The sequence below is a fragment of the Schistocerca nitens genome, chromosome 4 (assembly GCF_023898315.1).
Source record: "Schistocerca nitens isolate TAMUIC-IGC-003100 chromosome 4, iqSchNite1.1, whole genome shotgun sequence".
Lineage (NCBI taxonomy): Eukaryota > Metazoa > Arthropoda > Insecta > Orthoptera > Acrididae > Schistocerca > Schistocerca nitens.
This window is the reverse complement of record NC_064617.1, coordinates 43,040,446-43,184,624: the sequence shown is the minus strand read 5'-3', so window position 1 is coordinate 43,184,624 and position 144,179 is coordinate 43,040,446.

The following is a 144,179-nucleotide window of genomic DNA, read 5'->3' as shown; positions in this document are numbered from 1 at the left end:
TAATTACAAGAAAAATATCTTCCTCCATCATTTGGAAAATGCTCATTTGACTGAGGAAGTCCATTAGCAGTTAGCCTTCTTTTTAAATTACTTTCAGTTACATTTACTGGAAATTCTAAAAGGACTTGAATTTTTTTGTGGTGGTTCATCATTTACAGACATGCATCAAGGTAGTCTGGCAGCCGTGGCAGAATTTCCAAAGTCTAACCTCCATACTCCTGTCCAGGCCAAGTACTTGAAGCAATGCTGCAGTCAATAGGAGTGTGATAAATATTGTATGAAAATTTTGATATTTAGATAAATATCTCTTAGCCCATACTTGAAAATGTCTAATGGAGAAGCCTTGTCAGTGTTCAGTTCTGTGCTTCCAGGAGTCCTGCTGAGTTTTCAACATTTTATGCACAATGTTTGAATGACACATTGAACATGCTCTTCCAGGTACTGCAAGTCTGAAGTTGCATGAAATTTGTGCTAGATATTCAATCTACCAAGCAACCATTTAGTGTTGGTTTTTTGATTGACTGATTTTTTTAATAATCCATGTAACAATTTACATTGTGTGGATTTCATCAGCAAAATCATACACAATACAATATACCTACAATTATACACACAAAATTTTTATTTACACACATTTTTGAGGTATCTTAAATTAGTTTTATATCCTTGTGTAATTTGTAATTTTCTTATAGTACTGTACAATTTTTGATTTCATATTATAATTATTTCCTCATGTATTACAATGCAGGCTACTTTAATTACACTATATGTTTTAATTCAGATAGTCCATTACTGCGTAATAACTTTTATTTAATAAAAAAAATTTGTTTTGAACTGTCCGATTGTGTCAATATCTTTTATTTTTGGGGTAATTTGTTATATAATTTAACAGCATTGTACAACAAGCTCTGCTGAGTTTTAACTTTATTTTTCCTCTCTAGATGCAGATTGTATTGTTTTCTAGTTTCATAGCTGTGTACTAAAGAATTTTTCATATAGCAGTCAATATTTTTTTTTACATAATTAACACTTTGAAAAATGTATTCACAGGGGACAGTTAGGATTTCCAGCTTTTGGAAATGTTCAAGGCAGTGAGCCCTACTGCCACTCTTGGTTATTATACGAATTGCTCTTTTGTGTAATTTGAAAACTATTTGAATATTTTTACTGTTGCCTCCCCAAAATATTATTCCATAGGTAATAAGAGTGGATATAAGAAAAATATACAGATCTGACACATGTAGTATCACAAACTGCAGTCAGAATTCTCAGAGCATAGCATGCTGTAGAGATTCTGTGACTAAGTATTTTAATATGTTCTTCCCACTTTAACTGACTGTCAACATGCATACCAAGAAATTTTGTGTAGTCTACACATTCTATAGTTTCATTGTTTAACTTAGTTGTTATAGTGTGGTTTTTTTGCAGACATAGAAGTTAACAGCATTTGTTTTTTTAAGATTTAGTGTTAGTTTATTATTGGATGCCCACTCACGTACACTGTTTAGTGTTTTTTGGCTTTTTCTTTTAGTGCATCTGGTGATTTGTCACTGATTAGAACATTTGAGTCATCTGCAAACAATATTGTTTGTCCATGCTTGATGCTCTGTGGGATGTCGTTTATGTAAATGAGGAATAGTACTGGGCCAAGGACACTACCCTGTGGGACACCTATATTTACATAATTTGGGTCTGAAGTATACTTTACAATATAGTTTGAGTAACTTGAAATAAGTGAGATTTCAGTTATCTGTCTTCTATTTTTTAGATATGACTGGAACCATTTGTTCACAATTCCCCTTATTCCAAGTTCATCTAACTTATTTAACAATATGTTGTGGTCTACTGTATCAAACACTTTAGTTAGATCAAGAAATATACCTTTTGTGTAGTTCCCTTTATCTAATGCTTCTAGAATGTGTTTTGTGAAGTGTGCTGTTCTGATTCTATGCTTTTCCCTGATCGAAATCCAAAATGGTCAACAGACAGTAAGTTGTATTTATTTAAATAATTAATTAGCCTATCTTTCATAATAGTTTGTAATATTTTTGCAAAGCATGATAGTAGAGAAATTGGCCTATAATTTTCAATTATTCCTGCATCACCTTTTTTTGAAGAGGGGTAGTAATTTCGCATATTTTAAATAGTCTGGAAAGTAGCCCTGCTTGAAAGATTGATTTATAATATCAACTAAAGGTGGAAATAGGCTCTTGATACAGTCCTTAATTATAAAAATGGGGACTTCATCCAGACCAGCTGAGTTTTTGTTTCTCAGTTTGCTGACTGCTTTATAGACTTCTTCCTGTGTTGTAGGGAATAACACCATTGAGTGTGATACACCATTATTTGGCTTTTTGACCTGAGGGGCTGTTCAAAAATTTTCCTGTAATTTTATTCCTATGCTACTAAAATAATCATTTATATAGTTCGCCAAATATATTGGGTCTTTTATTAGAGTCCCTTCCTCTTTTATTTTCAAGTTTTACAGATTCATTTTCCTGGTACCAGTTTCCTGCTTCACAATCTTCCATACTGCCTTATTTTTGTTTTCAGCAGAGTGCACTATTTTGGAGTTATGAGCTCTCTTTGCTGGAAGCAATATTTTCCTATATGTTTTCCTGTATCTTTTATAAAAGAGTGAGAAAGCAGGATTAGTTTGGCTGTGTTTAATGGAGCTCAGGTACTTTAGTGTTTCAGATGATTTTTTGATTCCTTTTGTGACCCACTTGCTTTTTCCTGCTGTTGATAATGGACATAATACTTTAGGAAATGTTTCTTCAAAATTTAATCTAAACAATGTCATTAAATTTTTGAATTTTTCATTTGCATCTACCTCTGAGTATACTCAGAGTCCCATGTTTGTCCTGCTATCTGTTTGGCAAACTCATGTCTATTTTTTTAGGAAAAATTCGTCTGTAAATATGCATTTTCTTTGTTTCTTCTGGAGCCACTTTTATATTAATGATTTGAGCTGAGTGATCAGATAATCCTAGCTCTGCTACCACCACCTCACAGTTATCTTTGCCTAAGCCTTTTAATACCTGATAAACAGCTGTCTTTGAGTATTTTGTTATTCTGGTTGCACTGTTAACCATTGGAACTAAATTGAAACTTTGAGCAAGACTTTGTAATGAGTCCCATGTAGAATCAGGATTCAGTTTATCCACATTTAGGTCTCCACATATGAGAATGTGGTTCTTTGGAGTGGATATCTTGTTAAGAACATGATTAAGTTTGGAGAAAAAGATATTGAAGTCTCCACTAGGAGATCTGTATATACATAAGATAATCAAATTCCTACACCTGTATTGGTCCCTGATTTCAACTGCTGCCAGTTCAAAATGTTGCTCTTCACTGATTACACATAAATCACTTCTGGTCTTATACTGATAATTTTGTTTTACATAAATACAACACCCTCCACACCTCATAGAAGTCCTACAGTATGCACACGCTAAATTATAAGACTGCAAGACTAACTGATTAATTTCAGCCTCATTGCACCAATGCTCAGTGAGACAAACAACTGAGCACTCTGTAGACTCCAGCTCCACTTCTAGCTGTTGGGTCTTATTTGCTAGGGAACATATATTTTGGTGAACAACTGCTAAGTAATTTTTTCCAGCACTATTTGCATTCCCACTTTTCTTCGTTTTAATGTCATTCTGTTTTGGTTCAACTGCTTCCTTATTATGATTACACTCACGTTTTTTGTTTGCATATGGTATTCTTGGATAGTCACCCCCTGCAGACCGTATTAGTTTCCATTATTTTTTATAATTTTACCTAAATCCAGGAGCATTTTACTGAAAGTCATTGCACCTAGTCTGTTTAGGTGCAGGCCATCCCTACCCAGACATTTGTCATTGAAAAATTTATTTGGGTCAACAAATACAACACCAAGTTCGTTGCACTGTTCCCTAATGCCAGTGTTTATTTTGTTTGTATACGCGTTACTCACCGATCTTCTTTGTAGAATTCTGTTGATAACAATTCTGGAGCTTGTAAACAAACCGTTGGCTGACCGAATTACATTACGAATATCATTTATGATTTCTTCTTGTCTGCTGCTTCTAATAGAGTTTGTCCCTGCGTGAATTATCACGCCTTTAAAATTTGTGTTGGAATCATTGTTGTTTTGGTTGGATTTTTCCGTGTATAAGAGTGTTTGATTGCTGGTACCCACTGCACAATTTCATGCTTTAGTTGCTTAGAGCCCTTACCCATATTCTGTGACATGGAAATATTCTGTGTTTTTCAGCACTGGCCCCCAAGCCATGTTCAAATTGAAATGCCTGTTACTGTTTGTTAGATTTCCTGAAGTATTTATTTCAACACCCCTTAACCCTTGGCGGGTCTGCTGGTTTTTGTAACATGAGCAGGCGTGTGGTGTACTTCATACACATGTAAATGATGGCTGTGTTGATCCCTGCCAGACACATATTCAGGTACTAATTATCTCATAGGCAATTGCCTCATCGAGGGGTTGTGGTGCCAGCTCAGAATCTGGGTCTCTCTACTTTGGTTTTTTTGTAATTTTTCTTTTTCTTTTTCTTTCTTTTTTTTTTACAGGTCATAAAAGTTTCTCGCAAGGTTCACTGTGTACTTTATGATACTGCTGCTCACTTTGACATATAACAACACAGCTTAACATTGTGTTAGCTGAAGCAATAATGAAGGAATAGAAATAGGCTCACAATGGTAAAATAACAGTGAAATGATGTAAAACAATGTTATTGGCAGTTGGCACACTTTATACATAGGTGTACCAACTTGAGCTTTAATTATTTCATCCAAGCTATCTGAAGTTTCCAACATGAAACAGGTCTCATCACATTTCATTTCATGATTATGCCTGTGGCAGACCTCAGTTTCACCTGATTTGCTACTTTGTTTCACCTGGATGTGTTGCTGGTGCTCTATCTAGTTAATCTTTGAAATTACAAAATGAGACTTCTTATCCTAACTGAAAAGAGCAATATTCACAGGATGCTTGTGTATCCATAGGAGTCTCCCGATCTGCTCATATATTGGGCAAACATAAGGTAAGAAAGCAATTCTCAGTTTCTCTTACACTCTTTTTCATTCTCAGTCTCTTACTCAGCTGTTCTTGAAATTGACTGCTGCACCCATTGAATTTGATCATGTGGCTATTCATTCTTCTGAATCACTTTTCTTAGGTGATGTAATTCATTGGCGAGGCTCTCTTTGTCTGAAAGTGTTAGGGGTCTGTGGATCAGAGACAGTAACACTAAATTTGTTAATAACAATATTGTGAATAGTTGCTAATCACCATATAGCAGAGATGCTGAGTGACACACACACACACACACACACACACACACACACACACACACATAACAAAGAAACGCTTGGAAGTAGAGCTTTCACCTAAGAAGGTCTTTGTTGAAAACAGCTATGGGCACCCCATTGCACCATCGTATGCCAATCTATTCATGGGGCATCTATAGGAAGCCTTCCTAAACACCCAAAACCTGAAACCTCTCACCTAGTTCAAATCCATTAATGACGTCTTTGCGCTGTGGATTGAAGGTGAGGAGACCTTACCCACACTCTTTCAGAACCACAGTCCCCCATTCTACACAAAGCCACCTTCTTTGATGTGACCTCCACCTGAAATATGGATTCATCAGTATGTCTGCCCGTATTAAACCTACCAACCACCAGGAATATCTGCACTTCAGCAGCTGCTACTTATTTTATACTGAGAAGACACTTCCACACAGCCTCCAAACACACAGGGGATGTCATTGAGCATGTCATTGAGGCCTTTACAGACAGTAATTACCCTCCCAACCTTGTACAAAAACCAATGTCTCGTGCCTTATCTTTCCAGTCGCCAACCACCTCACAAAGTCCCACTGTCCAGTCACAGAGGAACATTTGCCTCATGACTCCTTACCTCCCAGGACTGGAGCAGCTAAACTACATTCTCCACCAGGGTTTTGACTACCTGTTATTGTACCCTGAAATGAGAAATTCCCTACCCACTATGCTTCCCGCAACTCCCACAGTGGTATTCCAGTGCCCAACAACCCTACAGAACACATTCCACTATCCCTACACAACCTCTGGTTCCAACCCCCTTGTCTCATGTCTCATACTCTTGTAATAGACTAGATGAACACACATCCCACACATCCTCCCAGCACCACATCCAGGTGTTGGAACCCAGCAAGAAACATTACCTATCCCTTCAATGGTGGCCAACCTGTGAAATGAGTCATGTGATCTAAATGCTACGCTGCAACCAAAGACTGTACTGCATCCTACGAGGGCAGGACAAACAAGAAGTGTCTGTGTGCATAAATGGCCACTCATACACTGTGGCCAAGAAACAATTGGACCACGCTGTTGCTGAGCACGCCACCAAATCCAATGCACTGCTACCAGTGTCATCTTTATGACCACACTCAAATGTCATGGCGACACCCAGCCAACTGTGTAACCTGGCTACCTTGTCCTCCCTGCTGCACAAGTTGCAATGGTTATGCCATCTCCTCCCAAGATTATCCCATGTATCTCAACGATTGAGCGTCCAGGAGACCTATGTCAAGGAAAAAGATGCCTTACCAGGTCACTCGCAAATTGTCGACTAGTCAGTGACTCTGTGTTCTACCATCAGGCAGTTACATTACCATTCCTGCTACATCTCGCTCCATGAAGGATGTGTACATCCAAACGGGTGATGTGTAATACAGCACTGTGATTGTTAAATCACCCAGTGTCATAGCAGCAGCCCCAGCCTCCTCCTCTTTCTCTTTTTCTCCAACTGTGCAACAAGCCTCAAACTTTTGTCTCATGGGACAAAGTCACCTACTACACAACTGAAAGCCCAGAAGGGACAGAAGCAATAATCCCATGAAGAATTTCTATGTCCCTTCAGCCAACAAACATTTGAATCTTCCAATTCAAACAAGGAAGGATCCAAGAAATCAAAGAAAGACAAACAATTTGCTTCTCTATCGGCTCACAGTTCCTCCTCAATGGTGAGGCCACATGATACCCTCCTCTGGCTGATCACCTTGTTGCCGGTATGCACCTCCAGCCGTTTTTCTGCTCTGGACCTCAAGGACGGACAGAACGATAATTCTGACACCTCTGTAGATCTTCCAGAGGCTGATTCTCCAGCCTCTGTGCCGTGTAGCAGCGATCCTTCAAAAGCTGCCACTTAATAGCCGCTGAGGTGACACCGCTGCATTTTTCCCTTCTCCCATTTCCTAATCACGACACTCCTCCAGTGGAATGTTTGCAGCCTTTGATCCAACAAAGAGGGTTTACAGGTGCTCTTGGAATCACAGACTCTGCTAGTTCTCTGCTTCCAGGAAACAAAATTGAATCCTCACGACCTGCTGTGAGCTCTCGCATGTATTTCCTGTCTACTTTGACATCCCCCAACCTTACACCGTCACTCAAGGACTGATTCTATGTCATTGGGTGCAGTGATGCTGCTCATCAAGGATGACGTTCATCGTCTTCCTGACAACCCAGATTCAAGCTATTCCAGTCACATTTTACTTCCTCTCCTGAACTTTTTCATATGTACAGTTTACATCCCTCAGTCATTCGGTGTCACTGGACAGTCTTCTTCCAGCTTACTGGCCAACTCCCTCATTCCTTCCTGCTGCTCGTTGACTGTAATGCACACGATTCCCATTGGGATTCTCGCAGAACCGGTCAGAGGTGTCCTCTTGGCCAACCTTCAGGCACCTTAACCTTATTTGCCTTATCGTGGGGGTTCCCACATTCATTTCACACTCCATGGACTCCTAACCCCATGTGGACCTGTCCTAAACTGCCCAATTTGCCCATTGTCTCGTCACTGTCTCTGGTACCTACACGAGCAACCATTTCCCATTTGCTATCCATTTTCTGACTCCTACCCCATCCATGTGCACAACCAAATGGCAACTTTCTAATGATGGTGCTCCATGGCTACCTTCTAGAAACATCATTTACCCAGTTGTGAAGCCCTGGTAGAATATCTTACAAATGCTATCATTACCACCACACAATGTTTAATTCTTTCACTTTACCTTTACCGTGCTGTGTCCCAGTTCATTGTTTGACTGAGCCATGTTGTGACTCCACTCACATGCAGAGATGTGCTCTACATGTTTTTAACATTCTATGATAGCAAACTGCATTCATTATAAGTTGTTGCGTGAACAGTGTCATCACACCATTCAGGATAGCAAAAAACTGGCTGGATTTAATTAACTAGTTCTTTTAATTGTTTCACTCACTCTTCTGTTGTGTGGGCCAACCTCAGATGGCTCTCTGGGACCAAGAATCATTCTCAAATTTCTGCCCTGGTAGCAGCAGATCTAGTCATATTGGACCCTGTCACTATCTCTATAATCTGTAATTTTATAATGGTCTGTTACTCATTTCCCCTTCCATGATCCTTTAGAATACCACACCAGGTCATAGTTGAAGGTTGTTCATTCCAGCAAACTATGCTGTACTTCTATTTGTCACTGCCATTATCCTTACACCAGCCTTCATAGATCTAGCAGCTTTAGTCTACATTCCCACTATGTTGGCTTGTGTTTTGTGGGCACTTTTGTCCTGCTCTGTGACAGTGGATGTGTGTAGTGGCTGGCAGCTCTAGTGAATTCAGATAGTTAAGCTCAATTAAAATTCAAATATTTTGTGATTCTTCATTTGTGTTGTTATGCAGTTTTCGTCAATCTCACTTTAATAAAATTTCACATGTACCTACTTGTCATTGCACGTGATTCATAATCTGTCATTATATAATTTACCAACTTACTAACACTGAGATGAGCATGTGCAGTGATATGACATACCACTGACACATTTCAAGCGGTTTGATTTATGCTTAGATTCAGTTGATGTAAAGTTATTCACCCGTTCAATTTCTTTGCAGGAGCCACAAGAGGTGCACCAAGAGGAGGTATTGGCAGGTGAGATTTTTGCTTTCTTCAGTAGCTTAATTACACGTTAAAGTTATCACTTTAATATTTTCTTATGTGGTATTTTTGTTCTATCTGTTTCTTGCTAAAGTATTTTAGTGAAACAGTTGCTCAAAATTTTATACATGAACTTGACACTGGATATTAATTACATAGTGCATAATTCATACTGTAAATTGGCAGTGTCTTTGTAACTACAAAAGATTGGTCACAAATGTTTAAAATGGGTATTGCGGTAGACGGTGAGGGAAATGTGACCAAAGAGAAAGAACACAAATTTTTAAGTACCGAAGTGACATTCAGAAATAAGTCATTGTAAAAGTAAGCTAACATTACAAATTGGCACAATGTGATAAGTAGTAATATTTAGATCACAATTCCCTTATTCTGTAGTCATGGCTCTTATTAAAATCATCATCTTGAGATAAATATATTTAGGTATACAACTATCACTCAGCATAGGTGAGCTTCTTAAAGAGGAAAATTGCCAATGTTATTGGGGACTAGAACAAGTTAGACACATTCATGGACAGTGATTTGAAACGTCCTCATCATGTCTTGAAATGAAGAATATTGTCCCTGTAATCCGCCTCCTCTCCCAAAGCAAATGGAGACTTATGTAGTCATAAATAATATAATCTGCTTCACTGATTGCTGCAGTCTGCCAATGTTGGGAAAATGTTCTGAATGCACAACTGTAGAAATCACATGGTTTTGTGGCAAAGTACTTGTAGAGCCATGTTCAAAGTGCATTTTCAACCCAAAAGGAAGTTTGTGAAGATCATTGAACAAAGCGCAGAAAGGATGAAATCTGAGGGTGCAATACCAGGTGGAAACGGTAGGTGCAGAATGACTTCCCAACCCAGTAGTTGTGTAGTGTTTCTTGCCAGTCTAGCAGAATGCCGGTGGCTATTATTGTAGAATAGCACCACTTCTGACAGCCTTCCTTGTTTTTATTCTAGGATTGCATTTGGAAGAAGTCTGTTGTTGACAATAAATGCCAACAGGAAACTTCTACCTCATGCAAGCAACTCTTCGTACACCAAATGGCCACTGTTCCACCAGATGCACAACATTATCTTACGTGGATGCACACAAGTCTTTCTATGCAGCATTGCTGCTTTGTTTGGACTAAAGCATTCCTTTCTATTCTTTCCCTTACAGTAGCAAAAAGACAAACTTTCTAGTCATCAGTAATGGTTCAGGATAGGAATGATCCGTGGTGTTCACACACTAATCGATAACAAGCAAGTGCATAATGCACATAAGGCCAACCAATAATTTTTCTGATTTGACTTGTGGTTCTCATACTCCTCTTTTCTGAACCTTCTCTATTGGCTTCATAGCCATTCTTGAGTGTCTGTTGAAATGTTAACATGTCTGTCCTGCTGCGTTGTTCAGTTATTGATAAAAAAAAAAAAAACATATTTCTAACTTTGTAGGCCCTTTTGTGGTTTCAACTGTGCACAGTGTCAGCCACATTATATATATTTCACACATACTCATATCCTGCAATAGAACACACCTTATAAGACCAAAAATACATTTGGTTGCAAGTTGCATGCAGTGTAATCCTGTATTGCAAAACATACAGATACTGAAGTTCATAATTTTGTCCTTGAGTAGAGGCCAGGGATGTAATAAACATTACTTATCAATAATACAGTGTCTGCTAATGCTTTATTTTCTGTGCAAAAGGCAATGTTCATCACTCTGATTTTAGATGATTTTGCTTCAGCTGTATTTCTTCCCACAGAAGCAAAGAATTACTGAAATTAGTATCTTATGTATTTTTATGCCTGAAATGAAATAAGCAAATTTTACACAACATTTTTCTATGAAAGTGTGGAAAGACAAAAATCCAGGATGGAATGTAACAGTATTATGAAAAGGGAAGTTGCTACTCACCATATAGCAGAGATGCTGAGTTGCAGATGGGCACAACAAAAATATCCCCACATTAAAGCTTTCGGCCAGTGAGGCCTTCATCAACAATAGTCACTCTGTTGTGCTTACCAGTGACTCAGTATCTCCACTATATGGTGAGTAGCAACTTTCCTTTGCTGAATAATGCAATCTGTTATTTCAGAAAACTAGTAATAGGTATTATGATAAATCTTGTATTATATTTTATTACAATTAAAATTATCTGGAACATAGCAAAACAAAAAGACTAGTCATAAACCATATCTCCAGTTTCCCCCTCTGTGGCTTGGAATGAACACAGAGACTGGATAGATCATGGAGTGTGCAAAGGTTAAATATATTGAGAAAGTGTATTAGCATCATGATGTCTTTGTGAAGTAGGAGGCAAAAATAATAGTAACAAATGGGTTTGAAAAGTAGGGATGGAAGACAGTTTTTCAGGAGCCCAAGACCACCACAGCTAGGGCACAGGATGACAGCTCAACCATGAGCTAAATGAGAAGGAAGAAAACAGATATTACTTATGAACTTACAAGCTCAGCTTGAGATGCTATTCAGTAATGAATTATTGTAAAATGTGTGTGTGCTCAATTTCATTTAATTTTTTAAATTAGTTTAATTTACTTTCACTCAACTATAAAAAAGTACTAAATGTTATACTTATGTGTAAAATGATGAAATGCCTGCTGCGATATTGAGTATTTAGTCCCCGTTTGTTCCCCGACATGCCCACACATTTCAGTAAACAGAGATCAGTGCACTCTCATGTAAACCACCATTATTTGTGCAATGGGTAGCATTTTATAACCTTTTGCCTGTTACACTGACAATGACACATGGTGGGCCTTTCTTTCAGGGAATGTTTCATATGATGTTTTGATTGTTTCTAATTGGGTTCAAGTTATTGTCAATGACATAAAATATATTTAACTTGAATAAATCTATTCCTGGTTTCATCAAGATACACCTAGTGAAATTGAGAATTGATGTTAACTGCACTGACAACAACCTTAGATCAGGGGGAGTGTGGCACCAATTTCCATAAATATATTTTAAGTCACTTAATAATCTCTGAGTGTCTTATTGCATCAGTGGTAATATTTTGAGCTTGTAGTAATTCGCTTCTCTAGTCAGTTGATGCCAACAACTTTAGCTAAACAGACAGCATGATTAAACACCTGAATAATCCCACATAATCCTAAACACCCTATACCACAGTATATGCTTCAGCTGACAAATTTAACTAGCTGAGAGTTTAAACAGCAATGGCAATCTTGTCCAAGTGAGCTGCAATTTGAATTTCAGTGTCAACCTGAGCATTCCAATGGGTAGCAGACATATAATATAAAGATCTCCCAAACAACTTTTTCAGGACTTGTTAGCATTGTGGACTGCTACTGAATAGGTTTTAAAAAAGCCAAATCTCTTCAAATAAAGTATCTGCTTCATGGAAACACTTGGCCACATAAGGCTAAGATGAGCACATGGAGAAAATTGACTGAAGAAAGTGTTAATTTCCTATATATGACCCTATAATATTCTGTCCCCTATCATAACCATGTCTGTGGCATTCATTAAGAGGAACGGGGTGTTTTACAAGTGTTGATTGTATTGAGTGTGGAATAGCATTTCTTGTCTCCTGATTTCAATCTATGAATTCCAAAGGCAAGTCATGTTTCATATTTATCAGTCCCCTTAGCATAGTAAATACGACGTAGGGTGAATGTTGTTTGTTTGGTATGATTTGAACTGGGAGTTGCAGCAATAATAATTAAGTAATGCTTCTCATTTTCTCTCTGTTCCAATATGGCACCACTGACATGACAACTAGAAAAAAGTTCATTCTCAGTATCACATGACAGATAATGCATGAGTAAACACTTTCCAGATTCTTGTTGGTCTCTAACCTTGCTTATGTATTCAATTGTTATAGACAGAAGAGCTCTAATATTCACAGGAAATTTTCATTAGTTGGACCTTCAATTTTTTGAGCTGAACCTCTGAATGTCAAGCCTCTTTACCAAGAAATAATATCATATCAAGCAACATGAGAGCTCCAATGCAAGTTGGCTATTCTATGGATGAACAGGAAATGTTACCTTGTTTACTTCCAAGCATCAGCATTCATCTTTCATGTCATTTTATTTCTTCGCTTTTATGATTCTCCTGTGAAATATTTTTACAAATACAAACATTTCATTTGGTGTGTGTTGTTGGATGAAAAATATATTCCATATACTTGTTTTTAACGTAAATCACCCTGAGATGTAATCAGAAATGTGTTACTTCTGAACGATGTTGGCAAGCCTACCAAATTGTAATGTTGTATTACAGCTGCCAATGTGTGCATTTGTTGGGGAAAAAATTTTGATAGAATTTACAAGAATATTTGAAGAAAGCACTTTTTTCGCTCCATCACAATGTGGATTTAGTGCACAATATCTAAAGAAGAAATAAAATAACAGTGAATACAATCAACTTTGCCAAATTAACACTGTTCTACAAACAAAACTACTTTTCTATTTCTGAAAAAAAAAAAACATTGTGATCCTATGTGTACTTAAAGTGCTGAATTCAAAACTGTATTTAGTTTTTTTTTTTTTTTTTTTTTTCTGTCAGGGATTGTTTATGAATAATCAAAATTTTATTTGTCTTTTCTGTTTCTGATATTGCGGCAAACATGAGGTGAAATTCGATTGACAAATTCATATTTTTATGATGTTGTAATTTCATCACATTAATGGAGGGTGAGATTATCATATAAAACAGAAAGCAGAAGTGGAAAAGTAGAAAAGTGGAGACTGGGTGCAATGGTGGTATGAGGGCTGAGCAGTGCTGGAATGGGAAGAGCTGGGTGGGTGAGAAAAGTGACTAACCAAGGTTGAGGCCAGGAGGGTCACAGGAACATAGAATATGTTGCAGGGAGAGTTCCCACCTGTGCAATTCAGAAAAGCTGGTGTTGGTGGGTATGATGTATATGGCTCAGGCTGTGAAGCAGTCACTAAAATGAAGGATGTCGTTTTGGGCATCGTGCTTAGCAGCAGGGTATCAACTTGTTTCTTGCCACAGTTTGTAGGTGGCCGTTTATGTGGACAGACAGCTGCTTTCTCATGCACACATAGAATGCAGCACTATGGTTTCATCTTAGCTTATACATCACATGACTGGCTTTACAGGTAGCCCTGCCTTTGATTGGGATGGGTGATGTTGGTGACCAGACTGGAGTATGTGGTGGTGGTGGTGGTGGTGGTGGTGGTGGTGGTGGTGGTGGTGGTGGTAGAATGTATGGGACAGGTCTTGCATCTAGGTCTATTACAGGAATATGAGTGATGAGGTAATGTGTTAAAAATCCTTCCTAAACACCCAGAATCCTAAACCTCCTCCCCTCGTTCAGATACATTGAAGAGATCTTTGTGATTTGGATTGAGAGTGAGGCGGCCCTATCCACATTCCTCCAGAACCTCAACAGATTCTCCTCCATTGCTTCACCTGGACCTTCTCAAGCCAACAAACCGCCTTGCTAGATGCTGACCTCCACTTCAAAGATGGCTAAATCACTGCGTCTGTCCATATCAAACCTACTAACCACAAGTAATACCTCCATTTTGATAAATGCCACCCATTACATACCAAGAAGTCCCTTCCATACAGACTTTCCACCCACGGCTGTCACATCTACAGTGATGAGTGGTCCTCCTCAAAATATACCGGGGGTCTCAATTACATGTTCAGAAAATAATTATCCTGTAAACCTTGTACAGAAACAAATCTTATGTGCCTTATCTTTGCGGTTTACCACAATCCCCAAAGTATCATCTTTTGGCTACAGAGGACTATTCCCCTCGTAACTCAGTACCACCCAGGACTGGAACAACTCAATTACATCCTCTGCCAGGGTATTGGCCACCTGTCATTGTGCTCTGAAATCAGAAATTTCCTGCCTACTATCCTTTCCACCCCTCCCACTGTGGTATTCCTCTGTCTACCAAATCCACACAATATACTAGTCCATCCCCGCACAATCCCTGCTCCCAACCCCTACTTCATGGCTCATATCACTGTAATAGAACTAAATGCAAGACCTGTCCCATACATGCTTCCACCACCATCAACTCCAGTATTGTCACAAACATCATATATCCCACCAAAGTGAAACCAGTCGGGTGGTATACAAGCTGAGCTGCAACCACTGCACAGCTTTCTGCATGGGAATAACAAGCAACAAGCTGTCTGTCTGTGTGAATGACCACTGATAGACTGTGGCCAGGAAACAAATGGACCACCCTGTTGCTGAGCAAGCTGCCCAACATGATATCCTTAATTTCAATGACTGCTTGACAGCCTGTGCCATATGGTTCCTTCTAACCAACCCCAGCTTTACTGAATTGCACAAGTGGGAACTCTCCTTGTGGTGTATCCTTAGTTCCCCTGGTACACCACCCACTTCCCCATGTACACCACCCACTTCCACCTCATTCCTATTATGTCATCTAATCCATCCTGTTGCTATACTCACCAAATTTCTTCCTGCCTCACCTCCATGAAGAATGCACCTGAGAAATACCCCACATCATCTGCCACACAGTCTCCTGGCTATATGTATCCATCTGTAAGCAAAGAAAGGAGTGTTACATTGTATGTGTTTGATGTGCAATTTTACTGCACTAACAGCAAAAAATGTGGTAAGTTATAAACATTTTTGCTATTACTTTCTGTGGGGTATCCATGAGAGAAATTCACGATAATTTGAAATTATTGCTGAAGTTTTCTGCAAGTCACTAAGTGCTCTCATTGTCAAATACTGGATGAATGGAATGTTGGCACATGCCTGCAGTGAGGGAGGCTGCGTATACAGTCACACACAGTTCCTAACTGATAAACTTGCCACATTGAGTTAACCCTGTAACATAAAATTTTATGTTTTGATAATCAAATTACTATAGGATTATAAATTTTAAAATTTGGTCAATAATTATGTGAAAAGTTGGCAATAAAAGTTTATTTGCTACTGGCATTCTTCAGATAGCCAGACTGTAACTGTAATAAAATTCTTGCTTTCTGGAACTTGGTTAGTAATATTCACTGTTGTACATAATGGAGTAGATTAGATGCTCAGTTATTCACTGATCACTAGGCACTGTAAAAGATTGAAATAATTATGTTCTTTATCATGTCATGTTGAAACAGTTCTCATTTATCATCTGTTTCTTTTACTTTTGCAGATAAAATATTTTTTATTAACACACAATTTCCTTTTTTGTCAATCAGGTCCTGCTGAGGAAGAAGGCACACATCCTATTCCTCAGGTGAGTGAAAGTAGTGGCAGCACGTATGAGACTGGCAGAGCAAGTGTGATTTTTCACCAGTAGCAAATTAAGTTTGGTTCTGTGGCATGTAAAGAACCCCACACTGCTTCCTGGCCTCCTTCCAGGGTGAGGGCATATTTAATCAGCTCAGGGCTTTGAGCCATTACAATACTTCCTCCTCTTCTGTGCTACTCTGCACATTACCCACTTATTTAATCAAATAAACTCCTTTATTCATATCCTGTTCATCTGCATTTCAGTCTCGTTACATCTTTCACGGCAGTCTGTTTCCTGATGTCACAAACTTTGCAACTTCTTTTGCACTGGTAACTGAAATGCTATCTCAAGTCTAAATTACCTGCTAAATGATCCAAAACATAAGACCAATTATATACTGGCTCTTAATTTAAAACAAGAAGCTTTCTTTAATTATTAAAGTCAAGTCATGTGTCATTGGTTAGTATACAGAATCTTAATGACAGCTCAACTTCATCTTCATTTGTGAAAGTGGAACTACTGGACCATGTAAAATTTGGGAATTCTTGTGGATACTGATAACCATGCCAGCCATTGAGTGCCCCCCTAACCAGGTATCATCATAATAATGGAATAAATCACTGAAATCATCGTGAACTGTGAAGAACGATAATTACTTAATCGTTATCCCACCCTGCAGAAATGCTGCATCAATCTGCACTAGATTTTATGCCCAACAGAGAAGTGTGTAAAAGTTTAAAGCCACCATTTGAACTATAAAAGAAGACTTTGTGGTGGTATCCATTGTTCATCGTTACTATAGACGTTGTGAGACGTACACCTTTACCAAAGCGATAGGTTACACCATAGTTGATACTCACTAAACATGACAATAAATATCCCTTAAAATTGACAGTTACCACTTACTGTTGTCCAAAAATACTTACTGATTGCAGTTGGATACTGTGATTTCCTTGTTTTTGAGCAAATATCACAAACACAAATGACAGGTACTCGAAACTGCATACTGGATTTCTGCCTAGTGTTAACTGAGTGAAAGCTGCTATTTCTTGGGAATAAGCTGATATTGTTAACAAGATATGACAGCAAAGAATGTATATTTATTGAGAGGCCTATGTCCGATTACCCAGACCAATTATCAGTGGTCAACAGGAGTTACACGACCTTATACAACCTACTGCCTGAACTGCCCATTTCTGATCTGAAACATGCTTTGGGAAATGGAAGAACTACCCCAAAATATACCACCATTTGTGATAAGTGAATGGAAATAAGCAAAGTAGACTAATTTTTATGTCTACCTATCATTTACTTCGTATACCATTCAAATAGTAAAAATGCCAGAATTAAGTCTTTGAACAAGATCCTGAATACAAGTTTTCCACAGCAGTTCACTACCTATCTGAACATGTAGAAATCTGAACTATTATGTTTCACTAGTCGTATGGCTGTTCTGTGAAATAAAAAAGGCAGGTTTTGATAAATTGTTGGTTAGAAATTGTAAAAACTGATTGTTTTTGTGATTTAGCATTAGTTTATTATCTACAAGCCATGAACTTACGTCTCAAACTGCACTACTTGAAACAATGCCAACATCCCACACAACATTCTTTACTAGCAAGCTGTGTCATTGGCAAACAGAGGGCACGGCACACCTTTTATATACATGAGGAACATGAGTGAACCCAACAATTTCAAGAACTGTTATATTACAAAAAACCCACACCACTCTGTCAAGGTATGTAGGCATCGATGAATGTGTTTTGTGACAGCTCAATTCGCTGCCAAAGATAACACGTAAATACATAAACACACAGCCATAACCTCTGTTCATGAAACATTATACTAGTACAGACAACAGTTTTGCATTGGTGATTGATCAGCAGGACGATGATCTGTGAGAATTTGAGAAGCACCTCTAGTCTCATGTAGTTACATACTCCTTCCAGTGAGTGGAACCCCAATGGTGCACTATATTTTCTCGCAACACGTTGAGAGCATCTGAAATATCCCAGCAATTACAGTAAATTATTAATTTTTAAAGATTTTAGCCATGTATGATCAGAAGGAGATGCTCTCTCCCAGGAGATGCTCTCTCCCAGGAGATGCTCTCTCCCAGAAGATGAATAAGGTTAGGCTTCAAACCTATCAAGGGTCCTCATCCTCAGGACTTTGAAATGTGCACACTATTCAAAGGGAAAATTCTAGGGATATTTATACTAGTACCAGTGTGGCTTTAGGCTGTATGTGGATGCAGACAAAGCAAGCTCTTGGAAACTAATGAAATGCCGCAAGGTTGGCAGCAGAAAAAGCGGATCCAGTTTATCTTCATAAAAATGTGTTCTGTGGACTCTAGAATAGGCATCATTACTCATTTAAGAGACAGATTTCCAAGTTCCTATTTTTATTACAGGGGAAAGCTAGGTAAATTCTAAGAACCTTGTAAAAGTATCATCCCTTTGTTCCATTACATGTTAGTGAGAGCTGTGTAGGTCAACTAGAAGTAAGGCCAAAAATGTCTTAAATTCTGTAGTCATTGTGATGTGTTAAATCACTTTATCAAGTCAGCAGTTTCCCTGGACTTTTTATCTGATGAACCTAAATATCAAGTCCTTCCAGCACATGGAAATAAACGTTACAGAGCTGTGTTAAGTGTGGTATATTCCAAAATTGCACCGCTGTGCCCTCCCTGGCTTAAAGAATGTTTCTTCATATTTGGTGTGCAGGTTTCGACTGAATCTGCATGCTGTTTCATTCCAGTATAGCACAGAACTTTCCTGCAACAAATTTGGCACAGTGACAAATTTCTTCTCACCTATAACCTTCTTACTTTTATCACTGTTTGACTTTCTGAAAAACACACAGGAAATCTTGTGCCTGAAGAAAACAGTGACTGACAAACAGGAAAAGCCTGTTTGTATAAAGATCATGGATAACCTTTTTTATTTTTTATTTTTTTTCTGGTCCATCTGAGGACCACAATCCAAATTAAGATTCTCACTGTTTGTTGTTTTCTTTTTTCCAAGACGGCTTCATCTGTTTACTACATTTCTTCTGTCATTCTTCAGACCATTTTGAACCAGACTTTCTAGTTACCCTGCTGTGGAGTCATCAGTTTTAATACTTCTTTCTGAAAGATTACTCTGTTGTTAACATCTATTTTTATATTGTTTCTTCCCAAATGCTGTTTTTTACTTTGTTGACCCAGCTTGTTTTGTATTCCTTATCCCTTAACTATTTGAAAATGTTATTTTTATCCTACTGCCTTGTGTTCAAACTAAATTTTCAGCTTAACTTTTTAATGTACAACCTTCTGCTGTGTTTTTAATACTTTCATTGAAACTTGCCTTTTAAGTACTTCTAATTTATTTAAATTGTAGGTTAATGCCAGGCATTCACTTGAATATAAACATTCTGACATCATTACTGTTGTTGTAATGCATTATCTTTGCATTTCTGGAGAGGCAGTATTTATTGTAGAGGCCTTCAGTGATTCCATATTGTTCCTCGAATGTATTCAAACTTTACTCAGTTGGAGAATTCTGCAAAGCATTTTCTTGGATTATCTCCCATAGATATTTCTTTTTATACCCTCTCTATTTGAACCACATCTATTTCCAGTGATTTTCTAGCATTCTTAACATTCGTTAATTTCTTTTTGCCCTAGATAAATCCTTAAGCCAGTTCTACTGGTTATTTCTTCCAGGATACTCATTGGTGTTACAGCAGATGACACATTTTTTGCAGGTATAACAAAATCACCTCCAAATTGATTTTGATCTTCTTGCTTCCTCTTCCTAAGCTTATTGACAAAATGCTCAGTTCAGTACATTCTTTGTAAGTAATATTTATTATTTTCGCTGACATAGTATTAAATAGAATTGTGGACAGGCCATCACCTTGTGGTACATATGTTTTTGTTTTGAAGGCTGTGAAAATTCTCCCATAAGATTTACTTTACAGAGTGGTATCTGTAAGTGTTTAATGGATTAGGTTTGTCAGTTTAGATTTTATACCAGATTCTCGAATTATTTTCTCTTTAGTATTTCTGTCAACATAATCAAAAGCCGCCTTGTTATCCACAAACATAAATACAATGTCCTTTGAACTGAGTAATCGGTGATGAATTACTGACTTGAGATCAAATATTTGTTCTGATCATGGCCTTCCCTTCCTCTAAAGCAAGCTTGATATTCACGTAAATGGCTGTCAAGTGTTGTTTTTTATTCTGCTTGATAAAATTTTGCAAAATACTTAGATGCTACTGACAGTAGAGAGATTACTATGAAGTTGTTTACAACCTATTTATTATCTTTCTTATGCAGTTGATAAATCAAGGTAACTTTCCATTCCTCTGGGACATTTTTTTTTTCTTCTGTTTTCCAGATTTCATCAAAGAGTGAATGTAGCTAATTTGCTTTATTTGGCAAGGACAACTTCAAAAGTTCAGCTGTAATAAAATCTTCTTCACAACCTTTGTTATTTTTGAGGGTGTCAATTCCTTCTTCAGTTCCTTATGTATCTGGTGGTAAATCTTCTTCATAATGTTCATTACTGTCTGAGAATTCAAATTCATGAAAATATCTTGAAGGTGTTTTTTAACCCAATTTGGCCATTTTCGTTTTAGAAACATATTTGCAGTTTGAAACCCCTTTAATTTGTTCTTCACAGTTTGATAAAAAGACATGGGAATTATTTTTGTCTATTTGCAGAAGTTTCTCCTTCTCAAAGGCTTATTTGGTTTTTCTGATTAATATGGTTGTTTTCTTTGTTTGTTGTTAAGATTGATCATGATCTAGAATTTTCTTTGAGCATTTTTGTCTTACTCATTTTCTGTGCATATTTCATTCCACCAAATTTTCCATTTATTTTTTATTGATTAAATTATTTTTTGTCCTGTGGATATCTTTTTGCCAGCTGCCATGTTTAGTCACTTTAGATAGCTTTTAACTGATTCTTTTGTTAGTGAGACTTTCTGCATTATGTTTTAGTAACCTTTGTGACTTTTGTTGTTCTTTATTAGACAGGAGTTTTACTTCAAATTCGCTATTCCTTACTACTTCCAAATTCATAACTTCCATTGTACTTCTTTGTGGAATAGGCACCTGACCTAACTGAAAATTTTCTGACATTGGGTTGTGAGATATCCATGTTTTAGCTTCCCTTGGGAGCTTCCTAAGGTGGGTTGACATCAATTTCAAGAGAGAGCTTTGATACAAAATGATTGGCCTCAAATGTGTTGGTTCTTCTGTGAGGTGGGTGATGTCCTACTTGATTTATGAATTTCTTTACTTTCTGTTTGTTTCACTGCTATCATGATTTTGGCCTCAAGCCTTTAACGAGCACACACAAATATGTGGCAGGCAGGTGAGAAACATTTTTTTCATTGAGCCACAGAATTTACAATACATTCATTACACATGCTGTTTCTCTGAACATGTTAAGAAATCACTGTGCAGTTTGAGGCCAGTTTGGTTTCAACATTGTAGTAATTACAAGAAAAATATCTTCCTCCATCATTTGGAAAATGCTCATTTGACTGAGGAAGTCCATTAGCAGTTAGCCTTCTTTTTAAATTACTTTCAGTTACATTTACTGGAAATTCTAAAAGGACTTGAATTTTTTTGTGGTGGTTCATCATTTACAGACATGCATCAAGGTAGTCTGGCAGCCGTGGCAGAATTTCCAAAGTCTAACCTCCATACTCCTGTCCAGGCCAAGTACTTGAAGCAATGCTGCAGTCAATAGGAGTGTGATAAATATTGTATGAAAATTTTGATATTTAGATAAATATCTCTTAGCCCATACTTGAAAATGTCTAATGGAGAAGCCTTGTCAGTGTTCAGTTCTGTGCTTCCAGGAGTCCTGCTGAGTTTTCAACATTTTATGCACAATGTTTGAATGACACATTGAACATGCTCTTCCAGGTACTGCAAGTCTGAAGTTGCATGAAATTTGTGCTAGATATTCAATCTACCAAGCAACCATTTAGTGTTGGTTTTTTGATTGACTGATTTTTTTAATAATCCATGTAACAATTTACATTGTGTGGATTTCATCAGCAAAATCATACACAATACAATATACCTACAATTATACACACAAAATTTTTATTTACACACATTTTTGAGGTATCTTAAATTAGTTTTATATCCTTGTGTAATTTTTAATTTTCTTATAGTACTGTACAATTTTTGATTTCATATTATAATTATTTCCTCATGTATTACAATGCAGGCTACTTTAATTACACTATATGTTTTAATTCAGATAGTCCATTACTGCGTAATAACTTTTATTTAATAAAAAAAATTTGTTTTGAACTGTCCGATTGTGTCAATATCTTTTATTTTTGGGGTAATTTGTTATATAATTTAACAGCATTGTACAACAAGCTCTGCTGAGTTTTAACTTTATTTTTCCTCTCTAGATGCAGATTGTATTGTTTTCTAGTTTCATAGCTGTGTACTAAAGAATTTTTCATATAGCAGTCAATATTTTTTTTTACATAATTAACACTTTGAAAAATGTATTCACAGGGGACAGTTAGGATTTCCAGCTTTTGGAAATGTTCAAGGCAGTGAGCCCTACTGCCACTCTTGGTTATTATACGAATTGCTCTTTTGTGTAATTTGAAAACTATTTGAATATTTTTACTGTTGCCTCCCCAAAATATTATTCCATAGGTAATAAGAGTGGATATAAGAAAAATATACAGATCTGACACATGTAGTATCACAAACTGCAGTCAGAATTCTCAGAGCATAGCATGCTGTAGAGATTCTGTGACTAAGTATTTTAATATGTTCTTCCCACTTTAACTGACTGTCAACATGCATACCAAGAAATTTTGTGTAGTCTACACATTCTATAGTTTCATTGTTTAACTTAGTTGTTATTAGTGTGGTTTTTTTGCAGACATAGAAGTTAACAGCATTTGTTTTTTTAAGATTTAGTGTTAGTTTATTATTGGATGCCCACTCACGTACACTGTTTAGTGTTTTTTGGCTTTTTCTTTTAGTGCATCTGGTGATTTGTCACTGATTAGAACATTTGAGTCATCTGCAAACAATATTGTTTGTCCATGCTTGATGCTCTGTGGGATGTCGTTTATGTAAATGAGGAATAGTACTGGGCCAAGGACACTACCCTGTGGGACACCTATATTTACATAATTTGGGTCTGAAGTATACTTTACAATATAGTTTGAGTAACTTGAAATAAGTGAGATTTCAGTTATCTGTCTTCTATTTTTTAGATATGACTGGAACCATTTGTTCACAATTCCCCTTATTCCAAGTTCATCTAACTTATTTAACAATATGTTGTGGTCTACTGTATCAAACGCTTTAGTTAGATCAAGAAATATACCTTTTGTGTAGTTCCCTTTATCTAATGCTTCTAGAATGTGTTTTGTGAAGTGTGCTGTTCTGATTCTATGCTTTTCCCTGATCGAAATCCAAAATGGTCAACAGACAGTAAGTTGTATTTATTTAAATAATTAATTAGCCTATCTTTCATAATAGTTTGTAATATTTTTGCAAAGCATGATAGTAGAGAAATTGGCCTATAATTTTCAATTATTCCTGCATCACCTTTTTTGAAGAGGGGTAGTAATTTCGCATATTTTAAATAGTCTGGAAAGTAGCCCTGCTTGAAAGATTGATTTATAATATCAACTAAAGGTGGAAGTAGGCTCTTGATACAGTCCTTAATTATAAAAATGGGGACTTCATCCAGACCAGCTGAGTTTTTGTTTCTCAGTTTGCTGACTGCTTTATAGACTTCTTCCTGTGTTGTAGGGAATAACACCATTGAGTGTGATACACCATTATTTGGCTTTTTGACCTGAGGGGCTGTTCAAAAATTTTCCTGTAATTTTATTCCTATGCTACTAAAATAATCATTTATATAGTTCGCCAAATATATTGGGTCTTTTATTAGAGTCCCTTCCTCTTTTATTTTCAAGTTTTACAGATTCATTTTCCTGGTACCAGTTTCCTGCTTCACAATCTTCCATACTGCCTTATTTTTGTTTTCAGCAGAGTGCACTATTTTGGAGTTATGAGCTCTCTTTGCTGGAAGCAATATTTTCCTATATGTTTTCCTGTATCTTTTATAAAAGAGTGAGAAAGCAGGATTAGTTTGGCTGTGTTTAATGGAGCTCAGGTACTTTAGTGTTTCAGATGATTTTTTGATTCCTTTTGTGACCCACTTGCTTTTTCCTGCTGTTGATAATGGACATAATACTTTAGGAAATGTTTCTTCAAAATTTAATCTAAACAATGTCATTAAATTTTTGAATTTTTCATTTGCATCTACCTCTGAGTATACTCAGAGTCCCATGTTTGTCCTGCTATCTGTTTGGCAAACTCATGTCTATTTTTTTAGGAAAAATTCGTCTGTAAATATGCATTTTCTTTGTTTCTTCTGGAGCCACTTTTATATTAATGATTTGAGCTGAGTGATCAGATAATCCTAGCTCTGCTACCACCACCTCACAGTTATCTTTGCCTAAGCCTTTTAATACCTGATAAACAGCTGTCTTTGAGTATTTTGTTATTCTGGTTGCACTGTTAACCATTGGAACTAAATTGAAACTTTGAGCAAGACTTTGTAATGAGTCCCATGTAGAATCAGGATTCAGTTTATCCACATTTAGGTCTCCACATATGAGAATGTGGTTCTTTGGAGTGGATATCTTGTTAAGAACATGATTAAGTTTGGAGAAAAAGATATTGAAGTCTCCACTAGGAGATCTGTATATACATAAGATAATCAAATTCCTACACCTGTATTGGTCCCTGATTTCAACTGCTGCCAGTTCAAAATGTTGCTCTTCACTGATTACACATAAATCACTTCTGGTCTTATACTGATAATTTTGTTTTACATAAATACAACACCCTCCACACCTCATAGAAGTCCTACAGTATGCACACGCTAAATTATAAGACTGCAAGACTAACTGATTAATTTCAGCCTCATTGCACCAATGCTCAGTGAGACAAACAACTGAGCACTCTGTAGACTCCAGCTCCACTTCTAGCTGTTGGGTCTTATTTGCTAGGGAACATATATTTTGGTGAACAACTGCTAAGTAATTTTTTCCAGCACTATTTGCATTCCCACTTTTCTTCGTTTTAATGTCATTCTGTTTTGGTTCAACTGCTTCCTTATTATGATTACACTCACGTTTTTTGTTTGCATATGGTATTCTTGGATAGTCACCCCCTGCAGACCGTATTAGTTTCCATTATTTTTTATAATTTTACCTAAATCCAGGAGCATTTTACTGAAAGTCATTGCACCTAGTCTGTTTAGGTGCAGGCCATCCCTACCCAGACATTTGTCGTTGAAAAATTTATTTGGGTCAACAAATACAACACCAAGTTCGTTGCACTGTTCCCTAATGCCAGTGTTTATTTTGTTTGTATACGCGTTACTCACCGATCTTCTTTGTAGAATTCTGTTGATAACAATTCTGGAGCTTGTAAACAAACCGTTGGCTGACCGAATTACATTACGAATATCATTTATGATTTCTTCTTGTCTGCTGCTTCTAATAGAGTTTGTCCCTGCGTGAATTATCACGCCTTTAAAATTTGTGTTGGAATCATTGTTGTTTTGGTTGGATTTTTCCGTGTATAAGAGTGTTTGATTGCTGGTACCCACTGCACAATTTCATGCTTTAGTTGCTTAGAGCCCTTACCCATATTCTGTGACATGGAAATATTCTGTGTTTTTCAGCACTGGCCCCCAAGCCATGTTCAAATTGAAATGCCTGTTACTGTTTGTTAGATTTCCTGAAGTATTTATTTCAACACCCCTTAACCCTTGGCGGGTCTGCTGGTTTTTGTAACATGAGCAGGCGTGTGGTGTACTTCATACACATGTAAATGATGGCTGTGTTGATCCCTGCCAGACACATATTCAGGTACTAATTATCTCATAGGCAATTGCCTCATCGAGGGGTTGTGGTGCCAGCTCAGAATCTGGGTCTCTCTACTTTGGTTTTTTTGTAATTTTTCTTTTTCTTTTTCTTTTTTTTTTTTTTTTACAGGTCATAAAAGTTTCTCGCAAGGTTCACTGTGTACTTTATGATACTGCTGCTCACTTTGACATATAACAACACAGCTTAACATTGTGTTAGCTGAAGCAATAATGAAGGAATAGAAATAGGCTCACAATGGTAAAATAACAGTGAAATGATGTAAAACAATGTTATTGGCAGTTGGCACACTTTATACATAGGTGTACCAACTTGAGCTTTAATTATTTCATCCAAGCTATCTGAAGTTTCCAACATGAAACAGGTCTCATCACATTTCATTTCATGATTATGCCTGTGGCAGACCTCAGTTTCACCTGATTTGCTACTTTGTTTCACCTGGATGTGTTGCTGGTGCTCTATCTAGTTAATCTTTGAAATTACAAAATGAGACTTCTTATCCTAACTGAAAAGAGCAATATTCACAGGATGCTTGTGTATCCATAGGAGTCTCCCGATCTGCTCATATATTGGGCAAACATAAGGTAAGAAAGCAATTCTCAGTTTCTCTTACACTCTTTTTCATTCTCAGTCTCTTACTCAGCTGTTCTTGAAATTGACTGCTGCACCCATTGAATTTGATCATGTGGCTATTCATTCTTCTGAATCACTTTTCTTAGGTGATGTAATTCATTGGCGAGGCTCTCTTTGTCTGAAAGTGTTAGGGGTCTGTGGATCAGAGACAGTAACACTAAATTTGTTAATAACAATATTGTGAATAGTTGCTAATCACCATATAGCAGAGATGCTGAGTGACACACACACACACACACACACACACACACACATAACAAAGAAACGCTTGGAAGTAGAGCTTTCACCTAAGAAGGTCTTTGTTGAAAACAGCTATGGGCACCCCATTGCACCATCGTATGCCAATCTATTCATGGGGCATCTATAGGAAGCCTTCCTAAACACCCAAAACCTGAAACCTCTCACCTAGTTCAAATCCATTAATGACGTCTTTGCGCTGTGGATTGAAGGTGAGGAGACCTTACCCACACTCTTTCAGAACCACAGTCCCCCATTCTACACAAAGCCACCTTCTTTGATGTGACCTCCACCTGAAATATGGATTCATCAGTATGTCTGCCCGTATTAAACCTACCAACCACCAGGAATATCTGCACTTCAGCAGCTGCTACTTATTTTATACTGAGAAGACACTTCCACACAGCCTCCAAACACACAGGGGATGTCATTGAGCATGTCATTGAGGCCTTTACAGACAGTAATTACCCTCCCAACCTTGTACAAAAACCAATGTCTCGTGCCTTATCTTTCCAGTCGCCAACCACCTCACAAAGTCCCACTGTCCAGTCACAGAGGAACATTTGCCTCATGACTCCTTACCTCCCAGGACTGGAGCAGCTAAACTACATTCTCCACCAGGGTTTTGACTACCTGTTATTGTACCCTGAAATGAGAAATTCCCTACCCACTATGCTTCCCGCAACTCCCACAGTGGTATTCCAGTGCCCAACAACCCTACAGAACACATTCCACTATCCCTACACAACCTCTGGTTCCAACCCCCTTGTCTCATGTCTCATACTCTTGTAATAGACTAGATGAACACACATCCCACACATCCTCCCAGCACCACATCCAGGTGTTGGAACCCAGCAAGAAACATTACCTATCCCTTCAATGGTGGCCAACCTGTGAAATGAGTCATGTGATCTAAATGCTACGCTGCAACCAAAGACTGTACTGCATCCTACGAGGGCAGGACAAACAAGAAGTGTCTGTGTGCATAAATGGCCACTCATACACTGTGGCCAAGAAACAATTGGACCACGCTGTTGCTGAGCACGCCACCAAATCCAATGCACTGCTACCAGTGTCATCTTTATGACCACACTCAAATGTCATGGCGACACCCAGCCAACTGTGTAACCTGGCTACCTTGTCCTCCCTGCTGCACAAGTTGCAATGGTTATGCCATCTCCTCCCAAGATTATCCCATGTATCTCAACGATTGAGCGTCCAGGAGACCTATGTCAAGGAAAAAGATGCCTTACCAGGTCACTCGCAAATTGTCGACTAGTCAGTGACTCTGTGTTCTACCATCAGGCAGTTACATTACCATTCCTGCTACATCTCGCTCCATGAAGGATGTGTACATCCAAACGGGTGATGTGTAATACAGCACTGTGATTGTTAAATCACCCAGTGTCATAGCAGCAGCCCCAGCCTCCTCCTCTTTCTCTTTTTCTCCAACTGTGCAACAAGCCTCAAACTTTTGTCTCATGGGACAAAGTCACCTACTACACAACTGAAAGCCCAGAAGGGACAGAAGCAATAATCCCATGAAGAATTTCTATGTCCCTTCAGCCAACAAACATTTGAATCTTCCAATTCAAACAAGGAAGGATCCAAGAAATCAAAGAAAGACAAACAATTTGCTTCTCTATCGGCTCACAGTTCCTCCTCAATGGTGAGGCCACATGATACCCTCCTCTGGCTGATCACCTTGTTGCCGGTATGCACCTCCAGCCGTTTTTCTGCTCTGGACCTCAAGGACGGACAGAACGATAATTCTGACACCTCTGTAGATCTTCCAGAGGCTGATTCTCCAGCCTCTGTGCCGTGTAGCAGCGATCCTTCAAAAGCTGCCACTTAATAGCCGCTGAGGTGACACCGCTGCATTTTTCCCTTCTCCCATTTCCTAATCACGACACTCCTCCAGTGGAATGTTTGCAGCCTTTGATCCAACAAAGAGGGTTTACAGGTGCTCTTGGAATCACAGACTCTGCTAGTTCTCTGCTTCCAGGAAACAAAATTGAATCCTCACGACCTGCTGTGAGCTCTCGCATGTATTTCCTGTCTACTTTGACATCCCCCAACCTTACACCGTCACTCAAGGACTGATTCTATGTCATTGGGTGCAGTGATGCTGCTCATCAAGGATGACGTTCATCGTCTTCCTGACAACCCAGATTCAAGCTATTCCAGTCACATTTTACTTCCTCTCCTGAACTTTTTCATATGTACAGTTTACATCCCTCAGTCATTCGGTGTCACTGGACAGTCTTCTTCCAGCTTACTGGCCAACTCCCTCATTCCTTCCTGCTGCTCGTTGACTGTAATGCACACGATTCCCATTGGGATTCTCGCAGAACCGGTCAGAGGTGTCCTCTTGGCCAACCTTCAGGCACCTTAACCTTATTTGCCTTATCGTGGGGGTTCCCACATTCATTTCACACTCCATGGACTCCTAACCCCATGTGGACCTGTCCTAAACTGCCCAATTTGCCCATTGTCTCGTCACTGTCTCTGGTACCTACACGAGCAACCATTTCCCATTTGCTATCCATTTTCTGACTCCTACCCCATCCATGTGCACAACCAAATGGCAACTTTCTAATGATGGTGCTCCATGGCTACCTTCTAGAAACATCATTTACCCAGTTGTGAAGCCCTGGTAGAATATCTTACAAATGCTATCATTACCACCACACAATGTTTAATTCTTTCACTTTACCTTTACCGTGCTGTGTCCCAGTTCATTGTTTGACTGAGCCATGTTGTGACTCCACTCACATGCAGAGATGTGCTCTACATGTTTTTAACATTCTATGATAGCAAACTGCATTCATTATAAGTTGTTGCGTGAACAGTGTCATCACACCATTCAGGATAGCAAAAAACTGGCTGGATTTAATTAACTAGTTCTTTTAATTGTTTCACTCACTCTTCTGTTGTGTGGGCCAACCTCAGATGGCTCTCTGGGACCAAGAATCATTCTCAAATTTCTGCCCTGGTAGCAGCAGATCTAGTCATATTGGACCCTGTCACTATCTCTATAATCTGTAATTTTATAATGGTCTGTTACTCATTTCCCCTTCCATGATCCTTTAGAATACCACACCAGGTCATAGTTGAAGGTTGTTCATTCCAGCAAACTATGCTGTACTTCTATTTGTCACTGCCATTATCCTTACACCAGCCTTCATAGATCTAGCAGCTTTAGTCTACATTCCCACTATGTTGGCTTGTGTTTTGTGGGCACTTTTGTCCTGCTCTGTGACAGTGGATGTGTGTAGTGGCTGGCAGCTCTAGTGAATTCAGATAGTTAAGCTCAATTAAAATTCAAATATTTTGTGATTCTTCATTTGTGTTGTTATGCAGTTTTCGTCAATCTCACTTTAATAAAATTTCACATGTACCTACTTGTCATTGCACGTGATTCATAATCTGTCATTATATAATTTACCAACTTACTAACACTGAGATGAGCATGTGCAGTGATATGACATACCACTGACACATTTCAAGCGGTTTGATTTATGCTTAGATTCAGTTGATGTAAAGTTATTCACCCGTTCAATTTCTTTGCAGGAGCCACAAGAGGTGCACCAAGAGGAGGTATTGGCAGGTGAGATTTTTGCTTTCTTCAGTAGCTTAATTACACGTTAAAGTTATCACTTTAATATTTTCTTATGTGGTATTTTTGTTCTATCTGTTTCTTGCTAAAGTATTTTAGTGAAACAGTTGCTCAAAATTTTATACATGAACTTGACACTGGATATTAATTACATAGTGCATAATTCATACTGTAAATTGGCAGTGTCTTTGTAACTACAAAAGATTGGTCACAAATGTTTAAAATGGGTATTGCGGTAGACGGTGAGGGAAATGTGACCAAAGAGAAAGAACACAAATTTTTAAGTACCGAAGTGACATTCAGAAATAAGTCATTGTAAAAGTAAGCTAACATTACAAATTGGCACAATGTGATAAGTAGTAATATTTAGATCACAATTCCCTTATTCTGTAGTCATGGCTCTTATTAAAATCATCATCTTGAGATAAATATATTTAGGTATACAACTATCACTCAGCATAGGTGAGCTTCTTAAAGAGGAAAATTGCCAATGTTATTGGGGACTAGAACAAGTTAGACACATTCATGGACAGTGATTTGAAACGTCCTCATCATGTCTTGAAATGAAGAATATTGTCCCTGTAATCCGCCTCCTCTCCCAAAGCAAATGGAGACTTATGTAGTCATAAATAATATAATCTGCTTCACTGATTGCTGCAGTCTGCCAATGTTGGGAAAATGTTCTGAATGCACAACTGTAGAAATCACATGGTTTTGTGGCAAAGTACTTGTAGAGCCATGTTCAAAGTGCATTTTCAACCCAAAAGGAAGTTTGTGAAGATCATTGAACAAAGCGCAGAAAGGATGAAATCTGAGGGTGCAATACCAGGTGGAAACGGTAGGTGCAGAATGACTTCCCAACCCAGTAGTTGTGTAGTGTTTCTTGCCAGTCTAGCAGAATGCCGGTGGCTATTATTGTAGAATAGCACCACTTCTGACAGCCTTCCTTGTTTTTATTCTAGGATTGCATTTGGAAGAAGTCTGTTGTTGACAATAAATGCCAACAGGAAACTTCTACCTCATGCAAGCAACTCTTCGTACACCAAATGGCCACTGTTCCACCAGATGCACAACATTATCTTACGTGGATGCACACAAGTCTTTCTATGCAGCATTGCTGCTTTGTTTGGACTAAAGCATTCCTTTCTATTCTTTCCCTTACAGTAGCAAAAAGACAAACTTTCTAGTCATCAGTAATGGTTCAGGATAGGAATGATCCGTGGTGTTCACACACTAATCGATAACAAGCAAGTGCATAATGCACATAAGGCCAACCAATAATTTTTCTGATTTGACTTGTGGTTCTCATACTCCTCTTTTCTGAACCTTCTCTATTGGCTTCATAGCCATTCTTGAGTGTCTGTTGAAATGTTAACATGTCTGTCCTGCTGCGTTGTTCAGTTATTGATAAAAAAAAAAAAAAACATATTTCTAACTTTGTAGGCCCTTTTGTGGTTTCAACTGTGCACAGTGTCAGCCACATTATATATATTTCACACATACTCATATCCTGCAATAGAACACACCTTATAAGACCAAAAATACATTTGGTTGCAAGTTGCATGCAGTGTAATCCTGTATTGCAAAACATACAGATACTGAAGTTCATAATTTTGTCCTTGAGTATAGGCCAGGGATGTAATAAACATTACTTATCAATAATACAGTGTCTGCTAATGCTTTATTTTCTGTGCAAAAGGCAATGTTCATCACTCTGATTTTAGATGATTTTGCTTCAGCTGTATTTCTTCCCACAGAAGCAAAGAATTACTGAAATTAGTATCTTATGTATTTTTATGCCTGAAATGAAATAAGCAAATTTTACACAACATTTTTCTATGAAAGTGTGGAAAGACAAAAATCCAGGATGGAATGTAACAGTATTATGAAAAGGGAAGTTGCTACTCACCATATAGCAGAGATGCTGAGTTGCAGATGGGCACAACAAAAATATCCCCACATTAAAGCTTTCGGCCAGTGAGGCCTTCATCAACAATAGTCACTCTGTTGTGCTTACCAGTGACTCAGTATCTCCACTATATGGTGAGTAGCAACTTTCCTTTGCTGAATAATGCAATCTGTTATTTCAGAAAACTAGTAATAGGTATTATGATAAATCTTGTATTATATTTTATTACAATTAAAATTATCTGGAACATAGCAAAACAAAAAGACTAGTCATAAACCATATCTCCAGTTTCCCCCTCTGTGGCTTGGAATGAACACAGAGACTGGATAGATCATGGAGTGTGCAAAGGTTAAATATATTGAGAAAGTGTATTAGCATCATGATGTCTTTGTGAAGTAGGAGGCAAAAATAATAGTAACAAATGGGTTTGAAAAGTAGGGATGGAAGACAGTTTTTCAGGAGCCCAAGACCACCACAGCTAGGGCACAGGATGACAGCTCAACCATGAGCTAAATGAGAAGGAAGAAAACAGATATTACTTATGAACTTACAAGCTCAGCTTGAGATGCTATTCAGTAATGAATTATTGTAAAATGTGTGTGTGCTCAATTTCATTTAATTTTTTAAATTAGTTTAATTTACTTTCACTCAACTATAAAAAAGTACTAAATGTTATACTTATGTGTAAAATGATGAAATGCCTGCTGCGATATTGAGTATTTAGTCCCCGTTTGTTCCCCGACATGCCCACACATTTCAGTAAACAGAGATCAGTGCACTCTCATGTAAACCACCATTATTTGTGCAATGGGTAGCATTTTATAACCTTTTGCCTGTTACACTGACAATGACACATGGTGGGCCTTTCTTTCAGGGAATGTTTCATATGATGTTTTGATTGTTTCTAATTGGGTTCAAGTTATTGTCAATGACATAAAATATATTTAACTTGAATAAATCTATTCCTGGTTTCATCAAGATACACCTAGTGAAATTGAGAATTGATGTTAACTGCACTGACAACAACCTTAGATCAGGGGGAGTGTGGCACCAATTTCCATAAATATATTTTAAGTCACTTAATAATCTCTGAGTGTCTTATTGCATCAGTGGTAATATTTTGAGCTTGTAGTAATTCGCTTCTCTAGTCAGTTGATGCCAACAACTTTAGCTAAACAGACAGCATGATTAAACACCTGAATAATCCCACATAATCCTAAACACCCTATACCACAGTATATGCTTCAGCTGACAAATTTAACTAGCTGAGAGTTTAAACAGCAATGGCAATCTTGTCCAAGTGAGCTGCAATTTGAATTTCAGTGTCAACCTGAGCATTCCAATGGGTAGCAGACATATAATATAAAGATCTCCCAAACAACTTTTTCAGGACTTGTTAGCATTGTGGACTGCTACTGAATAGGTTTTAAAAAAGCCAAATCTCTTCAAATAAAGTATCTGCTTCATGGAAACACTTGGCCACATAAGGCTAAGATGAGCACATGGAGAAAATTGACTGAAGAAAGTGTTAATTTCCTATATATGACCCTATAATATTCTGTCCCCTATCATAACCATGTCTGTGGCATTCATTAAGAGGAACGGGGTGTTTTACAAGTGTTGATTGTATTGAGTGTGGAATAGCATTTCTTGTCTCCTGATTTCAATCTATGAATTCCAAAGGCAAGTCATGTTTCATATTTATCAGTCCCCTTAGCATAGTAAATACGACGTAGGGTGAATGTTGTTTGTTTGGTATGATTTGAACTGGGAGTTGCAGCAATAATAATTAAGTAATGCTTCTCATTTTCTCTCTGTTCCAATATGGCACCACTGACATGACAACTAGAAAAAAGTTCATTCTCAGTATCACATGACAGATAATGCATGAGTAAACACTTTCCAGATTCTTGTTGGTCTCTAACCTTGCTTATGTATTCAATTGTTATAGACAGAAGAGCTCTAATATTCACAGGAAATTTTCATTAGTTGGACCTTCAATTTTTTGAGCTGAACCTCTGAATGTCAAGCCTCTTTACCAAGAAATAATATCATATCAAGCAACATGAGAGCTCCAATGCAAGTTGGCTATTCTATGGATGAACAGGAAATGTTACCTTGTTTACTTCCAAGCATCAGCATTCATCTTTCATGTCATTTTATTTCTTCGCTTTTATGATTCTCCTGTGAAATATTTTTACAAATACAAACATTTCATTTGGTGTGTGTTGTTGGATGAAAAATATATTCCATATACTTGTTTTTAACGTAAATCACCCTGAGATGTAATCAGAAATGTGTTACTTCTGAACGATGTTGGCAAGCCTACCAAATTGTAATGTTGTATTACAGCTGCCAATGTGTGCATTTGTTGGGGAAAAATTTTTGATAGAATTTACAAGAATATTTGAAGAAAGCACTTTTTTCGCTCCATCACAATGTGGATTTAGTGCACAATATCTAAAGAAGAAATAAAATAACAGTGAATACAATCAACTTTGCCAAATTAACACTGTTCTACAAACAAAACTACTTTTCTATTTCTGAAAAAAAAAAAAACATTGTGATCCTATGTGTACTTAAAGTGCTGAATTCAAAACTGTATTTAGTTTTTTTTTTTTTTTTTTTTCTGTCAGGGATTGTTTATGAATAATCAAAATTTTATTTGTCTTTTCTGTTTCTGATATTGCGGCAAACATGAGGTGAAATTCGATTGACAAATTCATATTTTTATGATGTTGTAATTTCATCACATTAATGGAGGGTGAGATTATCATATAAAACAGAAAGCAGAAGTGGAAAAGTAGAAAAGTGGAGACTGGGTGCAATGGTGGTATGAGGGCTGAGCAGTGCTGGAATGGGAAGAGCTGGGTGGGTGAGAAAAGTGACTAACCAAGGTTGAGGCCAGGAGGGTCACAGGAACATAGAATATGTTGCAGGGAGAGTTCCCACCTGTGCAATTCAGAAAAGCTGGTGTTGGTGGGTATGATGTATATGGCTCAGGCTGTGAAGCAGTCACTAAAATGAAGGATGTCGTTTTGGGCATCGTGCTTAGCAGCAGGGTATCAACTTGTTTCTTGCCACAGTTTGTAGGTGGCCGTTTATGTGGACAGACAGCTGCTTTCTCATGCACACATAGAATGCAGCACTATGGTTTCATCTTAGCTTATACATCACATGACTGGCTTTACAGGTAGCCCTGCCTTTGATTGGGATGGGTGATGTTGGTGACCAGACTGGAGTATGTGGTGGTGGTGGTGGTGGTGGTGGTAGAATGTATGGGACAGGTCTTGCATCTAGGTCTATTACAGGAATATGAGTGATGAGGTAATGTGTTAAAAATCCTTCCTAAACACCCAGAATCCTAAACCTCCTCCCCTCGTTCAGATACATTGAAGAGATCTTTGTGATTTGGATTGAGAGTGAGGCGGCCCTATCCACATTCCTCCAGAACCTCAACAGATTCTCCTCCATTGCTTCACCTGGACCTTCTCAAGCCAACAAACCGCCTTGCTAGATGCTGACCTCCACTTCAAAGATGGCTAAATCACTGCGTCTGTCCATATCAAACCTACTAACCACAAGTAATACCTCCATTTTGATAAATGCCACCCATTACATACCAAGAAGTCCCTTCCATACAGACTTTCCACCCACGGCTGTCACATCTACAGTGATGAGTGGTCCTCCTCAAAATATACCGGGGGTCTCAATTACATGTTCAGAAAATAATTATCCTGTAAACCTTGTACAGAAACAAATCTTATGTGCCTTATCTTTGCGGTTTACCACAATCCCCAAAGTATCATCTTTTGGCTACAGAGGACTATTCCCCTCGTAACTCAGTACCACCCAGGACTGGAACAACTCAATTACATCCTCTGCCAGGGTATTGGCCACCTGTCATTGTGCTCTGAAATCAGAAATTTCCTGCCTACTATCCTTTCCACCCCTCCCACTGTGGTATTCCTCTGTCTACCAAATCCACACAATATACTAGTCCATCCCCGCACAATCCCTGCTCCCAACCCCTACTTCATGGCTCATATCACTGTAATAGAACTAAATGCAAGACCTGTCCCATACATGCTTCCACCACCATCAACTCCAGTATTGTCACAAACATCATATATCCCACCAAAGTGAAACCAGTCGGGTGGTATACAAGCTGAGCTGCAACCACTGCACAGCTTTCTGCATGGGAATAACAAGCAACAAGCTGTCTGTCTGTGTGAATGACCACTGATAGACTGTGGCCAGGAAACAAATGGACCACCCTGTTGCTGAGCAAGCTGCCCAACATGATATCCTTAATTTCAATGACTGCTTGACAGCCTGTGCCATATGGTTCCTTCTAACCAACCCCAGCTTTACTGAATTGCACAAGTGGGAACTCTCCTTGTGGTGTATCCTTAGTTCCCCTGGTACACCACCCACTTCCCCATGTACACCACCCACTTCCACCTCATTCCTATTATGTCATCTAATCCATCCTGTTGCTATACTCACCAAATTTCTTCCTGCCTCACCTCCATGAAGAATGCACCTGAGAAATACCCCACATCATCTGCCACACAGTCTCCTGGCTATATGTATCCATCTGTAAGCAAAGAAAGGAGTGTTACATTGTATGTGTTTGATGTGCAATTTTACTGCACTAACAGCAAAAATGTGGTAAGTTATAAACATTTTTGCTATTACTTTCTGTGGGGTATCCATGAGAGAAATTCACGATAATTTGAAATTATTGCTGAAGTTTTCTGCAAGTCACTAAGTGCTCTCATTGTCAAATACTGGATGAATGGAATGTTGGCACATGCCTGCAGTGAGGGAGGCTGCGTATACAGTCACACACAGTTCCTAACTGATAAACTTGCCACATTGAGTTAACCCTGTAACATAAAATTTTATGTTTTGATAATCAAATTACTATAGGATTATAAATTTTAAAATTTGGTCAATAATTATGTGAAAAGTTGGCAATAAAAGTTTATTTGCTACTGGCATTCTTCAGATAGCCAGACTGTAACTGTAATAAAATTCTTGCTTTCTGGAACTTGGTTAGTAATATTCACTGTTGTACATAATGAAGTAGATTAGATGCTCAGTTATTCACTGATCACTAGGCACTGTAAAAGATTGAAATAATTATGTTCTTTATCATGTCATGTTGAAACAGTTCTCATTTATCATCTGTTTCTTTTACTTTTGCAGATAAAATATTTTTTATTAACACACAATTTCCTTTTTTGTCAATCAGGTCCTGCTGAGGAAGAAGGCACACATCCTATTCCTCAGGTGAGTGAAAGTAGTGGCAGCACGTATGAGACTGGCAGAGCAAGTGTGATTTTTCACCAGTAGCAAATTAAGTTTGGTTCTGTGGCATGTAAAGAACCCCACACTGCTTCCTGGCCTCCTTCCAGGGTGAGGGCATATTTAATCAGCTCAGGGCTTTGAGCCATTACAATACTTCCTCCTCTTCTGTGCTACTCTGCACATTACCCACTTATTTAATCAAATAAACTCCTTTATTCATATCCTGTTCATCTGCATTTCAGTCTCGTTACATCTTTCACGGCAGTCTGTTTCCTGATGTCACAAACTTTGCAACTTCTTTTGCACTGGTAACTGAAATGCTATCTCAAGTCTAAATTACCTGCTAAATGATCCAAAACATAAGACCAATTATATACTGGCTCTTAATTTAAAACAAGAAGCTTTCTTTAATTATTAAAGTCAAGTCATGTGTCATTGGTTAGTATACAGAATCTTAATGACAGCTCAACTTCATCTTCATTTGTGAAAGTGGAACTACTGGACCATGTAAAATTTGGGAATTCTTGTGGATACTGATAACCATGCCAGCCATTGAGTGCCCCCCTAACCAGGTATCATCATAATAATGGAATAAATCACTGAAATCATCGTGAACTGTGAAGAACGATAATTACTTAATCGTTATCCCACCCTGCAGAAATGCTGCATCAATCTGCACTAGATTTTATGCCCAACAGAGAAGTGTGTAAAAGTTTAAAGCCACCATTTGAACTATAAAAGAAGACTTTGTGGTGGTATCCATTGTTCATCGTTACTATAGACGTTGTGAGACGTACACCTTTACCAAAGCGATAGGTTACACCATAGTTGATACTCACTAAACATGACAATAAATATCCCTTAAAATTGACAGTTACCACTTACTGTTGTCCAAAAATACTTACTGATTGCAGTTGGATACTGTGATTTCCTTGTTTTTGAGCAAATATCACAAACACAAATGACAGGTACTCGAAACTGCATACTGGATTTCTGCCTAGTGTTAACTGAGTGAAAGCTGCTATTTCTTGGGAATAAGCTGATATTGTTAACAAGATATGACAGCAAAGAATGTATATTTATTGAGAGGCCTATGTCCGATTACCCAGACCAATTATCAGTGGTCAACAGGAGTTACACGACCTTATACAACCTACTGCCTGAACTGCCCATTTCTGATCTGAAACATGCTTTGGGAAATGGAAGAACTACCCCAAAATATACCACCATTTGTGATAAGTGAATGGAAATAAGCAAAGTAGACTAATTTTTATGTCTACCTATCATTTACTTCGTATACCATTCAAATAGTAAAAATGCCAGAATTAAGTCTTTGAACAAGATCCTGAATACAAGTTTTCCACAGCAGTTCACTACCTATCTGAACATGTAGAAATCTGAACTATTATGTTTCACTAGTCGTATGGCTGTTCTGTGAAATAAAAAAGGCAGGTTTTGATAAATTGTTGGTTAGAAATTGTAAAAACTGATTGTTTTTGTGATTTAGCATTAGTTTATTATCTACAAGCCATGAACTTACGTCTCAAACTGCACTACTTGAAACAATGCCAACATCCCACACAACATTCTTTACTAGCAAGCTGTGTCATTGGCAAACAGAGGGCACGGCACACCTTTTATATACATGAGGAACATGAGTGAACCCAACAATTTCAAGAACTGTTATATTACAAAAAACCCACACCACTCTGTCAAGGTATGTAGGCATCGATGAATGTGTTTTGTGACAGCTCAATTCGCTGCCAAAGATAACACGTAAATACATAAACACACAGCCATAACCTCTGTTCATGAAACATTATACTAGTACAGACAACAGTTTTGCATTGGTGATTGATCAGCAGGACGATGATCTGTGAGAATTTGAGAAGCACCTCTAGTCTCATGTAGTTACATACTCCTTCCAGTGAGTGGAACCCCAATGGTGCACTATATTTTCTCGCAACACGTTGAGAGCATCTGAAATATCCCAGCAATTACAGTAAATTATTAATTTTTAAAGATTTTAGCCATGTATGATCAGAAGGAGATGCTCTCTCCCAGGAGATGCTCTCTCCCAGGAGATGCTCTCTCCCAGGAGATGCTCTCTCCCAGGAGATGCTCTCTCCCAGGAGATGCTCTCTCCCAGGAGATGCTCTCTCCCAGGAGATGAATAAGGTTAGGCTTCAAACCTATCAAGGGTCCTCATCCTCAGGACTTTGAAATGTGCAAACTATTCAAAGGGAAAATTCTAGGGATATTTATACTAGTACCAGTGTGGCTTTAGGCTGTATGTGGATGCAGACAAAGCAAGCTCTTGGAAACTAATGAAATGCCGCAAGGTTGGCAGCAGAAAAAGCGGATCCAGTTTATCTTCATAAAAATGTGTTCTGTGGACTCTAGAATAGGCATCATTACTCATTTAAGAGACAGATTTCCAAGTTCCTATTTTTATTACAGGGGAAAGTTAGGTAAATTCTAAGAACCTTGTAAAAGTATCATCCCTTTGTTCCATTACATGTTAGTGAGAGCTGTGTAGGTCAACTAGAAGTAAGGCCAAAAATGTCTTAAATTCTGTAGTCATTGTGATGTGTTAAATCACTTTATCAAGTCAGCAGTTTCCCTGGACTTTTTATCTGATGAACCTAAATATCAAGTCCTTCCAGCACATGGAAATAAACGTTACAGAGCTGTGTTAAGTGTGGTATATTCCAAAATTGCACCGCTGTGCCCTCCCTGGCTTAAAGAATGTTTCTTCATATTTGGTGTGCAGGTTTCGACTGAATCTGCATGCTGTTTCATTCCAGTATAGCACAGAACTTTCCTGCAACAAATTTGGCACAGTGACAAATTTCTTCTCACCTATAACCTTCTTACTTTTATCACTGTTTGACTTTCTGAAAAACACACAGGAAATCTTGTGCCTGAAGAAAACAGTGACTGACAAACAGGAAAAGCCTGTTTGTATAAAGATCATGGATAACCTTTTTTATTTTTTATTTTTTTTCTGGTCCATCTGAGGACCACAATCCAAATTAAGATTCTCACTGTTTGTTGTTTTCTTTTTTCCAAGACGGCTTCATCTGTTTACTACATTTCTTCTGTCATTCTTCAGACCATTTTGAACCAGACTTTCTAGTTACCCTGCTGTGGAGTCATCAGTTTTAATACTTCTTTCTGAAAGATTACTCTGTTGTTAACATCTATTTTTATATTGTTTCTTCCCAAATGCTGTTTTTTACTTTGTTGACCCAGCTTGTTTTGTATTCCTTATCCCTTAACTATTTGAAAATGTTATTTTTATCCTACTGCCTTGTGTTCAAACTAAATTTTCAGCTTAACTTTTTAATGTACAACCTTCTGCTGTGTTTTTAATACTTTCATTGAAACTTGCCTTTTAAGTACTTCTAATTTATTTAAATTGTAGGTTAATGCCAGGCATTCACTTGAATATAAACATTCTGACATCATTACTGTTGTTGTAATGCATTATCTTTGCATTTCTGGAGAGGCAGTATTTATTGTAGAGGCCTTCAGTGATTCCATATTGTTCCTCGAATGTATTCAAACTTTACTCAGTTGGAGAATTCTGCAAAGCATTTTCTTGGATTATCTCCCATAGATATTTCTTTTTATACCCTCTCTATTTGAACCACATCTATTTCCAGTGATTTTCTAGCATTCTTAACATTCGTTAATTTCTTTTTGCCCTAGATAAATCCTTAAGCCAGTTCTACTGGTTATTTCTTCCAGGATACTCATTGGTGTTACAGCAGATGACACATTTTTTGCAGGTATAACAAAATCACCTCCAAATTGATTTTGATCTTCTTGCTTCCTCTTCCTAAGCTTATTGACAAAATGCTCAGTTCAGTACATTCTTTGTAAGTAATATTTATTATTTTCGCTGACATAGTATTAAATAGAATTGTGGACAGGCCATCACCTTGTGGTACATATGTTTTTGTTTTGAAGGCTGTGAAAATTCTCCCATAAGATTTACTTTACAGAGTGGTATCTGTAAGTGTTTAATGGATTAGGTTTGTCAGTTTAGATTTTATACCAGATTCTCGAATTATTTTCTCTTTAGTATTTCTGTCAACATAATCAAAAGCCGCCTTGTTATCCACAAACATAAATACAATGTCCTTTGAACTGAGTAATCGGTGATGAATTACTGACTTGAGATCAAATATTTGTTCTGATCATGGCCTTCCCTTCCTCTAAAGCAAGCTTGATATTCACGTAAATGGCTGTCAAGTGTTGTTTTTTATTCTGCTTGATAAAATTTTGCAAAATACTTAGATGCTACTGACAGTAGAGAGATTACTATGAAGTTGTTTACAACCTATTTATTATCTTTCTTATGCAGTTGATAAATCAAGGTAACTTTCCATTCCTCTGGGACATTTTTTTTTTTCTTCTGTTTTCCAGATTTCATCAAAGAGTGAATGTAGCTAATTTGCTTTATTTGGCAAGGACAACTTCAAAAGTTCAGCTGTAATAAAATCTTCTTCACAACCTTTGTTATTTTTGAGGGTGTCAATTCCTTCTTCAGTTCCTTATGTATCTGGTGGTAAATCTTCTTCATAATGTTCATTACTGTCTGAGAATTCAAATTCATGAAAATATCTTGAAGGTGTTTTTTAACCCAATTTGGCCATTTTCATTTTAGAAACATATTTGCAGTTTGAAACCCCTTTAATTTGTTCTTCACAGTTTGATAAAAAGACATGGGAATTATTTTTGTCTATTTGCAGAAGTTTCTCCTTCTCAAAGGCTTATTTGGTTTTTCTGATTAATATGGTTGTTTTCTTTGTTTGTTGTTAAGATTGATCATGATCTAGAATTTTCTTTGAGCATTTTTGTCTTACTCATTTTCTGTGCATATTTCATTCCACCAAATTTTCCATTTATTTTTTATTGATTAAATTATTTTTTGTCCTGTGGATATCTTTTTGCCAGCTGCCATGTTTAGTCACTTTAGATAGCTTTTAACTGATTCTTTTGTTAGTGAGACTTTCTGCATTATGTTTTAGTAACCTTTGTGACTTTTGTTGTTCTTTATTAGACAGGAGTTTTACTTCAAATTCGCTATTCCTTACTACTTCCAAATTCATAACTTCCATTGTACTTCTTTGTGGAATAGGCACCTGACCTAACTGAAAATTTTCTGACATTGGGTTGTGAGATATCCATGTTTTAGCTTCCCTTGGGAGCTTCCTAAGGTGGGTTGACATCAATTTCAAGAGAGAGCTTTGATACAAAATGATTGGCCTCAAATGTGTTGGTTCTTCTGTGAGGTGGGTGATGTCCTACTTGATTTATGAATTTCTTTACTTTCTGTTTGTTTCACTGCTATCATGATTTTGGCCTCAAGCCTTTAACGAGCACACACAAATATGTGGCAGGCAGGTGAGAAACATTTTTTTCATTGAGCCACAGAATTTACAATACATTCATTACACATGCTGTTTCTCTGAACATGTTAAGAAATCACTGTGCAGTTTGAGGCCAGTTTGGTTTCAACATTGTAGTAATTACAAGAAAAATATCTTCCTCCATCATTTGGAAAATGCTCATTTGACTGAGGAAGTCCATTAGCAGTTAGCCTTCTTTTTAAATTACTTTCAGTTACATTTACTGGAAATTCTAAAAGGACTTGAATTTTTTTGTGGTGGTTCATCATTTACAGACATGCATCAAGGTAGTCTGGCAGCCGTGGCAGAATTTCCAAAGTCTAACCTCCATACTCCTGTCCAGGCCAAGTACTTGAAGCAATGCTGCAGTCAATAGGAGTGTGATAAATATTGTATGAAAATTTTGATATTTAGATAAATATCTCTTAGCCCATACTTGAAAATGTCTAATGGAGAAGCCTTGTCAGTGTTCAGTTCTGTGCTTCCAGGAGTCCTGCTGAGTTTTCAACATTTTATGCACAATGTTTGAATGACACATTGAACATGCTCTTCCAGGTACTGCAAGTCTGAAGTTGCATGAAATTTGTGCTAGATATTCAATCTACCAAGCAACCATTTAGTGTTGGTTTTTTGATTGACTGATTTTTTTAATAATCCATGTAACAATTTACATTGTGTGGATTTCATCAGCAAAATCATACACAATACAATATACCTACAATTATACACACAAAATTTTTATTTACACACATTTTTGAGGTATCTTAAATTAGTTTTATATCCTTGTGTAATTTTTAATTTTCTTATAGTACTGTACAATTTTTGATTTCATATTATAATTATTTCCTCATGTATTACAATGCAGGCTACTTTAATTACACTATATGTTTTAATTCAGATAGTCCATTACTGCGTAATAACTTTTATTTAATAAAAAAAATTTGTTTTGAACTGTCCGATTGTGTCAATATCTTTTATTTTTGGGGTAATTTGTTATATAATTTAACAGCATTGTACAACAAGCTCTGCTGAGTTTTAACTTTATTTTTCCTCTCTAGATGCAGATTGTATTGTTTTCTAGTTTCATAGCTGTGTACTAAAGAATTTTTCATATAGCAGTCAATATTTTTTTTTACATAATTAACACTTTGAAAAATGTATTCACAGGGGACAGTTAGGATTTCCAGCTTTTGGAAATGTTCAAGGCAGTGAGCCCTACTGCCACTCTTGGTTATTATACGAATTGCTCTTTTGTGTAATTTGAAAACTATTTGAATATTTTTACTGTTGCCTCCCCAAAATATTATTCCATAGGTAATAAGAGTGGATATAAGAAAAATATACAGATCTGACACATGTAGTATCACAAACTGCAGTCAGAATTCTCAGAGCATAGCATGCTGTAGAGATTCTGTGACTAAGTATTTTAATATGTTCTTCCCACTTTAACTGACTGTCAACATGCATACCAAGAAATTTTGTGTAGTCTACACATTCTATAGTTTCATTGTTTAACTTAGTTGTTATAGTGTGGTTTTTTTGCAGACATAGAAGTTAACAGCATTTGTTTTTTTAAGATTTAGTGTTAGTTTATTATTGGATGCCCACTCACGTACACTGTTTAGTGTTTTTTGGCTTTTTCTTTTAGTGCATCTGGTGATTTGTCACTGATTAGAACATTTGAGTCATCTGCAAACAATATTGTTTGTCCATGCTTGATGCTCTGTGGGATGTCGTTTATGTAAATGAGGAATAGTACTGGGCCAAGGACACTACCCTGTGGGACACCTATATTTACATAATTTGGGTCTGAAGTATACTTTACAATATAGTTTGAGTAACTTGAAATAAGTGAGATTTCAGTTATCTGTCTTCTATTTTTTAGATATGACTGGAACCATTTGTTCACAATTCCCCTTATTCCAAGTTCATCTAACTTATTTAACAATATGTTGTGGTCTACTGTATCAAACACTTTAGTTAGATCAAGAAATATACCTTTTGTGTAGTTCCCTTTATCTAATGCTTCTAGAATGTGTTTTGTGAAGTGTGCTGTTCTGATTCTATGCTTTTCCCTGATCGAAATCCAAAATGGTCAACAGACAGTAAGTTGTATTTATTTAAATAATTAATTAGCCTATCTTTCATAATAGTTTGTAATATTTTTGCAAAGCATGATAGTAGAGAAATTGGCCTATAATTTTCAATTATTCCTGCATCACCTTTTTTTGAAGAGGGGTAGTAATTTCGCATATTTTAAATAGTCTGGAAAGTAGCCCTGCTTGAAAGATTGATTTATAATATCAACTAAAGGTGGAAATAGGCTCTTGATACAGTCCTTAATTATAAAAATGGGGACTTCATCCAGACCAGCTGAGTTTTTGTTTCTCAGTTTGCTGACTGCTTTATAGACTTCTTCCTGTGTTGTAGGGAATAACACCATTGAGTGTGATACACCATTATTTGGCTTTTTGACCTGAGGGGCTGTTCAAAAATTTTCCTGTAATTTTATTCCTATGCTACTAAAATAATCATTTATATAGTTCGCCAAATATATTGGGTCTTTTATTAGAGTCCCTTCCTCTTTTATTTTCAAGTTTTACAGATTCATTTTCCTGGTACCAGTTTCCTGCTTCACAATCTTCCATACTGCCTTATTTTTGTTTTCAGCAGAGTGCACTATTTTGGAGTTATGAGCTCTCTTTGCTGGAAGCAATATTTTCCTATATGTTTTCCTGTATCTTTTATAAAAGAGTGAGAAAGCAGGATTAGTTTGGCTGTGTTTAATGGAGCTCAGGTACTTTAGTGTTTCAGATGATTTTTTGATTCCTTTTGTGACCCACTTGCTTTTTCCTGCTGTTGATAATGGACATAATACTTTAGGAAATGTTTCTTCAAAATTTAATCTAAACAATGTCATTAAATTTTTGAATTTTTCATTTGCATCTACCTCTGAGTATACTCAGAGTCCCATGTTTGTCCTGCTATCTGTTTGGCAAACTCATGTCTATTTTTTTAGGAAAAATTCGTCTGTAAATATGCATTTTCTTTGTTTCTTCTGGAGCCACTTTTATATTAATGATTTGAGCTGAGTGATCAGATAATCCTAGCTCTGCTACCACCACCTCACAGTTATCTTTGCCTAAGCCTTTTAATACCTGATAAACAGCTGTCTTTGAGTATTTTGTTATTCTGGTTGCACTGTTAACCATTGGAACTAAATTGAAACTTTGAGCAAGACTTTGTAATGAGTCCCATGTAGAATCAGGATTCAGTTTATCCACATTTAGGTCTCCACATATGAGAATGTGGTTCTTTGGAGTGGATATCTTGTTAAGAACATGATTAAGTTTGGAGAAAAAGATATTGAAGTCTCCACTAGGAGATCTGTATATACATAAGATAATCAAATTCCTACACCTGTATTGGTCCCTGATTTCAACTGCTGCCAGTTCAAAATGTTGCTCTTCACTGATTACACATAAATCACTTCTGGTCTTATACTGATAATTTTGTTTTACATAAATACAACACCCTCCACACCTCATAGAAGTCCTACAGTATGCACACGCTAAATTATAAGACTGCAAGACTAACTGATTAATTTCAGCCTCATTGCACCAATGCTCAGTGAGACAAACAACTGAGCACTCTGTAGACTCCAGCTCCACTTCTAGCTGTTGGGTCTTATTTGCTAGGGAACATATATTTTGGTGAACAACTGCTAAGTAATTTTTTCCAGCACTATTTGCATTCCCACTTTTCTTCGTTTTAATGTCATTCTGTTTTGGTTCAACTGCTTCCTTATTATGATTACACTCACGTTTTTTGTTTGCATATGGTATTCTTGGATAGTCACCCCCTGCAGACCGTATTAGTTTCCATTATTTTTTATAATTTTACCTAAATCCAGGAGCATTTTACTGAAAGTCATTGCACCTAGTCTGTTTAGGTGCAGGCCATCCCTACCCAGACATTTGTCGTTGAAAAATTTATTTGGGTCAACAAATACAACACCAAGTTCGTTGCACTGTTCCCTAATGCCAGTGTTTATTTTGTTTGTATACGCGTTACTCACCGATCTTCTTTGTAGAATTCTGTTGATAACAATTCTGGAGCTTGTAAACAAACCGTTGGCTGACCGAATTACATTACGAATATCATTTATGATTTCTTCTTGTCTGCTGCTTCTAATAGAGTTTGTCCCTGCGTGAATTATCACGCCTTTAAAATTTGTGTTGGAATCATTGTTGTTTTGGTTGGATTTTTCCGTGTATAAGAGTGTTTGATTGCTGGTACCCACTGCACAATTTCATGCTTTAGTTGCTTAGAGCCCTTACCCATATTCTGTGACATGGAAATATTCTGTGTTTTTCAGCACTGGCCCCCAAGCCATGTTCAAATTGAAATGCCTGTTACTGTTTGTTAGATTTCCTGAAGTATTTATTTCAACACCCCTTAACCCTTGGCGGGTCTGCTGGTTTTTGTAACATGAGCAGGCGTGTGGTGTACTTCATACACATGTAAATGATGGCTGTGTTGATCCCTGCCAGACACATATTCAGGTACTAATTATCTCATAGGCAATTGCCTCATCGAGGGGTTGTGGTGCCAGCTCAGAATCTGGGTCTCTCTACTTTGGTTTTTTTGTAATTTTTCTTTTTCTTTTTCTTTTTTTTTTTTTTTTACAGGTCATAAAAGTTTCTCGCAAGGTTCACTGTGTACTTTATGATACTGCTGCTCACTTTGACATATAACAACACAGCTTAACATTGTGTTAGCTGAAGCAATAATGAAGGAATAGAAATAGGCTCACAATGGTAAAATAACAGTGAAATGATGTAAAACAATGTTATTGGCAGTTGGCACACTTTATACATAGGTGTACCAACTTGAGCTTTAATTATTTCATCCAAGCTATCTGAAGTTTCCAACATGAAACAGGTCTCATCACATTTCATTTCATGATTATGCCTGTGGCAGACCTCAGTTTCACCTGATTTGCTACTTTGTTTCACCTGGATGTGTTGCTGGTGCTCTATCTAGTTAATCTTTGAAATTACAAAATGAGACTTCTTATCCTAACTGAAAAGAGCAATATTCACAGGATGCTTGTGTATCCATAGGAGTCTCCCGATCTGCTCATATATTGGGCAAACATAAGGTAAGAAAGCAATTCTCAGTTTCTCTTACACTCTTTTTCATTCTCAGTCTCTTACTCAGCTGTTCTTGAAATTGACTGCTGCACCCATTGAATTTGATCATGTGGCTATTCATTCTTCTGAATCACTTTTCTTAGGTGATGTAATTCATTGGCGAGGCTCTCTTTGTCTGAAAGTGTTAGGGGTCTGTGGATCAGAGACAGTAACACTAAATTTGTTAATAACAATATTGTGAATAGTTGCTAATCACCATATAGCAGAGATGCTGAGTGACACACACACACACACACACACACACACACACACACACACACACACACACACACACACACACACATAACAAAGAAACGCTTGGAAGTAGAGCTTTCACCTAAGAAGGTCTTTGTTGAAAACAGCTATGGGCACCCCATTGCACCATCGTATGCCAATCTATTCATGGGGCATCTATAGGAAGCCTTCCTAAACACCCAAAACCTGAAACCTCTCACCTAGTTCAAATCCATTAATGACGTCTTTGCGCTGTGGATTGAAGGTGAGGAGACCTTACCCACACTCTTTCAGAACCACAGTCCCCCATTCTACACAAAGCCACCTTCTTTGATGTGACCTCCACCTGAAATATGGATTCATCAGTATGTCTGCCCGTATTAAACCTACCAACCACCAGGAATATCTGCACTTCAGCAGCTGCTACTTATTTTATACTGAGAAGACACTTCCACACAGCCTCCAAACACACAGGGGATGTCATTGAGCATGTCATTGAGGCCTTTACAGACAGTAATTACCCTCCCAACCTTGTACAAAAACCAATGTCTCGTGCCTTATCTTTCCAGTCGCCAACCACCTCACAAAGTCCCACTGTCCAGTCACAGAGGAACATTTGCCTCATGACTCCTTACCTCCCAGGACTGGAGCAGCTAAACTACATTCTCCACCAGGGTTTTGACTACCTGTTATTGTACCCTGAAATGAGAAATTCCCTACCCACTATGCTTCCCGCAACTCCCACAGTGGTATTCCAGTGCCCAACAACCCTACAGAACACATTCCACTATCCCTACACAACCTCTGGTTCCAACCCCCTTGTCTCATGTCTCATACTCTTGTAATAGACTAGATGAACACACATCCCACACATCCTCCCAGCACCACATCCAGGTGTTGGAACCCAGCAAGAAACATTACCTATCCCTTCAATGGTGGCCAACCTGTGAAATGAGTCATGTGATCTAAATGCTACGCTGCAACCAAAGACTGTACTGCATCCTACGAGGGCAGGACAAACAAGAAGTGTCTGTGTGCATAAATGGCCACTCATACACTGTGGCCAAGAAACAATTGGACCACGCTGTTGCTGAGCACGCCACCAAATCCAATGCACTGCTACCAGTGTCATCTTTATGACCACACTCAAATGTCATGGCGACACCCAGCCAACTGTGTAACCTGGCTACCTTGTCCTCCCTGCTGCACAAGTTGCAATGGTTATGCCATCTCCTCCCAAGATTATCCCATGTATCTCAACGATTGAGCGTCCAGGAGACCTATGTCAAGGAAAAAGATGCCTTACCAGGTCACTCGCAAATTGTCGACTAGTCAGTGACTCTGTGTTCTACCATCAGGCAGTTACATTACCATTCCTGCTACATCTCGCTCCATGAAGGATGTGTACATCCAAACGGGTGATGTGTAATACAGCACTGTGATTGTTAAATCACCCAGTGTCATAGCAGCAGCCCCAGCCTCCTCCTCTTTCTCTTTTTCTCCAACTGTGCAACAAGCCTCAAACTTTTGTCTCATGGGACAAAGTCACCTACTACACAACTGAAAGCCCAGAAGGGACAGAAGCAATAATCCCATGAAGAATTTCTATGTCCCTTCAGCCAACAAACATTTGAATCTTCCAATTCAAACAAGGAAGGATCCAAGAAATCAAAGAAAGACAAACAATTTGCTTCTCTATCGGCTCACAGTTCCTCCTCAATGGTGAGGCCACATGATACCCTCCTCTGGCTGATCACCTTGTTGCCGGTATGCACCTCCAGCCGTTTTTCTGCTCTGGACCTCAAGGACGGACAGAACGATAATTCTGACACCTCTGTAGATCTTCCAGAGGCTGATTCTCCAGCCTCTGTGCCGTGTAGCAGCGATCCTTCAAAAGCTGCCACTTAATAGCCGCTGAGGTGACACCGCTGCATTTTTCCCTTCTCCCATTTCCTAATCACGACACTCCTCCAGTGGAATGTTTGCAGCCTTTGATCCAACAAAGAGGGTTTACAGGTGCTCTTGGAATCACAGACTCTGCTAGTTCTCTGCTTCCAGGAAACAAAATTGAATCCTCACGACCTGCTGTGAGCTCTCGCATGTATTTCCTGTCTACTTTGACATCCCCCAACCTTACACCGTCACTCAAGGACTGATTCTATGTCATTGGGTGCAGTGATGCTGCTCATCAAGGATGACGTTCATCGTCTTCCTGACAACCCAGATTCAAGCTATTCCAGTCACATTTTACTTCCTCTCCTGAACTTTTTCATATGTACAGTTTACATCCCTCAGTCATTCGGTGTCACTGGACAGTCTTCTTCCAGCTTACTGGCCAACTCCCTCATTCCTTCCTGCTGCTCGTTGACTGTAATGCACACGATTCCCATTGGGATTCTCGCAGAACCGGTCAGAGGTGTCCTCTTGGCCAACCTTCAGGCACCTTAACCTTATTTGCCTTATCGTGGGGGTTCCCACATTCATTTCACACTCCATGGACTCCTAACCCCATGTGGACCTGTCCTAAACTGCCCAATTTGCCCATTGTCTCGTCACTGTCTCTGGTACCTACACGAGCAACCATTTCCCATTTGCTATCCATTTTCTGACTCCTACCCCATCCATGTGCACAACCAAATGGCAACTTTCTAATGATGGTGCTCCATGGCTACCTTCTAGAAACATCATTTACCCAGTTGTGAAGCCCTGGTAGAATATCTTACAAATGCTATCATTACCACCACACAATGTTTAATTCTTTCACTTTACCTTTACCGTGCTGTGTCCCAGTTCATTGTTTGACTGAGCCATGTTGTGACTCCACTCACATGCAGAGATGTGCTCTACATGTTTTTAACATTCTATGATAGCAAACTGCATTCATTATAAGTTGTTGCGTGAACAGTGTCATCACACCATTCAGGATAGCAAAAAACTGGCTGGATTTAATTAACTAGTTCTTTTAATTGTTTCACTCACTCTTCTGTTGTGTGGGCCAACCTCAGATGGCTCTCTGGGACCAAGAATCATTCTCAAATTTCTGCCCTGGTAGCAGCAGATCTAGTCATATTGGACCCTGTCACTATCTCTATAATCTGTAATTTTATAATGGTCTGTTACTCATTTCCCCTTCCATGATCCTTTAGAATACCACACCAGGTCATAGTTGAAGGTTGTTCATTCCAGCAAACTATGCTGTACTTCTATTTGTCACTGCCATTATCCTTACACCAGCCTTCATAGATCTAGCAGCTTTAGTCTACATTCCCACTATGTTGGCTTGTGTTTTGTGGGCACCTTTGTCCTGCTCTGTGACAGTGGCTGTGTGTGGTGGCTGGCAGCTCTAGTGAATTCAGATAGTTAAGCTCAATTAAAATTCAAATATTTTGTGATTCTTCATTTGTGTTGTTATGCAGTTTTCGTCAATCTCACTTTAGTAAAATTTCACATGTTTCTACTTGTCACTGCACCTGATTCATAATCTCACTCATCATATAATTTATTTACTAACTTACTAACACTGAGATGAGCATATGCAGTGATACGACATACCACTGACACATTTCAAGCGGTTTGATTTATGCTTAGATTCAGTTGATGTAAAGTTATTCACCCGTTCAATTTCTTTGCAGGAGCCACAAGAGGTGCACCAAGAGGAGGTATTGGCAGGTGAGATTTTTGCTTTCTTCAGTAGCTTAATTACACGTTAAAGTTATCACTTTAATATTTTCTTATGTGGTATTTTTGTTCTATCTGTTTCTTGCTAAAGTATTTTAGTGAAACAGTTGCTCAAAATTTTATACATGAACTTGACACTGGATATTAATTACATAGTGCATAATTCATACTGTAAATTGGCAGTGTCTTTGTAACTACAAAAGATTGGTCACAAATGTTTAAAATGGGTATTGCGGTAGACGGTGAGGGAAATGTGACCAAAGAGAAAGAACACAAATTTTTAAGTACCGAAGTGACATTCAGAAATAAGTCATTGTAAAAGTAAGCTAACATTACAAATTGGCACAATGTGATAAGTAGTAATATTTAGATCACAATTCCCTTATTCTGTAGTCATGGCTCTTATTAAAATCATCATCTTGAGATAAATATATTTAGGTATACAACTATCACTCAGCATAGGTGAGCTTCTTAAAGAGGAAAATTGCCAATGTTATTGGGGACTAGAACAAGTTAGACACATTCATGGACAGTGATTTGAAACGTCCTCATCATGTCTTGAAATGAAGAATATTGTCCCTGTAATCCGCCTCCTCTCCCAAAGCAAATGGAGACTTATGTAGTCATAAATAATATAATCTGCTTCACTGATTGCTGCAGTCTGCCAATGTTGGGAAAATGTTCTGAATGCACAACTGTAGAAATCACATGGTTTTGTGGCAAAGTACTTGTAGAGCCATGTTCAAAGTGCATTTTCAACCCAAAAGGAAGTTTGTGAAGATCATTGAACAAAGCGCAGAAAGGATGAAATCTGAGGGTGCAATACCAGGTGGAAACGGTAGGTGCAGAATGACTTCCCAACCCAGTAGTTGTGTAGTGTTTCTTGCCAGTCTAGCAGAATGCCGGTGGCTATTATTGTAGAATAGCACCACTTCTGACAGCCTTCCTTGTTTTTATTCTAGGATTGCATTTGGAAGAAGTCTGTTGTTGACAATAAATGCCAACAGGAAACTTCTACCTCATGCAAGCAACTCTTCGTACACCAAATGGCCACTGTTCCACCAGATGCACAACATTATCTTACGTGGATGCACACAAGTCTTTCTATGCAGCATTGCTGCTTTGTTTGGACTAAAGCATTCCTTTCTATTCTTTCCCTTACAGTAGCAAAAAGACAAACTTTCTAGTCATCAGTAATGGTTCAGGATAGGAATGATCCGTGGTGTTCACACACTAATCGATAACAAGCAAGTGCATAATGCACATAAGGCCAACCAATAATTTTTCTGATTTGACTTGTGGTTCTCATACTCCTCTTTTCTGAACCTTCTCTATTGGCTTCATAGCCATTCTTGAGTGTCTGTTGAAATGTTAACATGTCTGTCCTGCTGCGTTGTTCAGTTATTGATAAAAAAAAAAAAAACATATTTCTAACTTTGTAGGCCCTTTTGTGGTTTCAACTGTGCACAGTGTCAGCCACATTATATATATTTCACACATACTCATATCCTGCAATAGAACACACCTTATAAGACCAAAAATACATTTGGTTGCAAGTTGCATGCAGTGTAATCCTGTATTGCAAAACATACAGATACTGAAGTTCATAATTTTGTCCTTGAGTAGAGGCCAGGGATGTAATAAACATTACTTATCAATAATACAGTGTCTGCTAATGCTTTATTTTCTGTGCAAAAGGCAATGTTCATCACTCTGATTTTAGATGATTTTGCTTCAGCTGTATTTCTTCCCACAGAAGCAAAGAATTACTGAAATTAGTATCTTATGTATTTTTATGCCTGAAATGAAATAAGCAAATTTTACACAACATTTTTCTATGAAAGTGTGGAAAGACAAAAATCCAGGATGGAATGTAACAGTATTATGAAAAGGGAAGTTGCTACTCACCATATAGCAGAGATGCTGAGTTGCAGATGGGCACAACAAAAATATCCCCACATTAAAGCTTTCGGCCAGTGAGGCCTTCATCAACAATAGTCACTCTGTTGTGCTTACCAGTGACTCAGTATCTCCACTATATGGTGAGTAGCAACTTTCCTTTGCTGAATAATGCAATCTGTTATTTCAGAAAACTAGTAATAGGTATTATGATAAATCTTGTATTATATTTTATTACAATTAAAATTATCTGGAACATAGCAAAACAAAAAGACTAGTCATAAACCATATCTCCAGTTTCCCCCTCTGTGGCTTGGAATGAACACAGAGACTGGATAGATCATGGAGTGTGCAAAGGTTAAATATATTGAGAAAGTGTATTAGCATCATGATGTCTTTGTGAAGTAGGAGGCAAAAATAATAGTAACAAATGGGTTTGAAAAGTAGGGATGGAAGACAGTTTTTCAGGAGCCCAAGACCACCACAGCTAGGGCACAGGATGACAGCTCAACCATGAGCTAAATGAGAAGGAAGAAAACAGATATTACTTATGAACTTACAAGCTCAGCTTGAGATGCTATTCAGTAATGAATTATTGTAAAATGTGTGTGTGCTCAATTTCATTTAATTTTTTAAATTAGTTTAATTTACTTTCACTCAACTATAAAAAAGTACTAAATGTTATACTTATGTGTAAAATGATGAAATGCCTGCTGCGATATTGAGTATTTAGTCCCCGTTTGTTCCCCGACATGCCCACACATTTCAGTAAACAGAGATCAGTGCACTCTCATGTAAACCACCATTATTTGTGCAATGGGTAGCATTTTATAACCTTTTGCCTGTTACACTGACAATGACACATGGTGGGCCTTTCTTTCAGGGAATGTTTCATATGATGTTTTGATTGTTTCTAATTGGGTTCAAGTTATTGTCAATGACATAAAATATATTTAACTTGAATAAATCTATTCCTGGTTTCATCAAGATACACCTAGTGAAATTGAGAATTGATGTTAACTGCACTGACAACAACCTTAGATCAGGGGGAGTGTGGCACCAATTTCCATAAATATATTTTAAGTCACTTAATAATCTCTGAGTGTCTTATTGCATCAGTGGTAATATTTTGAGCTTGTAGTAATTCGCTTCTCTAGTCAGTTGATGCCAACAACTTTAGCTAAACAGACAGCATGATTAAACACCTGAATAATCCCACATAATCCTAAACACCCTATACCACAGTATATGCTTCAGCTGACAAATTTAACTAGCTGAGAGTTTAAACAGCAATGGCAATCTTGTCCAAGTGAGCTGCAATTTGAATTTCAGTGTCAACCTGAGCATTCCAATGGGTAGCAGACATATAATATAAAGATCTCCCAAACAACTTTTTCAGGACTTGTTAGCATTGTGGACTGCTACTGAATAGGTTTTAAAAAAGCCAAATCTCTTCAAATAAAGTATCTGCTTCATGGAAACACTTGGCCACATAAGGCTAAGATGAGCACATGGAGAAAATTGACTGAAGAAAGTGTTAATTTCCTATATATGACCCTATAATATTCTGTCCCCTATCATAACCATGTCTGTGGCATTCATTAAGAGGAACGGGGTGTTTTACAAGTGTTGATTGTATTGAGTGTGGAATAGCATTTCTTGTCTCCTGATTTCAATCTATGAATTCCAAAGGCAAGTCATGTTTCATATTTATCAGTCCCCTTAGCATAGTAAATACGACGTAGGGTGAATGTTGTTTGTTTGGTATGATTTGAACTGGGAGTTGCAGCAATAATAATTAAGTAATGCTTCTCATTTTCTCTCTGTTCCAATATGGCACCACTGACATGACAACTAGAAAAAAGTTCATTCTCAGTATCACATGACAGATAATGCATGAGTAAACACTTTCCAGATTCTTGTTGGTCTCTAACCTTGCTTATGTATTCAATTGTTATAGACAGAAGAGCTCTAATATTCACAGGAAATTTTCATTAGTTGGACCTTCAATTTTTTGAGCTGAACCTCTGAATGTCAAGCCTCTTTACCAAGAAATAATATCATATCAAGCAACATGAGAGCTCCAATGCAAGTTGGCTATTCTATGGATGAACAGGAAATGTTACCTTGTTTACTTCCAAGCATCAGCATTCATCTTTCATGTCATTTTATTTCTTCGCTTTTATGATTCTCCTGTGAAATATTTTTACAAATACAAACATTTCATTTGGTGTGTGTTGTTGGATGAAAAATATATTCCATATACTTGTTTTTAACGTAAATCACCCTGAGATGTAATCAGAAATGTGTTACTTCTGAACGATGTTGGCAAGCCTACCAAATTGTAATGTTGTATTACAGCTGCCAATGTGTGCATTTGTTGGGGAAAAATTTTTGATAGAATTTACAAGAATATTTGAAGAAAGCACTTTTTTCGCTCCATCACAATGTGGATTTAGTGCACAATATCTAAAGAAGAAATAAAATAACAGTGAATACAATCAACTTTGCCAAATTAACACTGTTCTACAAACAAAACTACTTTTCTATTTCTGAAAAAAAAAAAAACATTGTGATCCTATGTGTACTTAAAGTGCTGAATTCAAAACTGTATTTAGTTTTTTTTTTTTTTTTTTTTTCTGTCAGGGATTGTTTATGAATAATCAAAATTTTATTTGTCTTTTCTGTTTCTGATATTGCGGCAAACATGAGGTGAAATTCGATTGACAAATTCATATTTTTATGATGTTGTAATTTCATCACATTAATGGAGGGTGAGATTATCATATAAAACAGAAAGCAGAAGTGGAAAAGTAGAAAAGTGGAGACTGGGTGCAATGGTGGTATGAGGGCTGAGCAGTGCTGGAATGGGAAGAGCTGGGTGGGTGAGAAAAGTGACTAACCAAGGTTGAGGCCAGGAGGGTCACAGGAACATAGAATATGTTGCAGGGAGAGTTCCCACCTGTGCAATTCAGAAAAGCTGGTGTTGGTGGGTATGATGTATATGGCTCAGGCTGTGAAGCAGTCACTAAAATGAAGGATGTCGTTTTGGGCATCGTGCTTAGCAGCAGGGTATCAACTTGTTTCTTGCCACAGTTTGTAGGTGGCCGTTTATGTGGACAGACAGCTGCTTTCTCATGCACACATAGAATGCAGCACTATGGTTTCATCTTAGCTTATACATCACATGACTGGCTTTACAGGTAGCCCTGCCTTTGATTGGGATGGGTGATGTTGGTGACCAGACTGGAGTATGTGGTGGTGGTGGTGGTGGTGGTGGTGGTGGTGGTGGTGGTGGTAGAATGTATGGGACAGGTCTTGCATCTAGGTCTATTACAGGAATATGAGTGATGAGGTAATGTGTTAAAAATCCTTCCTAAACACCCAGAATCCTAAACCTCCTCCCCTCGTTCAGATACATTGAAGAGATCTTTGTGATTTGGATTGAGAGTGAGGCGGCCCTATCCACATTCCTCCAGAACCTCAACAGATTCTCCTCCATTGCTTCACCTGGACCTTCTCAAGCCAACAAACCGCCTTGCTAGATGCTGACCTCCACTTCAAAGATGGCTAAATCACTGCGTCTGTCCATATCAAACCTACTAACCACAAGTAATACCTCCATTTTGATAAATGCCACCCATTACATACCAAGAAGTCCCTTCCATACAGACTTTCCACCCACGGCTGTCACATCTACAGTGATGAGTGGTCCTCCTCAAAATATACCGGGGGTCTCAATTACATGTTCAGAAAATAATTATCCTGTAAACCTTGTACAGAAACAAATCTTATGTGCCTTATCTTTGCGGTTTACCACAATCCCCAAAGTATCATCTTTTGGCTACAGAGGACTATTCCCCTCGTAACTCAGTACCACCCAGGACTGGAACAACTCAATTACATCCTCTGCCAGGGTATTGGCCACCTGTCATTGTGCTCTGAAATCAGAAATTTCCTGCCTACTATCCTTTCCACCCCTCCCACTGTGGTATTCCTCTGTCTACCAAATCCACACAATATACTAGTCCATCCCCGCACAATCCCTGCTCCCAACCCCTACTTCATGGCTCATATCACTGTAATAGAACTAAATGCAAGACCTGTCCCATACATGCTTCCACCACCATCAACTCCAGTATTGTCACAAACATCATATATCCCACCAAAGTGAAACCAGTCGGGTGGTATACAAGCTGAGCTGCAACCACTGCACAGCTTTCTGCATGGGAATAACAAGCAACAAGCTGTCTGTCTGTGTGAATGACCACTGATAGACTGTGGCCAGGAAACAAATGGACCACCCTGTTGCTGAGCAAGCTGCCCAACATGATATCCTTAATTTCAATGACTGCTTGACAGCCTGTGCCATATGGTTCCTTCTAACCAACCCCAGCTTTACTGAATTGCACAAGTGGGAACTCTCCTTGTGGTGTATCCTTAGTTCCCCTGGTACACCACCCACTTCCCCATGTACACCACCCACTTCCACCTCATTCCTATTATGTCATCTAATCCATCCTGTTGCTATACTCACCAAATTTCTTCCTGCCTCACCTCCATGAAGAATGCACCTGAGAAATACCCCACATCATCTGCCACACAGTCTCCTGGCTATATGTATCCATCTGTAAGCAAAGAAAGGAGTGTTACATTGTATGTGTTTGATGTGCAATTTTACTGCACTAACAGCAAAAAATGTGGTAAGTTATAAACATTTTTGCTATTACTTTCTGTGGGGTATCCATGAGAGAAATTCACGATAATTTGAAATTATTGCTGAAGTTTTCTGCAAGTCACTAAGTGCTCTCATTGTCAAATACTGGATGAATGGAATGTTGGCACATGCCTGCAGTGAGGGAGGCTGCGTATACAGTCACACACAGTTCCTAACTGATAAACTTGCCACATTGAGTTAACCCTGTAACATAAAATTTTATGTTTTGATAATCAAATTACTATAGGATTATAAATTTTAAAATTTGGTCAATAATTATGTGAAAAGTTGGCAATAAAAGTTTATTTGCTACTGGCATTCTTCAGATAGCCAGACTGTAACTGTAATAAAATTCTTGCTTTCTGGAACTTGGTTAGTAATATTCACTGTTGTACATAATGGAGTAGATTAGATGCTCAGTTATTCACTGATCACTAGGCACTGTAAAAGATTGAAATAATTATGTTCTTTATCATGTCATGTTGAAACAGTTCTCATTTATCATCTGTTTCTTTTACTTTTGCAGATAAAATATTTTTTATTAACACACAATTTCCTTTTTTGTCAATCAGGTCCTGCTGAGGAAGAAGGCACACATCCTATTCCTCAGGTGAGTGAAAGTAGTGGCAGCACGTATGAGACTGGCAGAGCAAGTGTGATTTTTCACCAGTAGCAAATTAAGTTTGGTTCTGTGGCATGTAAAGAACCCCACACTGCTTCCTGGCCTCCTTCCAGGGTGAGGGCATATTTAATCAGCTCAGGGCTTTGAGCCATTACAATACTTCCTCCTCTTCTGTGCTACTCTGCACATTACCCACTTATTTAATCAAATAAACTCCTTTATTCATATCCTGTTCATCTGCATTTCAGTCTCGTTACATCTTTCACGGCAGTCTGTTTCCTGATGTCACAAACTTTGCAACTTCTTTTGCACTGGTAACTGAAATGCTATCTCAAGTCTAAATTACCTGCTAAATGATCCAAAACATAAGACCAATTATATACTGGCTCTTAATTTAAAACAAGAAGCTTTCTTTAATTATTAAAGTCAAGTCATGTGTCATTGGTTAGTATACAGAATCTTAATGACAGCTCAACTTCATCTTCATTTGTGAAAGTGGAACTACTGGACCATGTAAAATTTGGGAATTCTTGTGGATACTGATAACCATGCCAGCCATTGAGTGCCCCCCTAACCAGGTATCATCATAATAATGGAATAAATCACTGAAATCATCGTGAACTGTGAAGAACGATAATTACTTAATCGTTATCCCACCCTGCAGAAATGCTGCATCAATCTGCACTAGATTTTATGCCCAACAGAGAAGTGTGTAAAAGTTTAAAGCCACCATTTGAACTATAAAAGAAGACTTTGTGGTGGTATCCATTGTTCATCGTTACTATAGACGTTGTGAGACGTACACCTTTACCAAAGCGATAGGTTACACCATAGTTGATACTCACTAAACATGACAATAAATATCCCTTAAAATTGACAGTTACCACTTACTGTTGTCCAAAAATACTTACTGATTGCAGTTGGATACTGTGATTTCCTTGTTTTTGAGCAAATATCACAAACACAAATGACAGGTACTCGAAACTGCATACTGGATTTCTGCCTAGTGTTAACTGAGTGAAAGCTGCTATTTCTTGGGAATAAGCTGATATTGTTAACAAGATATGACAGCAAAGAATGTATATTTATTGAGAGGCCTATGTCCGATTACCCAGACCAATTATCAGTGGTCAACAGGAGTTACACGACCTTATACAACCTACTGCCTGAACTGCCCATTTCTGATCTGAAACATGCTTTGGGAAATGGAAGAACTACCCCAAAATATACCACCATTTGTGATAAGTGAATGGAAATAAGCAAAGTAGACTAATTTTTATGTCTACCTATCATTTACTTCGTATACCATTCAAATAGTAAAAATGCCAGAATTAAGTCTTTGAACAAGATCCTGAATACAAGTTTTCCACAGCAGTTCACTACCTATCTGAACATGTAGAAATCTGAACTATTATGTTTCACTAGTCGTATGGCTGTTCTGTGAAATAAAAAAGGCAGGTTTTGATAAATTGTTGGTTAGAAATTGTAAAAACTGATTGTTTTTGTGATTTAGCATTAGTTTATTATCTACAAGCCATGAACTTACGTCTCAAACTGCACTACTTGAAACAATGCCAACATCCCACACAACATTCTTTACTAGCAAGCTGTGTCATTGGCAAACAGAGGGCACGGCACACCTTTTATATACATGAGGAACATGAGTGAACCCAACAATTTCAAGAACTGTTATATTACAAAAAACCCACACCACTCTGTCAAGGTATGTAGGCATCGATGAATGTGTTTTGTGACAGCTCAATTCGCTGCCAAAGATAACACGTAAATACATAAACACACAGCCATAACCTCTGTTCATGAAACATTATACTAGTACAGACAACAGTTTTGCATTGGTGATTGATCAGCAGGACGATGATCTGTGAGAATTTGAGAAGCACCTCTAGTCTCATGTAGTTACATACTCCTTCCAGTGAGTGGAACCCCAATGGTGCACTATATTTTCTCGCAACACGTTGAGAGCATCTGAAATATCCCAGCAATTACAGTAAATTATTAATTTTTAAAGATTTTAGCCATGTATGATCAGAAGGAGATGCTCTCTCCCAGGAGATGCTCTCTCCCAGGAGATGCTCTCTCCCAGGAGATGCTCTCTCCCAGGAGATGCTCTCTCCCAGGAGATGCTCTCTCCCAGGAGATGCTCTCTCCCAGGAGATGCTCTCTCCCAGGAGATGCTCTCTCCCAGGAGATGCTCTCTCCCAGGAGATGCTCTCTCCCAGGAGATGAATAAGGTTAGGCTTCAAACCTATCAAGGGTCCTCATCCTCAGGACTTTGAAATGTGCAAACTATTCAAAGGGAAAATTCTAGGGATATTTATACTAGTACCAGTGTGGCTTTAGGCTGTATGTGGATGCAGACAAAGCAAGCTCTTGGAAACTAATGAAATGCCGCAAGGTTGGCAGCAGAAAAAGCGGATCCAGTATATCTTCATAAAAATGTGTTCTGTGGACTCTAGAATAGGCATCATTACTCATTTAAGAGACAGATTTCCAAGTTCCTATTTTTATTACAGGGGAAAGTTAGGTAAATTCTAAGAACCTTGTAAAAGTATCATCCCTTTGTTCCATTACATGTTAGTGAGAGCTGTGTAGGTCAACTAGAAGTAAGGCCAAAAATGTCTTAAATTCTGTAGTCATTGTGATGTGTTAAATCACTTTATCAAGTCAGCAGTTTCCCTGGACTTTTTATCTGATGAACCTAAATATCAAGTCCTTCCAGCACATGGAAATAAACGTTACAGAGCTGTGTTAAGTGTGGTATATTCCAAAATTGCACCGCTGTGCCCTCCCTGGCTTAAAGAATGTTTCTTCATATTTGGTGTGCAGGTTTCGACTGAATCTGCATGCTGTTTCATTCCAGTATAGCACAGAACTTTCCTGCAACAAATTTGGCACAGTGACAAATTTCTTCTCACCTATAACCTTCTTACTTTTATCACTGTTTGACTTTCTGAAAAACACACAGGAAATCTTGTGCCTGAAGAAAACAGTGACTGACAAACAGGAAAAGCCTGTTTGTATAAAGATCATGGATAACCTTTTTTATTTTTTATTTTTTTTCTGGTCCATCTGAGGACCACAATCCAAATTAAGATTCTCACTGTTTGTTGTTTTCTTTTTTCCAAGACGGCTTCATCTGTTTACTACATTTCTTCTGTCATTCTTCAGACCATTTTGAACCAGACTTTCTAGTTACCCTGCTGTGGAGTCATCAGTTTTAATACTTCTTTCTGAAAGATTACTCTGTTGTTAACATCTATTTTTATATTGTTTCTTCCCAAATGCTGTTTTTTACTTTGTTGACCCAGCTTGTTTTGTATTCCTTATCCCTTAACTATTTGAAAATGTTATTTTTATCCTACTGCCTTGTGTTCAAACTAAATTTTCAGCTTAACTTTTTAATGTACAACCTTCTGCTGTGTTTTTAATACTTTCATTGAAACTTGCCTTTTAAGTACTTCTAATTTATTTAAATTGTAGGTTAATGCCAGGCATTCACTTGAATATAAACATTCTGACATCATTACTGTTGTTGTAATGCATTATCTTTGCATTTCTGGAGAGGCAGTATTTATTGTAGAGGCCTTCAGTGATTCCATATTGTTCCTCGAATGTATTCAAACTTTACTCAGTTGGAGAATTCTGCAAAGCATTTTCTTGGATTATCTCCCATAGATATTTCTTTTTATACCCTCTCTATTTGAACCACATCTATTTCCAGTGATTTTCTAGCATTCTTAACATTCGTTAATTTCTTTTTGCCCTAGATAAATCCTTAAGCCAGTTCTACTGGTTATTTCTTCCAGGATACTCATTGGTGTTACAGCAGATGACACATTTTTTGCAGGTATAACAAAATCACCTCCAAATTGATTTTGATCTTCTTGCTTCCTCTTCCTAAGCTTATTGACAAAATGCTCAGTTCAGTACATTCTTTGTAAGTAATATTTATTATTTTCGCTGACATAGTATTAAATAGAATTGTGGACAGGCCATCACCTTGTGGTACATATGTTTTTGTTTTGAAGGCTGTGAAAATTCTCCCATAAGATTTACTTTACAGAGTGGTATCTGTAAGTGTTTAATGGATTAGGTTTGTCAGTTTAGATTTTATACCAGATTCTCGAATTATTTTCTCTTTAGTATTTCTGTCAACATAATCAAAAGCCGCCTTGTTATCCACAAACATAAATACAATGTCCTTTGAACTGAGTAATCGGTGATGAATTACTGACTTGAGATCAAATATTTGTTCTGATCATGGCCTTCCCTTCCTCTAAAGCAAGCTTGATATTCACGTAAATGGCTGTCAAGTGTTGTTTTTTATTCTGCTTGATAAAATTTTGCAAAATACTTAGATGCTACTGACAGTAGAGAGATTACTATGAAGTTGTTTACAACCTATTTATTATCTTTCTTATGCAGTTGATAAATCAAGGTAACTTTCCATTCCTCTGGGACATTTTTTTTTTCTTCTGTTTTCCAGATTTCATCAAAGAGTGAATGTAGCTAATTTGCTTTATTTGGCAAGGACAACTTCAAAAGTTCAGCTGTAATAAAATCTTCTTCACAACCTTTGTTATTTTTGAGGGTGTCAATTCCTTCTTCAGTTCCTTATGTATCTGGTGGTAAATCTTCTTCATAATGTTCATTACTGTCTGAGAATTCAAATTCATGAAAATATCTTGAAGGTGTTTTTTAACCCAATTTGGCCATTTTCATTTTAGAAACATATTTGCAGTTTGAAACCCCTTTAATTTGTTCTTCACAGTTTGATAAAAAGACATGGGAATTATTTTTGTCTATTTGCAGAAGTTTCTCCTTCTCAAAGGCTTATTTGGTTTTTCTGATTAATATGGTTGTTTTCTTTGTTTGTTGTTAAGATTGATCATGATCTAGAATTTTCTTTGAGCATTTTTGTCTTACTCATTTTCTGTGCATATTTCATTCCACCAAATTTTCCATTTATTTTTTATTGATTAAATTATTTTTTGTCCTGTGGATATCTTTTTGCCAGCTGCCATGTTTAGTCACTTTAGATAGCTTTTAACTGATTCTTTTGTTAGTGAGACTTTCTGCATTATGTTTTAGTAACCTTTGTGACTTTTGTTGTTCTTTATTAGACAGGAGTTTTACTTCAAATTCGCTATTCCTTACTACTTCCAAATTCATAACTTCCATTGTACTTCTTTGTGGAATAGGCACCTGACCTAACTGAAAATTTTCTGACATTGGGTTGTGAGATATCCATGTTTTAGCTTCCCTTGGGAGCTTCCTAAGGTGGGTTGACATCAATTTCAAGAGAGAGCTTTGATACAAAATGATTGGCCTCAAATGTGTTGGTTCTTCTGTGAGGTGGGTGATGTCCTACTTGATTTATGAATTTCTTTACTTTCTGTTTGTTTCACTGCTATCATGATTTTGGCCTCAAGCCTTTAACGAGCACACACAAATATGTGGCAGGCAGGTGAGAAACATTTTTTTCATTGAGCCACAGAATTTACAATACATTCATTACACATGCTGTTTCTCTGAACATGTTAAGAAATCACTGTGCAGTTTGAGGCCAGTTTGGTTTCAACATTGTAGTAATTACAAGAAAAATATCTTCCTCCATCATTTGGAAAATGCTCATTTGACTGAGGAAGTCCATTAGCAGTTAGCCTTCTTTTTAAATTACTTTCAGTTACATTTACTGGAAATTCTAAAAGGACTTGAATTTTTTTGTGGTGGTTCATCATTTACAGACATGCATCAAGGTAGTCTGGCAGCCGTGGCAGAATTTCCAAAGTCTAACCTCCATACTCCTGTCCAGGCCAAGTACTTGAAGCAATGCTGCAGTCAATAGGAGTGTGATAAATATTGTATGAAAATTTTGATATTTAGATAAATATCTCTTAGCCCATACTTGAAAATGTCTAATGGAGAAGCCTTGTCAGTGTTCAGTTCTGTGCTTCCAGGAGTCCTGCTGAGTTTTCAACATTTTATGCACAATGTTTGAATGACACATTGAACATGCTCTTCCAGGTACTGCAAGTCTGAAGTTGCATGAAATTTGTGCTAGATATTCAATCTACCAAGCAACCATTTAGTGTTGGTTTTTTGATTGACTGATTTTTTTAATAATCCATGTAACAATTTACATTGTGTGGATTTCATCAGCAAAATCATACACAATACAATATACCTACAATTATACACACAAAATTTTTATTTACACACATTTTTGAGGTATCTTAAATTAGTTTTATATCCTTGTGTAATTTTTAATTTTCTTATAGTACTGTACAATTTTTGATTTCATATTATAATTATTTCCTCATGTATTACAATGCAGGCTACTTTAATTACACTATATGTTTTAATTCAGATAGTCCATTACTGCGTAATAACTTTTATTTAATAAAAAAAATTTGTTTTGAACTGTCCGATTGTGTCAATATCTTTTATTTTTGGGGTAATTTGTTATATAATTTAACAGCATTGTACAACAAGCTCTGCTGAGTTTTAACTTTATTTTTCCTCTCTAGATGCAGATTGTATTGTTTTCTAGTTTCATAGCTGTGTACTAAAGAATTTTTCATATAGCAGTCAATATTTTTTTTTACATAATTAACACTTTGAAAAATGTATTCACAGGGGACAGTTAGGATTTCCAGCTTTTGGAAATGTTCAAGGCAGTGAGCCCTACTGCCACTCTTGGTTATTATACGAATTGCTCTTTTGTGTAATTTGAAAACTATTTGAATATTTTTACTGTTGCCTCCCCAAAATATTATTCCATAGGTAATAAGAGTGGATATAAGAAAAATATACAGATCTGACACATGTAGTATCACAAACTGCAGTCAGAATTCTCAGAGCATAGCATGCTGTAGAGATTCTGTGACTAAGTATTTTAATATGTTCTTCCCACTTTAACTGACTGTCAACATGCATACCAAGAAATTTTGTGTAGTCTACACATTCTATAGTTTCATTGTTTAACTTAGTTGTTATAGTGTGGTTTTTTTGCAGACATAGAAGTTAACAGCATTTGTTTTTTTAAGATTTAGTGTTAGTTTATTATTGGATGCCCACTCACGTACACTGTTTAGTGTTTTTTGGCTTTTTCTTTTAGTGCATCTGGTGATTTGTCACTGATTAGAACATTTGAGTCATCTGCAAACAATATTGTTTGTCCATGCTTGATGCTCTGTGGGATGTCGTTTATGTAAATGAGGAATAGTACTGGGCCAAGGACACTACCCTGTGGGACACCTATATTTACATAATTTGGGTCTGAAGTATACTTTACAATATAGTTTGAGTAACTTGAAATAAGTGAGATTTCAGTTATCTGTCTTCTATTTTTTAGATATGACTGGAACCATTTGTTCACAATTCCCCTTATTCCAAGTTCATCTAACTTATTTAACAATATGTTGTGGTCTACTGTATCAAACACTTTAGTTAGATCAAGAAATATACCTTTTGTGTAGTTCCCTTTATCTAATGCTTCTAGAATGTGTTTTGTGAAGTGTGCTGTTCTGATTCTATGCTTTTCCCTGATCGAAATCCAAAATGGTCAACAGACAGTAAGTTGTATTTATTTAAATAATTAATTAGCCTATCTTTCATAATAGTTTGTAATATTTTTGCAAAGCATGATAGTAGAGAAATTGGCCTATAATTTTCAATTATTCCTGCATCACCTTTTTTTGAAGAGGGGTAGTAATTTCGCATATTTTAAATAGTCTGGAAAGTAGCCCTGCTTGAAAGATTGATTTATAATATCAACTAAAGGTGGAAATAGGCTCTTGATACAGTCCTTAATTATAAAAATGGGGACTTCATCCAGACCAGCTGAGTTTTTGTTTCTCAGTTTGCTGACTGCTTTATAGACTTCTTCCTGTGTTGTAGGGAATAACACCATTGAGTGTGATACACCATTATTTGGCTTTTTGACCTGAGGGGCTGTTCAAAAATTTTCCTGTAATTTTATTCCTATGCTACTAAAATAATCATTTATATAGTTCGCCAAATATATTGGGTCTTTTATTAGAGTCCCTTCCTCTTTTATTTTCAAGTTTTACAGATTCATTTTCCTGGTACCAGTTTCCTGCTTCACAATCTTCCATACTGCCTTATTTTTGTTTTCAGCAGAGTGCACTATTTTGGAGTTATGAGCTCTCTTTGCTGGAAACAATATTTTCCTATATGTTTTCCTGTATCTTTTATAAAAGAGTGAGAAAGCAGGATTAGTTTGGCTGTGTTTAATGGAGCTCAGGTACTTTAGTGTTTCAGATGATTTTTTGATTCCTTTTGTGACCCACTTGCTTTTTCCTGCTGTTGATAATGGACATAATACTTTAGGAAATGTTTCTTCAAAATTTAATCTAAACAATGTCATTAAATTTTTGAATTTTTCATTTGCATCTACCTCTGAGTATACTCAGAGTCCCATGTTTGTCCTGCTATCTGTTTGGCAAACTCATGTCTATTTTTTTAGGAAAAATTCGTCTGTAAATATGCATTTTCTTTGTTTCTTCTGGAGCCACTTTTATATTAATGATTTGAGCTGAGTGATCAGATAATCCTAGCTCTGCTACCACCACCTCACAGTTATCTTTGCCTAAGCCTTTTAATACCTGATAAACAGCTGTCTTTGAGTATTTTGTTATTCTGGTTGCACTGTTAACCATTGGAACTAAATTGAAACTTTGAGCAAGACTTTGTAATGAGTCCCATGTAGAATCAGGATTCAGTTTATCCACATTTAGGTCTCCACATATGAGAATGTGGTTCTTTGGAGTGGATATCTTGTTAAGAACATGATTAAGTTTGGAGAAAAAGATATTGAAGTCTCCACTAGGAGATCTGTATATACATAAGATAATCAAATTCCTACACCTGTATTGGTCCCTGATTTCAACTGCTGCCAGTTCAAAATGTTGCTCTTCACTGATTACACATAAATCACTTCTGGTCTTATACTGATAATTTTGTTTTACATAAATACAACACCCTCCACACCTCATAGAAGTCCTACAGTATGCACACGCTAAATTATAAGACTGCAAGACTAACTGATTAATTTCAGCCTCATTGCACCAATGCTCAGTGAGACAAACAACTGAGCACTCTGTAGACTCCAGCTCCACTTCTAGCTGTTGGGTCTTATTTGCTAGGGAACATATATTTTGGTGAACAACTGCTAAGTAATTTTTTCCAGCACTATTTGCATTCCCACTTTTCTTCGTTTTAATGTCATTCTGTTTTGGTTCAACTGCTTCCTTATTATGATTACACTCACGTTTTTTGTTTGCATATGGTATTCTTGGATAGTCACCCCCTGCAGACCGTATTAGTTTCCATTATTTTTTATAATTTTACCTAAATCCAGGAGCATTTTACTGAAAGTCATTGCACCTAGTCTGTTTAGGTGCAGGCCATCCCTACCCAGACATTTGTCATTGAAAAATTTATTTGGGTCAACAAATACAACACCAAGTTCGTTGCACTGTTCCCTAATGCCAGTGTTTATTTTGTTTGTATACGCGTTACTCACCGATCTTCTTTGTAGAATTCTGTTGATAACAATTCTGGAGCTTGTAAACAAACCGTTGGCTGACCGAATTACATTACGAATATCATTTATGATTTCTTCTTGTCTGCTGCTTCTAATAGAGTTTGTCCCTGCGTGAATTATCACGCCTTTAAAATTTGTGTTGGAATCATTGTTGTTTTGGTTGGATTTTTCCGTGTATAAGAGTGTTTGATTGCTGGTACCCACTGCACAATTTCATGCTTTAGTTGCTTAGAGCCCTTACCCATATTCTGTGACATGGAAATATTCTGTGTTTTTCAGCACTGGCCCCCAAGCCATGTTCAAATTGAAATGCCTGTTACTGTTTGTTAGATTTCCTGAAGTATTTATTTCAACACCCCTTAACCCTTGGCGGGTCTGCTGGTTTTTGTAACATGAGCAGGCGTGTGGTGTACTTCATACACATGTAAATGATGGCTGTGTTGATCCCTGCCAGACACATATTCAGGTACTAATTATCTCATAGGCAATTGCCTCATCGAGGGGTTGTGGTGCCAGCTCAGAATCTGGGTCTCTCTACTTTGGTTTTTTTGTAATTTTTCTTTTTCTTTTTCTTTTTTTTTTTTTTTTTACAGGTCATAAAAGTTTCTCGCAAGGTTCACTGTGTACTTTATGATACTGCTGCTCACTTTGACATATAACAACACAGCTTAACATTGTGTTAGCTGAAGCAATAATGAAGGAATAGAAATAGGCTCACAATGGTAAAATAACAGTGAAATGATGTAAAACAATGTTATTGGCAGTTGGCACACTTTATACATAGGTGTACCAACTTGAGCTTTAATTATTTCATCCAAGCTATCTGAAGTTTCCAACATGAAACAGGTCTCATCACATTTCATTTCATGATTATGCCTGTGGCAGACCTCAGTTTCACCTGATTTGCTACTTTGTTTCACCTGGATGTGTTGCTGGTGCTCTATCTAGTTAATCTTTGAAATTACAAAATGAGACTTCTTATCCTAACTGAAAAGAGCAATATTCACAGGATGCTTGTGTATCCATAGGAGTCTCCCGATCTGCTCATATATTGGGCAAACATAAGGTAAGAAAGCAATTCTCAGTTTCTCTTACACTCTTTTTCATTCTCAGTCTCTTACTCAGCTGTTCTTGAAATTGACTGCTGCACCCATTGAATTTGATCATGTGGCTATTCATTCTTCTGAATCACTTTTCTTAGGTGATGTAATTCATTGGCGAGGCTCTCTTTGTCTGAAAGTGTTAGGGGTCTGTGGATCAGAGACAGTAACACTAAATTTGTTAATAACAATATTGTGAATAGTTGCTAATCACCATATAGCAGAGATGCTGAGTGACACACACACACACACACACACACACACACACACACACACACACACACACACACACACACACATAACAAAGAAACGCTTGGAAGTAGAGCTTTCACCTAAGAAGGTCTTTGTTGAAAACAGCTATGGGCACCCCATTGCACCATCGTATGCCAATCTATTCATGGGGCATCTATAGGAAGCCTTCCTAAACACCCAAAACCTGAAACCTCTCACCTAGTTCAAATCCATTAATGACGTCTTTGCGCTGTGGATTGAAGGTGAGGAGACCTTACCCACACTCTTTCAGAACCACAGTCCCCCATTCTACACAAAGCCACCTTCTTTGATGTGACCTCCACCTGAAATATGGATTCATCAGTATGTCTGCCCGTATTAAACCTACCAACCACCAGGAATATCTGCACTTCAGCAGCTGCTACTTATTTTATACTGAGAAGACACTTCCACACAGCCTCCAAACACACAGGGGATGTCATTGAGCATGTCATTGAGGCCTTTACAGACAGTAATTACCCTCCCAACCTTGTACAAAAACCAATGTCTCGTGCCTTATCTTTCCAGTCGCCAACCACCTCACAAAGTCCCACTGTCCAGTCACAGAGGAACATTTGCCTCATGACTCCTTACCTCCCAGGACTGGAGCAGCTAAACTACATTCTCCACCAGGGTTTTGACTACCTGTTATTGTACCCTGAAATGAGAAATTCCCTACCCACTATGCTTCCCGCAACTCCCACAGTGGTATTCCAGTGCCCAACAACCCTACAGAACACATTCCACTATCCCTACACAACCTCTGGTTCCAACCCCCTTGTCTCATGTCTCATACTCTTGTAATAGACTAGATGAACACACATCCCACACATCCTCCCAGCACCACATCCAGGTGTTGGAACCCAGCAAGAAACATTACCTATCCCTTCAATGGTGGCCAACCTGTGAAATGAGTCATGTGATCTAAATGCTACGCTGCAACCAAAGACTGTACTGCATCCTACGAGGGCAGGACAAACAAGAAGTGTCTGTGTGCATAAATGGCCACTCATACACTGTGGCCAAGAAACAATTGGACCACGCTGTTGCTGAGCACGCCACCAAATCCAATGCACTGCTACCAGTGTCATCTTTATGACCACACTCAAATGTCATGGCGACACCCAGCCAACTGTGTAACCTGGCTACCTTGTCCTCCCTGCTGCACAAGTTGCAATGGTTATGCCATCTCCTCCCAAGATTATCCCATGTATCTCAACGATTGAGCGTCCAGGAGACCTATGTCAAGGAAAAAGATGCCTTACCAGGTCACTCGCAAATTGTCGACTAGTCAGTGACTCTGTGTTCTACCATCAGGCAGTTACATTACCATTCCTGCTACATCTCGCTCCATGAAGGATGTGTACATCCAAACGGGTGATGTGTAATACAGCACTGTGATTGTTAAATCACCCAGTGTCATAGCAGCAGCCCCAGCCTCCTCCTCTTTCTCTTTTTCTCCAACTGTGCAACAAGCCTCAAACTTTTGTCTCATGGGACAAAGTCACCTACTACACAACTGAAAGCCCAGAAGGGACAGAAGCAATAATCCCATGAAGAATTTCTATGTCCCTTCAGCCAACAAACATTTGAATCTTCCAATTCAAACAAGGAAGGATCCAAGAAATCAAAGAAAGACAAACAATTTGCTTCTCTATCGGCTCACAGTTCCTCCTCAATGGTGAGGCCACATGATACCCTCCTCTGGCTGATCACCTTGTTGCCGGTATGCACCTCCAGCCGTTTTTCTGCTCTGGACCTCAAGGACGGACAGAACGATAATTCTGACACCTCTGTAGATCTTCCAGAGGCTGATTCTCCAGCCTCTGTGCCGTGTAGCAGCGATCCTTCAAAAGCTGCCACTTAATAGCCGCTGAGGTGACACCGCTGCATTTTTCCCTTCTCCCATTTCCTAATCACGACACTCCTCCAGTGGAATGTTTGCAGCCTTTGATCCAACAAAGAGGGTTTACAGGTGCTCTTGGAATCACAGACTCTGCTAGTTCTCTGCTTCCAGGAAACAAAATTGAATCCTCACGACCTGCTGTGAGCTCTCGCATGTATTTCCTGTCTACTTTGACATCCCCCAACCTTACACCGTCACTCAAGGACTGATTCTATGTCATTGGGTGCAGTGATGCTGCTCATCAAGGATGACGTTCATCGTCTTCCTGACAACCCAGATTCAAGCTATTCCAGTCACATTTTACTTCCTCTCCTGAACTTTTTCATATGTACAGTTTACATCCCTCAGTCATTCGGTGTCACTGGACAGTCTTCTTCCAGCTTACTGGCCAACTCCCTCATTCCTTCCTGCTGCTCGTTGACTGTAATGCACACGATTCCCATTGGGATTCTCGCAGAACCGGTCAGAGGTGTCCTCTTGGCCAACCTTCAGGCACCTTAACCTTATTTGCCTTATCGTGGGGGTTCCCACATTCATTTCACACTCCATGGACTCCTAACCCCATGTGGACCTGTCCTAAACTGCCCAATTTGCCCATTGTCTCGTCACTGTCTCTGGTACCTACACGAGCAACCATTTCCCATTTGCTATCCATTTTCTGACTCCTACCCCATCCATGTGCACAACCAAATGGCAACTTTCTAATGATGGTGCTCCATGGCTACCTTCTAGAAACATCATTTACCCAGTTGTGAAGCCCTGGTAGAATATCTTACAAATGCTATCATTACCACCACACAATGTTTAATTCTTTCACTTTACCTTTACCGTGCTGTGTCCCAGTTCATTGTTTGACTGAGCCATGTTGTGACTCCACTCACATGCAGAGATGTGCTCTACATGTTTTTAACATTCTATGATAGCAAACTGCATTCATTATAAGTTGTTGCGTGAACAGTGTCATCACACCATTCAGGATAGCAAAAAACTGGCTGGATTTAATTAACTAGTTCTTTTAATTGTTTCACTCACTCTTCTGTTGTGTGGGCCAACCTCAGATGGCTCTCTGGGACCAAGAATCATTCTCAAATTTCTGCCCTGGTAGCAGCAGATCTAGTCATATTGGACCCTGTCACTATCTCTATAATCTGTAATTTTATAATGGTCTGTTACTCATTTCCCCTTCCATGATCCTTTAGAATACCACACCAGGTCATAGTTGAAGGTTGTTCATTCCAGCAAACTATGCTGTACTTCTATTTGTCACTGCCATTATCCTTACACCAGCCTTCATAGATCTAGCAGCTTTAGTCTACATTCCCACTATGTTGGCTTGTGTTTTGTGGGCACCTTTGTCCTGCTCTGTGACAGTGGCTGTGTGTGGTGGCTGGCAGCTCTAGTGAATTCAGATAGTTAAGCTCAATTAAAATTCAAATATTTTGTGATTCTTCATTTGTGTTGTTATGCAGTTTTCGTCAATCTCACTTTAGTAAAATTTCACATGTTTCTACTTGTCACTGCACCTGATTCATAATCTCACTCATCATATAATTTATTTACTAACTTACTAACACTGAGATGAGCATATGCAGTGATACGACATACCACTGACACATTTCAAGCGGTTTGATTTATGCTTAGATTCAGTTGATGTAAAGTTATTCACCCGTTCAATTTCTTTGCAGGAGCCACAAGAGGTGCACCAAGAGGAGGTATTGGCAGGTGAGATTTTTGCTTTCTTCAGTAGTTTAATTACACGTTAAAGTTATCACTTTAATATTTTCTTATGTGGTATTTTTGTTCTATCTGTTTCTTGCTAAAGTATTTTAGTGAAACAGTTGCTCAAAATTTTATACATGAACTTGACACTGGATATTAATTACATAGTGCATAATTCATACTGTAAATTGGCAGTGTCTTTGTAACTACAAAAGATTGGTCACAAATGTTTAAAATGGGTATTGCGGTAGACGGTGAGGGAAATGTGATCAAAGAGAAAGAACACAAATTTTTAAGTACCGAAGTGACATTCAGAAATAAGTCATTGTAAAAGTAAGCTAACATTACAAATTGGCACAATGTGATAGGTAGTAATATTTAGATCACAATTCCCTTATTCTGTAGTCATGGCTCTCATTAAAATCGTCATCTTGAGATAAATATATTTAGGTATACAACTATCACTCAGCATAGGTGAGCTGCTTAAAGAGGAAAATTGCCAATGTTATTGGGGACTAGAACAAGTTAGACACATTCATGGACAGTGATTTGAAACGTCCTCATCATGTCTTGAAATGAAGAATATTGTCCCTGTAATCCGCCTCCTCTCCCAAAGCAAATGGAGACTTATGTAGTCATAAATAATATAATCTGCTTCACTGATTGCTGCAGTCTGCCAATGTTGGGAAAATGTTCTGAATGCACAACTGTAGAAATCACATGGTTTTGTAGCAAAGCACTTGTAGAGCCATGTTCAAAGTGCATTTTCAACCCAAAAGGAAGTTTGTGAAGATCATTGAACAAAGCGCTGGAAGGATGAAATCTGAGGGTGCAATACCAGGTGGAAACGGTAGGTGCAGAATGACTTCCCAACCCAGTAGTTGTGTAGTGTTTCTTGCCAGTCTAGCAGAATGCCGGTGGCTATTATTGTAGAATAGCATCACTTCTGACAGTCTTCCTTGTTTTTATTCTAGGATTGCATTTGGAAGAAGTCTGTTGTTGACAATAAATGCCAACAGGAAACTTCTACCTCATGCAAGCAACTCTTCGTACACCAAATGGCCACTGTTCCACCAGATGCACAACATTATCTTACGTGGATGCACACAAGTCTTTCTATGCAGCATTGCTGCTTTGTTTGGACTAAAGCATTCCTTTCTATTCTTTCCCTTACAGTAGCAAAAGACAAACTTTCTAGTCATCAGTAATGGTTCAGGATAGGAATGATCCGTGGTGTTCACACACTAATCGATAACAAGCAAGTGCATAATGCACATAAGGCCAACCAATAATTTTTCTGATTTGACTTGTGGTTCTCATACTCTTCTTTTCTGAACCTTCTCTATTGGCTTCATAGCCATTCTTGAGTGTCTGTTGAAATGTTAACATGTCTGTCCTGCTGCGTTGTTCAGTTATTGATAAAAAAAAAAAAAAAAACATATTTCTAACTTTGTAGGCCCTTTTGTGGTTTCAACTGTGCACAGTGTCAGCCACATTATATATATTTCACACATACTCATATCCTGCAATAGAACACACCTTATAAGACCAAAAATACATTTTTTTGGCAAATCACAGGCAGGTCAAACAATCTTAAAATTTCAACATGATCTTGAGAATGGGTATAAAGCTGAAATGATGACTGTGTAAAACAAATGAACAGTTAATAGTCAAATGATGGAAATATCTTTAAAATGGAAGGTAAAGCAGATATTTGTGGTCAGTGAGACATTGGTAGTAAAAGAGGAGGAGAGATTTGTGAAGACAGAATCAGTTGGGAGGAAAAGAGATAGGAGCCAGTGTAGACGAAAGGAAAGACTTACGGACACCGTACACCAGTTTAGTGCTGTACTTGAACACATAGGTGTGGGAGAGAGAAAATTTTGGTCTGAGGTCTTACACTCTTTTGTAAAAGAAAAAAATTAACTGCGATGCCTCAGAATTATTTTTGAACCATTAAGGAGTTGCGGAGTCAGTGGGCTTATCAAAGAAAGACAACAGCAAACAGTGTAATTGAGAGAGTTGACATTGACAGTGGGATAGACTGTAAATCAGTGGGAGAAAACTGAGACAATGGGAGAAAGCCATATACATAGTGACAGTGAGGGTGAGGTGCTAAGTATGAATGCTTCACTACAGGAAGAGACCAGATAAATGAATATAGATTATTGTGTGTTAAAACAGTGGGAATATGTTTACATGCAAAAATTTCTGGTGAGGAAGGTAAAATGTGTACTGGGGCAGCTGGTTCCCAACTGTACTGTCAGTATTTTATAGAGGAACATATTCACCTTTCATGTGCTCCAACAGGAGCATTTTACCAGTGGTTTGCTCTATGGTAATATGTGTTCCATGAGATACTGCTGGTAGAACTAGAGCAAATGGATAGTTGTTTGTGATGCAGTAGGTTGAATCAGAGAAGGTGGTAGTCTGAAAAATTGTACTGTGGAGCCACTATTGACTACACTACCTTTGGTTGCATGTTGCATGCAGTGTAATCCTGTATTGCAAAACATACAGATACTGAAGTTCATAATTTTGTCCTTGAGTAGAGGCCAGGGATGTAATAAACATTACTTATCAACAATACAGTGTCTGCTAATGCTTTATTTTCTGTGCAAAAGGCAATGTTCATCACTCTGATTTTAGATGATTTTGCTTCAGCTGTATTTCTTCCCACAGAAGCAAAGAATTACTGAAATTAGTACCATATGTATTTTTATGCCTGAAAAGAAATAAGCAAATTTTACACAACATTTTTCTATGAAAGTGTGGAAAGACAAAAATCCAGGATGGAATGTAACAGTATGATGGAAGTTGCTACTCTCAATATGGCAGAGATGCTGAGTTGCAAATAGGCAGAACAAAAAGACTCCAACATTAAAGTTTTCAGCCATTGAGGCCTTCATCCACAATAGAGTCTCTCTGTTGTACTTACCTGCGTCTCAGTATCTCTGCTATATGGTGAGTAGCAACTTTACATTTCATAGAATGGAAAGACAGGTGTTAATTACAAAACTCACACTTTTTTCCAAGCACATTTTCTGCATACATGATTCTGGTACCCACACACATATTCAGTCAGAATTAGATTTTGCTATCACCTACAGATTAAAGTAACATTTAAAAATGTATTTGCAATTTTCATTGTATTTGTGATAATTTCATAGAAAGAAAACAGTAGCATACCCATGTGATGAGCCCATGCTAAGTTCACGCTCTATATTTCACATTTGCTTTTTAGTGAAGTATGTCCAGCCCTTTTATTACATCCCAGTGCAAATAAAAGAAAAGAATGCATTAACAGACATGGCATTAATTAAACATTTTGCTGAATAATGCAATCTGTTATTTCAGAAAACTAGTAATAGCTATTATGATAAATCATGTATTATATTTTATTACAATTGAAATTACCTGGAATGTACCAAACAAAAAAATCTAGTCATAAACCATATGTCCAGTTTCCCTCTCTGTGGCTTGGAATGAACACAGAGAGTGGATAAATCATGGAGTGTGCAAAGGTTAAATATATTGAGAAAGTGTACTAGCACTACGAGGTCTTTGTGAAGTAGGAGACAGAAATAATAGTAACAAATGGGTTTGAAAAATAGGGATGGAAGACAGTTTTTCAGGAGCCCAAGGCCACCACAGCTAGGGAATAGGATGACAGCTTAAACATGAGCTAAATGACAAGGGAGAAAAGAGTGAGATGTATGGGACAGGTCTTGCATCTAGGTCTATTACAGGGATATGAGTAGTGAGGTAATAGGTTAAAAATCCTTTCTAAACACCCAGAATCCTAAACCCCTTCCCCTCATTCAGATACATCTTTGTGATCTGGATTGAGAGTGAGAACACCCTATCCACATTCCTCCGGAACCTCAACACGTTCTCCTCCTTTGCTTCACCTGGACCTTCTCAAGCCAACAAGTCACCTTCCTAGGTGTTGACATCCACTTCAAAGATGGCTAAATCACTGTCTCTGTCTATATCAAACCTGATAACTACAAGTAACACCACCATTTTGACAACTGCTACCCATTCCATACCAAGTGGTCCCTCCCATACAGCCTATCCAACTACAGTTGTCACACACACAGTGATGATCGATCGTCAACATAATATAACGTTGGTCTCAATGAAGTGTTCAGATAATAATTATCATCCAAACATTTTACATAGCAAATCTTCTGTGCCTTATCTTTGCAGTTTACCACAACCCCCAAAGTCTCACCTTCTGGCCACAGAGGATCATTCCTATCATAACTCAGTACCACCCGGGACTGGAACAACTGAATTACATGCTCTGCCAGGGTTTTGACTACCTGTCATTGTGCTCTGAAATCAGAAATGTTCTGCCTACTATCCTTCCCACACCTCCCACTGTGGTATTCCTCTGTCTACCAAACCTACACGATATACTCGTCCATCCCAGCATAATCCCTGCTCTTAACCCCTTACTTCATGTTTCATATCACTTTACTAGAACTAAATGCAAGACCTGTCTCATTCATGCTTCCACCACCATCTACTCCAGTCTGGTCACAAACAAAGGGAGGGCTACGTGTGAAACCAGTCGTGTGATATACAAGCTAAGCTGCAACCACAGTGCTGCTTTCTGCATGGGAATGACAAGCAACAAGCTGTCGGTCTGTGTGAATGGCCACTGATGAACTTTGGCCAGGAAATATGTGGACCATCCTGTTGCTGAGCATGCCGCAATTTCAGTGACTGCTTTAGAGCCCTTGTCGTAGGGATCATTCTCACCAACCCCAGCTTTTCTGGATTGCACAAGTGGGAACTTTCCTTGCGGTGTATCCTTAGTTCCTGTAACCTTCCTGGCCTCATCGTGATTTGTCAGTTTTCTCACCCATTCAGATCCTTCCCTGTCTCCATTCCAGCACTACATAGCAGTCATATGACCAACACAAGAAGTCTTTTTAACTCCTTTTGTTGAAAGAACTTCCAGGATTTTGCTTTTTTGTGGGTGGCAAAGTCATTGAAGATACTATTTATCTTTATTACATTATGTGCTTGGTATATACTATTTGACATATATTTTCACTGATAACTTATTCTTGAAGAGAAGTAATGTCTGTGTCTTGTAACTAGTGTGTTCAGGAAAATTAACATTTTTATCACTCCTTTACATTCAAAGCTACATTTTTACATTTATGATAGCTACCACAGCTAAGGCTAAGTATCTATGGCTGGATGACATGTCTGGCATTGCTGAAATGGAGTATACAAACTAACTTTGCTAATTAATGCATGTATCTATTAATTCTGATTGTGTCAAAATCCTGACTGTAGTTGGAGATTAGCCCTCACAAATGTACAGATACTGTTTTTCGGTGTACTATTGTTCTTATGTCTCATGATAGTGCACTGGAGACAATTGAATTGTTTCACTAATTTTGTCTTGATTGTCTTAGTTGCTTCTTGGAATAATTTAAGTGTTTACAATTATTTATGGAGCTGTGTTTTGAATAATGGAAAAGGGGTGGGGGGGTTATGAAGAATCCAGTCAGCAAAAATAATATTTATATGATTTACCTTGACACATGAGAGCTGATGACCTATGAAATGAAGAGGCTGGTAGTAAACAGTGTAGTTGAAACAACTGAAACACACAGTAGAAATGTGTTCACACAAGTGGAGAGAATGGCTGATAAGTATCCGAAGATGATTTATGTACAGTATCACTGTCCTTTTGCTCATAAAATATTTCCCATTAAGACTTTCACTACAGTCTGTTCCCAGACAAACTGTTTGTCTTCCTGCCTGACCTCTCTACAGGAAGTCCACCAAGGAGCTGCCTTGCCACATTTGCCACCCACTCTTGTGGTCATTCATCCCACTTACTGTGGATGACATATGCAAAAGGTAAGAAATGTGCTCAGGTTGTCACAAACATTAGAATTCCATTGCAACACAGGAGGAACATGATAATGTTGGGCAAGAGAAATGGCTTCCCAGTGCAAGCTACATATAAATAGCCCTGATATGCTGTAAGGTTGTCAATAATATGAGCTAAGCTGAGCACTGCAAGCTGCTCTGGTAATGCCCTAGATTCCTATGTTGTTGTGCTCAGAGGAAAAGTTGTGACTGTAACAGCAGCCAAAAATATGAGAACAGTCATCCCCATGGAGGATATGGCAGTGCCATCCAGGAGGAACAGACCTGGAAGAAAAATACAGGAATCGGGCCACATCATCATCAAGGAGGAATGGTGAGATGGAATGGTGCAGGCATAAAGACACTAAAAGGAGAAAATGAAGTGGCACAAGTAATATTAAGGCAACAATCACAGAACATCAGAAACAAAAGTGTCGAGCCAAGTGCAAATCAAAGGAGTGTTTTTTGAACATGGAACAAAACCATTCAAACAGTGTGCAGGAGCACTTGAACACAGAGGTGTTCCTGTGTAGCCAAGAGGAATAGAACTTCGTAGAAACACAGGTTGTGTGTATCAACAGGCAGCAAATGAAATGGATTTCTAGTGAATGCAAGGTAGAGAATGCCCTGATCCACTGAAAGATATCTGCTAGTATGAGAACTATTCTTGAAGCTCCAGTTCAGCACTGTGTGTGTAACAACTTAGAGGCACTGCTGTAGGTACCTAAAGTGTAGGTAGCACTGGTGATGCCACTATTGTGGGCTGAATTCTTATTAGTATAGTTATGGCAGTCCGAAGTAGATAGTTGATGTTGAGTCTGGGTCTTGGGTTGGCTGGTGAGCCACTGTGCAGTGATCCATGAAGGCTGTGCAGTGCACAGGAATACTGGAAAATTGTCCAGTGTCATATGGTCCCTGTACAGAAACTATGCAATGGCTGTCATGGGCAAGATGAGCTGCACTGAGTTTGTTTCAGGCCTATTAACATGCCAACTACAGACAGCCCTCTGTTGAATTTCAAAAGACAGCATTGTAAGGTACCGGCCACCCACTTCCCCTAGTACTCCACCCACTTCCACCTCATTCCTATTATGTCTTCTACTCCATCCTGTTGCTATATTCATCAAATTTCTTCTTGCTTCACCTTTCCAAAGAATGCACCTGAGAAATACCCCACACCGTCTCCTGGCTATATGTATCCATCTGTAAGTAAAGAAAGGAGTGTTACATTGTAAGTGTTTGGTGCGCAATTACTGCATGAACATCAAAAATATGGTAAGTGATTAATATTTTTGCTATTACTTTCTGTGGGGTATCACTGAGAAAAAATCATGATAATTTGAAATTATTAATGAAGTTTTCTGCAAGTTATTGTCAAATACTAGATGAATAGAATGTTGGCATATGCCTGCAGTGAGTGAGGCTGTGTATACAGTCATACCCACAGTTCCTATTTGTTAAACTTGCCACACTGAGTTAACCCTGTAACATAAAATTTTATGTTTTAATAAGCAGATTACTACAGGATTTTAAATTTTAAAATTTGGTCAATAATTATGTGCAATATCGGCAATAAAAGTTTATTTTCTCATGACAGTCGTCATATAGCCAGCCTGCAACTGTAATTAAATTCTGGCTTTCTGGATCTCGGTTAGTAACGTTCACTGTTATACGTAATTGAGTAGTTCAGAAGCTCAGTTATTCACTGATCACTAGGCACTCTAAAAGATTGAAGTAATTGATTCTGTTCTTTATCATGTCATGTTGAAACAGTCTTCATGTATCACCTGTTTTACTTTCAAGAATAAAATATTTTTTATTTTAACACACAATTTTCTTTCTTGTCAATCAGGCCCTGTTGCGGAGGAAGGCCCACGTCCTGTCGCTCAGGTGAGTGGCAGTAGAGACAGCACCACTCTGACTGCCAGAGAGGGGGTGAGTTTCACCAGCAGCAAACGAAGTTTGGCTTTGTGGCACATGATGAACCCCACACTGTTTCTGGCCTCCTTCCAGGGCGCTCACAAATTTCATCTGCCAATGATTTTTAGCCCTTCTGTGTTCTGCCCTGCACACCCTCATTTTAATTAATCAACTCCTTTCTACATATCCTATTCATCTCCACTTCATTATCATTATTTTTTGTACTCAAATCTTTCCTGACACCACAACATTAGCAACTCCATTTGCTCTGGTAAGTGAAATGTTATCTCAAGTCTATTATCTCAATATAATTGTCTACGGAACAATCCCAAAAATTTCTCAAAAAATACTCGCATACTGGCTATTGACAGCTTAACGTCATGTTTTGTCCCTTGATGTAATACCAGTTGTCACAGTGCTACAGATCTAGGGGCAAGGCACATCACTGAACCAGAATGAGATAGCGTGGAATAAACCACTCAAATCAGCAGGTACAGTAAAGCCTGATGAAGCAACTATCGTTGTCGCACTCTGCAGAAACTCTTCATACACCTGCAGCAGATTTCATGCACAAGAGGAAAAATTCGTGAAGTGAATAGAAGTTTAAACCCACTATTTGGACTAAAATATGACTTCATGGCAGCAACCATCATTCATTGGTTCTATCGACATTGCGAAATATGTAATATTACCCAACTGATACGTTACACCACAATTGATATTCATTAAACATGATAATTACCACCTACAATTGTCTAAAATATTTAGTTATTCCAATTACACATCTATTAATTTCTAAAATGATAAGTCACTCTTCTTGCTATCATTATAGCCAGACGAACTTGAAAAAATCTTATTAGAATATTACCCTGGCTATTAAATAGATATCTTGTGCACTTCGTAGAGAGGTCTTCTTGTCTTTGGATATCACAAGTTTAACTCATGTTGCTTAGTAATTCAATAAACCTAACTTCATGTTTGGTAGCTCGTATATCACAGGTTGTTCTGTGTGAAGTAAAGGTAACTGTGTAACTACTTTTTCTGTTTGGGATTTGCTTCCAGTAACATTCAGACATGTCTCTGATGCATGAAACAGAATCAAATGATCAATCTTCGGATGATCATCCAGATCTTATACTGACTTCTGTATACTGGTAGAAGTCCCTACTGCAATGACTACATGATCAACACTCATGCTGTCTGTCATTTGAATTTCACTGTATAGTGTCTGCCACAAAGGAGTGCAACTCTGAGGGCAAGGGCCCATTCCACATTAACTTACACTGCCATAGACATTGCAAAAATATCTTAAATGTGATCACAATGGGAGTAATTAATCAAAATGGGTCAAAAATGGATGATGTGGCATACAGTACAGTGCCTTTTGTGAAGCTGTAGATATTAGATTCTGGTTTGACATTGTTCACACTTTCAAAATGTTCAGCATCTGGATGCTAGAATCAACCTGAAGTTCTAACAACCTCATCATTATCAAGCAGTAAAAGTAGTTGTGTTTTTTGCACCACTGAGTGGATATTTTTGGAGTGTGGCACTGTTACTGTATCATTTCCGTTGGGGAACTCCAATTCTTATCAATATCTTAATGAGATCTTATTGGGGCTTGATTTCCCCCCATTCTGTATCGCATCCTCAGATGCAATGGTCCATATTGAAATGATTAGTGGGAATGTTTGCTGCCTCACTCTGCTCACTCTCTTTGTGAACTAACTGTAACAGACCACTGTGCTGCAAGTAAGGGTGCACAAGTCATTCTGTATGTGATTGTCTTTCATTGGTATTGAGGTGGTGCAGATCTATCACTCCTCCACAATATTAATTGGAAATGCAATCTTCATCTGCTACCAGCACTTGTCGATCCATAATCTCCATGTCTACTGTGAAGGCAATGCGATGTATGTGGAAGCATAATATTACGGAGTACTAATAATGTTGAATGGTTGGTCCTACCATTGGAAGACTGTTTAGTGACAAATTCCTGTTTGATTTGGCAAGAAAATGAAACACTACTCTTTCTTTAGTAGTTAAACTGAGTTTTTTAAGGACAGCTGAAGTGGCAAGTAATATGAAATGAAATCTGTAATGACTGCTACTACCATATGTCGTATATCTTCATACTTCCTCACAAACTTTGTGTAGCTTGCCACAAACATTCATTGTCTTGCTAGTTTCTGTTCAGTCTGAAAGAAGCATCATGGAAAGAATTGCATAACAAACTTCGCTCTTCCTGAAATGAAATGGAAGATGAATAATGAATCTATCTGTAGAATCTTTAGTTGCGTATTCCACGAAGTGCGAGTCACATTGCTGCTTTTCTTTTATCATTAAGACATTGATACCTCACATCTAGGGTTGGGACAGCTTTAAGGAAAAGAAGTGGAATGTGGACTCACATATTTTGTCGTTTGTTGTTTTATGTAGGGCTAATACACTTTATTACTTAACAACATTATTATTATTACAATTTAAAAACTTACTGAAACAGTTGTGATACTCGCAGTCGAATTTAATCAGGCTTAATTAATTAGAAGCCATATTTTGTAAATTGTCCCACTATGAAAACGGCATGAAATTGGAAGTACACAATTCACAAAACAAGGAAAGGTCACACCAGTTGGGCAGGTTCAGCAAACAATTTTATCAATCAAATGAATCACAGTGACAGACATTAGATGCGCTAACAATTTGCAAGCTTAAGTAACTGTTACACAATTGAATAACATTCATCCAAATACAGGAAGATTTGCAAGTCACACCATTGATTGTAGCTGTTGGAAGGCCTCTTAGAAATGTATAACACTTAACAAAAGGAAAGAAAAACCATTAAACAGTAAACTACACACGCCAACATACCAGACAAACTGGGAAGGTATGAATTTGAAGTACTACAAACAAACATTAAAAATGACCTTTAATAAACATACAGATGTCAAATATTCAGAGCAAGCTGAGAGCTACTGCATAGAACTGTAACAGTTAACAAGGAATGAGCAGCCAAATTCCCCAAGTGGAGTTAGCGAATGACTATGCACCGAGGCAAAGATAAACAGTTTACACTGATAACTAACAGGTTTTAAACTTAACATACTCAGAATTAATGATAAGAGTACAACATATAAGCAAGTAGTTAAAGGTATAATGAGGAGGAACCTCAGGCTTGGTAAATGTGCCATTACCACCTGAGCTCAATAAATTCACTAAATAGAGCAGACTACGGCTCCTGCCCATATTGTGACAGTCCGCTGTGGTACACGTCAAATGAGCAGCTTCACTTCACTCGAGCCACCACAGTGTGACCGGTAGGGGCAGCAGACTGCCAGTCAACCCAGACACCGTGCGGCGACGGAAATGCCGCCGTGGCAAAAGGCAAACGTGCCTCTACTCTAGGCCCGGGGAATAAGAACACTTTATTTCCTGCCAAAGCTACCCTGCCAACACACACCAATGGGAACAGTAATCTGCACAAATAGAGCTTCACTCAAGAAGGGTCAGGGAGTAGAAAATATGAACAAATGGCACAAGTGACTAGCAATGTAATTAACACTCATGAAAATTTCTGTTATTCAGAAGTGAAAATATCAGCACCTGCTGATACAATAACTCAGTACACATGTACCAAGATGGCTTTGCCTCCAACATAGATCATGTTACTATTGATTCCCTTCATGAGGCTTACAACAGGGAATACTCTTACATTTGCATGACATATTACTTGCAACACAAATTGCAATTAATAAAACTGACTGACGATCATCCACTCAGTCACTCATAGGTGCATTAATATAACAGATGCAATTTTAGATAACACAGACATGAGCTTACTCAAATGTAACAAAACAACACTTAACTCCACTCAGTTGTGAAGGATTCCAGCCAGGGTATTATTGCATCCTACCCACTTGGGTGATTGTTGATGAGCCATAAAACTTAAGCTTGTAGAGTAAGCCAATTACTTGCCAATCAGTTTGCATGGAATGTCCATCTGTCTTCATGCAGCTCACCGCTATCTGTCCTTATGTGAGCCAGCCCATCTTGCCCTTACTGATACAACCTTGAGCAACATCTCGGGACCTGCACCAAAACAGTGGGATTCCCCCAAAATCGACAACTTACCAGCCACATGGCCTCCAGCCAAATGTTCTCCAGGCCTCACCAAACACACACACATGCACACGTGTGCAAGTGTTGCTATGGTTCAGACATGATTTAATCCTTCTGTCTTCCACAGTTTCTTCAAGAAAGTGTCAGATTTCACAAAGCATAACATGAATGGCCACATTGACAAAATTTTGTGCTCTACCATTTGATACTTCTTTGACATACATAATCCAACACTGTTCTGTTTCTTAAAGCACAGGATGATGAGTTCTAATGGAGATAGTCCTTGCCTTCTGAATGTACAGACCAAATTTTGCTCCCACCAACATGTTGATCTTGCCAGGTGTACAAAATTCTGGATCGATAAGTTTTATACTTGTCTTGATCCCAGTGTGTTGGATTTGACAAGATGTCAGTTAGCTTCAGCAACATTAAACAGACAGAAGGTAAAATGAAGATGTTTGTACAGAAGTTGACTTGAACAGAGATGTGCTGTTTTGTTTCCAATATGATTCCACCTGTTCCTTGAATGGATACTCTACTGTGCCATCTGTGAAGTCATAGGCACTTTGCACATACTTCAGATATAAATCATGACTGCGAGTCAGAAACTGAGAGAGCATAAGTTTGCCATGTTCCACTGCTATATTTCAACCATATTGTCCCTATTGTGAGCAGCACTTGTTTGTCTGGGATGACTTTAAGTGAGCAATAATGCAATGTAATTGATGGATGTATACCATTGTATTTGTGTTTCACGTCACTAGGACAATCCTTCCTTGTTCCATATTGTGTGTTTTATTTCTGTGTGTAGCAATGTGTGGGGTCATTTTTGACAAGCATGGCAGCATACAGATGCGCAAACAGATGCGCAACTAGAAGCCCTACAATCACCCTTCAGACAGTTGTTGAACAATGTGTTGGGCATCACGATTGGTTTGTGTTCACTACACGTTGCTTGACTGAATTGGCTGCACTTCTACAAAACATAAGGCAAGTGGCGCATGACAAATGCAGCACTAGCAGGGACTAGATTCATCTCAAATGCCCAAATTGCTTGGCATTGCAGGTGCTCTGCTTTTTGTTCCCATATGTGCTGTGCCATGGTAGTACTGTAGTCTTCATGATTTCAGATTTGCATTTATTTTTGAGAAAAGCACATCCCTTTTCTAATGTCAGAAAGCTATTGAAACTCAGGCAAGTTTTAAATTATGTTCTTACAGACTGGTCAACATTTTCTATAAAGAGCAGTGATATAATTATGTCTTGAAAGGATACATTTAGTTGTACTACCATCAGCACATCAACATTGCTTGAAGTAGTGCATGAAGTTAACTTGCCCCTTCCCCAGTCACTGATGGGAGCATTAACAACTTCTTCAGATGTGCTGATGCAATCAGTCTAGGGTTATTGTATGTGTTGAAAACCGTACCAAAAGCCACATTAAAATTAGTGATAGTCACCAGAAGATGGGCAATTACATTGTGAGCTGCACATGTTACTGAACTAAGCAAATGGTTATTTAGCGTTGTCCTCTAGTTCCTCATTATTTACCACAAGGCTCACAAATGTCACAAAAATTCCTGACCTGCTTTACATCACATTTGAATTATGGCAGTTTTATGAGGGTCAACTTTATGGTAAATTCTGATGCACTCAAGTGAGATCCCCCCCCTCCCAGGGGGCTCACAGTTGTTTCATGAGTTCACACGTGGTGCACATGGGGTTCTGAGGTATTGCAGCCAATTCTTCCTCACTGGGCACATTTGTCACCCTGCCCTCCCTCCCTATCCTTGCTCACTCCCTGTTGCCTCCTCCATCCCCTTTCTTGGTGCTCTGATTCATCTCGACATGGCTATCCACCTGGTTTCCTTTATTGTTTGCAATTTAGTTCCTTCTGCCTGTTCATTCATCTATTTTTGGTTTATAGGTCCCCACTTGACCTTTGACCTCCACTTCAAAATTTCCAGTTTTTTGGTGTGAGCCATTTGGGGAACAACTCCCTCCCTGTCGTCTGCAGTGTGGATTCCTCTCGCCCTTCCCCCTGTAGCCCCCTTCTACCCTACAAGTCTCCTGATCGCCTGACTTATGCTGAGGTTCACCAAAAGTATGAGACACTCCATTCAGTGTCACTATCTTTAACTTTCCTCTCTGTTACTTCATTTCCTCCTCCTACCTCTTCTTTGCCCAGCCCCATCCCCCTATCCCCTCTCCCTCTGCTTCCCCTGCAGTTGCCACTATCTCCTGTCTGCTCCCTCTCCCCATCAAAGAAGTGTGCCCCTTCTTTGGCACCTGCCTGTGATTGGGCTCCCTCCCCAGACCCCTCTGACAAGCATTTCTCAGGCTGGAAGACTCCTACCATCACTCAGATAGTGCGTCTGTGTGTCCCAAAGCCACCCGCTCTCTTTCGGTTCTGGATCTTGCAGACACCAGTACTCCCTCTGTGCTCTACCCCCCTCCAGCTCTGAAAGAAAAAGAACAAGAAGAAACATAAATCCTATGACAAGGTGCCACACAACACCCCCCCCCCCCGCCCCTCCCTTCCACTGTCACCAGTAGTGCCATCTCCCACCTGCGTCTGAGATCTTATCTTATTTACAGATGGCACCTCATCCTTGTAGGTGACTACTACTAACCACAATAGTAGTTAGAGAGCAAACATCTCTGGCAATCACCATTTGCGGTGTCCACCTTCCTCCAGACAGGATAATTCCTTACTTTGCACTGTCTTCCTTAATCCAGCAATTCCCGCCCCCGTTTCTCCTCCTTTGGGACTTCAGTGCCCACCATCCACTGTGGGAGAGTGTCACTTCAGTGGGTAGGGGACCATAATAGACCAGCTTATTACAGACCTGAATTTGTCTCTCCTCAATGACGGGTCCCCTACCCAGTTTGATGCTCCTCACGGCACCTTTACCACTATCAATCTAACGATCTCCTCCCCTGCCTTTGTGGCTTCCCTCCATTTGTCAGCCCGTGATGACATTTGTGACAGTGGCCAATATCCAGTGATCCTATTGTTCCTCTGCTACTGTCAGGTGGACAGGCCCCCAAGTTACGAATTCCACAGGGTCAATTGCCCTTTGTATATGTCTGCCGTGCACTTCTACACCTCCCTGTCAAATTCAATTGATGCAGTCGTGCGAGGCATCTCTGCCACTATTCTTCACACTGCTGTCTCCCCTATGAACAGGTCTCCTTGTCATTGATTGGTACGTTGGAGGGCTGAGGATGTCACAGTCGCTGTCCACGGCCGCTAAAAGGCGCTGCTGTATTGTGACACCTTCCACAGACCAATCTCTTTGGTTTTAAGTGTGTTCATGCTAAGGCTCATTACTTTCTTATGCAGAATAAAAAGGAATGCTGGCAGCACTGTGTGTCCTCTCTGGGTTCATACACCTCTTCATTGCAGGTTCAGTCCAAGCTCCATAGCGTTCTCGGCTGCTAGAAACATTCAGTTGTCCAGGGCCTCTGCACTGAATGAACCGTTAGTCCTCACAGAACACCTTGCTACACACTTTGTGATGGCATCAGCATCACCTTTCTATCCTGCTACCTTTCCCCAGCAGAAATGCAGTGTTGACCAGATCCCCCCCCCCCCCCCCCCTTGTTTCATCCCGCACCACATTGAGCTATATAGTGAACCCTTCACTGAATGGGAATTGTTGCAAGCTCTTAACTCGTCACAGGGCATGGCACCTGGCCCAGATTCTGTCCACACCCAGATGGTCTAGGGTCTTCAACTGCATTTCGTTCACAGATGCTTTTCTGCCACAGTGACGAAACAGTATAGATATCACTGTCCTTAAGGCGAGGAAGAACCCAACGGCTCTTCACAGCTACCACCCAATTAACCTGACAAGTGTCCTACATAAACTGCTCAAGAGGATGGTTAGCTTCAGATTATGCTGGATACTCGAATCTCTTGGCCTTTTGTCCCGGTATCACTGTGGCTTCCAAATGAGACGATCTACAACTGACCATTTGCTTGGAATGGAAAAAGCCACCCGACAGGCTTTTATTCACTGCCAGCTCCTTGTCATGGGCTTCTTTTTACCAACATAAGGCACATGACATGGCTTGATGCCATCACATTTTAGTTACCAACCATGCTTCCAAGGTCCCCTTCAGATTTTTATCCATGAGTTTTTCTCTCAGCTGTCTTCTGGGTTCAAGTCGGCATTTCACTCAGCACCCATGGAATTCTGGAGAATGGTATCTTGCAGGGTTCTGTGGCAAGTGTCACACTCTTCCTCCTTGCAGTCCATGGCTTGTGACCTCTGTTGGGCCTCTGGTTACTCTGGCATTGTACATCGATGACTTTTGCATCTGATGCAGCTCCCAATAAGTAGCATCTGGTGAGTGCCAGCTCCAAGATGGCATCCCATGGGCCTCTGCATGGGCCACCTCCTATGGCTTCTAGTTTTTTTGCTCCAAAATACGTTTTTATCATCGACTCAACGTACAAAAAAATGGCTCTGAGCACTATGGGACTCAACTTCTGCGGTCATTAGTCCCCTAGAACTTAGAACTAGTTAAACCTAACTAACCTAAGGACATCACACACATTCATGCCCTAGGCAGGATTCGAACCTGCGACCGTAGCGGTCTCGCGGTTCCAGACTGCAGCGCCCAGAACCACACGGCCACTTCGGCCGGCCGACTCACAGTACACCACAATTCTAAATTTTATTTATGTGACCAGCTTCTCTATGTTGTAGCACAGTCCTGTTTCTTGGGCCTTATTTTTGATAACAAGCTGACATGGCTGCCCTACACTTGCCACCTAAAGACTGTATGTATGTGGAAGCTTAATGCTCTCCACCTCCTGGCTCTTGCACCTTGGAGTGCAGACTGTATCACTCTTCTCCATCTTTACCGTGACCTAGTCTTCTCCAGGCTAAATTTTGGTAGTCAGGTTTATGGCCCAGCAGCTTCTTTGACTTTGAAGCTACTTGACCCTCTTCATCATTGTGGAGATCATCTGGCTATTGTTGCCTTTCACACTAGTCCCGTTGATAGTCTCCTCACAGAAGTGGGGATTCCCCCTCTACACATATGACTGAACCAACTACTACTTTCTTACGCAGACATCATTTGCCAATTCCCTCACTATCCAATGTACCCTGCAGTCTTCGCCAATGAGGAATGTATCTCTCCTGGCACCCACTCTTGCGTGGGATTGCCAGTTGGCATGCGTATCACTTCTCCCTGTCGGGATCCCCATCTCCACTCACTGTAATGCACCTCGTGTCTTTCCTCCCATACCCCTCCCACCCTTGGTTGGTAACTAGACCACGAATTAGGACTGACCTATTCGAGGGTCCTAAGATCTCTGTCAACTCTTTGATTCTCTGCCATCTTCTATGTGCCATCCTTGAAGAGTTCTATGGTGCCACAATCTGTTACACTGATAGTTCTAAAACAGTTGGTAAGGTGGGATACACTTTCATGTCTCCTACTGGCTTAGAACACCATTTATTGCCAGGATCATTTAGTGTGTTCATAGCAGAGCTTCTAGAAATTCACAGAGCTCACATTTTTTTTTCCTCAGGCCTCACTCCACAGTGTTTTAATCTGTTCAGACTCAATGAGCAGCCTGCGGGCTATCGACCAATGCTACTCTCGTCATCCTTTGGTATCTTCTGTCCGTGTCCTTCTGTCGGCCCATGAGTGTGCCATCTGTTCAGTTGTCTTTCTCTGGGTCCCAAGTCATGTGGGCATCCCATGGAATGAACTGGCTGACCGTTTGGCTAGTGAAGCAGATACTTACTGCCATTTCCTTTCATGATTCCAGCTGTGGATATGTGGATCTATGTCAAATCTCTCTTTGCCCAAAATTTGAATGACATCTGATGTGCTACTGTTCATAGTAATAAACTCCCTAAAATAAAGTAGTCCAGTGCTGTTTGGTGCTCTTCCTTCTGCTCTGCTCAGAGGGAGTCATTGTTTTATGCCATCTATGCATTAGTCCTACCAGGCTCCCCCCATTGTTTCCTCCTATGTAATGACTCTCCCCCACAATGTTGTTGAGCCAGACTGACGGTACCCCACATATTGGTGGAATGTCCCCTTCCTTTGGCCCTTTGTGCCAAGTATAGTCTTCCTGTTTCCTTAAATTTAATATTAGCAGATGGTTTTCGGATGGTTGAAGTGACCCTCAGTTTCCTCTGTGAAAGTGATTTTTATTTACAGATACAAGGTTCTACTTCATTCTTGGAGCAGGGGTTGAGACCTCTTTTCCAGCATTCTCAATGTGGGACCCAATGAACACTCCATCATGGAAAGACCACCCCACCGTTTTGCTTTTTTCTTTCTTTTCCCAGTTTTTACATTTGGTCTAACTTTTATCAGTGAAGTGAGATCCATCATCTAATGAAATTTGCTTCATCCCCATGCTGCTCCATTGAAGTTCACTGCATTTTCACCCACAGGTGGCTGCTCCTGCATGGAATTTCATCGAATCCATCACAGTCCAGCCCAGGTGGACCAAAATGTTATTGTCCACAGACAGCAATTTAAATCGTCAATTTTGTCTGAGGACCAGGAATTTAAAGTACTGCATATTTGTTCACATTCAGTTAGATGGCAATGAATGACAGTCTGTGTGCAGAAGCACTTATAATTGACAGTTGACCCACACATAAATGAAAATACACATATTCAACCTTCAGTGTTAGAGGCGTGTATGCAGCGATCTATGACAGGTGCCAGATCGAGTATTATTTCACAACTGTTCGCTCTCTTTCTGTGGCAATTGTCTTATTACCCACCCTAGGAGTGTGGTGTCTCGGCCGTTATCCCTCAGGCAGAAATGACTTGATAGAGGGCAGTACTCTCCACTGACTTGGACAAGTGTACCGACAAAACAACCACCTACTCCAGTCTGCTCTCAAGCATCACATATCCCATCAAAGACAAGGCTAACTGTGAAAGCAGTCATGTAATCTACAAGCTAAGCTGTGAGCACTGTGCCATGTTCTGCTGGATGTGCCAAACAACAAGCTGTATGTTCACATGAATGGCCACAGACAAATTGTGGCCGAGGGGTAGTTGAACTACCCAGTTGTTGAATGAATGCGCTGCCCAACAGAACATTATTCACTTTGACTGCTTCACAGCCTGCATCATATGGATCCTTCCTTCCCACACTAGCTTCTGTGAACTGCGTAGGTGGGAATGCCCCCTCCACATTGCAATATTGACAAAGAATGACAGATAAATGGCCACATTTCTAACACACATACTAGAGCATCTCATCGTATTTTATCTACAACAAAAGTGTGGCAAGAAACCACCACCTCACTGCAGGTATCAAAATACCGAGTACAAAAGTGATTTTGAATTTTTGGGTAGCAGAAAAAGGAACACCAACAAAATGTTATGGTTCACAACAAAATCAAAATATTTGCCAAGCACAGAAACAAAACTTCGCAGCCTAATGACGTAACCTGCTTGGCAAACCAACCAGGACTTAATGGAACCCAAGAGAGCAGCAGAAAATTTCGAGATTCATTATGTTCTGAAGATAAAGAACCTTTATTTGTCCAGAGTATGTGTAAAATGATAGTTGAACATTTCAATGCCATTTGGAAATTTTCATTTATTTTGCTTGCTTCATTATTTCTGTCTGTAAATGCTAACTGAATTTGGTATCAGATTTAATAAATGCAACTTGATGAGTAGCTCTTTGTAATTTACATCAGAAAGACTATGGAAGTCATAAATTACATTTATTCCCCATTACAGAGGAATAAATTGACTGTGTATCGTCACAGATACATTTCCTGGAATATCTAAACTTATGACTTATAATCTACTGTCCTAGAACTTAGTTAGTTCATAATGTCAACTGTTGTGTAGGCTGACGTTCAAGATATTAGTCATGAAGACTCGACACACAAAGAAGTGGGATGCAAACATGCTAAGGAATATGATATGCTTGAAGTTCTTCAAGGCTCTAGATAAAGCAATAAGAAATAACTCATTAGGCAGTACAGTTGAAGAGGAACACATGTCTCTAAAAAGGGCAATCACAGAAGTTTAAAGGAAAACGTAGGTACAAAGAAGGTAATTGCGAAGAAAACATTGGTAACCAAAGAATTACTTCAGTTGATCAATAAAAGAAGGAAGTGCAAAACTGTTCAGGGAAATTCAGGAATACAAAAATAAGTCGCTGAGGGATGAAATAAATAGGAACAGGGATGCTAAGATGAAATAACTGCATGAAAAACTTGAAGAAATAAAAAAAAAAGATAGTCAGAAGGACTAATTCAGTGTGTAGGAAAGTCAAAACAATGTTTGTTGAAATTAAAAGTGAGGGTGGTAACATTAAGAATGCAATGGGAAGTCCACTGATAAATTCAGGGAACAGGGTAGATAGGTGGGAAAAGTACTTTGAAGGCCTCTATGAGGGGTAGATTTGCCAGATGTGGTAAAAGAAGAAGCAGGAGTCTAGTTAAAAAAGATAGGGGATCCAGTATTAGAATCAGAATTTAAGAGCTTTGGAAGACTTACAATGAAATAGGGCACAATGGATACATAACATTCCATCAGAATATCTAAAATCATTGGGGGAAGTGGCAACAAAACAATTATTCATGTTGGTGTGTAGAATATGAGTCTGGCAATATACTATCTGACTTTCGGAAAAATACCATCCATGCAATTCCCAAGACTGCAAGAGTTGACAAGTGCGAGAATTATCACAGAATCAGCTTAACAGTTCAGGCATCCCACTTATTGACAAGAATAAGAATGGTAAAGAAAATTGAGGATGCATTACATGACGATCAGTTTGGCTTTAGGAAAGGTAAATGCACAAGAGAGGCAATGCGATGTTGTGGTTCATAATGGAATCAAGACTAAAGAAAAATAAAGACATGTTTGTATGATTTGTCAACCTGGAAAAAGTGTTCAACAATGTAAAATGGTGCAAGATATTAGAAATTCTGAGGAAAATAGGGGTAAGCTATAGGAAGAGATAGGTAATATACAATATTTACAAGAGATAAGAGGGAATAATAGGCCAATAACCAACAACAAATTGCTTGGATCAAAAACGGTGTAAGACAGGGATGTCGTCTTTTGCCCCTACTATTCAATCTGTACGGCATAGCAGCAATGATGAAAATTAAGGAATGTGATTAAAATTGAAGGGGAAAGTATATCAGTGTTACAGTTTGCTGATGTCATTGCTATTGTGAGTAAAAGTGAAGAATTAAGTGATGTGCTGAATGAAGTGAACAATCTAATGGGTACAGAATATGAATTGAGAGTAAATCTAAGGAAAGATGGAATTAATGAAAAGTAGCAGAAATGAACAGAGTGAGAAACTTTAGATTGGAATGATGGTCAAGAGGTCACTTAGGCAGCAAAACAACCAATGATGGATGGAGCAAGGAGGACATCATAAGGAGACTAGCTCTGGCAAAAAGGTGTTCTCTGGCCAAGAGGAGTCTACTGGTGTCAAAAATAGTCCTTAATTTGAGGAAGAAACTTCTAAGAATGTATGTTCAGAGCACAGCCTTGTATGATAGTAAAACATGGACTGCAAAAGAACCAGAGAAAAGAGAATCGATGCAATTGAGATTATGTGCTGCTGATGAATGTTGAAAATTATGTGGGCCCATATGCTAAGGAATGAGGAGGATTTGCCTGGAACTGAAGAGGAAAGGAGTATATGGATAACACTGATAAGGAGAAGGGTCAGGCTGATAGGAGATAGGTTAAGACATTAGGAGATAAGTTCTGTGTTACTAGAGTGAGCTGTAGGGAGCAAAAACTGTAGAGGAAGATAGCATACATCCCGTAAATATTTGAAACAGAAGTTCCAAGTGCTACTCTGAGGTTAAGAGTTTGGTTCAGGAGAGGAATTCATGGTGGACCACATCAAACCAGTCAGAAAACTGATGACAAAAAAGTCAACAGTTGTGGAAAGGATAGATTGATGCTCATTGTAAACATGACACATGGCCAAGAGAAAAGTGTAGCACCATACACAAAATGCAGATGATCATAACCTACCAAATTTCAATGGCTGCTTCACAGCCCAGACCATCTGGTTTGTCACCATTACCACCACTTCTTCAAGCTTTTCTGAACTGAGATGCTGGAAGTTATCCTTAAAACACATTCACTGCTCCAGAAATCATCCTGGGTTCAACCTATGGTAACCAATTGTTCCTATATCCTTCACCCAACATTTTGTGCAGCATACATGATCAGAAACTTTGTGGGTTTTCATCTAGTAGGTAATTCTGTTCAAATATTGATTTCAGAGTCTGTTCTGAGGTTCTGCAATGCATGGATTTCAATGAGATAGTATGGTAGTTCTGTTAAACACTTCTGGTATCCTTTTTTTTGTAGATGGGTATGTCCTGTCCTTCCTTCCAATCACTGGACACAGTCCGTTACCTCAATGCATCCACAGTGTAATGCATTATAGAGAAAATGGGATCTAACTGAGCTGGAAATTGTAGATAGGATATGACAAGCATTTCTTCATGCCCTTAATCCTTGTTCCATTTCAGTGATTTTAGCTGTTTCTCAATGCCAAAGACACTAATATCTACATCACTCATCTGTGCAGTGGTGTGAAAAGGAAACTGAAGCATTTCTTCCGTATTTTCCTTTGTAATGGAAAGGTATATGTAGTGAGAATTAGTAAAACACAGTGGAAGGAAGAATAGGATATCTGGTCAGGGCATTTCAGGGCTGTCAACACAAAATTAAGTAGGGTAATCCTGGAATAGATTTAATGATGAACAACAACAACAACAATAATAATAATAATAATAATAATAATAATAATAATAATAATAATAAGTGTGATTGCTTGGTTCAGGACAGAACTAAAGAAGCCTCGGACAAGCGCCGTCATGGTCGGGGACGATGCTTGAACCCTATGCCCGCCCACAATGGTAACGACACTGCTAGCCAACTGGAAAATGATTTAAATCCAAATAGAGGTGTTTTGCAGGATATGCTTCCTGCAACCACCCTAGAAGGAAAACAGACAGAGGATGAGATGGTCAGATGAAGTTAGAACAAAATTATAAATGAAGAACAAAAAGGCTGCTGCAAAGGAGCACGAGGATGTAAAGAGCAACTAATAATAGATACAGAGGTGACATATCAAGCTAAAACTAAACAAAGGTTACTACACTATGCATACATTGATTACCAAAAAGCTTTTGATAGTGCACCCCACTCATGGTTACTACAGATATTGGAAATATACAAAGTAGATCCTAAATTGATACAGTTCCTAAACATAGTTATGAAAAACTGGAAAACCACACTTAATATCCAAACAAACTCTAATAATATCACAGCCAATACAGATTAAGTGTGGAATATACCAAGGAGACCTTGGTAAGTCCTTGGTAAGTCCTTTCTGGTTCTGCCTTGCTCTGAACCCACTATCCAACATGCTAAACGATACTAAATATGGATACAATATTACTGGAACATACCCACACAAAATCACACATTTTCTATACATGGATGCTCTAAAACTACTGGCAGCAACAAATCAACAACTCAACCAATTACTAAAGATAACAGAAGGATTCAGCAATGATATAAATATGGCTTTTGGAACAGACAAATGTAAGAAAAATAACAGTCAAGGGAAAACACACTAAACAAGAAGTTTACATATTAGATAACCACAGCGACTGCATAGAAGCGATGGAAAAAACAGATGCCTATAAATATCTAGGATACAGACAGAAAATAGGAATAGATGTTACAAATATTAAAGAAGAACTAAAAGAAAAATATAGACAAAGACTAACAAAGTACTGGAAACAGAATTGACAGCAAGAAACAAGACAAAAGCTATAAATACTTATGCTATACCAATATTAACCTACTCATTTGGAGTAGCGAAATGGAGTAACACAGACCCGGAAGCACTCAATACACTTACACGATCACAATGCCACAAATATAGAATACACCACATACATTCAGCAACTGAAAAATTCACATTAAGCAGAAAGTAAGTAGGAAGTGGATTTATCGACATAAAAAACCTACATTATGGACAGGTAGACAATTTAAGAAAATTCTTCCTAGAACGAGCAGAAACTAGCAAAGTACACAAAGCAATCACTCACATAAATACATCGGCTACACCACTGCAATTTCATAACCACTTCTACAACCCTTTGGATCACAGAACATCAGCAGATACGAAGAAAGTAAATTGGAAAAAGAAAACACTACATGGCAAGCAACCGTATCATCTAACACAGCCACACATAGATCAAGACGCATCCAATGCATGGCTAACAAAAGGCAATATATACAGTGAGATGGAAGGATTCATGATTGCAATACAGGATCAAACAATAAACACCAGATATAACAGCAAGCATATTATTAAAGATCCCAATACCACAACAGATAAATGCAGACTTTGCAAACAACAAATAGAAACAGTAGATCACATCACAAGCGGATGTACAATACTAGCAAATACAGAATACCTCAGAAGACATAACAATGTAGCAAAAATAGTACATCAACAACTTGCCATATAAGATAAACTAATAAAACAACACATTCCCACATACAAGTATGCACCACAAAATGTACTGGAGAATGTTGAATACAAATTATACTGGAACACAACCATTATAACAGATAAAACAACACCACATAACAAACCTGACATCATACTCACCAATAAAAAGAAGAAATTAACACAACTAATCGAAATATCCATACCCAATACAACAAATATACAAAAGAAAACAGGAGAAAAAATTGAAAATACATCCAACTGGCTGAGGAAGTCAAGGACATGCATCAGGTTAAAGTTGACATTATACCAATTACACTATCAACTACAGGAGTCATACCACACAATATCCACCAGTACATCAATGCAATACAGCTACATCCAAACTTATATATACAACTACAGAAATCTGTAATTATTAATACATGTTCAATTACCCGAAAGTTCCTAAATGCAATATAACATATACCGTACAGTTAAAAGGAAGTGACACTTGATCAAGGTCTGTGTCACTTTCCATTTTTAACCAGACTTAATGTCTGAGAAAGTAAAAAATGATGATGGTGATGGTGAAGAAGAAGAAATGTCAGCTACAATAAAAAATGTTTGTATCTGGAAACACTGAAAGTTTCTAATGGTGAAATAGATATTTTGACACCACATTTTAAACTGACATTTCCAGGGACAGATGTGATAGCTGACAAAAATTTGTTATGAAATGAAGATTAAAATTGCAAAATCATACAGAATCAATAAACAGTTAGATCATTATCTCTGGGAAGGTTAGTTTTTGTTTTGCAGAAATGTCAGTACTGAAATTAGAATTTGCCCATCCAAATAGCTTGAAGAAAAGCAAACCCATATTTACATCATTTATAGATTTTGAGGAGGATGAATTAAGCAGTTACTCTTTTCAAGAATGGAAAATCCAGTTATTTTATACATGGAATATGAAAAAAGGTTGAACTACTGGTACAATGGAAAGTACACTCTGCCATGCACTACACTACTGTTTGCAGAGAGTGTAACTTTAGATGTAAGTGTATACTGAATAACATTGTGGATAGGCTAAATCCTGTCTTCCTCTCTCCTCAATTACAATGCCCATCTTTATCTTATTTTTTTTATTTTTTATTTTTTTTCCTCTCTCTCTCTCTCTCTCTCTCTCTCTCTCTCTCTCTCTCTCTTATAACTTCAGTTGGTTTCTGAAGTTGCAAATAATTTTTTGCTCACTGTATTTCATCCCTGACACCCTCAAGATTTCAGAGTGTCTAGTCCAACCCACATTGTTTCAAGATTCATGCTGGGAAATTGTGAGGAGAGGGTAGGACAGTAAGGTGCAATGGGGAGTTTAGATGGTGTGTGGGAGGGGGATTGGGGGAAGGAGGGAAGGGAAAATACTATGGGTGCTTTTGTGGAATATAAGTTTGTGTGATGCTGGACTGGGAACAGGGAAACAGTTAAGTAGATGCAGGACAGACAAGGCTTATGGGAACATAGGAACTCACCCTGCAATATATCCTATGTGCACAGTTCTAAGAAGCTGATATTGGTAGGAATCACATTGGTGGATGCAAACATAGTGTTGGATAGTGCTCTTAACAACTGGGTGGTCCAGTTGTTTTTTCAGGACACATTCTTGGTGGCCATTCATGCAGACAGACAGCTTGTCTGTTGTCTTGCCCAAGCGGAATGCAGCACAGTGGTTGCAGCTTAGCTTGTACATCACATGACTTGTTTCACAGATAGCCCTGCCTTTTACGAGATAGTTGATGCTTCTGACAGGACTGGAGATGGCGATGGTGGTGGGTGGTGGGTGGTGGGTGGTGGGTGGTCTGTGGTTAGTGGAGGAGAATGTATGCGACATCTTGGTCTGTTACAGGAATATGAGCCATGAGACAAGGGGTTGGGAACAGGGGTTGTGTAGCGATGGATGAAGTTATTGTGCAGTTTTAGTGGGTGTCAGAAAACCACCGTGGGAAGGGTGGGAGGGATAGAGGGTAGGACATTGCTCATTTCAGGCCACAATGAGAGGTCTTGGTGGAGAATGTGCTTCAGTTGTTCCATTCCTGGGTGGTGGTAACAAGGAGAACACTCATCTGTGGCTGGATGGTGGGGCTAACTGGGGGTGATGGGATGACTGGAAAGTTGAGGCCTGGGAGATCTCTCCAGTCACCCACCATCTCCCAAAGTCCCATTGTCAAGCTGGATAGGAGCACTACCCACATGACTCATTATGACCCAGGACTGTAGCAACTGAACCACATTCTCTGCTATCCCTCTCATTGTGGCCTGATATGAAGAATGTTCTACCCACTATCATTCCTACTCCTCAAACAGTGGTATGCTGCTTTCCACCAAACTTACGGAATATCTTCATCCATTCCTCCAAAAACCCCAGCTCCCAATCCCTTGTCTGTCTGCCCATATCCCTGTAGTAGACCTTGATGCAAGACCTGGCCCATACATCCCACCACCACCACCACCACCACCACCACCACCACCACCACCTACCTCATCAAGAGGCAAGGCTACCTATGCAAAAAATCATGTGATGTACAAGCCAAGCTGCAACAACTGTGATGCATTCCACATGGGCATGACTACCGACAAGCTGTATTTCCATATGAATGGCCACTGACAAACTGTTGCCGAGAGACAGCTAGACCACCCCATTGTCGGGCATGCTGCCTGACACAACGTTCTTCCCTAAAATGACTGTTTCGCAGCCTGTGCCATCTGCATTCTTCATACCAACACCAGCTTTTCTGAACTGCACAGGAGCAAACTTTCCTATAATGTACCTTACATTGCTGTAACTCTCCCCGCCTCAACCTTGGTTCATTAGTCATTTTCCTTCAGTTTCCTAACCCCTTCCCAGTTCAGAACCAACAATGCTAGCAGCCAACAAAGTGGTTGCAGTTAAAGTGTCTGCTGACAGAGCGTGACTTAATCGTGTATGCTGGAAAAGCCTGTGGTTTATGAGGTGTGTGAATAGAAGGTAACCATCGACTGTTGGGAGTGTCGTTGCTTAGAAGCCAGGCCTGCTGATGTTCTACCACTCATATATGTTTGCCTGTTTTGGGTAACACTCTTGATTTCCTCTCTTGATATATTACATGTGATGCTCACATTTCTGGCTAGTGTGTCATTTCAGTTTGTTCAGTTCTTCAAAAAGCTTGAATTCTTTCTGTTGGTAACCTGTTACAGGCTGGATAGGATGTGATGTTTTCCCGCAGTTTGTGACTTAATGCATCTGAACCTGTACATTGAGAATGAGTTCTAAAAGTGGTGACAAATGTGTCTTGTGCATCCATCAATCCAGTTGCATCATCTTTGGCAACCAGCAACTACAGTAACAATATGCTGAAATGTTGACCATCTGTAACTGTTGTCATTTTGAGAGAAACTGCAGAAACATGTGTCACTGACACCAGAAACCTTAATGTTTCCTCAATCCATCAAACTTCTTGGACTTCTTGGCATAGTTATGGACAAGTGGAAAAACTGCATGAAATGGATGAAAAGTTAGTAACCCTGTATACAGGGTGTACCATTTATCTTGAGCACTCTAAGTAACTGTTTGTCCAGATGAAAATTACAAAATGTTTAAATCAAATGTTCTTTAGCTGTAAGAGGGACATCAATCAGCATTATTGCCTTCATTGTAGCTTTGTTTTTTTACAAAGATCCGAACAGTGGTATGACTTTTTTAAGTGACACCCTCTATTTTTTATTCTGTAATTCATTTCCTCTCCTAAAGACTTATTCAAAAATGTATCACATCCACGTGCTGTTGTTGACACAGGACAAATATAAAAATAAGTAAAATGCACACTCGTCATTCCATCAACCATCGTCAGTTGGAGTTCTGTGAGTAGAATGTACACCAACAAAGAGAAGTTAGAAATGCTACTCATCTATGGGGAGTGTAAGTTCGCACAACACTAATTGCAATACTGTTCTCTTATGTAATGGTATATTTAATACACTACTTTAATCCTTTTAAGTAGTGTTATGTAGAGTACGCATATTGTAAAGACTGTCCTACCTACAAACTGCATTGACATAACATTTCCTTTGTTGTTGTTGTTGTTGTTGTTGTTGTTGAAGGTTGGCGAAATGCTACACAGGCAGCGGAACTGTACAGATAGAGATATCCTGATAAGTACCCACTTTCCTGATGGATGTTTTCTCGTATTGTTGCGATGCTTCGGGAAATGGGAAATTTCATCCCACAACAACACAATCGACATCACACTCCCTCATACAGAGATGCCCAAGTCACTGTTCTTGCTTTCATAGCTATGAATCCGCATGTGAGCACACAACAGCTTGAACACAAGATGGGCATTCCAAAAACCAGAGTACACCATATTCTTACATGTCACCAGTTCCATTCTTACTATGCACACCTACATCAAGAACTACATGGGAATGATTTCCAGAATCATGTACAGTTCTGTCAGTGGGCACAGCAGCAAATCCTCATTGACCCGAACTCCTTCTCCAATGTTCTATTTAGCGATGGATGTACTCTTTCAAAAAAAGGGTAAGTTAATTTAAAGGAACATGCATTATTGGTCCAGCAAAACCCCACAATGGCTTAGATAAGTGGAACATCAGCGTCTATGGAGAGTTAATGTCTGTTGTGGGATGCTTGGTACCACAATTATTGGCCCTTATTTCACCAATGGTAGTCTATAAGGCACAGCTTATTCCAGCTTCCTGAGACGAATTCTTCCTCGTCTCCTGGATGAAGTGCCACTAAGGACCAGACTGCATATGTGGTATCACCATGATGGATGTCTAGCACATAATTTCTTGTATGTATGTTGTGTTCTGAATTGAAGGTATCCTGCCAGATGGATTGGTCGAGAAGGAACAGTTACTTCGCTTGCTAGGTCTCCTGATTTAAATCGTCCAGACTTTTTTTTTCTTTGGGGATGAATTAAAGACATTGTCTATCGCCATATTTGACAAACTCCAGAGGGCAGGCAGCAACATACTGTACTTGCTTGTAATTCTCTTTAGCACCAACACTGGAAGCAGCAAATAATTCTTTCATTCAATGAGTGTGCCAGTGTATAGGTGTCTAGGATCATCACTTTGAGCACCTCTGAATGTTCTTTACTGTATGATTAAATGATGATGGTGTCCTCTTGGGTAAAATATTCCGGAGGTAAAATAGTCCCCCATTCGGATCTGCAGTTGGGGACTACTCAGGAGGACATCGTTATCAGGAGAAAGAAAACTGGCATTCTACGGATCGGAGTGTGGAATGTCAGATCCTTTAATCGGGCAGGTAGGTTAGAAAATTTAAAAAGGGAAATGGATAGGTTAAAGTTAGATATAGTGGGAATTAGTGAAGTTCAGTGGCAGGAGGAACAAGACTTCTGCTCAGGTGAATAAAGGGTTATAAATACAAAATCAAATAGGGGTGATGCAGGAGTTGGTTTAATAATGAATAAAAAAAATAGGATTGTGGGTAAGCTACTACAAACAGCATAGTGAACGCATTATTGTGGCCAAGATAGATACGAAGCCCACACCTACTACAGTAGTACAAGTTTATATGCCAACTAGCTCTGCAAATGACAAAGAAATTGAAGAAATGTATGATGAAATAAAACAAATTATTCAGATAGTGAAGGAATGTACTTGAGGACAATATTATGGAAATGGAAGAGGATGTAGATGAAGATGAAGTAGGAGATACAATACTGTGTGAAGAGTTTGACAGAGCATTGAAAGACCTGAGTCGAAACAAGGCCCCGAGAGTAGACAACATTCCATTGGAACTACTGCCTGCCTTGGGAGAGCCAGTCCTGACAAAACTCTACCATCTGGTGAGCAAGATGTATGAGACAGGAGAAATACCCTCAGACTTCAAGAAGAATATAATAATTCCAAGCCCAAAGAAACCAGGTGTTGCAGATGTGAAAATTACCGAACCATCAGTTTAATAAGTCTCAGCTGCAAAATATTAACGCGAATTCTTTACAGATGAAAGGAAAAACTAGTAGAAGCCGACCTCAGGGAAGATCAGTTTGGATTCCGTAGAAATGTTGGAACACGTAAGGCAATACTGACCCTACGACTTATCTTAGAAGCTAGATTAAAGAAGGGCAAACCTACATTTCTAGCGTTTGTAGACTTAGAGAAAGCATTTGACAATTTTGACTGGAATACTCTCATTCATATTCTGAAGATGGCAGGGGTAAAATACAGGGAGCGAAAGGCTATTTACAATTTGTACAGAAACCAGATGGCAGTTGAAAGAGTAGAAGGACATGAAAGGGAAGCAGCGTTTGGGAAGGGAGTGAGACAGGGTTGTAGACTTTCCCCGATGTTATTCAATCTGTATATTGACCAAGCAGTGAAGGAAGCAAAAGAAAAATTCGGAGTAGGTATTAAAATTCATGGAGAAGAAATAAAAACTTCGAGGTTCGCTGATGATATCGTATTTCTGTCAGACGCAGCAAAGGACTTGGAAGAGCAGTTGAATGGAATGGATATTGTCTTGAAAGGAGGATATAAGATGAACATCAACGAAAGCAAAACGAGAATAATGGAATGTAGTCGAATTAAGTCGGGTGATGCAGAGGGAATTACATTAGGAAATGAGACACCTAAAGTAGTAAAGGAGTTTTGCTATTTGGGGAGCAAAATAACTGACGATGGTCAAAGTAGAGAGGATATAAAATGTAGACTGGCAATGGCAAGGAAAGCGTTTCTGAAGAAGAGAAATTTGTTAACATCTAGTATAGATTTAAGTGTCAGAAAGTCGTTTCTGAAAGTATTTGTATGGAGCGTAGCCATGTATGGAAGTGAAACATGGACAATAACTAGTTTGGACAAGAGGAGAATAGAAGCTTTCGAAATGTGGGGCTACAGAAGAATGCTAAAGATTGGATGGGTAGATCATACAACTAATGAGGAGGTATTGAATAGGATTGGGGAGAAGAGAAGTTTGTGGCACAACTTAACTGGAAGAAGGGATCGGTTGGTAGGACATGTTCTGAGGCATCAAGGGATCACCAATTTAGTGTTGGAGGGCAGCGTGGAGGGTAAAAATCGTAGAGGGAGACCAAGAGATGAATACACTAAACAGATTCAGAAGGATGTAGGCTGCAGTAGGTACTGGGAGATGAAAAAGCTTGCACAGTATAGAGTAGCAGCATCAAACCAGTCTCGGGACTGAAGATCACAACAACAACAACAATGAATGTTCTACTCCTGAGCAATGGTACAGTAGAGTCAGTCAATTATGTGTTACATTTTTACTTTGTTTTCTGACAACTCCAGGAAATGGAAGAGTTTGTGCTCCTGGGCACAAAGACATTGTTATCTTATGTAATTAATAAATTTTTGTTTCAGTAAATGGTACACAGTGATAAATTTTTTAATACGTCTTTAGGAGAAGAAATGAATTACCAAATAAAAAATACTGAGTGCCATTTAAAAAAGACACACAGCTGTACATATCCTTGTAAAAAACAAAGCTACAATGAAACCAATTGTGCTAATTGATCTTTCCCTGAAGGCTAAAGAACATTTGCTTAAAACATTTCATAATTTGCATCTGGACAAACATTTATTGAGGGTGGCCAGGATAAATTGGACACCCTGTATGAGAGTGCAGATCTCCTACCTTCTAGTTCCTTTCCGTGTAATTTGGTGTGAAAGAAGGTTTGTCTACACGTGAACACTGCTTCATTGAAGTTTTGAGATTAGTGTATGGCAATGACTGCAAATGTTGAGTGTAAATTGCAAGTTTTTGGCAATGCAGCTCAAGTTAAAATGGCTATCAAAGTGCATTAAAAAACTGGACAAAGAGTGGAAAGCAGAATTAGAGGTTGTGTCTAGAGATTTTAAGTTTGATTGTCATCAGTGTGGCATGTCTTATGTAGATGCCATTATCTGTGATATAATTACAAGGTTTGCTTTGGATCAGTTGTTGCAAGTGAAGTCTTCAGTTAACTGATCTATATCTTGGTGATGTTGCACACTCAGTATTGTCATATGAGCTGAGCTGTCTGCACAGTCCCAGGAAGCATTTGTTGACGAGTGCCACATACTGTAAGGGGATTGAAGTTCTTCCTTAGTACACTGTCAGACATCACTGCAGGGACCCCCCAGGGGGTACACAACTCTTTTGTGGACACGTGCGTAGCGAGCACGGGACCCCGAGCTAATGTGGCCCTCCTTCCTTTCCGGGCTGCATACCTTCCCTTTCCGCATCCTTCCCCGTCCCCCATCTTCGCCCCCCCCCCCTCACCTCTGGCTCTTTCCTTCCCTTTCTCCCCCTCTGGGAGTATAGTTTGTGCCTATGTCCGGAGACGGACGCTCGAAACTGTTCCAAATTCCTTGCTTTCTACGCTTGCAAGTCCTCGTCCTTTTTCTGTCCTTCTCTTTTCCTTCCCTCTTCTCTTTGCCCTTTTCTCCGCTGTGGCGTTTGAGACCCCCTCTTCTTTACTTTCCCTTTCTCTTTTTTCCTCCCTGTGCATGTCTGAAGGCCGACCCACGCACTTCCATGCGTAGCCGGTGACGGGGTAACGCGTAATTCCCCTCCCCGGGTAGACAGGTAGGACATGTACGTACCCCCTGGTAACGGCCAGGCCCAGGGAGGGGTGATTACCTGAGCTGATACCTTCCGAAAGTGCCGATTGGTGCCTCTGTCCGTTTGTCGGGAGGTGTGACCTGAGGTGTGAACAATCACGTAAGGCGGGTGTGCCCTCAGTGAGGGCCCCCACAAGGGAGGAGCGCGCCATCGGAGACGCCCGTAATCATGGGGGATTCTTCCGCAATGGTTTCTTCACCTTCCACTATGTCTGCTCACAAACGTAAGTTCACTGAGTCTCAGCCACAGACGGTTCTTCCATCGTTGCCACAGTTCCTTGTTGTTTCTCGGTATGACGAAGGTCACGACTTCTCCACGGTCAACCCTTTCATTATTCAGAAAGTTGTCGACGCAATTGCAGGTCCTGTAAAGTCTTGTTCCAGATTACGGAATGGCACCCTGTTGTTAGAAACACACAGTGCCCTCCAGGCACAAAAATTGCTGCGTACTTCTCTGCTCCACACCTTCCCTGTCCGGGTGGAACCGCACCGTACCTTAAATTCCTCGCGTGGACTCGTTTATACACGCTCCCTCGATGGATTGTCTGACGAAGAAATTCAGCACTACCTGTCTGACCAGGGCGTAACGGCTGTTCATAGAGTTACGAAAAGGGTTGACACGAACATCATTCCAACCCGCACTGTCTTCTTGACATTTGACAGAGTTCAACTCCCATCGAAAATCAAAGCAGGCTATGAGATAATTTCCGTTCGCCCTTACGTCCCAAACCCTACGCGTTGTTATCGCTGCCAGCGGTTCAATCACACCAGCCAGTCCTGTTCCAATCCGGCCAAATGTGTTACGTGTGGCAAGGATGCCCATGAGGGTGCTTGTCCACCTCCATCCCCACGCTGCATAAACTGTATGGGTGACCACGCTGCTTCCTCTCGAGATTGCCCCATTTTTAAGGACGAAAAGCTCATCCAGGAAATAAGAGTGAAGGAAAAGGTGTCGACCTTTGCTGCTCGAAAATTATTCGCCAGTCGACAGCCCACCGTGCCTCAGACAGGAAAATACAGCACTGTCCTTGCTTCTCCTCGGCCAACAAAGGAAGTGGCCACGCAGACTTGCGACCTCACCTTTAGTACCACGGTCGTCAGATCGGCCAGCGCAAAGATCGCCCGTTCAACCTCACCACTTTCGCCTGCCCACTCTATGGCTCACCCTTCGTCGGGTTCTGCTAAATCTCGAGCCCAAAAGTCAGACGCCAAGTCTTCGAAAAAAGAGCATACTCGTGAAGAGATTTTACGTACCGCAACTTCACAACCATCAGTTCCTCCTTCATCTAAACATCATACTTCCAAGAAGGCTACAATGAAACACAGTTCCTCTCCTTCTCCGCCAAGGCGTGTCCCATCTACAGCACCACCTGGCGGAAATCGCCCTCGGCCATCTTCTGTGTCGCCGAGGCGCACTGCTGGTGGCCGGTCAACCGGCCGATCGCTGGTGGCAGGAGCTGCTCCTGAACAACCTATGGATCAGGATCTTCTGCCTTCGGCTGAATGCCATTCCATGCTCTCGGTCGCAAGCTCTGAGCGGTCGTTGAGTTGACAGCACCCTTGGTCACATTCCTCCATTTTCTGTTCACCCTATGTCCATTATCCACTGGAATATCCACGGCATTCGAGCCAATCGGGATGAATTGTCGATCCTCTTATGATCCTACTCGCCGGTCATCTTTTGTCTTCAGGAAACAAAGCTGCGCCCCCATGACCGCTTTGTTCTCCCTCATTTTCAGTCCGTCCGATATGACCTCCCCTCTGTTGAAGGCACTCCAGCCCATGGAGGACTCATGATTCTTCTCCATGATACTCTCCATTATCACCCAATCCCCTTAAACAGTTCCTTCCAAGCTGTCGCCGTCCGTCTTTCCCTTTTGGATACACGTTCTCTCTTTGTATGGTATACATTCCATCGTCCACACCAATGGCACGAGCTGATCTCCTTCATCTTCTTGGTCAGCTTCCACCCCCCTATTTGCTGGTTGGGGACTTCAATTCCCACCACCCGCTTTGGGGATCTCCAGATCCTTGTCCATGTGGCTCACTATTGCTAGACGTCTTCCACCAAGCGGATCTAGTTTGCCTCAACACTGGGGTCCCCACATTTTTGTCTGCCTCCACGACAAATTTATCTCATTTGGACCTTGCGGTCGGTACAGTTCCGCTAGCTCGGTGCTTCGAATGGTTCGCCCTTGATGATACACACTCGAGTGACCACTTTCCATGTGTCCTTAGACTGCAGCCTCAACTGCCATATATGCGCTCGCGACGCTGGAAGTTTGCCCAAGCTGATTGGACACTTTTCGTCTCTCGCGACATTCGATGACCGTCACTTTCCCAGCGTCGACGATGAGGTCACACATATTACCGACGTTATTCTTACAGCTGCGGAACGTTCAATACCACGCACCTCCGAATTGCCCCGGCACCCCCCAGTTCCTTGGTGGAACGAGGCATGCCGTGACGCAATACTTGAGCGGCGACGTGCTCTTCGCATTTTCCGTCACCATCCTACTTTGGCCAACTGTATCCGATATAAGCAGCTCCGTGCGTGATGCCGTCGCGTCATCCGCGATAGCAAGAAGGCAAGCTGGAAATTCTTTATTAGTTCATTTAACACCTTCACTCCCTCCTCGGAAGTTTGGAGTCGGCTTGGACGGTCCTCAGGCGCGCCTAGTTTCTCCCCGGTCTCTGGGATCACTGTCGCGTATGATACCGTAGTGGACCCCGTCGCAATTTCTAACTCATTGGCTCAGCACTTTGCTGTGATTTCGAGCTCTTCAAATTACCCGCCAGCGTTTCTCCCAAAGAAACGTGCAGCGGAAGTGCGACATCTTGCTTTCTCCTCTCAAAATCACGAAAGCTACAATACTGTTTTCTCCATGCGGGAACTCCAACATGCGCTCTCTTCCTCTTGCTCCTCCGCCCCAGGACCGGATGGTATCCATGTCCAAATGTTGCTTCATTTATCAACCCATAGTCTGCGTTACCTCCTTTGCCTCTATAATCGAATTTGGACCGACAGTACCTTTCCCAGACGATGGCGGGAAGCTATTGTCGTTCCCGTTCCGAAACCTGGAAAGGACAAACATCTCCCCTCTAGCTATCGCCCCATTTCTCTCACGAGTAGTGTCTGTAAGGTTTTGGAGCGTATGGTGAATTACCGTTTAGCTTGGTGGCCAGAATCCCGCAGTCTTTTAAAACCAGCCCAATGCGGATTCCGAAAGCATCGTTCTGCAGTGGACCATCTTGTTGCTCTCTCCACTTATATCATGAATAATTTTCTCCGGAAACGCCAAACGGTAGCAATATTTTTTGATCTGGAAAGAGCATACGATACCTGTTGGAGGACAGGCATCCTCCGCACACTGTTCTCTTGGGGCTTTCGAGGCCGGCTGCCCCTTTTTCTTCACGGATTTATGGCAGAGCGTACATTTAGGGTGCGGGTGAACACTACTCTCTCCCGTACTTTCTCCCAAGAAAACGGGGTACCCCAGGGCTCCGTGCTGAGTGTTGTACTGTTTGCCATCGCCATAAATCCAATTATGGACTGTCTCCTTCCTGATGTCTCGGGCTCCCTCTTTGTGGACGATTTTGCGATCTACTACAGCTCTCAACGGACCAGCCTTCTTGAACGACGTCTTCAAGGATGTCTCGATCGCCTCCACTCTTGGAGTCTCGAAACCGGCTTCTGTTTCTCACCCAGTAAGACCGTTTGCGTTAATTTTTGGCGACGTAAGGAGTTTCTTCCGCCCCCCTTACATCTAGGTCCGGTCAACCTTCCATTTTCAGACGTCGCTAAATTCTTGGGTCTTATGTTTGACAGAAAACTGTGCTGGTCCTCCCACGTTTCTTATCTTTCGGCTCGCTGTCTGCGATCCCTTAACACCCTACGTGTCCTGAATGGTACCTCCTGGGGAGCGGACAGAGTGGTCCTTCTCCGCCTCTATCGCGCCTTAGTGCGCTCGAAATTGGATTATGGAAGCATAGTCTACTCCTCTGCTCGGCCGTCTATTCTTCGGCGTCTCGACTCTATCCACCACCGTGGATTATGTTTAGTGTCTGGAGCTTTTTACACTAGCCCTGTGGAAAGCCTTTATGCTGAGACTGCTGAACCTCCGTTGTCCAATCGGCGAGCAGTCCTCCTGAGTCATTATGCTAGCCATCTGTCTTCCATGCCTGCTAATCCATCCCATGACCTTTTTTTCGACGCCTCCTTTGATGTAGGGTATGCAGGCCGCTCCTCCTCCCTACTACCCCCGGGAGTCCACTTCCGTCAGCTGCTCCATTCTCTTTCCTTCCGCTTTCCTAAAACCTTCTTGACAACTTGGGGCACAGCACCGCCTTGGCGCCGTCCCCGGATCTGCCTGCTCCGTGACCTTTGTCAATTTCCCAAGGATGGTAGCCCTACACTTGTTTATCGTCGGGCATTTGCTGCTCTATGTGCACAAATGACGGACGCCACATTTATTTACACTGATGGCTCGAAAACATCGTTAGGTTTAGGGAGTGCCTATATTGTTGGCGACACCCCAAATCACTTTCGGCTTCCCGACCAGTGTTCGGTTTATACTGCGGAGCTTTACGCTGTTCTCCAGGCTGTCCACTACATCCGCCGCCATCAGCGGATACAGTACGTAATCTGCTCGGATTCTCTCAGCTCTCTCCTCAGTCTCCAAGCTCTTTACCCTGTGCACCCTCTGGTCCACTGGATTCAGGACTGTCTGCGCTTGCTCCACCTGGGGGACGTCTCGGTGGCGTTCCTCTGGCTCCCGGGACACGCTGGTATCTGTGGGAATGAGGCGGCCGATATAGCGGCCAAGGCTGCAGTCTCTCTTCCTCGGCCAGCTATTCCGTCGCTTCCCTTCGCCGATCTACGGGATGTTTAATGTCGTCATGTTGCTCTTTTATAGCACATACACATTGGTCGACACTTCCCCGTAATAAATTGCGGGAAGTGAAAGCCCTTCCTTGCGCTTGGACCTCTTCCTCCCGACCGCGTCGTCGGGAGGAGGTAATTTTAGCTAGACTCCGGATAGGGCACTGTCTTTTTAGCCATCAACATCTTTTAAGCGGCGATACTCCCCCACTCTGTCCCCACTGCTCTTAGCTGTGGACGGTAAGACACCTTTTAATTGAATTCCCCTATTTTAATCCGTTACGCTCCCGTCTACAGCTATCGCCTGATCTATCGTCGATTTTAGCAGATGACACGCGCTCAGCCGACCGCGTTCTCCAGTTTATTAGTGACAGTGAAATGACGCCTGTCATTTGAAGCCTTTTTGGGGACAAGCACCCCTTTCTGTAGTGGATTTTTAAGTATTCCTTCTGCTTTTAGTTTCTCCAATTTTATAACTTTGTTCCCATTGCTGCTGGGTTTCAATTTCGGTTTTTTACTGTTTCTTAAGTCACGGGCTGGGCGCTTATGACCATAGAAGTTCTGCGCCCTAAAACCAAAACAAAAAAAAAAAAAAATCACTGCAGGGACTCATTCCTTTGGGCTGATCTGCATGTGCCACCATTTGTTGTCAAAAAGCAGTCTTGCTGCAGCTCTGCTAACCGACTTAATAAGACAGATGGTTGTTGTTGTTGTTGTTGTTGTTGTTGTTGCAGTCTTCGGTCCTGAGACTGCTTTGATGAAGCTCTCCATGCTACTCTATCCTCTGCAAGCTTCATCTCCCAGTACCTACTGCAACCTACATCCTTCTGAATCTGCTTAGTGTAGTCATCTCTTGGTCTCCCTCTACGATTTTTACCCTCCACGCTGCCCTCCAATACTAAATTGGTGATCCCTTGATGTCTCAGAACATGTCCTACCAACTGATCCCTTCTTCTGGTCAAGTTGTGCCACAAACTTTTCTTCTCCGCAATCCTATTCAATACCTCCTCATTAGTTATGTGATCTACCCATCTAATCTTCAGCATTCTTCTGTAGCACCACATTTCGAAAGCTTCTATTCTCTTCCTGTTGGAACTATTTACCATCCATGTTTCACTTCCATACAAGGCCACACTCCATACAAATACTTTCAGAAACGAGTTCCTGACACTTAAATCTATACTCGACGTTAACAAATTTCTCTTCTTCAGAAATGCTTTCCTTGCCATTGCCAGTCTAAATTTTATATCCTCTCTACTTCGACCATCATCAGTTACTTTGCTCCCCAAATAGCAAAATTCCTTTACTACTTTCAGTGTCTCATTTCTTAACCTAATTTCCTAACCCAATTCCCTAACCTAATTTGCTCAGCATCACCCGATTTAATTCCACTACATTCTATTATCCTCATTTTGCTTTTGTTGATGTTCATCTTATATCCTCCTTTCAAGACACTGTCCATTCTGTTCAACTGCTCTTCCAAGTCCTTTACTGTCCCTGACAGAATTACAATGTCATCGGCGAACCTCAAAGTTTTTTTTTTCTTCTCCATGGATTTTAATACGTACTCCGAATTTTTCTTTTGTTTCCTTTACTGCTTGCTCAATATACAGAATGAATAACATCGGGGAAAGGCTACAACACTGTCTTACTCCCTTCCCAGCCACTGCTTCCCTTTCATGTCCCTCGACTCTTATAACTGCCATCTGGTTTCTGTACAAATTATAAATACCCTTTCGCTCCCTGTATTTTACCCCTGCCACCTTTAGAGTTTGAAAGAGAGTATTCCAGTCAACATTGTCAAAAGCTTTCTCTAAGTCTACAAATGCTAGAAACATAGGTTTGCCTTTCCTTAATTTTTCTTCTAAGATAAGTCATAAGGTTGGTATTGCCTCACGTGTTCTAGTATTTCTACGGAATCCAAACTGATCTTCCCTGAGGTCAGCTTCTACTAGGTTTTCCATTCATCTGTAAAGAATTCATGTTAGTATATTGCAGCTGTGGCTTATTAAACTGATAGTTCGGTAATTTTCACATCTGTCAACACCTGGTTTCTTTGGGCTTAGAATTATTATATTCTTCTTGAAGTCTGAGGGTATTTCGACTGTTTCATACATCTTGCTCACCAGATGGTAGAGTTTTGTCAGGACTGGCCCTCCCAAGGCAGTCAGTAGTCCAATGGAATGTTGTCTACTCCGGGGCATTGTTGCGACTCAGGTCTTTCAATGCTCTGTCAAACTCTTCTCACAGTGTCGTATCTCCCATTTCATCTTCATCTACATCCTCTTCCATTTCCATAATATTGTCCTCAAGTACATTGCCCTTGTATAGGCCCTCTATATACTCCCTCAACCTTTCTGCTTTCGCTTCTTTGCTTAGAACTGGGTTTCCATCTGAGCTCTTGATGTTCATACAAGTGGTTCTCTTTTCTCCAAAGATCCCTTTAATTTTCCTGTAGGCAGTATCTATCTTACCCCTAGTGAGATAAGCCTCTACATCCTTACATTTGTTCTCTAGCCATCCCTGCTTAGCCATTTTGCACTTCCTGTCGATCTCATTTTTGAGACTTTTGTATTTCTTTTTGCCTGCTTCATTTACTGCATTTTTATATTTTCTCTTTTCATCAATTAAATTCAATATTTCTTCTGTTACCCAAGGATTTCTTCTAGCCCTCGTCTTTTTACCTACTTGATCCTCTGCTGCATCACTACTTCATCCCTCAAAGCTACCCATTCTTCTTTCACTGTATTTCCTTCCCCCATTCCTGTCAATTGTTCTCTTATCCTCTCCCTGAAACACTGTACAACCTCTGGTTCTTTCAGTTTATCCGGGTCCCATCTCCTTAAATTCCCACCTTTTTGCAGTTTCTTTAGTTTTAATCTACGGGTCATAACCAATAGATTGTGGTCAGAGTCCACATCTGCCCCTGGAAATGTCTTACAATTTAAAACCTGGTTCCTAAATCTCTGTCTTACCATTATATAATCTATCTGATACCTTTTAGTATCTCCAGGGTTCTTCCATGTATACAACCTTCTTTAATGATTCTTAAACCAAGTGTTAGCTATGATTAAGTTGTACTCTGTGCAAAATTCTACAAGGCGGCTTCCTCTTTCATGTCTTAGCCCCAATCCATGTTCACCTACTACGTTTCCTTCTCTCCCTTTTCCTACTACCGAATGACTATAAAATTTTCGTCATCCTTCACTATCTGAATAATTTCTTCTATTTCATCATACATTTCTTCAATTTCATCATCATCTGCAGAGCTAGTTGGCATATAAACTTGTACTACTGTAGTGGTGTGGGCTTTGTATCTATCTTGGCCACAATAATGCGTTCACTATGCTGTTTGTAGTAGCTTACCCACATTCCTATTTTCCTATTCATTATTAAACCTACCCCTGCATTACCCCTATTTGATTTTGTGTTTATAACCCTGTAGGCACCTGACCAGAAGTCTTGTTCCTCCTGCCACCGAACTTCACTAATTCCCACTATATCGAACTTTAACCTATCCATTTCCCTTTTTAAATTTTCTAACCTACCTGCCCGATTAAGTGATCTGACATTGCACGCTCCAATCTGTGGAACGCCAGTTTTCTTTCTCCTGATAACGACATCCTCTTGAGTAGTCCCCGCCCGGAGAACCGAATGGGGGACTATTTTACCTCCGGAATATTTTACGCAAGAGGACGCCATCATCATTTAATCATACAGTAAAGCTGCATGCTCTCGGGAAAAATTACGGCCGTAGTTTCCTCTTGCTTTCAGCCATTCGCAGTACCAGCACAGCAAGGCCGTTTTGGTTATTGTTACAAGGCCAGACCAGTCAATCATCCAGACTGTTGCACTTGCAACTACTGAAAAGGCTGCTGCCCCCCTTCAAGAACCACACGTTTGTCTGGCCTCTCAACAGATACCCCTCCATTGTGGTTGCACCTACAGTACAGCTACCTGTATCGCTGAGGCACACAAGCCTCCACACCAATGACAAGGTCCATGGTTCATGGGGGGAGGAGACAGATGGTAGGAATAGGCTTTCACCATTAGTGGACACCTCTTCATATGAAAGGTGTAGTGCTATCATAATCCGTGGTCCAGTACACAAGAAGAGACTGGCCACCTCCTTGGCACTGGTAAGCTCCTTAGATTGTAGGGCATGCCTCAGTTGCCACACACAACATAAGTGGTGGAAATGTCTGCATTTAAATGAAGGTCGTCTCAAGTGCAACCACAGTAGCCACATTACTGACGTCTGTGCTACGGAGTGTAATGTTAACAATGTTGCCTAGTTGTCAATTAACAAATTTTCCATGCCTCACTCACAAATCTGGTAAACAGCTCACAATCTTGTCCATTTTGAGATACTCGGTTGTGTTTAAGCTTGATGTTGGTGCTGTGGCCTTGTCGGTAAATGTGCCATACGTATCATGAGCTGTGTAGAATTTAACAAGAAAAGTATCTCCTATAGTTGCCAAAGAGTTCCATTAAGAGGTCAACTGGTTGTGGCAGCAGAATATGAGAATCTGGAGCACCAAGTAACATTCCTGGTCGTCAATTCCTCTTTGGCAACAAATAATTGTGGATTTGACACTTTCACAGCATTTTGATTTCAAGGTTGTTGATAATGTTAATGTAATGTCACCAGTTATTTCTTTTCATGACAATGAATCACTTTCGCAGTTCCGTAAACAGCTGAGCAAACGCTGGGTAAAGCAAGTGATTTTCTGGCCCACATTCAGCTTAAGTGGCCTGGGAACACACAGTTTTCCTATGCTTGTACTTTGCCATTTGCTATGAAAGTTGTAGTTGACACTGAATTAGCCAAATTAAAGGAATTAAGGGTTATTTTGATTGCAGCATTGAGTGAGTGGGCAACGCCATTAATGTTGGTTAAAAAATCCAATGCAGGAATGGGTTATATGGCTGTTTTATAGCCACAATTAAAACTCAGAGGTGGAAATTCATCCAATACCTGTCACTAAGGAGATACTGGTGGTGGCTGGTGGACATTATTTTTCTAATGTTGATTTGAGAGACCCATATCTGCAGTTGCTCATTATTAATATAAGTTTAGCAGATTGCTTTTTGCTGTTCCTACTGTTTGAGAATTTCATCAAGCAGAGAGTTCGCCATACCGTGAATTGTGCATCTTATCTGGATGATTTAATTTTCAGAGGTGCCACCAGCAGTTTCAGAACTTACAGGGGGTGTTTCAAGCGTGGAGGACAGTGGTATGCATTGTAGGTGGGGAAATTGTACATTTTTGCACCCAGTGTCAAGTATTAAGCCCATGCCTCAAGTAATGACTACTTTTTAGCAATTGATTAACAGCCCATACATCAGAACGTGAAGGAGCTGTTGTTGTTCCTTACCAAGGGGAACTAGTATAACAAATCCAAACAAAATGCAGTTGTCATCTCTCAGCCTCTGTCAGCTCCATAAGAAAGATGCAAAGTTTGTTTGGTCAGACACTTTTCAGAATGCCTTTTTGTGGTTGAAACATAGTTTATGTTCCTTGCGTTAGTACCTTTAATCCCAGAAAACCTTAATACTGGCTGCTGATGCATCACAGCAGATAAGTATCTTTGGACCTAAAGCCCTTCCCCCTACCTAAAAGAATTAATCCCTGATACAGGTGGTGTTAAAGAGCTTTGTTTCTCTGTATGGCTCCAGATTGCAGTTGGTCATGTATCGTAAACAGGTAGTACCATTGAGCAATATCTCTCAACAATTATTATGATGATATCCAATTCTGGCCCAACACCTAGCATGCTAATGCCAATACATTGTCCCAGTTGCCTGTGGGTCCTGATATGGAGTTTGATAGGGAAAAAACAATTTGTTTTATCACTTACAATATTATAAAAACACTGAAAGGTCAGTTGTGATTACCTGCTCACCTTTCCACAGATGGCCATCCCGTTTTTGACCTTATTTCAGTATGAAAGAGTGGATCAGTCTGTCATTCAATCTTGTCGCTTCAATTGGACAATGAATGCAATGTTGTAGTTACACCTTCACCTTGTCCACACATCCTCTGGTTCCTGCATCCATCTCACCAGGGCACGTCTCGCATGAAAGCATTAAGTTGATGGCATATATATTGACCTGAGATAATCTGCTACGTTGATTGTCAGGTGAGGTTGTGTCGTGCCTATTCACGGAACTGAGCGACCACTCCCCAGAAGTTTTCACCTTGCCCTCAACTGGCTAAGACAGGGAGGTAGAGGACATTCAGATTTTTCCAATCCCTTTCCTGGGGAAATTTGGTTGATACTAGTGGACCTCTGGTCCCACTTCCCCTACTTGCACGGATGTCAACAGCAACAGTGAGATCCACCAGCAGTGAGAGGGTGCACCAGCCATCCTGTTCTCTCACAACTGCCAGGTCACAGCTTCAGGGTTTGATACATTCTGTCACAGCAGTGGTATGTAGCACCTGATCACCACCATTGAACTGGAGGTGGAGTGGAAGGTCAGGATATTTAAGACGTAAGTGTGGAAGGTGCTGCAAATGATGCTGGTAAATGATGATCTTCCACAGTTGTTAGCCATATACTGTGTTATCCTGGTGAATGGCTATAGTCAGAAGGAATTTGTTGTGGGGACTGGGTGTTGAAAACACAGACTGACACTTTCCCATTTTTATTAAAACTAAATACTCATCATAAAATCATCAATCATTATCTCTTTCTTTGGTTACACTTCCTGTGGATTATATGTCCCAGTGGACATTTAGCATAATTGCTTTTTAAAATTTTAATGTGCTTGAAGTTATTTAATCAAAAAACTGTAAAAGTGTAATGACCATTTGCACAATTAAAATGTACTTGAAACTGCTTGAACAGGAAAACTGTAAAACAATGATTATTTACACAACTCAGTATAACAAGCAAAATTTTCTATTAATCATGGAATAGTGATTAAGGAATTTTTCTCATAAATTTGTGACCACACCTTGCACAGTAGGCGATGTAAGCATCTCACGTACTGTTAAAAATAAGGTAGACTTCAACAACACTTAATTACCATCACTTGAAAAGGCTCAGTAAATTTCTTTTGATCACCTCTCATTTGACAACCCATGTGCCATAGTTGCCTCAGCCGCTACACAGACAGCTACTGTGCAGCATACAGTGGCAAATGGCAATGAACTAGTACTAGTGGCAATATTGACTGGAGGTCCACAAATGTTAAATTTTATTAGATAATCTGATAACAAGCTTACCAAGTTGTGAGATAATTAGTCACATCACTAACAGTTTAGACTCCTAAACATAATTTTTCTACAATGACTCAGTGATCACACATTATAGTTTTGAAAGAGAGAAAGCTTTTGACAATGTTGACTGGAATACTCTCTTTCAAATTCTAAAGGTGGCAGGGGTAAAATACAGGGAGCGAAAGGCTATTTACAATTTGTACAGAAACCAGATGGCAGTTATGAGTCGAGGGGTATGAAAGGGAAGCATTGGTTGGGAAGGGAGTGAGACAGGGTCGTAGCTTCTCCGTGATGCTATTCATTCTGTATATTGAGCAAGCAGTGAAGGGAACAAAAGACAAATTCGGAGTAGGTATTAAAATCCAAGGAGAAGAAATGAAAACTTTGAGGTTCACCGATGATGATGTAATTCTGTCAGGGACAGCAAAGGACTTGGAAGAGCAGTTGAACGGAATGGACAGTGGTTTGAAAGGAGGATATAAGATGAACATCAACAAAAGCAAAATGAGGATAATGGAATGTAGTGGAATTAAATCGGGTGATGCTGAGCAAATTAGGTTAGGAAATTAGGTTAGGAAATGAGACACGTGAAGTAGTAAAGGAATTTTGCTATTTGGGGGGCAAGATAACTGATGATGGTCAAAGTAGAGAGGATATAATATATAGACTGGCAATGGCAAGGAAAGTGTTTCTGAAGAAGAGAAATTTGTTAACATCGAGTCTCAGGAAGTCATTTCTGAAAGTATTTGTATGGAGTGTAGCCATGTATGGAAGTGAAACATGGACGGTAAATAGTTTGGACAAGAAGAGAATAGTAGCTTTCGAAATGTGGTGCTACAGAAGAATACTGAAGATTAGATGGGTAGATCACATAACTAATGAGGAAGTATTGAATAGGATTGCGGAGAAGAGAAGTTTGCGGCACAACTTGACCAGAAGGAGGGATCGGTTGGTAGGACATGTTCTGTGGCATCAAGGGATCACCAATTTATTATTGGAGGGCAGCATAGAGGGTAAAAATCGTAGAGGGGACCAAGAGATGAATACACTAAGCAGATTCAGAAGGATGTAGGTTGCAGTAGGTACTGGGAGATGAAGAAGCTTGCACAGGATAGAGTAGCATGGAGAGCTTCATCAAACCAGTTTCAGGACTGAAGACCACAACAACAACAACAACAACAATATATATCATTAGAACTTTACATCTGACACACAGTTACCTCAAACATCATGTGCTAATAACATGTATAAAACAACCAACTTTTTTGTGTGGATACTGCTACAGCATATTTAAGTATCAAACTGTACATACATCTGTATTTGATTGTTTGTCACTGTAATGTGAACCTGTAAAATCACTGTGCTTATATCACACAGGAACACCTCATTCCACATGCATCTGCTCAGATCTTGCATTCACAAACATATAATGAGAATGGTTATGGTGAAGTGAGAAACAGCTTGATGTAACATAAGAATTACACATGTTCCTAAAAAGAGTAAATTTTGTTATGGAATCACAACTGTTAGCAGCAAAATGATGACAGAATACTGATTTGTCACCACGTATACATGTAGGCTGCAAAACTAGAAATGTAGACAAATGTCATACAGCAGTAATATAGGTGTAGAACACACAGTTAGAGGTAAAGCCTTTATCCTCTGCTGTCCATATGTCACCCAGCAGTCTGTGGACAATTTGCATACAGTCCATACTGAGCTCACCCAGGAGAACCTGTTGTCTCCTCGTGCCAACTTACACAGACTTCCAATCTACAAATATAGCTCCAGTTTCTGGCACAGTATAGCACCACCCCCAAATGTCAAAGATGCTTGCTATCACAAATTTGCCACTCTGTGGCACACTGTTTGGCAATAATGAGTGTAAAAGACACGGGAAGCTATTACAACAGTGACACCAGCTTTGCCAACTGCCACCTAAGGAGCTAACTCCAGGGCTTACAACTTGTACAGAGAATGTCGGTATTTTGTCTCAGTGTATAAGACTGTGGGACCCATGACCCTACACCACAATTATTACTTAATGTTGCAGCAGCATTCATCGTACACAGTGCAGTAATTGCAACTGACGGCAGTTGCTTCGCTACCTCTGTAGCCACATGAGCAGCCCACTGAACAAGGCAAATAAGAGTTGTCACATTTCAAGCTGTATTTTGGGGCAGCAGCTACGCTTCTGGCACATCTCCCCCTCCCCCCCCCCCAACCCCCACCCACCAACTGCTTAAGACAGAGGTATGGGCATCATTGGCCTTATATCTCCATTAAAGGGGGAGGAGTTGGCCATCCACACCTGTAGATCATGCCATGGCAATGAAGACCATGGAAACAGTGATGCTGGCAGACAATGAACTGATTATGGTGGCTCCCGACAGGGTACACCCCGTCTGTGTGTATTGCAAAAAGTCTCTGCTATCTGAGGAAGAAGGTACGGTGACCACTGACATTCAGTAATTTTGCATTCATTAGCTTAGAAACCAGACTGACTGATTACTTTGCCACACATGAATGGTTGCTTCCATAGGGGAATCTCTCTCTTAGTTTGCACTCTTGACGAGTTAGGTGTACTTCTGGTGTTCATGGACTGTGCAAAGTTTTAGTTGGTAACTTTTCCTTTAGGAGTGGTCAGTTTCCTGACTGATTAAAGTACTCGGCAGTGAAGCCACTTTATAAAAAGGGAGACAGGGATAATGTTGACAATTTTGGACCTATTTCTATGCCATTGGTGTTTGCAAAAGTTATCGAGAAGTTTGTATATACAAGGTTACTGGAGCATTTAAATTCACATAATTTGCTGTCGAATGTACAGTTTGGTTTTAGAAATGTTTTAACAACTGAAAATGCTATATTCTCTTTCCTCTGTGAGGTTTTGGATGGATTAAATAAAAGGTTTCGAATGCTAGGTGTTTTCTTTGATTTGACAAAGACTTTTGACTGTGTTGACCACAAAATATTACTGCAGAAGTTGGACCATTATGGAGTAAGGGGAGTAGCTTACAATTGGTTCATGGCTTACTTTAAGAACAGAAAGCAGAAGGTAATTCTCCACAATATTGTGTGGTAGTGATGTTCAGTCCGAATGGGGCACTGTTAAGTGGGGCGTTCCCCAAGGGTCAGTGCTGGGGCCACTGCTGTATCTTATTTATATAAATGATATGCCTTCTAGTATTACAGGTGGTTCAAAAATATTTCTGTTTGCTGATGACACCAGCTTGGTAGTGAAGGATGTTGTGTGTAATATTGAAACAGTATCAAGTAATATAGTTCATGAAATAAGTTCGTGGCTTGTGGAAAATAATTTGATGCTAAATCACAGTAAGACTCAATTTTTACAGTTTCTAACTCACAATTTAACAAGAACCAATATTTTGATCAGACAGAATGGGCATATTATAAGTGAGACGGAACAGTTAAAGTTCCTAGCCATTCAGATAGATAGTAAGCTGTCGTAGAAAGCCCATGTTCAGGATCTTGTACAGAAACTAAATGCTGCTTTATTTACCATTAGAACAGTATCTGAAATAAGTGACAGTTCAACACCAAAAATGATCTTAAATCCAGCCATTAAGGAATCTGAAAACATTAGTCCTGTGAAATGGTGTATGCTCCTCATCATCATCATCCTGAAAGCTATGGATCAAGCCAGTCTGCTAAGTGCAATATTTATTCACTTCTGAAAGCATTTGACTTGGTGCCATACCAATGCCTACTAACAAACGTACAGCTGTATATGGTACTGATTGAATCTTGTGACTCAGTTGGCGGTTTTTCAATAAGGAGGATGCAGCATGTTACTTCAAATAGTGTGTAATCAATAGATAAGCTCCCAGGGGGCTCACCACACTTTGGTGAGTTTTTGCTTGGCTGTCATTAGGCCCTAGCCTTTGCAGCACCTCTTTCCTTCATGCTGCATGTCTATGTTTCTGTTATTCTCTTTCCCCTCCTTTGGGCAACATGCCTCAGCTATTTTTGGGATTGTTTTCTGAAGTGTTGGTAGTCCGACATCAGAACAGTCCTCCATCTAGAATGGGATTTTCACCCTGCAGTGGAGTGTGTGCTCTTATGAAACTTCCTGGCAGATTAAAGCTGTGTGCCAGACTGAGACTCAAGTAGAGCCTCAGTCCAGTACACAGTATTAATCTGCCAGGAAGTTTCAGTCCTCCATCAGTTTTTTCCTCCGTTCTATGTTCACTGTATTTTCCCCTCCCTCCACTTGTGCATTTGAGGTATCTCTTTCTCTCTTCTTCCTCCCTGAATGCTTATGAAGGCCAGTCCATGTACATGGCATGTATCAGGTGACTGGGTTATGTGTAATTCCCTGCCCCGGGTCAACAGGTAGGGTTTGCACATACCCCTGGTATAGGCCAGACCCCAGGAGGGGTGATTGCAAGAGCTCTTACCATCCCAATTGCTAATTGGTCCCTCTGTCAGGAGATACAGATGCATGACCTGAGGTGGAAACAGTTACCTAAGGTGGCTGAGCCGCCGTGAGAGACCTCCAGAAGGTGTGCACTGTAGGGGACGCTAAGAATCAAGGCAGATTTTTTTTTTTTTCCAGTGGGCCAATCTTCTCCTCCTCAGTCTACATCTAGTACATGTAAATGGATCCAATGTGTTTCCCATTTGCATCTCTGTTCCTTGTGTCATGTACTGAATCTCAATCTTCAGCTACAGTTAATCCATTCATTACTCTGAAAGTCCTGCTCTCATGCACTTTGCCTTTGGAGACAGTTTTTGATTTTTGAGCCCAACGACTGCTTACAACCTCACTCTCCCACAGCCATCCTATTTATGTCAAGGATCATTGTGCAAAGAATTCTACATACAATGTTATTTACAACTGGCTGCTTGATAATCTGGTGGGGGAGGTGGAATCCAACATTATCTCTCTGCTCAGAGCACCACTACAGGCCATTGGGTAATGAAAGAGGTCAAAGCAAATTTGCTGCCTACATGCTCTCTCTTTCTCACATTTGCTGAACTATTGTTTCTATCAAAGATTAAATTGGGTTACAAAGTTATCACAGTTTGACTGTACATTCTGAAACCACTGCACCTTAACCAAACTTGCATGTGCTCTTGAAACACAGAAAAATGTGTTACTTGTGGTAGAGATGCTCAGAAGGTTATTTTCCTGCCTCTTCCTCCCAGCTGTATCAATTGTAATGATGACCAAGCCACCTCATCTCACAAGTGTCCCATGTATCTCAATGAAAGGGCCACCCAGGAGACGCAAGAGAAAGAAAATATACCTGACCGTGTTTCAGGTAAGTTGTTGGCTACTCATACGCCCTGCATTTTACCATCTGGCACTTACAGGACTGCTCTTGCTAGGAGTCACTCCACAGAGAACGTGTCCGTACAGACTTGCAACCTGTAATTCACTATTGCTGTTGCGAAATTGCCCAGTATTGTGGTAGTGTCCCCATCTCCTTCACCCACAGCTCTTACACAAATTCGAGCTATTATTTACCATGCAGTATCCATTTACTGACTCCAACCCCCATCTACATGTAATCCCAATTAACAGCTTCCGAAGGCTGATTAGAGGCTTTACTCCCTCCTGACTATGTTCTGTGAAATCATCACCCCAGTCATGATGACCAGATAGAGTTTCTTATGAACATTATCTTCACTGATGCAGAATGTTGCATGCCTCACAGTTCTTTACCACACTGTGTCCTTGTCCGCCAGTGGACTGAGGCATGCTGTGATGCAATTCACATGCAGAGAAGCGCTCTCCCCTTTATTACCCATTATCCTATGATGGCAAAATGTATTCATTATAAACTGTTCATGTGCAGTGTCATTGCTTTCTTTGGGGTTGCAAGAAAGGTAAATTGATTTCTTGCACTAATTCTTTTAATAGTTTCACTCCCTCTTCTATCATGGGGGGCAACCTGCATTGACTGTCTGTGATGGTGGTCTATTGGGAGATGACCAGCCTGACCATAGCAGATGACGTCATTGTGGACACTATACCTATCTCCAACAGCGTGGGCCAGTATTTTGTGGAAATTGAGAGCTGTAATCACTGTCAACACAACTTCCTCCTTTGGAAATGAATGAAAGTAGCTTGCTGATATTCTTCCCCTCTCAGAATCGTGAATGCTACAATGCCACCATTTCATGCTCTCATCTTATCCCAATCCTCCACCCCAGGGCCAGACACTGTTCACATTCAGATGTTGCAGCACCTTTCTCTTGTGGGCAATCACTTTCTCCTTCATAGTTACACGCCCTTTTTGGCAGATGACGTGTTTTCCCAATACTGGCAGAGCCACTGTCATATCCATGCCCAGTAAGGATAAACACCTTTCTTCTAGCTACCACTCCGTTACCCTCACTAGCCCTGTTCGCAGGATGATTGGATGTATGATTCGTGGTCAGCTGGCGTGGTGCCTGGAGTCTTGCAATATACTAACCACTGCACAGTGTGGATTTCGTGCATGCTGCTCTGCAGCTGACCATCTCATAACATTGTTACCACATGTCATGAATAGCTTCATGCAGAAATAAGACTGTGGTCAGGCTTTTTGATTTGGAGAAAGCCTATGACACGTGCTCGAGGACATGTACCCTCTGTACCCAATACACATGGGGCTTCCCATGATTCGTGCCCCATATTGTGTAGAATTTTTTAAGACCGAATTTCCAAGATATGTGTTGGTTCACCATTGTTGGATACATTTATCCAGGAGAACAGGGTGCCTTGCGTAAGTGCCATTAATACTACTGTGGCCTGTTTCCCTTCAGGCATTAACCCAACTGTGGCCTGCTCCCCCATGCATCAGGCTTTGCTATCGTCATTAGCCCTATTAGAGCCTACCCCCCACCCCACTCAAGCATTTGCCCTACTACACTCTGATTCCCTCAGGCATCTTTGCTGTCACCCCTGCGGGTCCAGGCATTAGAATAGGCCCGAGGTATTCCTGTCTGTCGTATGAGGTGACTAAAAGCAGTTTCATATAGTTCGGACTTTGTGATGGTCCCCTGTAGGGTTTGACCTCTATTGTTCTACACTTTCATGAAGAGCGAGCCAATAGGGTAAGGACACCTTACAAGGTGCATCGTGTCCATCATGCATTGTGATCTTTAGCCCACTTACTCATCGTCACATTGCAGTCCTGCCCATTCTCCATCTCTTGGGTGAAGACAGATTCATGGGTGTGTGTTCCACCATGCTCTATACAGTGTTGATTTCTGCATCGATGATGACCATGGGCTTCTTTGAACCTGATAACCAGCATGGAAGCCAGTCAATTGTGGTGGGGCCCCCATGTACCCTGTTGGTTGTAGCCTCCTGACCACACAGGGATTTCTCTGCTGATGCCTGCACCGTTAACTCCCCACGTATGCCAAGGGGTAGATGCCCATCCCCCTGGGGCATCGGGACACCCAGCAATGGCTATCCTACCAGGTGGCTTTTGCTGCGGATGAGTGGTGCCCATGGGGAGGGCCCCTGGTCGGAGTGGGTGGCCTCAGGGCAGATGACATGTGATGAAGCATAGTCCATCATCTCTTGCTGGTGGTGAAACACCAGCAGTCTCTAAGTGATCACGAGCTCAATTCAATCCACAGAACTACGAGCCCAAATCATTCCTCTCGCTGGCCACACAATTGGAGGAACATCAGGCTAAAGGTGGCAGTGGATCTTATTTACCCCAGTACCTTGTATGTTCGACAGCTGATAGGGAATCTTTCGTGACAATGAAGCCTCAAATTTTAGTTGAGCATTTAGAGGAAAAGTTCAGAGATGTGGAGGGTTTGTCCAAAATGAGATTTGGGTCAGTCTTGATTAAAACATCATCCTCTGACCAGGCACGGGAGTTTCGCACTTGCAACAAGCTGGGAGATGTTTCTGTAACCCTCGCGCCTCATAAGAGCTTAAATATGGTCAGGGTATCGTATTACACAGAGACCTTCTTTTGCAGTCCGACAATGAACTGGATGTCAATTTAGAGTGGTGAAGTGTACATTTCATCCAGTGTGTCCACCATGGTCAGAAGGATAATCAGGTTGCCAGTGGTGCCTTCACCTTGGCCTTTGAGGGTGATAGGTTGCCTGAAAATGTCAAGGTGATGGTCTACCAGTGTGATGTAAAGCCCTGTATCCCTCCTCTGATGCTGTGCTGTAAGTGCTGGAAGTTTAGCCGTATGTCTTCCTGCTGTACTTCCAGTGTCACATGCCGAGATTGCAAACACCCATCACATCCCAATACTCCATGTGCCCCGCCTCCCATCTGTGTCAGCTGTGGAGAGCACCATTCGCCTTGCTCCCCTGACTGTAGGATTCTCCAGAAAGAAAGGAAAATCATAAAGTTCAAGACTCTGGACAGATTGACGTAAATTAAGGCTAAGAGAAAATTTGAATGCCTGCATCCTGTGTGTTTGACATGATCTTATGCCGCTGCTACAACAGTTCTGGCACCATCAGCTCCATCAACCCATATCACCTCTCAGAGCCGGAAGACTACACCTGCACCCTTGATGGTGGGGGGCATTTCCCTCCCTGTTACTCCTGCAGAAACTACTTCAGCACCAAGACCCCACCCCCACCCATCGGCTACTCTAGCTTGGAAGGGGCCCTTTGTGTCACTCCATTCCCAGATTTCTTTTAGTGGGAAAGACAACACTTGCAAGTGGCTGAAGATCCCAAAAGCAGCTGGTAGTACAGCCTCACGCTCATCCTCAGTCCTGGACACTGAGCCAGTGAAGTCCTCCCAGCTTGCGAAACCCAAGGAGCAGCAAGAGAAATCCAAAAAGAAAATGCCTAAGACCAAGGAAATTGCGGTGGCACCAACACCTCTGCTACCTATAAGCTCTGCGACTAAGGATGGGGTGGAGATTTTGGCGTCCGCTGGGGACCTAGATATTGTCAGAACCTCAGACACAATGGATATAGACTGCTCAGGCAATAAATTGGTGGCAGCAGGTGCCTCAGTCGTAAACTGCCTCATTGAATGCTCCATGCCTCCCAGGCTCACGACGTCATCCTCCAGTGGAATTGCGGCGGTTTTTTCCACCACCTGGCTGAGCTACGGCAACTGTTAAACTTTACACCTACTATCTGCATTGCCCCACAGGAAACCTGGTTCCCAGCAATGCGGATCCCTGCCCTGCGTGGCTGTAAGGGATATTACAGGAGCCGTAGTGAGTATAAAAGAGTGCCTGGTGGAGTTTGCATTTATGTCCTAAACTCGGTGTGTAGTGAACGTGTGCTTCAAACCCCCTCTTTAAGCTGTGGGTGTCAGAATAATGACGACACAGGAAATAACTTTCTGGAGTGAATATCTTCCTCAAGTTGGTGCAGTATGCCTGAATACTTTAGCCGCAATGATTAACTCCCCAAACCTTTCCTACTTCTGGGAGATTTTAATGCCCATAACCCCTTGTGGGGTGCTACCATCCTTACTAGCCAAAGCAGAGATGTTGAAACTTTACTGTCCCAATTCGATCTGCCTCTGTAAATACTGTTGCTGCTTCATGGTAGTACTTGGCCATTGATTTATGAATTTGCAGCCCAGGACTTCTCCCATCTATCCTACGGAGAGCACATGACGACCTGTGTGGTAGTGACCACTTCCCCATCTTCCTGTCACTGCCCCAGTGTCAGGCACATGGACACCTGCCCAGATGGGCTTTGAACAAGTCAGAATGGGGAACTTTCACCTCTGCTGTCACTGTTGAATCTCCCCCACACGCTAACATTGATGAGATGGTTGAGCAAGTGACCATCACAATTGTTTCTGCAACAGAAAATACAGTTCCTCGCTCTGCAGAGTGTCTGAGGCAGAAGTCAGTCCCTTGGTGATCGCCAGAAGTTGCTGAAGCAATTTAGGTGTATTGGTGTGTATGTGTTCACTAGCTTATGAAACAGAAGGAGAAGTATTGGGAGAGATACATCTTGACCATTGGGTGCCACACGGCGCGTTCCCAAGTATGGGCTGAGATCTAACGTCTTTTCAGGTACCAGGCCACAACAGCTGTTACCATAAATGGCGAATTTTGTACTGACACAAACACGATTGCCGAGCCTTGTGCCGAGTCCTTTGCCGGAGAACTATCCGTCCACGTTCACACGGAAGCTGGAAGGGAACATCCTCTCATTCACTACACGCTGCATTGAATCCTAAAACACCCCATTTACAGAGTGGGAGCTCCTCAGTGCCCTTGCACATTGCCATGACACAGCTTCTGGGCCTCATCGTATCCACAGCCAGATATTTAAACATCTCTCATCTGACTACAAACAACATCTTCTTGTCATCTTCAATGGATCTGGAGTGATGGCGTCTTTCCATGGCACTGCTGGGAGAGCACCATCATTCCGGTGCTCAAACTCGGTAAAAACCCTCTTGATGTGGATAGCTATTGGCCCATCAGCCTCACCAACGATCTTTGTAAGCTGCTTGAATGTATGTTATGTTGGCGGTTGGGTGGGGTCCTGGAGTCTCGTGGCTTCCTGGCTCCATGTCAGGGCAGCTTCTGCCAGGGTTGCTCTACCACTGACAACTTTTGTCCATTGATTCTGCCATCCAAACAGCCTTTTCCAGATGCCAACATCTGATTGCTGTCTTTTTTGACTTAAATAAAGCATACAACATGACTTTCCAACGTCATATTCTATCCACGTATTAATAGTGGGGTCTCCGGGGACCACTCCCAATTTTCATCCAAAATTTCCTACTGCTCTGTACTTTCCATGTCCAAGTTGGTGACTCCCATAGTTCCATCCATATCCAGGAGAACAGAGTTCCACAGGGCTCTGTATTTAGTGTCCCTCAATTGTTAGTACCCATGAACGGTCTAGAAGCGGCTGTTGCACACTCCGTCTCAACTTCTCTGTATCCGGATGACTTGTGCATTTCGTATTGCTGCTCCAGTACTGTTGTTGCTGAGTGGCGCCTCCAGGGATCCATTCACAAGGTGTAGTCATGGGCTCTAGTTTTCAGCTGCAAAGTCTTGTGTCGTGCACTTCTGTCGACATCGTTCCGTTCATCCGGAACACACACTTTTCTTAATGGTGATCCACTCACTGTAGTGGAGACATATCACTTCATAGGACTGGTTTTTGACACTAGCTGTACTTGGCTCCCTCATCTTTTTCAGCTTAAGCAGAAGTGCTGGCAAAACCTCAATGTCATCCATTGCCTGAGCAACACCAATTGGGGTGCAGATCACTGTACGCCCTTGCAGCTCTACAGAACCCTTGTCCAATCCCAAATTGACTATTGGAGTGCGGTTTATGGTTCGGCAGTACTTTCAGCTTCGCATTTACTTGACCCTGTGCACCACTATGGAGTTTGATTAGCGACAGGAGCTTTTAGGACGTGTCCGGTGACCAGCGTACTGGTGGAGGCTGGTGTCCCGCCACTGCAGATCAGACACGTGCAACTGCTCGCCAGTTATGCAGCACACAATCATAGTTACCCTGGGCATCCTAATTACCGTCTCGTTTTCCTGCCCATTGCAGTCCATCTCCGTCATTGGTGCCCCCGATCGGGGCTAGTGATTGCAGTTCGCGTGCAATCCCTTCTCTCAGAGCTGGAGCCCTTCCCATTTACCACCTCTACTTGCGGTCCATTCATGTATGCCTCCATGGTGTACACCTTGTCCGCAGCTTTGTGTGGACCTTTTGCATGGTGCTGAGGACTCCGTTATACACCCCACCCCCCCAATCACCGCTGTCACTTCCCACTTCCTCTCTTTTCTTTAGCATATGTTCATGGAGGACATATTGAACGGCAGTCCTTGCCAGTTGCCTGCAGTGTTTCCACTGCAGAGCTGACAGCCATATCTCGTGCACTTGAGTACATCCGCTCATGCCCTGTCGAGTCATTTCTCCTGTGAACTGCCTCATTGAGCAACTTACAGGCTATCGACCAGTGCTACACCTGCCACGCTCTTCTTGTAGCGTCCATTGAGGAGCCCATCTATACCCTGGAACAGTCCCACTGTTCCGTAATGTTTGTGTGGACCAAAGGACATGTTGGAATCCTGAGCACTGAACTTGCTGACAGGCTGGCCAAACAGGCAGCACAGAAACTGCTTCTGGAGATAGGCATCTCGAAAGCTTAAATGCGTTCTGTGTTACACCACAGGGTTTTCCGGCTTTGGGAGACAGAATGGTGTAACAGCATGCACAACAAACTGCATGTCATTGAAGAGACTATGAATGTATTGAAGTCTTGCATGCTGGCCTCTCGCAGGGAATCAGTTGTCCTCTGCTGGCTCATCATTGGCCATACGTGGCTAATGCATGGTTACCTACCCTGTCTCAAGAACCCACCTGAGTGTCGCTGTTGGTCGCAAAAGGCAGTCGTCCACCTCTTGCTGGACTGCCCACTTTTAGCCACTCTGCGGCAGGCTTTTAACTTTCCCAGTACCCTGCGTTTGGTGTTGGGTGACAATGCCTTTACAGCAGCTGCAGTTTACGTTTTATTCATGAGAGTGGGTTTATAATTCCGTGTATTTTTTAGGGCATGCCCTTTGTCACTCTGTGTCCTCCACCCTAGTGCTTTTAGAGTGGAGGTATTAATGTATTGCAGAGTAGCTGGCTTTCCCTTTTTATTCTTGTGCTTGGTCAGCCACTGTAATCTGCTTTCATGTTTTACTGTCTTTTGTTTCTAGCATCTTTTTGTGTTTTTTGTCCTCTTTTGTTTATTTTAGTGTTCGTTGCCTCCCCTTCACTCTTTTGGCTTTTCCTCTCTCTCCGTTTTGTGTAATAATTTTGTCCATTTTATTGTCACTCTTGTGGCATTATTTTATTAGGACCAAGGAACCGATGACCTTCTAGTTTGGTCCCTTCTCCCACCTCCAAACCAACCAACAATCTTTGCTGTCTCCATTAACCCTACTATGGTATGTTTTCTCGCAGGCGTTTCCAATTTCCTTTTTGGTCAATGACTTAGTGATGTTATGCAGTTCTCCATGGACTTGTATCCTTGACTTGTATCCTTGACTTGTATCCTTGACTTGTATCCTTGACTTGTATCCTTGACTTGTATCCTTGACTTGTATCCTTGACTTGTATCCTTGACTTGTATCCTTGACTTGTATCCTTGACTTGTATCCTTGACTTGTATCCTTGACTTGTATCCTTGACTTGTATCCTTGACTTGTATCCTTGACTTGTATCCTTGACTTGTATCCTTGACTTGTATCCTTGACTTGTATCCTTGACTTGTATCCTTGACTTGTATCCTTGACTTGTATCCTTGACTTGTATCCTTGACTTGTATCCTTGACTTGTATCCTTGACTTGTATCCTTGACTTGTATCCTTGACTTGTATCCTTGACTTGTATCCTTGACTTGTATCCTTGACTTGTATCCTTGACTTGTATCCTTGACTTGTATCCTTGACTTGTATCCTTGACTTGTATCCTTGACTTGTATCCTTGACTTGTATCCTTGACTTGTATCCTTGACTTGTATCCTTGACTTGTATCCTTGACTTGTATCCTTGACTTGTATCCTTGACTTGTATCCTTGACTTGTATCCTTGACTTGTATCCTTGACTTGTATCCTTGACTTGTATCCTTGACTTGTATCCTTGACTTGTATCCTTGACTTGTATCCTTGACTTGTATCCTTGACTTGTATCCTTGACTTGTATCCTTGACTTGTATCCTTGACTTGTATCCTTGACTTGTATCCTTGACTTGTATCCTTGACTTGTATCCTTGACTTGTATCCTTGACTTGTATCCTTGACTTGTATCCTTGACTTGTATCCTTGACTTGTATCCTTGACTTGTATCCTTGACTTGTATCCTTGACTTGTATCCTTGACTTGTATCCTTGACTTGTATCCTTGACTTGTATCCTTGACTTGTATCCTTGACTTGTATCCTTGACTTGTATCCTTGACTTGTATCCTTGACTTGTATCCTTGACTTGTATCCTTGACTTGTATCCTTGACTTGTATCCTTGACTTGTATCCTTGACTTGTATCCTTGACTTGTATCCTTGACTTGTATCCTTGACTTGTATCCTTGACTTGTATCCTTGACTTGTATCCTTGACTTGTATCCTTGACTTGTATCCTTGACTTGTATCCTTGACTTGTATCCTTGACTTGTATCCTTGACTTGTATCCTTGACTTGTATCCTTGACTGGCAGCCTTGGTGATGTCTTTATCCTCTTTATTCGTGTGGTATCAAGAATGGCTTTTGATTTTACATTGAAAAAACAGTTTGTATGAATTTCTAGTGTCACAATGGGTTTCTTGCACCATCGTTACACCTTAGACCTGTTACTCTTCGGTTCTCTGAATCTACAAAATTCCTGGCCCTTACCCTTGTTAGGAATCTTTCTCGGTTCTTCCACACATCTTACTTAGCCGCACACTGTATCGAGTCCATCAGTGTCCTATGTGTCTTAAGCAGTATTTCCTGGGGTGCGGCTCAGATCACCCTGCTCCATTTATACCAATGCCTTGTCTGTATGAAGCCAGACTATGGGTGTTTCATTCATTCATGGTCATAACACAGGCCAACATTGTGGAATATGTTGGGCCATTGGCAACCTTTACACTAGCCTGGTTGAGAGCTTCTATGCAGAAGCTGCCTAACTGCAACTGTCCTATGGGAATGATCGTCTCCTCGGTGGATATGATTGCTATTTGTAGTGTTGTGCCCAGCCACCCATCTTGTGCCCTTTATTTTGATGCCCACTTCAACTGCCAGTATGGGCCACACCTTTCTTCTCTTACCTTCTGGAGTTCGCTTTTGGCTACTGCTCCCACAGCTCAGTTTCGCACATCCTGCCATATTCCTGTTTGGTGTGAGCCCTTCACCAACTATGCTTCATGCAGCTGCCCATGTTTATCTTGGACTTCAAAGTATTTTGCTTGGGAAACAAATGGATTCGATCTATTGCTGTTAGTTCTTCAACCTTTGCTCATAATGTAGTGGTAGCATCTTCATTTAGACTGATCATTCACAGTCCATGATGTTGGGTGTTCCTTATCATCGGCACTGACCATTTTTGGTATGCTCTTCCTGCAAACTGCTAGATTTTTAAAGCAGAGATCTTTGTGCTCTATCAGACCGCCTAGTACATCTGACAACATATACTTTTTAATTGTCATATGCTACAATTCTCTCATAAGCCTTCAGATCCTCATTGTGCTGTAAGAGTCAAAGGAAGCTTATACTTGTTGTTCTTGTGGGAGGCACTATGATTTTCTTGTGGGAGCCACTATGATTTTCTTGTGGGTTCCTCATCACATTGGTCTGATGAGAAACAAGGCTGCAGTCCTACCTCAACCTGCTAGCTCTCCCATTGCTTCAGATGATCTCCATGTTGCAGTCTGTTGGTATATGGTGTCACTTAGCCTTTACCACTGGTTTTCTCTTTACAGGAACAAGCTCCAGGGACATAACCTCTCCCAACAGTTTGGCTGGCCACCTCTTGGCCATCTCATTGCAAGATGATCACTTTAACTAGGTTGTTTATTGGTCACTGTCTCTATAGCCATCACCATATGTTAAGTAGTGATCCCCCACCACTTTGTGTTCTGTGTAATAATCACTTGATGGTTTGCCATTTTCTGATCCAGTATCGTTTTCTGAACTGCTTATGTTTCAGTGTACATTTGTCACCTGAGTTGTTGGTCATTTTAGTATACAACATGGGTGCTGTTTTATAAATCATAGCATTTTTTTCAAAGGACATTTAATATTTGGTTAGGGATCTCTGCTGTCACTACTACATATTTTATGGATGTTTCTTCAAGAGGAAGTCCTTGATTTTAGCCCTTTCCTTCAGTTGATTGGGCTCAACATATAGTTGCTGTTAACATATTTCACATATTGGTGTTCTAAGGTTATGAGATGTGTGCTTATGACCTCAGTTGGTTTTGTGCTGTAACGCAAAAAAAGGTAGGTACGGAAGTAAGTTCTAGCTTTCAGCAAGGAAAGTGTGTAATGATCCTCATTACATTGTATGGTGATGACCAGACAATCAATATTGTCAGTCTTTTCACAGATGACAGTTACCTGTTATGAAGTACGGCATGAACACATCATGTGTTGATAAGAATTTGAAATGATGCAATGATTGGCAAATTGCTTCAAATATGGTATAGTGTAATGTTATGAAATTTTTGTAAATTTGCTTATTTGTGATTATAGAAGTTAAACAGAACAAATTTATTTCAGGAAGAAGAAATAACACTGGTAGACTGGTTCCCTGTATTGGAGGCAGGCAACCTCCACTTCGAAGGACTCAGGTATAGCTGAAGCAATGTTACACCTAATTATGACCATTCTTCATTTATCATTTTTTTAAATTAACTTTTCTTGTTGGATACGGATGTGTATTTACAAACGTTTGCTGTTTTTCTTCTTCCCATTTTGCTTATTAGTTGCGCTGTTATGGAAGTTGACAAGAAACTGTGACGTTGTGCAGACCAAAGTGCAATTGACTTGACCACAATCTTAATCACAGCCTTAAGCTCTCTTCAAAAGGAGCCTCATAGGATGCTATGGTTGCATGATGAAGAGAGATTCCACTCATTAAAATAATAATTTGGGTATCAGAATGAAAATTTTGGAATAATTAGTTACAAATTTTCGGGATAAAAAGGAAAAGCAGTAAAAATATTTCTAATTTTCCTGGGCATTGAGACTTTTTGAAAACTTCTTTGCATCAAGGGGAAGATTCTGTTGATCTGGAATTCCACTGCACCTACTAATCTGTTTGGATTTAATTCAATAATAAAAATAGAAGTCTGATGTTACAGATTTGGTAATATTTAAGATTTTACCATAACTGGCACTACTCGACTTCAAAGGTGAACAACCATTGGTTCATCACTGAAACAGAACAAATGGACATGGTGATGGCCATGCAAGTGCTGAAGTAGCCATTGGATCTCTTGCATGTGGAACTTTTCAAATCTACATTGATCATGTGCAATACCATTGCCTATTAATACTGTTGTGGCGTAACAAGCTAGCTACGCCACACTGACAAGGAAGCCGAAAGGCACGCGTACACACACGCCGACTGGCGTCAAGTCTGGAACAGGATACGTTATGACTGCTATAAAGAAAATACATAGCTTTGGAATATACTTAACTTTTAATCACTCCTTGTGATACATCTCTCTTGACTATACAAATGAGACTCGTAAGATACATGCACTGATACAATTGGCGCCTTGCTAGGTCATAGCCATGGACTTAGCTGAAGGCTATTCTAACTGTCTCTCGGCAATTGAGAGATAAGCTTCGTACATGTAGTCGCTAGCAATGTCGGCCGTACAACTGGGGCGAGTGCTAGTACGTCTCTCGAGACCTGCCATGTGGTGGCGCTCGGTGTGCGATCACACAGTGGCGACACGCGGGTCCGACATGTACTAATGGACCGCGGCCGATTTAAGCTACCACCTAGCAAGTGTGGTGTCTAGCGGTGACACCACAAATGCAGTGCGTAGATATGACACTATTTCCATTTTGGAGGCTAACCCAGTAGTCACTACATTACTGAAGAACATGTTTTTCTATCAGCAGCATTTTTTTATCAACACCCACAAAGGCGCAGATGCCACCACACACAGATATATAAAGTATTAATTCAGTACAAGCACATGAGGTATGTATTTGTAAAATGATCACTTTTAAATTCTTATTTCTCTGAACATCTAGGTTAAAAAATGTGAAATCAGCTTGAAAAATCAATAATCAGGAAAAAAGAATAATTGACAATTACATGTTAGTTCTGGGTGGTGTTTCTGCAAAATAGGTTCAATTCACTGAACAGGTATAACAGGTATGTAATCCACCATTTGTCTCCATATCATAGCAAATATTGATGTAAAAATTTAACTGCATTAGAGACATTTGAACAGCATAGTTCCTAAATGAACTAGCACCTAGGTTTCTGTATTACATTTTGGTCACTCTTACAATTTTCACCCCTGTGGGTCCGGGGATTAGAATACACCTGAGGTATACCTGCCTGTCATAAGAGCAACTAAAGAGTTTCACACCTTTTGGCCTTCATGTAATGGTCCCCTGTAAGGTTTGACCTCCATTCTTCAAAATTATCCTGAAGAGTGAGCCAACAGGGGAAGGCCTTTACAAGGTGCATGGTGTCCAATGTGCATTGAGATCTTTAGCCCACTTTCTCATCATCACATAGCAGTCATGACCATTCTCCATCTCTTGGGCAAGGACACCTTCCTGGATGCAATTCCACCATGCACTTTGCAGTGTCGATTTCTGCATTGATGATGACCATGGACTTCTTTGCACCTGATACCCAGCACAGTAGCCAGTTCGTTGTGGTGGGGCCGCCATGTACCCTGTTGGTTGTAGCCCCCTGACCACACAAGGATTGCTCTGCTGATGCCTGCACCGTTAACTCCCCCCGTATTCCAAGGAGTAGATGCCCATTTCCATGGGGCATCGGGACTCCCGGCAATGGCCATCCTGTCAGGTGGCCTTTGCAGCGGCTGGGTGGTGTCCATGGGGAGGGTCCTTGGTCGGAGTGGGTGGCATCATGGAGGATGACACATGATGAAGAATAGTCCATGATCTCTTGATGGTGGTGAAACACCAGCAGTCTCTAAGTGATCACGACCTCAATTCAATGCACAGGAGTATGACGCCAAATCATTCCCCTCACTAGCCACTCAATGGGAGGAACATCAGGCTAAAGATGGCAGCAGATCTTATTTGCCCCGGTACGTTGTACATTAGAGCTGATGGGGATTCTTTCATTATGATGAAGCCTCAATTTTATGTTGAGCATTTAGAGGACAAGTTCAGGGATGTGTAGGGCTTGTCCAAAATGAGATCTGTGTCAGTCTTGATTAAAACATCATCCTCTGACCAGGCACAGGAGTTTCACACTTGCGACAAGCTGGGGATGTTTCTGTAACCCTCACGCCCCATAAGAGCTTAAATATGGTCCAGGGTATCATATTATACAGAGACCTTCTTTTGCAGTCCGACGATGAGCTGCATGCCAATTTAGAGCGGTGAAGTGTACATTTCGTCCAGTGTGTCCACCAGGGTCAGAAGGATAATCAGGTTGCCAGTGGTGCCTTCATCTTGGCCTTTGAGGGTGATACATTGCCCAAGAAGGTCAAGGTGATGGTCTACCCTGTATCCCTCCCCAGATGCGGTGCTTTAAGTGCTGGAAGTTTGGCCATATGTCTTCCTGCAGTACATCCAGCATCACATGCCGAGATACCAGATGCCCATCACATCCCAGTACTCCTTGCCCCCGCTTCCTATCTGTGTCATCTGTTGATAGAACCATTCACCTTGCTCACCTGACTGCAGGATTCTTCAGAAAGAAAGGAAAATTGTCTAGTACAAGGCCCTGCACAGACTGACCTACACTGAGGCCAAGAGAAAATTTTAACTCCTGTATCCTGTGCATATGACATCACCTTACACTGCTGCTACAACGGTTCTGGCACCATCAGCTATGCCAACCCTTGTCATCACTCAGAGCTGGAAGACTACACCTGCTCTCCCTTGATGGTGAGGGCAATTCCCTCCCTGTTGCACCTGCGTGAACTAATTCAGCAGCAACCCCCCCCCCCCCCCCCATTCCACCAACCATCGGGGGCATACTTCACCACTTCTATTCCGGAGAAGTGTTCTTCAGCTACACTAGCTAGGAAGGTGTCCTTTGTGACACTCCCTTCCAAGGTTTCTTCTAGTGGGAAAGACAACAACCACGAGTGGCTGAAGATACCAAAAGCAGCTAATCATACGGCTTCACACTCATCCTCAGTCCTGGATACTGAGCCAGTGCAGTCCTCCCAGCCTACGAAACCTAAGGAGCAGTGAGAGAAATCCAAAAAGAAAATGCCTAAGACCAAGGAAATTGTGGTGGCACCAACACCTCTGCTACCTATAAGCTCTGCGGCTGAGGATGGGGTGGAGATTTTGGTGTCCACTGAGGACCTAGATCTTGCCAGACCCTCAGACACAATGGATAATCTGCTCGGGCAATAAATCGGTGGCAGCAGGTGCCTCAGTCGTAAACTGCCTCATTGAATGCTCCATGCCTCCCAGGCTCATGATGTCATCCTCCAGTGGAATTGCGGTGGTTTTTTCCACCTCCTGCCTGAGGTACGGCAACTGTTAAACTTTACACCTAGTATCTGCATTGCCCCACAGGAAACCTGGTTCACAGCAATGTGGATCCCTGCCCTGCGTGTCTATAAGGTATATCACAGGAACCGTAGTGACTATAATAGAATGACTGGTGGAGTTTGCGTTTAAGTCCTAAACTCGGAGTGTAGTAAATGTGTGCTTCAAACCCCCTCTTGATGCTGTGGATGTCACAATTAGGATGATGCAGGAAATAACTGTCTTCAGCCTATATCTTCCTCAAGATGTTGCAGTACACCTGAACATTTTAGCTGCAATGATTGATTAACTCCCTAAACCTTTCCTACTTCAGGGGGATTTAAATGTCCATAACCCCTTGTTGGGTGGTCCATGCTAACTGGCCAAGGCAGAGATAATGAAACTATACTGTTGCAATTCGATGTCTGCCTCTTAAGTACTGGGCCCCCTACACATTTCAGTGTGGCTCATGGTAGTTACTCGGCCATTGATTTATGAATTTGCAGCCCAGGACTTCTCCCATCTATCCAATGGAGAGGACATGAAGACCTGTGTGGTAGTGACCACTTCCCCATCATCCAGTCACTGCCCCAGTGTCAGGCACATGGACACATGCCCAGATGGGCTTTGAACAAGGCAGACTGAGGAACTTTTACCTCTGCTGTCACCACCGAATCTATGCCACATAGTCACATCGAAGTGATGGTTGAGCAAGTGACCAGCACAATTGTTTCTGCAACAGAAAATACAGTTCCTCGCTCTATAGGGTGCCTGAGGCAAATGTCAGTCCCTTGGTGGTCGCCAGAAGTTGCTGAAGCAATTAAGGTGTATTGGTGTGTACGTGTACACTAGCTTATTAAGCAACAGAAGGAGTAGTATTGGGAGAGATACGTCTCAACCATCGGGTGCCACACGGCGCGATCCCATGTCTGGGCAGAGATCTAACGTCTTTTCAGGTACCAGGCCACAACAGCTGTTACCATAAATGGCGAATTTTGTACTGACACAAACGCGATTGCCGAGCCTTGTGCCGAGTCCTGTGCCAGAGAACTATCCATCCACTTTCACACGGAAGCTGGAAGGGAACATCCTCTCATTCACTACATGCTGCATTGAATCCTAAAACACACCATTTACAGAGTGGGAGCTCCTCAGTGCCCTTGCACATTCCCTCGACACAGCTTCTGGGCCTGATCACATCCAAAGCCAGATGTTTAAACATCTCTCATCTGACTACAAGCGACATCTTCTCATCATCTTCAAAGTCTTTGGTGTGATGGTGTCTTTCCATGGCAGTGGTGGGAGAGCACAATCATTCCGGTGCTTAAACCCTTGTAAAAACCCTCTTGATGTGGATAGCTATTGGCCCATAACCCTCACCAACCTTCCTTGTAAGCTGCAAGAATGTATGTTATGTTGGCGGTTGGGTTGGGCCCTGGAGTCGTGTGGATTGCTGGCTCTATGTCAGGGTGGCTTCCGCCAGGGCCGTTCTACCACTGACAACTTTTGTCCATAGAGTCTGCCATCCAAACAGCCTTTTTCAGATGCCAACACCTGATTGCTGTCTTTTTTGACTTAAATAAAGCATACGACATGACTTACCGAAGTCATATCCTTGCCACATATTGTTAGTGGGGTCTCCGGGGACCACTCCCAATTTTAATCCAAAACTTCCTACTGCTCCATAATTTCCATGTCAAAGTTGTTGATTCCCATAGTTCCATCCATATCCAGGCCACAGGGCTCTGTATTGAGTGTCTCCCTATTTTTATTGGTCATTAACGGTCCAACAGCGGGTGTCGCGCTCTCCATCTCACCTTCGTTGTATGCAGACAACTTGTGCATTTCGAATTGGTGCTCCAGTACTGTTTTAGCTGAGCGGTACCTCCAGGGAGCCATCCACAAGCTGCAGTCATGGGCTGTAGCCAACGACTTCCAGTTTTCAGCAGCAAAGTCGTGTGTCATGCACTTCTGTCTGCATCATACCTTTCATCCGAAACTGACACTTTATCTTAATGATGATGCACTCAGTGTAGTGGAGACATATCAATTCGTAGGTCTGGTTTTTGACACTCGATTTACTTTGCTCCCTCATCTTCATCAGCTTAAGAAGAAGTGGTGGCAGCACCTCAATGCCCTCCATTGCTTGAGCAACACCAATTGGTATGAAGATCGCTGTACGCAGCTGCAGCTCTACAATGCCCTTGTTCAATCTCGTACTGACTATTGGAGTGTGGTTTATAGTTTGACAGTGCCTTCAGCAGTGCATTTACTCGACCCTGTGAACCACTGTGGGGTTTGATTAGCGACAGGAGCTTTTAGGACGAGTCCGGTGAGCAACCAGCGTACTGGTGGAGGCTGGTGCCCCTTCACTGCAGATCAGATGTGCGCAACTGCTCTCCAGTTAGATATGATCTCCTTTTCCTGCCCACGGCATTCCACCTCCCGTATCGGCAGCCCAGATCAGGGCTAACGATTGCAGTTTTCGTGTGGTCCCTTCTCTCCGAATTGGAGTCCTTCCCTTTACCAACTCTACTTGCGGTCTGTTCACATATGCCTCCATGATGTACACCTTGCTCGCAGCTTCGTAGATACTTTTGCATTGTGCTAAGGACTCAGTTAACCCCGCCACTCTCTGCTGTCACTTTCTCTCGATTCTTGATGTGTTCCAGGGCTCTGAAATGGTTTACACTGATGGTCCAGTGGCTGGTGGTCATGTATGCTTCGCATATGTTCATGGAGGACATATTGGACAGCAGTCCTTGTCAGTTGGCTGCAGTGTTGTCATTTCAGAGCTGTCGGCCATATCTTGAGTACATCCACTCGTGCCCGGGCGAGTCATTTCTCCTGTGTACTGACTCATTGAGCCTAGAGGATATCGACCAGTGCTACCCTTGCCACCCTCTGGTAGTGTCCATTCAGGAGTCCATCTATGCCCTGGAACTGTCCTGCTGTTCCACGGTGTTTGTGTGGACCACACGACATGTCGGAATCCCGGGCACCGAACTTGGTGAAAGGGCTGGCCAAATAGGTGACACAGAAATTGCTTCTGGAGATAAGCATCCCTGAAGCTCTCTTACACAGCAGTGTCTTCTGGCTTTGGGAGACAGAATGGTGTAACTGCATGTCATTGAGGAGGCTGTGAATGTGTGGAAGTCTTCCATGCAAGCCTCTCGCAGGGAATCTGTTGTCCTCTGCCAGCTTATCATTGGCCATACATGGCTAATGCATGGTTACCTATTCCATTGTGGGGACTCACCTCAGTGTCACTGTGGCTCCCAAATGACAGTTGTCCACCTCTCGCTAGACTGCCCACTTTTAGCCACTCTGAGGCAAACTTTTAACTTTCCCAGTTCCCTGACTTCAGTGTTGGATGACGATGCATCCACAGCAGCTTTAGTTTTACATTTTATTCATGATAGTGTGTTTTATACCTCTACGTTGGTATCAGCACATATCCTTTGATGCTCCGTGTCCTCCACCTTAGTGCTTTTAGGGTGGAGGTTTTAATGTGTTTCAGAGTGGCTGGCTTTCCATTTTTATTCTAGTGGTTGGCCAGCCACTGTAATCTGCTTTCATGTTTTGCTCCCTTCTGTTTTTAGCGTCTCTTTCTTGTTTCCGTGTCCTCTTTTGTTCCTTTTAGTATTCGTTGCCTTCCCTTCCCTTTGTTCTTGTGACTTTTTCTTTCTTTCTGTTTTGTGTTAGATGTTGCGTCTGTTTTATTCTCGCTCTTGTGACATTGTTTTATTAGGCCCAAGGGACCGATGTCCTCATAGATTGGTCCCTTCTCTCTTTTTAAACCAACCAAGCATCCTATGATTTTATGTGGAAATATCACATTTCACAAAGATTATTACTGTTATGACCTGTTGTGGGGGATAGATGTGATAGTGAGTGACAATATCCAGGCTGACCTTAAAAACACTTTATTCGCAGCACAGTTTCACAGTGAAGTTTTGTTTGGATAGCCAGAGAAACATCATCTGCAAAATGAGATTTTCACTCTGCAGCAGTGTGTGCGGTGATATGAAACTTCCTGGCAGATTAAAACTGTGTGCCAAACCGAGACTCGAAACCGGGACCTTTGCTTTTTGCGGCCAAGTGCTCTACCAACTGAGCTACCCAAGCATGACTCACGCCCCGTCCTCACAGCTCTACTTCTGCCAGTACTTTGTCTCCTACCTTACAAACTTTACAGAAGCTCACATTCCGCTGCAAAGTGAAAATCTCATTCTGGAAACCTCCCCCAGGCTGTGGCTAAGCCATGTCTCCGCAATATCCTTTCTTTCAGGAGTGCTAGTTCTGCAAGGTTCGCAGAAGAGCTTCTGTAAAGTTTGGAAGGTAGGAGACAAGGTACTGGCAGAAGTAGAGCTGTGAGGATGGGGTGTGAGTCATGCTTGGGTAGCTCAGTTGGTAAAGCACTTGCCCACGAAAGGCAAAGGTACAGAGTTAGAGTCTCAGTCCAGCACACAGTTTTAATCTACCAGGAAGTTTCATCATCTGCAAACACTTGAGGGTAAAAGAAATGAAGCCTACTGTCATAATATAAATTCTGAGGGAAGCTTCCTGCTGAGCAGCTATGAGGAGAGGTCCACAGGGTGTAGTGGTGGAGGGTGGTGGCAAGAAGGGGGGGGGGGGGGGATACTGT